Source organism: Entelurus aequoreus, linkage group LG03 (genome assembly GCF_033978785.1).
Source record: "Entelurus aequoreus isolate RoL-2023_Sb linkage group LG03, RoL_Eaeq_v1.1, whole genome shotgun sequence".
NCBI classification, from domain to species: Eukaryota; Metazoa; Chordata; class Actinopteri; order Syngnathiformes; family Syngnathidae; genus Entelurus; species Entelurus aequoreus.
In genome coordinates this window covers 47,731,809-47,875,987 of record NC_084733.1, presented here as the reverse complement: position 1 = coordinate 47,875,987, position 144,179 = coordinate 47,731,809, and the positions used below count along the sequence as shown (strand labels likewise).

Below are 144,179 nucleotides of genomic sequence, written 5' to 3'. Positions count from 1 at the left end.
ACTCAGGTTCAGATCAGGGAGACCGTTCCTCCCAATCACGCCAGTCCAAGTATCACTGTCATTGCCCACGTGCGCGTTGAAGTCCCCCAGCAAGACTATGGAATCCCCTGCCGGCGCCCCATACAGGACCCCATGCAAGGTATCCAAGAAGGCTGAATACTCTGAACTCCTGTTTGGTGCGTATGCACAAACAACAGTCAGAGTTTTCCCCCCTCCAACCCTAAGGCGAAGGGAGGCGACCCTCTTGTCCACTGGGGTGAACTCCAACGTACAGGCACTCAGCCGGGGACTCGTGAGTATCCCCACACCCGCCTGTGCCCTCACACCCTGAGCAACTCCAGAAGTGAACAAGGTCCATCCCTTGTCCAGGAGTGTGGTTTCAGAGCCCTTGCTATGCGTAGAGGTAAGCCCCACCAGATCCAACCGGTAGCGCTCCACCTCTCGCACCAGCTCAGGCTCCTTCCCCACCAGCGTAGAGACGTTCCACGTCCCGAAAGTCAGCCTCTGCTGCCCCGAATTGGTCCGTCCGGAGCCTCCACTTTCACCGCCATCCACTTGGCAGCGCACCCGACCCCACTGGTTCCGACCGCGGGTGGTGGGCCCACGTGGCAGAGAAGATGGTGTGTCCACGTAGCTTCTTCGGGCTGTGCCCGGCCGGGCTCCGTGGCAAGCCCGGCCACCAGGCGCTCGCTGACGAGCCCTACCTCCGGGCCTAGCTCCGGAGGAGGGCCCCGGGCTTCCTCCGGGCCGGGTAACGCATCCTCTTTTAGTGTAGTTCATGGGGGGTATCGTAACCCTGATGGGGGGGGCATTCGGGTGCTACACCTTGCCCAAGGGTGACCCGGAACTATGTAAGGCAGGGGCGTTCAACTCCCTGAGGCTTAATACAAGCCCACAGATGAACAGGCAAATTGGGAACAGGTGGGTGCCATGATTGGGTATAAAAGTAGATTCCATGAAATGCTCAGTCATTCACAAACAAGGATGGAGCGGGGGTCACCACTTTGTCAACAAATGCGTGAGCAAATTGTTGAACAGTTTAAGAAAAACCTTTCTCAACCAGCTATTGCAAGGAATTTAGGGATTTCACTATCTACGGTCCGTAATATCATCAAAGGGTTCAGAGAATCTGGAAAAATCACTGCATGTAAGCAGCTAAGCCCGTGACCTTCGATCCCTCAGGCTGTACTGCATCAACAAGCAACATCAGTGTATAAAGGATATCACCACATGGGCTCAGGAACACTTCAGAAACCCACTGTCAGTAACTACAGTTGGTCGCTACATCTGTAAGTGCAAGTTAAAACTCTCCGATGCAAGGCGAAAACCGTTTATCAACAACACCCAGAAACGCCGTCGGCTTCGCTGGGCCTGAGCTCATCTAAGATGGACTGATGCAAAGTGGAAAAGTGTTCTGTGGTCTGACGAGTCCACATTTCAAATTGTTTTTGGAAACTGTGGACGTCGTGTCCTCCGGACCAAAGAGGAAAAGAACCATCCGGATTTTTATAGACGCAAAGTTGAAAAGCCAGCATGTGTGATGGTATGGGGGTGTATTAGTGCCCAAGACATGGGTAACTTACACATCTGTGAAGGCGCCATTAATGCTGAAAGGTACATACAGGTTTTGGAGCAACATATGTTGCCATCCAAGCAACGTTACCATGGACGCCCCTGCTTATTTCAGCAAGACAATGCCAAGCCACGTGTTACATCAAGGCTTCATAGTAAAACAGTGAGGGTACTAGACTGGCCTGCCTGTAGTCCAGACCTGTCTTCCATTGAAAATGTGTGGCGCATTATGAAGCCTAAAATACCACAACGGAGACCCCCGGACTGTTGAACAACTTAAGCTGTACATCAAGCAAGAATGGGAAAGAATTCCACCTGAGAAGCTAAAAAAATGTGTCTCCTCAGTTCCCAAACGTTTACTGAGTGTTGTTAAAAGGAAAGGCCATGTAACACAATGGTGAACACGCCCTTTCCCAACTACTTTGGCACGTGTTGCAGCCATGAAATTCTAAGTTAATTATTATTTGCAAAAAAAATAAAGTTTATGAGTTTGAACATCAAATATCTTGTCTTTGTAGTGCATTCAATTGAATATGGGTTGAAAAGGATTTGCAAATCATTGTATTCCGTTTGGCGAAGTTGGTAGAGTGGCCGTGCCAGCAATCGGAGGGTTGCTGGTTACTGGGGTTCAATCCCCACCTTCTACCATCCTAGTCACGTCCGTTGTGTCCTTGGGCAAGACACTTCACCCTTGCTCCTGATGGGTGCTGGTAGCGCCTTGCATGGCAGCTCCCTCCATCAGTGTGTGAATGTGTGTGTGAATGGGTGAATGTGGAAATACTGTCAAAGCGCTTTGAGTACCTTGAAGGTAGAAAAGCGCTATACAAGTATAACCCATTTATCATGTATTTATTTACATCTAACACAATTTCCCAACTCATATGAAAACGGGGTTTGTATGTCTTTGCTCACAAATATCTATCGTGTTGTTGTTGTATGGTTGGTATTCTTACATTGTTAATATTGTGTTATTGTTCGACACTCCATGTACATATTGTACAAATTTGATCGTTTGATGGTAGCCATGTTTTTACAACCAATATCAAGCTTTTCCATCCTCTAAAAAGGTGTACCAAATTTTGTGCCGATTTGGTTCAACCTCCTAAAGTTAAAATGGGTGTTTTGCAGAGCCCATTAAGCTGTGTGAGAAAGTTCAAGTCACTCTGACTTATGGGGTCAAACTTTGGAGTACAACGACACCATCTGGTGTATTTGTCAGGGAAAAAAAACAATAGCACAGGCAACACAGCTTTTTGGTGTGGGGTGTATGCTTTTGTGGCTCGTTGGACACTTTACTGAATCCAAAGGTGTGAATAAATGTCTATATGTGTCTTATGATTGACTGGTGACCTGTCTAGGGTACACCCTGCCTCTCACCTGAAATCAGTTGGGATAGGCTCCAGCTCACCTGTTGTTGTTTAAGTTTATTAAACGTTAAGTTTATTTTTATACAGTTACAAAATGAAACCTCACATACCGGTATTTGTGTGAATGTGAATTGTGAATTATATTTATATAGCGCTTTTCTCTAGTGACTCAAAGCGCTTTTACATAGTGAAACCCAATATCTAAGTTACATTTAAAACCAGTGTGGGTGACACTGAGAGCAGGTGGGTAAAGTGTCTTGCCCAAGGACACGACGGCAGCAACTAGGATGGTGGAAGCGGGGATCGAACCTAGAACCCTCAAGTTGCTGGCACGGCCACTCCACCAACCGAGCTAAACCGCCCCCACACATTTCACATATTTCCATTTTCTCATTACAACATATCCAAAAAGGAGTAGGAAGAAACGGAGCTTATTTAATCATACCTCAGGATTCATCTTCTTTGTACTTTGTAAACCCTTTGAGTTTGAACAGTTTCTTAAACTTTGTTGCCTACTTTATTCTACAATTTAATTCCACATACTAATATAAAAAAGGGGCAGCATGGTGTAACATTGGTTAGCGCTTGTGACTCACAGCTAGAAGGTGCTGGGTTTGATTCCCAGGCTCAAAGTGTGCATGTTCTTCATGTGACTGCATGGGTTCTCTCCGACGACCCCCGGCTTCTTCCCTCTCCGAGACATGCACCTGAGGATAGGCTGATTGGCAACACTAAATTGGCCCTTTAATGTGAGTGAGAAAAGTTGTTTGTTCATCTGTGTTAGCCCTTTCATGGGCTAGCGACTTGTCAAGGATGAACCCCGCCTTCCGGTCAAGTGCAGCTGGGATAGGCTCCAGCCCCCCAGTGACTCCAACAGGAATAAGCGGTAGAAAATGGATGGATGGATATACAAAATGTATTAAGTGTTGTACGTGCATACAAATGTTTTAGGTCAGATTTTTCCTCTTTTATTGAGAATAATTGTTGTACATGCTTGGTTAGCAGGTTATAGTTTGCTTTGGGCATAATCTTGGCTGTTTGCAAAAGCACCAAATCATTGAATTCCAATATTTTTGATTTAATAAATAAAGTGCTCTCTATATCTAACATTATGTATTATTCTAACAGTAATACGGTTAGTGAATGACTTTTGTCATTATTTGCCCATATTTCTACACAATAACTCAGACTTAACAGAGTAGCCACTTGTAATTTATTCATGCTCTCATGGTTGATGACAAAACTGTGTTCTATTCTTTTCTAGATATGGTAGCACTACCGGGCAGTAGAGAATATGGAGTAATTTCCTAAATTAGATTTTTAGTTCATTTTTATCATTTAATATCTTTTTTTTTCTGTTAATTGTAACCCTGAAAAAGTAGATAGATGCATGTGCAGACAAACAGGGGCGTAGCACAGCACTTTTGGCCTCCATACACAATGTATTCAAGTCTGCATTTTTTTTTCATCTTGAGCGTAGTAAGTGCAGCCTCTCTCCAATAAGCGCACCTTTGACAGTAAAAAAAAATTGCAACCGAGCTATACTGCCCCCGAGGAGGAAACCCAAGCAATCACGGGGACTTGGGAGAACATGCAAACCCCACACAGAAAGGCCCCGAGCCTGGGAATCGAACCCAGGACCTCAGTAAATCGCTCGCAGCACGCCATTTAATAGTACACCCCATTTTAAAGATTGCGCATGCTGTTTAGCGCATGGTATTAGGATCTTAGTAAAACAGCACCACTGTGTATGACAATAAAGACGTTTTCTTCTGTGCTTGGGCCCCGGTACAACATCCCCATATACCACTTTAACTTACCTGCAGACAAATGTTGTGACTTAAATGTCAAACTTTAAGAGAAAATAATACATATTTTTGTGATGTCACGCCAGTGTTAAAATAGTTTCTGACACTTGAGGTTGTTGCCCTCTTTTGATTAGATCGTCTCTCCAGTATTTTATGGCTGGGACTGACCTATGCTCTCCCACTTGCTATTACACACACCCTATAATATACTGTAAGAGGCAGGCTTTGTACACACACACACACACAGAGGCGTATCTCATTACCACCCTCCATAGTGCAGGCAGTGGGCATTGCAAAAGGAGGCGAGAAGGAGAGCTTTCCACAGATAGAGCGAGAGAGAGAAAGAGAGAGAGAGAGAAGGCAGAGGGAGAGTCAGTATTACACAGTACAGAGACATTCAGCAATAGAACAGGCAATGCATACACTCAGGTAGACTGTGCTTGAGCCAGTGCATTTATCTGCCTGCCTGTGTGTGTGAGAGAGAAAGAGAGCTCAGTGCGTTTCCACGGTTGTCCTGAGGCCGTGGCAGCCATGGCATCAGAGGCAAACACCCAGTCCAGTGTGATGTTCCAGACCTCGGACAAAGTGGCGGAGCCAGGACACCGAAAGCTGGGCAAGCTGACCGTCAAGTACAATCGCAAGGATCTGCAAAGGAGGCTGAATATCGAGGAGTGGATAGACGAGCAACTGCACCTGCTCTTTGACTGTGAGGTAGGTGGGAGGCACACACACACACACACACACACACACACATACACCCCTCAGACTACCTTGACTCCATGAGCAGTGAAGGTACCCAGTGAGGTGGTGACCTTGTATCTATCATAATTTTACACTAACTTTAAAGAGGAGAGAAAGTACGCCAAGGATGATTGCTTCATGGAAAACTAACTGCAGTCTCAGCTGTGTTCCAATATTCTGGTCAGATCCATTAAAAGTGCTGCAAAACACATAAATCAATTAGTAGCCGGGCTTTACAGTGATATATGACATGATCATACACTATCTTAGTCTCTTGCGCAATGATGGAGAGTCAGGTGACAACTTCATGGCAATAAGACATACAGTACCTGCAAGGTCTAACAAGACCCAATACAAAATATTTGCCTTTAAAATTATCCTACTGTTAAATTTTGTATTGGCCCAGGAGGTATTGAATTTACTCTATGTTTATTGTTGTAGTTGTAATTTGCAACAGGTAGATCTCCAGAGCTTTTTTGTATGAGATGTTTCTAATGTTTTGTCCGTCCACTGTAGCCAAATCAGGAAACCAAAACATTAGAAATGACTCTTCGTAATTCAGTGCAATAGAGGGTAGTTGAAAGTGGAATTTATTTGGCGGTCTGGCCTCATTACTGGTTATGTTTGATATGCACCGGAATTGATAACAACACAGCTGAAACAATATCCACACCAACTGTACTCCTGTAACATTGGGAACAATCCAATTAAGTCAGCAACTCCGTCTTTATTTGTATGGGATTTTCCTCATGGGGGAACCATGGCAACAGATGTCTCATCACCCACATTAGCAACACAGCACAGTGGGAACAGGGCTTGGTGGTGCAGATAGGATGACAGCATTGCCAAAGCGTAGGCTAGAACATGATGTACCATTTAACTACGAGTAATGGAACCACCAAGCTAAACAACTGTAATTATAATAACATTGGTTCCTTAAGAATTTGCATCATCATAGGTGCCACAGCCACCAGACTTGGTGTCATTATAGACAATGACTTTAAGTTGGAAAAACAAATCAAGTTTTTCGGTTTATGACAAAGATCAAAACTTTTTGATCTCTTGATCAAGTTGAACATGTCATGCGCACTTTTATTTTGTTGTGCCTGGACTAGGGCTGTCTTCAAATGACCGTAGAGTCGACGATTCCGTTCGAAGGAGTCTGATTGGACTATCAACCCCGCAGTCGTATCGTCTATTAAAATATCTCTCCTCTCTCCGTGGGAGGGAGACAGAGTTAAGTACCTGCTGAGTGCACAGAAGGTGTGTTAGGAGGATGGATCAATTGCCTTCATCATTACTAAAAGACTCTTGTGTGAAGACAAATAGTTTTTAGAGGGTAAGAGATTATTCTTATCCGCTTACAATCTTGGCTGTCACTAGAAAGTGATCGCTGCTTCCGGTTGCTGCTTCCTGGTGTGACGTCACATGTTTAAAAACAGCTGGCCGTGTATTTTGGCTTATTATATAAAAACTATTTATATGCACACAAGACTATTTTGCTAACTGTGTTGGTAAGATGTCCCTACATGGGGGACCGGGCTCGTCAGTGCCACCGCATGCCTCTGGCTGACTGAATCCCACCGGTGCAACTTACCAGAAGTTGCCTCGCCCCAGAGGTGTAGTGCTCCACTGGAAAAGGTAATGATCCTTCCGCAGATTCATATACAGAAATTGTGTTACATCTTTTTTTTTACCTTCTCTATTTAGTCAAGTTTGATGTTTTTTGTTTTATTTTGTCAGCGCCAGACTCCAGACCTCAGTAAACAACACAATAGCTACCTTGTTTATTTGTTTATCAGAGTGACTTAGCATTTTTTGAGATGGAAAAAGTTGCAAATGAGATCTCTGTTTTACAATATCAGTTTTTTTACCATATCTGTTTTTTTTTGTTTAACAAAAGATTATTTATTTTTATATAAGTTTTGGAAATAATCACCTTACAGTCTACTGACACCTAGTGACCAGTCATTATACACTACTATCATCACAATCGGTTTAGTTATTTCTTTAAAAAAAACTATGCCACGGATTTTGACTGAACTGAAGACAGCCTTACATTTAACAGCAAACAAAAAAAATAGAGAACATCACCCCAATTTTCGCATCCCTGCTTTGGCTTCTTGTTTGTTTTAGGATGTATTTTAAAATGTTATTGTTTGTGTTTAAAACTTGAATAGACTGCAGGCTCCAACATCATGGACTTGATCCAAATGTACGCACCACCTTGCAGATTGAGGTCCGAGGGCCAGTTCCAACTTGTGGTGCCTAACACAAGACTTAAGACTAGGGGTGACAGGGCCTTTTTCCGTGGTGGGCATTTAACTCTGTATTTTCTTGTTTTGTTTATTTTATTGATATGTTTTAATACTTTTTTTATATGTTTTCTAATGTGCACACTCTTTGCACACTTACTATGTATGGAACATTCCTGTATATTGTTCCAAGTAAACGGTCTATATCAGCGTAGATTTACCGAAATGCAGGGCCAGTTACGTCATACAAAGTTAGGCACAGCCTGTCCATTTGCACTGTCACTTGTAATGAATTTTCCAATGAATTTTGCAACGCCTCATGGGAAGGTTATTCTGTTGGTCTGGAGTCTTCCGCCTGGAAGCTTTTACCAACAGACCTTTGCACTGCCGACTAAATTATTTAAACACATATTTAATTCATGCAAGCGCTGCATTGGCCAGCTTCTTCACAAAGTTCACACCTTCAGAGAAATAGTAAACTCGATCAAAGGAATCACTTGTAGAAACGTTTAAGGTCTACTGTATGTTAACAGCACATCATTTGTGAATCAATAATGATGAGGAAATTATATCAGTTTATAGACACATAAAGATAGGGGTTAATAACAGACTGTTAAAACTTCCTCAAATACTGAATCAGAGTGTTCAAAAGTGTTCATTTGCTAATGTATCCTTGCAAATTTGTATTCCAATTGTTATATTCATTGTTTCTTTTTAGCATGAATATGTTTGGCCAAAAATAGACTGTGCTTGTTGCTCTAATAGGATACTGCAAGAAGAGTGATAAGCGGTGTACTATGTTGGCATTTCAAAAAACACCTTTACTTCCTGGTCATGGTTTCCTTGTGATTAAGGCAGTAAAATGTTGTTTTGTGCCATTTTTAGGGCAGTCTTATTTACTTGCCAAAGCTCTCCTACAGGCCAAGCACCCTTTGACTGCGTCTCCAACCCATTAGCCATGTTGTAGTTTTTAGCGCTTTCATATCGAATCCACTGACAAATTTTAGTTAAAACCATGCGCCATTTCCTTCTAGAAATGGCAACAGCGGAGAATTTTAGCATGCATGTGCATGTATGAGCCAGTCTGCCCCACAACAAGAGGAGAGAGAAAAATAAGGAACTTATTGACTGCAAATATGGAGATACCCGCTGACGTAACTGAGGTAACGGCTCGTTTGGAGCAAGTTTGGAGGAAGGCAAGATTGTTCTATAAATATCTATGCCATGGCTTGATTGTTTGATTTGAATGTCAAATACCCTAAAGCAGGTACCCACTAGTATAAAAAGTTGGTTTTGCAAAATAGGGCGCATCTAAGTTAGCAAAAAGGGACTAACCGGTCTATTAAAAAAAAAAAAAAGCCTTCCAAAACTACAAATGACTGCATGGTGTCCAATAACAAATCAATTGATCCCAAAAATAGTCAACATTTTGGTATACTTTGACTAGGGAATATATATTTGTTTTAAAAGCTTAGACCATAGGTGTCCAAAGTGTGGCATGGGAGCCCTTTGCGGCCCGCAACTAATTATTTAACAGCCAGCGGGACACTCTAATAATACTATTACAAAAAACCCATAAAAAAGTAAAATAAAAGAGCAAACAGGTGAAATATAATGGGGAAAAAGTTGCATTGTTGACTCTGATTACACAAAGCTGCCACGCAGGATGTTTTTTTTTAAAAACTTTAATTGCCCAGAAAATAAAAATGAATTAAAATCCATGTTGTTATGAATTATTTACCTATTTAAGGCTCCAATTAAATCAAATATTCTCTAAAGAAAGACTTAAAATGTTGCAAGAATATCTTTGAATTTAAAAAATAGTTACAAAAAGAGACAACTGGAATTATATCAAACTGATTTTTGATTTTGATTGGACGTGTCATTGTGAAAATGCTTAAACGAAAATTTAAAAAGTATGTTGGAGTTCGGGTGTTGGTGGAGGGTACAGTTATAAAGTCATCTAAAATCATTGGTGTTAAAAAGGGGGCAGATAAATATAAGAATAGTATTCTTCCATCTGCTCCTTTCTGATCATGGAAATGTATGAGAAACAAAAAACAATGAAAGTGTCAACTGTACGTGGCTTGTATATATGCATTTTCATGAAAGGAATAAAAAGAAATGATGAATGATGATGATTAAATATTTCATCCATACATCCATCCATCCATACATCTATTTTCTACTTAATTTTTAGGAAAAAAATCTATATATCGTTTTGGTTTTGAAAGTACTTTTCAAACTGCGACGCTTAAACCCTTGTAGATGCATTTATAATTGGCATGATCCTACATGACAGTTTTGGACATTATTATTAGCTTCCTGTGTGTTGGTTTTTGGTTCCTGTGCACTCTAATTTTTGATTTTCACATCCTATGTGCTTCCCCTGTCTCCCACAGAGCAATCGTATAGTGCAGTGGTTCTTAAACCTTTTTCACCAAGTACCACCTAAGGTAAAACTTGGCTCTCTAAGTATCACTGTGATGACCAACATTCAAATATAGTAGAGTAGTAGGCCTCTGTATTCACTAAAAAGAAGGCAAAGGTTTTATATTACAAATATATTTACTATGCTTGGCCACTGTAGCATTATACACAGTTGAAACAGTAACGCTGTGTTTGAATATTGGAAAATAAAGCACTGTAACTTAATTAAGTGAATCTTTGGCGTACCACTAGCTGGAGCCCACGTATAACTATAGTGGTACACGTACCACTGTTTGAGAATCCATGATATAGCGTATTCTGTTTAGTGCGCATGTGTCCTTGCTGCTGCGACACCCTTGAAATGTAGTTAAGAGAATTAAACTCTTTAACCTGCACGCCCTCTCCTGTCTCCACATCTTGGGGTCACAACTACCGCTACCACATGCACGTTTGTGGCATAGAATAATGATAATAATAATTATTATTATAATTATGTGTTATTCTGATTTTTACAATCCACTAATGATAATCCTACATGGATCAGCTCATTTCTACTTTACATTATGAAGTAAAGGGCAACTTGACATATTTATAATCATATTAAGGTGAATAATGTCTCACATTCTTCATATCAAATTTGTCAGCACCATTTTGTTAAAAAACAAAAACAAAAAAAAAGATTTTTTAATAAAATAAAACAACACCAAATCATTTTAAAGCCTTTAGCCCCCTTAAAATGGCCTGATGACGTCACTGGTTCGGACATTTAATGAAAAACCTTATTGATGAAACATAGACCTAACCCAGCAGGCACAATACATTGATACAATGTTGATTATACATACATGTCCTTTAAAACTGAAAAACTGCAAAATACAAAACCCAAAAGCAGTGAATTTGGCACGTTGTGTAATTCGTAAATAAAAACAGAATACAATGATTTGCAAATCCTTTTGAACTTATATTCAGTTGAATAAACTGCAAAGACAAGATATTTAATGTTCTGACTGAGAAACTAATTTTTTTTGGCAAATAATCATTAACTTAGAATTTAATGGCAGCAACACATTGCAAAAAAGTTGGCACAGGAGCATTTTTACCACTGTGTTTCATGGCCTTTCCTTTTAACAACACTCAGTAAACGTTTGGGAACTGAGGAGACCAATTTTTCAAGCTTTTCAGGCGGAATTATTTCCCATTATTGCTTGATGTACAGCTTAAGTCTCTGTTGTCGTATTTTACGCTTCATAATGTGCCCCACATTTTCAATGGGAGACAGGTTTGGACTACAAGCAGGCCAGTCTAGTACCCGCACTCTTTTACTACGGAGCCACGCTGTTTTAACACACTCAGAATGTGGCTTGGCATTGTCTTGCTGGATGGCAACATATGTTGCTCCAAAACCTGTATGTACCTTTCAGCATTAAGGATGTCTTCACAGATGTGTAAGTTACCCATGCCTTGGACACTAATACACCCCCATACCATCACAGATGCTGGCTTTTAACTTTGCGCCTATAACAATCCAGATGGTTCTTTTCCTCTTTGGTCCAGAGGACACCACATCCACAGTTTCCAAAAACCATATGAAATGTGGACTCGTCAGACCCCAGAACACTTTTACACTTTGCATAAGATCATCTTAGATGAGCTCAGGCCCAGCGAAGCCGGCGGCACTTCTGGGTGTTGTTGATAAATGGCTTTCACTTTGCATAGTAGAGTTTTAACTTGCACTTACAGATGTAGCGACGAACTGTAGTTACTGACAGTGGTTTTCTTAAGTGTTCCTGAGCCCATGTGGTGATATCCTTTACACACTGATGTCGCTTTTTGATGCAGTACCGCCTGAGTCATCAAAGGTCACGGGCATTCAATGTTGGTTTTCATGCAGTGCAGTGATTTCTCCAGATTTTCTGAAACTTTTGATGATATTACAGACCGTAGATGGTGAAATCCCTAAATTCCTTACAATAGCTCGTTGAGAAATGTTGTTCTTAAACTGTTCGACAATTTGCTCACGTATTTGTTCCCAAAGTGGTGACCCTCGCCCCATCTTTGTTTGTGAATGACTGAGCATTTCATGGAAGCTGCTTTTATTCGCAGTCATGGCACCCACCTTTTCCCAATTAGCCTGTTCACCTGTGGGATGTTCCAAATAAATGTTTGATGAGCATTCCTCAAATTTCTCAGTCTTTTTTGCCACTTGTGCCAGCTTTTTCGAAACATCTTGCAAGCACAAAATTCCAAATGAGCTAATATTTGCAAAACATAACAAAGTATCGCAGTTCGAACATTAAATATATTGTCTTTGCAGTGAATTCAATTGAATATAGGTTGAAAAAAGGATTTGCAAATGAGTGTATTCTGTTTTTATTTACGATTTACACAACGTGCCAACTTCACTGGTTTTGGGCTTTGTAGTTGTATTCGTAAATTGGGACAAATTTGGGAAATTACCAAATTTCAATGGTCAAATCAACGTCACAACCTGACATTGAATAAATGTTGTCAAAAAGCATGTTGTTTCAACGTTGTATTTGTGTTGGAAAATGACCAAAATTCAATGGTCAAATCAACATCAGAACCCAACATTGATTAAACGTCGTCAAAAAGCATGTTGTTCCAACGTAAGGTTTGAGTTGCTCAACGCCAGGACCTCGTTCAACAAGTTCTCATCGTTGTTTTAATGTCTTCTTCCTGTTGGGAAACATGTAAATATTGTGGGATTTCTGATCAGGAAGTGTGCCATCTACTGGCGCATGCAGAATCTTGTTTGGGACCACTCAAATTTCAACCCTGATTATATTTATTCCTAAATTGTTTAGCCACTGCCAACCTGATGATTTAAAGTGATTATTGTGACCCCTGAGTGGCAAGAATGTAAGAATCTGAAAAACAGAGCATTTCCAGTGCATGGTTAAACATGTTGCTCCAATTCATTTGAATAGGCTGCTGTAGCTTCCAGTTAGAATCACACGCAGGGCTTTGCAGCAATGGAAAATACATTACATGCAGAGATGCAACAATGAATTATAGCTATAAAATGAAATATATCATCCCATTTATATATTTATAATTGGAGTTAGACAGGTAAAACATAATACGAACAGCATCATTAACCAACGTGATAAAAAAAAAAAAAAAAGGTTCCATACTGCAGACATCAGCAGAATCTTTCTGGCAGCGTGTATCAATTAGAGGGGGCACAGGAGACCTAGCAGGAGGGTCCATCCACTCCACTACTCAGCACTTCACATTGATTGGCTCTCATCATCCAGAAAACCGTCCAAGCCATGAAACCTTCCCAACCGGAAAACTTTCCCTTACAAAAGCAAACCAACCTGTCAGATTTGAGCGTACACCTGCTGAGTCTGAATATACTGGTGGCCAATTCCCCCCCTGGGATTCTCCCCTTCAGTCATAAAGTCATAAAGTTCTTGATAAGACACATTTGGAATATAAGTTATTGTATAGCCTCAATTAGAAGTTTAAAAAAAGTTATGACTACAATGGTGTCTTGGGCTAATAGGCACACAGGAAACATCTACGCCCTCGCTTCTTTTCCCTCCCGGTGACTCTGCTCAATGGTGTGGACAATCATTCCACTGGGATTTAGCATGGCATATAACACTGTGGGCTTTTGTCTCCTGCACATGGGTGTAACACAAGGATAGCAATGAAGGCTTACAGACAACATTGCTTCATTTTATTTGGACTCTTACAGGAAGAAGACATCCCAGAGCTGGAGATTGACATAGACGAGCTCTTGGAACTATCAGATGAAGGGCAAAGACTTCGACTCCAGGTAAGGTTGACACAAAACAGAGATGATCCAGCAATATGCTCTCAATGTTCTCTGTTTTAAATGGTAAGAGTTCTTGAGGGAGAACTGCACTTTTTTTTTTTTTTTAAAGCCACAATATTTGTGTGAGACGGGAACACGCTTAGCGTTCTCAGTAGTCAAGACCTGCTCAGTGGCCTTGTGGTTAGAGTGTCCGCACTGAGACATGGAAGTTTGTGAGTTCAAACCCAAAGACTATAAAAATGGGACCCATTGCCTCCCTGCTTGGCATTCAGCATCAAGGGTTGGAATTGGGGGTTAAATCAGCAAAATGATTCCCGAGCGTGGCCACCGCTGCTGCTCACTGCTCCCCTCACCTCCAAAGGGGGTGAACAAGGGGATGGGTCAAATGCAGAGGATAATTTCACCACACCTCGTGTGTTTGTGACTATCGTTGGGACTTTAATTTTAACTTATTTCCCTTTTCTGTGCATTTCTGGAACCTCGGTTTACAAACCCCTCGTTGTGAGAACTTTTTGATTTTAGAACCGTAGACAAACTAAAAATATGGCAGGGCAGCCATTTTGTGCATGGCAGCAGACCCATCGTGGGCAAGCCGAGCGATCTCTGATGTTCACTTCTCATTATTTGTCTGCACTGTGTTGCAGCTACTGTGCCACTTTGCGTGCTTTTCAAGCGTTTGTAATTTTATTTTTCGCTTTTTTACATAATTATTTTAGTTTTGCTAGCTCATAATGAGTGCAAAGAGAGCAGTGGACAAGCGATGTGTGCTTTGAAACATTCAGGAAGTATCCACAGCATTGTTGACACTGCCTTCCTCCCCACCCCTCCCTTCCATTGCATGCAAAGACGATTAACAGACAAGGTAAAGTGGATATCATTTTTTTGTTCCTAATCCTTGTAGCGACCTGGCTGTTAAAGAAAGTAGTTTTGTGATTTCACCACAGGGTCAGTGACAGTGTGTGTGCGTGCAAGCAAGGAGACTGTGAAAGGAGGTCAGTTCAGTCAGTTGTTTTGGCTTTGGTAATAAAAGGATAGTTGGATAAAGAAACCATGGACATAAGGAGGTTACTCTCAAAGGTGCACTATGCAGCAACCAAAACATTTAAGTGAAATTTCTAGAAGAAACAGGTTTATGGAATATAATTTAGTATGGGAAGGTACCGTATGTCTATGTGAGAGAAGGAAAAGGTTGGGAACTCTGGTTTACACTACAATAACGTAGGTGGCGGTAATGCACCTTTAATGTTGAGTGCCCCACCATAAAACAACATAAAACAACAAAAAAGAAGAACAATCACCCCTGTGATTTGTTTAATATACAGTACCGTCAGTGCCGGCCCAAGCCTCCATGGGGCCCTAAGCAAAATTTGATTTTGGGGCCCTCTATTTCTGCCAATAATATTGATTGTTGATCATTCACACACCTACTATAAACTCATTGTGGCTCTGGCAGTGTTGTTTACATTATCATATTGTCAGCCTGGCATGTCTTTACAAATGACATGTCATTTATAAAGATATGGGGGTTGCCCAGTTAAGAACATAAATAATACCAATGAATGAACGAATGATGTCCAGAGTGCCACATATGGTTATGGTCCATTTCACCATGTTGCTACATTGATCTTCACTGTTTTCATGCTGTTTCTGTTATGTGTCGACAAGGGGGAAGGAGACGGCACAACCACAGGAGGTATAGCTCAACAGGTTTATTTAGAGCTTTTAATGTATACGTGGGGGGTGTATGCTACTATGTGTGTGTGTGTGACACTATGTGTGGAAATTAACACAATGTGAATTTACCAAGGGTTTGTTGAAGGTGCGTGTTGGTGGTGTCAGCATCCAAGTCCAGAGGGGAAGATCCAAAAGGGGTTTGTGATCCGAGCAAGGTCCGTTTGGCAGGAGAGAGGCGTCAGTGGTCCAAATCCGAGCGTGGGGGTCAAAGATCAGGGAAGGCAATCAGAGTCTGGGGGAACTTCACAGTGGAAGCGCAAAGGCAATGACAGGGGCACAGAGGCTGTGGGAACAGGAGATGAAAAAAACAAGATCAGGGCTAGGCATGAGAAGGACAAAAATGAGCACAAGAGAAAGCACATGAGGGGAGCCAGATACGTGAGAGCTTACTGAACACAGGGCGACGTTCTGGCGACTAGAAGTCAGCGGCGAGTCTCTTTATCCTGCTGCCTCTCATTAGTCCCAGGTGTGTTGATAGAGGATTGTCTCCAGCTGTGTCGGCGCGTGGGCGCGGTCTGCGCAACGAGCGCGGGGGCGTGTCCTGCTTGGCTCGCAGCGGAGTCTCGAGGTGCTGCCGCAGCGGAGGAAGAGGCAGACAGCGCGTGTTCCATAACAGTTTCAGCAGTGCACCTATGTTGACCCAATCCCGCTGTCCCTCGGCTGCCAGTTTTAAGGACTTTTTGGAAAATAATTTGCAGCAAAAGCAATAGACTGCATCTTTACATCTTGAATAAGTCAGCCAGCTACGCTTGACTTTTTCCCCATTGACTAGCTGTCTGTAGGTATAATGATAATGAAAACTTCGGCCATCATGCCTTTTGGGGAATGAAAAGTTCTCCTTAATAGACAGTGGTCCTCTGATCACCTGCTCAGTCCTGTCTGAATCTGAGAGGAAAGAAGGCCACTCAGCTGGGTCAACTGGCAGAGCTGATGATGGTCCATGGTGTGAAGGGGACATTGTGGTGGAAGTTGCTGAGGAAGTGACCAAAGAAAGACAATGACTAAAAAAGAAGGACCTATAAGGTCATTAAATTGCACTGTTGGACATAATTATTAATCTCAGAATGTTCTGCAGTACAATGAGCAATTATAAAGGGTGTTTTGCAGTTAACTTACTAGATAAATCAGCTGTGGTTTCAGACATGGAGGGGACAGTGGGCACAGAGGATGGAGGTGTGTGAGAGAGCACTGTAGAGGATGGAGATGGACCTAAGATGAAATACATACACTACCGTTCAAAAGTTTAGGGTCACATTGAAATGTCCTTATTTTTGAAGGAAAAGCACTGTACTTTTCAATGAAAATAACTTTAAACTAGTCTTAACTTTAAAGAAATACACTCTATACATTGCTAATGTGGTAAATGACTATTCTAGCTGCAAATGTCTGGTTTTTGGTGCAATATCTACATAGGTGTATAGAGGCCCATTTCCAGCAACTATCACTCCAGTGTTCTAATGGTACAATGTGTTTGCTCATTGGCTCAGAAGGCTAATTGATGATTAGAAAACCCTTGTGCAATCATGTTTACACATCTGAAAACAGTTTAGCTTGTTACAGAAGCTACAAAACTGACCTTCCTTTGAGCAGATTGAGTTTCTGGAGCATCACATTTGTGGGGTCAATTAAACGCTCAAAATGGCCAGAAAAAGAGAACTTTCATCTGAAACTCGACAGTCTATTCTTGTTCTTAGAAATGAAGGCTATTCCACAAAATTGTTTGGGTGAGCCCAAACTTTTGAATGGTAGTGTACATACATACATATAGGCACACATATTAATGAGGTACTTTGACTATATTAATTTCCCTTCAGGTGTAATGTTTATACTAAGAAATTAAATGTATACTGTATGGTGACAGTCTTTTCCTCACCTGATTCATCACTCACAGTTGAGCCTGAGGATGTGGACTGGCTCTGGGCTGATTCTGTGCCTCCAAAGTATTTTAACAATTAATGCTCCTGGGGAAGTTTCACATAACTTATGAGTTTTTTGTAAAAAATAATGTTTATTTTACTCACATAAATTACCGTGCTCTGCTGCAAACAATTTGTGCAAACAACATATCTCACTAGTAACCTGATGCTAAAAACATATTGCTAGCACCGCGCTAGCTAGCTAACGTCACCTAGCTAAAGCTAATTACAGCTACAAATCTCTTTGATAAACTTTGTATTACCAAGTCATGCAAACATACCTTTATCATGGCATTTTTTCTCCTCTTCCACTTTCTTCTTCTTCCTTTTTTCTGCACCTGAAGGATATGTCCTTTTTTGTGACATTGTTTTGCCTCTATCTGCGCTTTTGATGCCCAGTGCGCACTGGCATTGCACGGCAGGCGGCAAACGTCACAGGTGCAGCAGAAGCAGCTTTACATTTAAAGAGAGGCAGGAAGAATCACTAGGCCTAGATTAGCAGCAGCACTCTGTTGACCTAAAATTGTGTTTTTGTACAATAATATATCTTTGATCATTTAGAAATCATCAGTCAGACTCGTACATGCAAAAAATAAAAAATAAGAATTTTTTGTTAATTGCTTTTGGGGGCCCCCTGGTGGCCGCGGGGCCCTAAGCAAGCGCTTAGTACGCTTATGCCTTGGGCCGGCTCTGAGTACCGTATAGCGATTTGTATTGCGTTTAAAGTGTAAAATATGGATTTTTGTCAAAGCTGGAACCCATTATTAATTTTTACATTGTTTCCTACAAAGAACTTTGATTCGATATACAAACTTTTCTATTTAGGTACCATGGTCAAGTTTGTAAATCGAAGTTCCATTATAGGAAGTGGCTAACAATGAAGAATTTATCTATTCCGCCTATAGGGCGCTCTAAAAAACATCCCAAAACCACCGACAATGCTCCGTTAGCATGGCATGATCTGCTTATTAACTAAGCTGTAGCGACATTATTATTGTAAGAGCGAACACTGAAAGAACTACTTTTCTGGTGTCGTGACACATCGCCTTATTCATATTGCTCCTTCGACCACTAGCGAGTAGCCAGCTACTAGCTACTAGCAACATCTACGAATAACGTTGGTTGCAACCCGCCATAAAATAAAGAAGGAACTTGAGCTGCTTCTGATGCTGCTGTATTGCTTTTGAATTTGGAAAAGTTAATGCTAATTTATGCTTCATGCATCTCACCTGTATAGTAGAAGGTTGTGAAGTTGGTCAACTTTGAAAATCCACAAACTTGATACTAAATGGCGCTCAACAAATAGAATTTTTTTTAAATCTGAGGACTAAGGATTATTTTGAATTCAGCAGTTTAAGGAGCGCACATGTGATGAAAGATACAACCATCCTATCAGTCAGCATCTCAGTGAGAGAGAACATTGTAAGTCACTGTTTAATTTTAAAATATCCAGGGTGTACCCCGCCTTCCGCCCGAATGCAGCTGGGATAGGCTACGGCAGCCCCCGCGACCCCGAGAGGGACAAGCGGTGGAAAATTGGATGGATGTTTAGCAATAGTGCTACATGATAACATTCCAAGGATCTCAGGAAGTTGGCAATTATAAGTAGCAAACACAGAAAGTGCCGTCTTTGCTGTTATTGACAATTATGATTTGACAGAGAGCATAGCAACGCACACTACCGTTGTTCTGTGAAGTCAGTGCGCCCAGGAAGGAAGTTATGGTAATGCCCAAAATGCCCAAAATACCGTAAATATATATATCATGTTACTATGAAAGTGCCTGTCACTACATTACACACATACTTAGAGCATGTACTGTATAAACAAATGTTGATGAAGGCTTTTGATGTTTTTTAGAGGGCTTTACAGGTGGAATTCATCATTACCTGCATTGTTAGCCACCTCTTACTAGCAGTTTTTTACTATTTAAAATGCACAGAAAAGGCAAAGACGTGTTTTTGTCTCACATAAATATTGTGGATGATGGACAAAATAAAATAAAAAATGCAGTGCCCCCTTTAACTGTACCCAACTCAACAGCATGTCAGCAGCTCTTAATCACCATAGTTATATTATCACCTTAGAAAACACGTCAAAATAAAGTTGGTCAGAGTTGGGAAAATGTCAAAGTGCTGAATGATTGGAAGGGGAGCGAGGTAGGTTAAGGGGATTTGCTTCAGACCGGTGAGTGTTAAATACACTTGCAGGTAATGAATGAATCCCACCTTTTTGTAAGAAACAGCAAACTGAAGGAACAAGTAGGAACATGAGGGGTGCAAGGGTGTCCAAAACTGTTTTACCAAGGGACACATACAGAAAAATAGAAGGCTGCAGGAGGCCACGTTGATAGGTTTTAAAAGTTTAAAACGTTTAAAAAGATGCTAAAACCAGTCCAATGTAGGTCAATACATACTGTACTAGCTTAAAAAGTGTAATATAATAAAACATATAATTTGTAATACAATTATTTTGTCTGTAAAATAAAAAAGTAGTTGCACAATTATTTGGGCACACCTGTAAAAATGCATCATAGTGATGATAATGGCTAAGATATAATGGTGTTTAAATTGTACTATAGAATCACAAAAACATGTATAGTTTTGCATAATCCCAACGCACATTAATTTGTTTAATTATTATGTTGGCTGTTGTCAGGAAAACATTGGTGAAAGCAGTTTTTTTTCTTAAAAGTGACTATTTTTTTCTAAAAACCTTCTAAATTACAGATGACTGCATAGTGTCCAATATCAAGTCAATGGATCAGATAACATTTCAACATTGTGTTACTGTTTGACTCGGGAATATACTTGTTTTGTATGCTTAGATCTGAACTAACACTTGTCATGCTCAATGCTGCAATGTTCGTAAACAATGGAAAAAAGTGTTGGGACACAGGAAGTACAACTTGGGAGTATTGGAATGTGTGTGGAGGTATTTTTCCCCATTGATCAACATTGGAGCGATCAGCGACCTGGCTCACAATCTCATTTGTAGTTCATCCCAAAAAGGTCGAGACTCTAAAGTTTCCCCAAACAAAACTGCGGCCAGGCCTTTTTGGACCTAGCTTTTACCAAGTTGAAACCATATTGTCTAAAACAGTGGTTCTCAAACTTTTTTCACCAAGTACCACCTCAGAAAACACTTGGCTCTCCAAGTACCACCTTATTATTTATTAAAAACAAGGCAAAGGTTCTGTTTAACACGTACATTTAATATTTTGGCCGCTATAACATTACACACAGTTTGAATAGTAACACTGTGTTTGAATATTTATTTAAGTGATTCTTAATTCTAGCATTATGCGTAACACAGTTTGAGAATCGCTGGTCTAAAATGATGAAAAATCTGCTGAAAATGCAAAATCAAACAGTCTGTCCCGAAACTTTTCACCATATTGTTAAGTAATGTCTAACATACTTTTGCTGCATTTTGGTAGGAGTTGTTGCAGGAATGCGGGAAGCCAATAGAGGTGAGACATGCACCATTACTTGAACCATTAGGCCATTCCACTGAATCAGTGCCTTTTGGCTGTTGTAATTCTTTCAAAAAAAATCCTTATTTCTGTCTTTCTTTTGATGATCCACATATTAAAACTATTCAAAATGTGTATTTGACCATGTGAGTGTGTGTGAATTATATTTATATAGCGCTTTTTCTCTAGTGACTCAAAGCGCTTTTACATAGTGAATCCCAATATCTAAGTTACATTTAAGCCAGTGTGGGTGGCACTGGGAGCAGGTGGGTAACGTGTCTTGCCCAAGGACACAACGGAAGTGACTAGGATGGCGGAAGCAGGGATTGAACCTGCAACCCTCAAGTTGCTTGCAAGGCCACTCTACCAACGGAGCTCTACCGCCCCATGTCAGTCAACTTTATTTCATTTTTGACTAGACTTGACTCATAGACAGGAATTACTTTTTAATAGGCATGTCTCAATCAACATGTTTGGCCTCTGATCCTGACCAAATCTTTTGGCCTCAGATTCAATCCGATTTTGAGTCCTGATCCAAAACACACATTTTTTATTAAGCTTATCTTATTAAATTTAGAATTTGCTAGTATTGTTTTAAATCAGTGGTATTGAATGCTACATACACTTTAACAAAATAAAGTGGCTAGTGCACAATAACCAAACATAAACAAAAATTACTATTGGCTCCCATTTAAATCAAAGCCTTCCTGTATCCACAGACTTACTCCCTGAATTTGTAAACAAAAACAAATTGGCCAAAAAAGTGATTCTGATAAAAACAAAAGAAAGAAAAGTATTGATTTAGTATTGTTTATACTAGGTATCAATAATATCCACATCTGGATCAATCACCACCACTTTACATTGGAGCTTTAGCGGTTAGCTTCTTGTGTCGTCCTGCTTAGTGTGTGTGCGTAGCATGCTTAGCCATTCCTTTTCCTCGAGTCCTCCAGTGATATACTTGGAAGACATTTTATTACTAATCAACTTTAACTAAACTTTTTTTACCGCCATGGTGGTGTGGATTAGTATGTCGGAAGCGACTACGCACTGTGGATAGACGTTTGTTGCTGCTTGCTCTCAAATTCCAGCCGGTGTTCTGGCGAGACATGCACCGAGCTGGAATTTACACAACTCCTGCATGGAATCCTGAAATTGAATTGTGTCTACTTGAGTGTGCGTTCCCTTTGAAGGAGTATAATCTTTAACATGTAAAGACAGAGCGGTCGTAAAGATCCCAGTGACAACACTAAAGAGTGATGTCTGACTGAATTGTCTGACTGAATTGGACATATAATATATATACAATTTAAAAAATAATTTAAAATGATTGATTCCATGGTAAAGTATTATTTTGGGCACAGGCAACAAATGCAATTAACTTTTTATTTCATTGATAATTTTGTTGTTCATTTATATATTTTATTTCCCGGGGACGCAATTGGCACCAATTCAGTGGCATGGTCCAGTAATGACACATTTTGAACTGTTTCACAGAGAAAATGTTCTAAACTTAAGCTTGATGTCATTGTTTTGTGTGTCTTGTCTGCAGGATTTTGTCAACGAGCTGCTCTATAGGATAAAGGGACTACGTAAAATGTCAGGCCCGTTGAAGAAGTAGTTGCTGTTGGTCAATTAAGAACAACAACACATCGGGACAATAGGTTTTGATTTGTTTACTATTTGGAGGCCGGGGCTTGTGGTTCACATGTATTGGGAGTCTTCCTTTCCTCTTACCAGGTCAGCCTCAATTATTACAACACCAAAGCAGTTTTATCAATATTTTATCTATTCAATAAACTTTAAAAATCGGATTTGTGAATTGCTATGACATCATGTCTCCTCTGGATATAGTACTGTAATGCACATCTTATGAAAGCTGTACTTACAAACCCTGTTTCCATATGAGTTGGGAAATTGTGTTAGATGTAAATATAAACGGAATACAATGATTTGCAAATCATTTTCAACCCATATTCAGTTGAATATGCTACAAAGACAGCATATTTGATGTTGAAACTGATAAACATTTTTTTTTTGCAAATAATCATTAACTTTAGAATTTGATGCCAGCAACACGTGACAAAGAAGTTGGGAAAGGTGGCAATAAATACTGATAAAGTTGAGGAATGCTCATCAAACACTTATTTGGAACATCCCACAGGTGAACAGGCAAATTGGGAACAGGTGGGTGCCATGATTGGGTATAAAAGTAGATTCCATGAAATGCTCAGTCATTCACAAACAAGGATGGGGCGAGGGTCACCACTTTGTCAACAAATGCGTGAGCAAATTGTTGAACAGTTTAAGGAAAACCTTTCTCAGCCAGCTATTGCAAGATATTTAGGGATTTCACCATCTGCGGTCCGTAATATCATCTAAGGGTTCAGAGAATCTAGAGAAATCACTGCACTTAAGCAGCTAAGCCCGTGACCTTTGATCCCTCAGGCTGTACTGCATCAACAAGCGACATCAGTGTGTAAAGGATATCACCACATGGGCTCAGAAACACTTCAGAAACCCACTGTCAGTAACTACAGTTGGTCGCTGCATCTGTAAGTGAAAGTTACAACTCTTCTATGCAAGGCGAAAACCGTTTATCAACAACACCCAGAAACGCCGTCGGCTTCGCTGGGCCTGAGCTCATCTAAGATGGACTGATACAAAGTGGAAAAGTGTTCTGTGGTCTGACGAGTCCACATTTCAAATTGTTTTTGGAAACTGTGGACGTCGTGTCCTTCGGACCAAAGAGGAAAAGAACCATCCGGATTGTTATAGGCGCAAAGTTGAAAAGCCAGCATCTGTGTTGGTATGGGGATGTATTAGTGCCCAAGACATGGGTAACTTACACATCTGTGAAGGCGCCATTAATACTGAAAGGTACATACAGGTTTTGGAGCAACATATTTTGCCATCCAAGCAACGTTGCCATGGACGCCCCTGCTTATTTCAGCAAGACAATGCCAAGCCACGTGTTACATCAACGTGGCTTCATAGTAAAAGAGTGCGGGTACTAGACTGGCCTGCCTGTAGTCCAGACCTGTCTCCCATTGAAAATGTGTGGCGCATTATGAAGCTTAAAATACCACAACGGAACATACTTGCCAACCCTCCCGTTTTTAGCGGGAGAATCCCGGTATTCAGCGCCTCTCCCGACAACCTCCCGGCAGAGATTTTCTCCCGACAAACTCCCGGTATTCAGCCGGAGCTGGAGGCCACGCCCCCTCCAGCTCAATGCGGACCTGAGACTGAGTGGGGACAGCCTGTTCTCACGTCCGCTTTCCCACAATATAAACAGCTTGCCTAACGAATTCAAACGAATGGAAACAAGAATTTCAGTTCATCCAGGACAGTTCGAAGGGGAAGGTGTATGTTGCCTGTAAATATGTAGAACAGACTTCTCCATTGAACACGGTGGCCGAAATGACATACTCATCATGAACGGAGAAGTTAAACAGGACAATACTGCCATCTAACGGATAGCCACCGGAACACTGAAATTCAAGTATTTCTTTTATGTAAATAAAATAAATAAATATATATATATACATATATATATAGCTAGAATTCACTGAAAGTCAAGTATTTCATACACATATATATATATATATATATATATATATATATATATATATATATATATATATATATATATATATATATATATATATATATATATATATATATATATATATATATATAAGAAATACTCGAGTTGGTGAATTCTAGCTGTAAATAACCACGCCCCCAACCACGCCCCCCAGCCCCCACCCCCACCTCCCGATATTGGAGGTCTCAAGGTTGGCAAGTATGCAACGGAGACCCCCGGACTGTTGAACAACTTAAAGGCCTACTGAAATGAAATTTTTTTATTTAAACGGGAATAGCAGATCCATTCTATGTGTCATACTTGATCATTTTGCGATATTGCCATATTTTTGCTGAAAGGATTTAGTATAGAACAACGTCCATAAAGTTCGCAACTTTTGGTCTCTGATAAAAAAAAACCTTGCCCCTACCGGAAGCAGCGTGACGTTGTCAGTTGTTCACTCCCTCATATTTTCCTATTGTTTTCAACGCAGCTAGAGCGATTCGGACCATTACCCCATTAATTTGAGCGAGGATGAAAGATTCGTGGACGAGGAACGTTAGAGTGACGGACTAGAATGCAGTGAAATACATATTTTTTTTCGCTCTGACCGTAACTTAGGTACAAGCTGGCTCATTGGATTCCACACTCTCTCCTTTTTCTATTGTGGATCACGGATTTGTATTTTAAACCACCTCGGATAATATATCCTCTTGAAAATGAGAGTCGAGAACGCGAAATGGACATTCAGTGCCTTTTATCTCCACGACAATACATCGGCGAAACGCTTTAGCTACGAGCTAACGTGATAGCATCGTGCTTTAACTGCATATAGAAACAAAAAAAATAAACCCCTGACTGGAAGGATAGATAGAAAAACAACAATACTATTAAACCGTGGACATGTAAATACACGGTTAATGCTTTCCAGGCTGGCGAAGGTTAACAATGCTGTGCTAACGACGCCATTGAAGCTAACTTAGCAACTTAGCAACCGGACCGCACAGAGCTATGCTAAAAACATTAGCTCTCCACCTACGCCAGCCAGCCCTCATCTGCTCATCAACACCCGTGCTCACCTGCGTTCCAGCGATCGGCGGAAGGACGAAGGACTTCACCCGATGCGTTTGGCGGCCCGGAGACGTAGGAAGTCAAGGTGAGGTCGCCGGCTAGCGCGTCTGCTCTCCAACAAAGTCCTCCTGGTTGTGTTGCTGTAGTCCGCTGCTAATACACCGATCCCACCTACAACTGTCTTCTTTGCAGCCTTCATTGTTCATTAAACAAATTGCAAAAGATGTCCAGAATACTGTGGAATTATGAAATGAAAACAGAGCTTTTTGTATAGGATTCTACGGGGTATCATAACTTCCGTTAAACTGACTACGTCACACGCATACGTCATCATACCGCGACATTTCAGCCGGATATTTCCCGGGAAATTTTAAACGTCACTTTATAAGTTAACCCGGCCGTATTGGCATGTGTTGCAATGTTAAGATTTCATCATTGATATATAAACTATCAGACTGCGTGGTCGGTAGTAGTGGCTTTCAGTAGGCCTTTAAGCTGTACATCAAGCAAGAATGGGAAAGAATTCCACCTGAGAAGCTTAAAAAATGTCTCTCCTCAGTTCCCAAATGTTTACTGAGTGTTGTTAGAAGGAAAGGCTATGTAACACAGTGGTGAACATGCCCTTTCCCAACTACTTTGGCACATGTTGCAGCCATGAAATTCTAAGTTAATTATTTGCAAAAAAAAAAAAAAGTTTATGAGTTTGAACATCAAATATCTTGTCTTTGTAGTGCATTCAATTGAATATGGGTGGAAAAGGATTTGCAAATCATTGTATTCCGTTTATATTTACATCCAACACAATTTCCCAACTCATATGGAAACGGGGTTTGTAGATGTTTTTCCTTTGTGTAAGACTGAATATGTTTGCTTGCTTGCTCATGTAAATACATATTTGTTTGTTTTAAGAGTGTTGAATTGCAATAAAATAAGGCATTTTCAATACCCAGAGTCAATTTTAATTCAGTGAACTCACAACTTCTGATATTTATTCCACATATGCAGTACAATTGTTCAAATATTGTCCCAAATATTGCGGCTTTACAAAATTTTTGTTTTGTTTTTCCTTTTTTTTTTAAACCATATTTTACAAAATGTTTGGCTTAATTAAGCATTTCCAAGCATAAAAATTGCTAAATTAACCGAAAATATCAATACTACAGTAGTATTGGCCACTAGGTGACTGAACTAATTAGAGCGCGCTGTTCAGTATCGTGGCCACTGATTGGTTCAGCCTCAGGCAGCATTACTATATTGGATTAAAAGATTTTTCGAAGGTCTTAAACATATTCGATTTGTAATGATTACTACTTCACAGAAATTTGCTTATCAATTAACCGCGATAAATGAGGGATGACTGTATATTACATTATTTCCTTTCATGTAGGTACCAATAAATAAAACCAGCAAGGTTCTTCTCTTAAAGCATGGGTCTTCAAGGTTTTCCAGGCCAAGGGCCCCCAGACTGACGGACAGATGAAGCGAGGACCCCCTACTTATATCTCTTGTATGAAAATGTTTTATAAATTAAACTGGTCCTAAAGGTACCTTGTTATTGTGCAATAGTAACATATTGAAATTATATAGTTTCGCTGATAGCTAGTTGGCAACTAGTGCACTAATCGCTAGCTGACAACTAGCACGCTAATTGCTTGCTGACAATTGGAGCACTCATTGCGAACTGGCAACTGGTGCAATAATCCCTAGCTGACAATTGGCGTGTTCATAGCTAGCTGACAACTGGCGCGTTAATCGCTACCTGACAACTGTGCACTAATTGATAGCTGACAAGTGGTGCGCCAATCAGTAGCTAACTATTGCCGCACACGTTGGTCGCTTACAACATGTGAGCTAATTGCTAGGTGAAAAACTGGCGCAATAATTGTTAGCTGGCAACTGGTGCACTAATTGCTAGCTGAAAACTAGTGCGCTAATTACAAACTGGTAACAAGCAAGCTAATCGCAAGCTATCTTATATGCTAACATTAAACACAATAATATAATGATTATTCATTCAACTTAGTTGTGTTGGAGCAATGTGTGTGTTTAAAAAACATTTAAATTTGATACAAATTTGCATGGGGAATACATCTTTTTTTTTTTTAGAAAAACCACAAATTTTACAACCCCCCTGCAGTACTTTTGCACACCCTTTTGAGGTCGCGAACGCCCTATTGAAGACCTCTTTCTCAAAAGGAATTGATTGCCATTACATAAAAATTACAGACTGCACTCTAAAATGGGAATCAGGATATCATTTCCAGAAAGCAATATCTGCCATTTATCGTTCGAGCTGAGGGGTGTGTGGACATGTCAAGTTTAGGAGTAAACACAGCCAAAATCATCAGCAGGAAGCGCCATTAAGAATGCACCCATTATCTTCTCCCATTTCCTGTCTGTGGTGTGTGTATGACATGGCCAGAGAAGGCAAACACATTAACTACAGCCATACAAACCTTAATGGAGCCCCCGGAGGAGAGCGTGATGATGGTTCCTCCCCGGTTGGCGAGACGGTGATGCATCAGCACTCTGCTGGTCTCCCTGTCACACATAAGGGTCTTTTGGCTCCATTAGGGTCCATTACAGTAATTTGCTTGGATCTCTTCTATTTCCACTGTAAAGGCTGTCTACAGTAGGAGAACACGTGGTTGGTTGAACTTGTCACATTTTTTACTCTACTGTGAATTGCTCATCATCAAAACATCTGTCAAGAGTCATTCTTACATTACACTGAAGCTGAAGATGTTGGCTTTAAACTAAGGATGCACAATATTTTTATTTTCAAGCTGGCAATAACGGTGAACTTATTTACCTATATTATTTTTCAATTGCAGATTAAGTTTATGTAGTTTATGCACTCCTGTGTGTAAGAAAGACTCAAAGGTGAATTTGACAAGCTGTACCTGTAGATTAAACCTAACCAAATATGACATCACCACTGAAACTAACTAACATCACATTCATAAATTAATAATGACTCTTATGTCCTGATTGACATGTTTGCGAGCAAAACATACAGTACATCAGAAAAAAAGCGGCAGTTAAGATGAGCTAACCATGGCTCCAGAAGGTCTGCTGTCGAAAGTGTCAACAACGATTGTGTAGTTAAAGTACCAATGATTGTCACACACACACTAGGAGTGGTGAAATTTGACCCATCCCCTTGATCACCCCCTGGGAGGTGAGGGGAGCAGTGGGCAGCAGCTAAGTTAAGACCTCCCACAAGATTGGTGATTGTTCACCTTAACCTACATCCAGCAGAGTATGGGTAATCTCGCCTGATTGGAGCATTTTTATTCTTATCGCTTATCGGTGCTATTTATCTCATGTTATCGAATTATCGGTGTGACGTCATAATTCCTGTTATCGACCCGATAATTATCGGTCCGATAATTATTTCCACCATTACTTGAATTGTGTGTCCCTCTCGTTTTCCAACTCTTTGTAACAAAGAGGAAAATTAACTATGAAAGGTAGTTAAACACCAACACGACCCAACCGACAACCAAAATGGAAAAACATATTTTCAAAATTTTTAAGTTTAATTGCATTGAGAATTTGAGATAATGCATATGAACACAAAGTAAGCAAGAAACATAAACAGGAGCTTTAGGCCAGCTTACTGTTAATGTGAATATGTATTCTGCTTACATCAAGGCTAACAACAGTTTAAAAACTAGTTAGTTAGCTAATACGATTTTAACTATTGTTTTTCCCTAAAGCTGTTATTCTGTTACCCCCCACCGCAGGAAGATGAAAACATTTTGCGCATCCCCCCACGCTCTGTCATGACTATAAATAAAGATATGGTATGTGGTGTAATATAGAATTTGTCAATAAAATTGTTATAAGTACCCTTCTGCATAATTTTGTATCCTTTTTAACAGTAAAGAAAACAAAAAAGAAATAAATATAAATCAACCTACAACAAATCAATCAATCAATCAATCAATCAATGTTTATTTATATAGCCCTAAATCACAAGTGTCTCAAAGGGCTGTACAAGCCACAACGACATCCTCGGTACAGAGCCCACATACGGGCGAGGAAAACTCACCCCAGTGGGACGTCAATGTGAATGACTATGAGAAACCTTGGAGAGGACCGCATATGTGGGTAACCCCACCCCCCCACACCCGCCTCCCCCACCCCCCCCCCCCCCCCTCTAGGGGAGACCGAAAGCAATGGATGTCGAGTGGGTCTGACATAATATTGTGAAAGTCCAACACATCAGCGAAAGTCCAGTCCATAGTGGGGCCAGCAGGAACCATCCCGAGCGGAGACGGGTCAGCAGCGTAGAGATGTCCCCATCCGATGGACAGGCTAGCGGTCCACCCCGGGTTGGGAGCAGAGTAGAAAAGAAAAGAATAAAGAACAACTTTATTAACGTTGCTTTTTAGTCTGTAACAGAAAATGTTTAAAGTGATCCTTATACAAACTATAAACATTTTTAACCAAAATGAACTATTTGATACTGAAAAATAAAATTAAATGAACTCAATAAATATTAATACATTCAAATGTTTTAGCAACATTAACTCAGGACCACAATGTATAAATAAATAATGATAAATGGGTTATACTTGTATAGCGCTTTTCTACCTTCAAGGTACTCAAAGCGCTTTGACAGTATTTCTGTCATGTCTGTTTATCATGTTTTTGTTTTGGCCATGTGCTGTTTGTTTTTTTGGACACTTTCTTAGTTCCTGGTTTCACTTCCTTGTTTGGTTTGGTTTCCATGGTCACCCATTAGTTTTCACCTGTCATGTCACGCACCTGTTTTACGTTTTGAGTCACGCACCTGTTTGTTCCAATCATGTCACTGTTATTTAAGTCTACCTTTGTTCATCACTCGTTCTGCCTGCATTGTGTTTGTCACGCGTTTATGTCAAGTAAGTGTTTGATTATGCCATGTCATCCATGCCAAGTAATTAAGCTTCATGTGTTTTAGGCACGCTTGCCTTTTTGCTTTATTGTTTGCGTGTGTGATAGTTTTAGTGATTTATGTTGAATAAATCCAAGCTCACCTTCACGCTGTCGTCCGGAGCCGTTTTTTGCATGGGAAGAACAACCCCGCAGCCAGCTGCGACCCCCCCACGTGAAAATTTCCACATTCACACACACATTCCAACACTGATGGTGGGAGGTGCCATGCAAGGCGCTAACCAGCAGCCATCAGGAGCAAGGGTGAAGTGTCTTGCCCAAGGACACAACGGACGTGACTAGGATGGTATAAGGTGGGGATTGAACCCCAGTAACCAGCAACCGTCCGATTGCTGGCACGGCCACTCTACCAACTTCGCCACGCCGTCCCTAAATAAACACTTTATGTAATAGTACCGGGGGAGAAGAAGACGGCACTGAGGCTGGGGGAGCGTTAAGCCATGGGCGTGTTCATTAAAGATATAAATATATGATGTGTAGCTAACCTAAAGAGAATGAGTGTCAGACTATGTGTGGTATTTAACTGGAGAGTGTTACCATAAATGTTGGAGGTGCGTGTTGAGAGGAGCGGTGCGGTCAGACAAGGGCAAAGCATGCAGGGTAGTCCGGGGACAGAAGAGTGGTCGAGAGGCGGAAGCGAGGTGTCGTAGCCTGGGGTCGGAATCCAGGAAGCACGAGGAATACAGGGAAGATCCAAGAGTGCAAGACACACAGCTCGACTCGGGGACACACACAAGGAACTGCGGGACAAGGAAGGACACGACAATCAACGCTGGGAAAACACAGAGATCAGGGGCCGTACTTATCAAGCTTCTTAGAGTGCCATTTTACACTTAAGTCCTGAGAATTTGTGAAATTTAGTCCTACTCTCAAACTTAAGAATAAAAGCTTTTTATCAACGTTCTTAAGTCTAAGAATCACTCCTACTCTCCACGATATTTAAGACACCTTCAGAGGTGTCTTAAGTGGTTAGGAGTTGCCAGCAGGGGATGGCACTGAGGCGAGAGAGACGTGCGCGAACGTTCAGGGAGCGGAACGATGTCCTGGATTTGTTTGATGACGAGCAGCTGATCAAACGGTATCGTTTAGACAGAGCGGGTATTATTTTTGTCACAGATTTAATACTTTTCGATTCCTTGTTGATTTCTGCATGCGGCTGCAGTGGGCTAGTATATATAGAGCCACCCACACCAGTTTCAAATTAGTTGCCTAATTAATGAATTGGAAAGAAAATGTTATGAGAGTAGCGTTTTTTTTGTTGTTGTTTTTTTTAAGTTTTATTTATACATTTCAACATTTCAACAATCAAATAAGTAAAAAAGTAGTACAAAACAGTACAAAAAGAATACAAAGCAGTGCCAGGGGGTTATAAATTCAAAGTAACTAAAATAGAATGCAAAAAAACATATATATAATATAAATAAAGTGCAAAGCCGTAGGCTCACTCAATTTCAGTAAACATCTCAAATTTGGAACACAGCATAATCGTCTTCACAGCTTTCTGGTTGCTAGAGGTAGAGAGTGTCTTAATGTACAGTTCTAACTCTTTTTTAAAGGCACAAAAGACAGGTCGGGTATTGAGAAACTTACATTTATGAATATAAAACTTAGCCAATAGTATAATGAGGTTGCAAAGGTAAAATTCCTTTTCAAATTTTTGTTCATATATCATCATCATCATCATCATCAGCCATTGTCAGTCCACTGCTGGACGAAAGCCTCAGCATGTTTCTGCCATAGTGAACGATCTCTAGCTGCTCCCTGCCACTGCACTGTTCCCCAATATTTGTCTATCTCATCTCGCCATCTCACTCTTGGTCTTCCTCTATTTCTGCTCCCATCCATGGGTCTCCATGATGTCATTGTTCATATAGTTGTTCATATAGTGTAAAACCAAATATCACATCTTTAAAACAAAGCACAAATTTGTCAAGAATATTGTCCAGGATGAAGCGACAGATGCCCTGCCATAGTGATCGAGTGCTTTCACAAGTCCAAAACAGGTGAGTCTCTGGATGCATGTTACATAAGGTGCAGGTAACATCAATGTCCTTCTTGTATCTAACCATCACAGTCTTTACAGGGTAATAACGATGAATGATTTTAAAAGATATCTCTTTGACTTTGTTGGTAAGTAAATACCTGTTAGGAAGGGACCATGTTTTGATTATGAGAGTAGCGTATGTGTGTGGCCGTGAGGTGAGTGACGTCAGTGAGTGTGTGGGCGAGAGAGGAGAGGGAGCGGTAGCGTGAGTGCCGGCGGGGACTAGTTTGTTTTGTATTATTTTGTAGTTTATTGTCAAAATATACACTCCCATTGTCCACTTAAATATTTCCAAGATATTTCTTTATTCTTAGACAACGGATTCCCTTCCGTGATTGGTCATTTCTATGGACACAGAAATGACGTCACCTAAAATTCCGTTTACGGCACATAGTAATGTCGTAATTCAGCTCTGAGTGTGACACTTAAGATTCAGTCCTACACTTCGCTGAAAGTGTGAGTAAGACGCTTGATAACTAACTTTGAAGTGCAGCTTTCAGCGAATAATTTATTTACTCTTAAGTCAACTCTTAGCAGACTTCTTAGGAGTAATTCTAAGAAGCTTGATAAGTACGGCCCCAGGAATGCAAGGCAATAAGGGAGTTTGAGACGAGCTTACGATACGATGTACAGGTCACTACGTTCTGGCACTGGATTTCGCAACGCGGTGGTTTAAAGGCCTACTGAAAGCCACTACTACCGACCACGCAGTCTGATAGTTTATATATCAATGATGAAATCTTAACATTGCAACACATGCCAATACGGCCGGGTTAACTTATAAAGTGCAATTTTAAATTTCCCGCTAAACTTCCGGTTCGAAATGCCTCTGAGGATGGCGTATGCGCGTGACGTCAATCATTGAAACGGAAGTATTCGGACACCATTGAAGTCAATACGAAATAGCTCTGTTTTCATCTCATTATTCCACAGTATTCTGGACATCTGTGTTGGTGAATCTGTTGCAATTTGTTCATTGCATTATGGAGAAAGAAGCTGACCAAGCAAAGAACAAAGTCGTCGGTGCGAAGCGTCTATTTTGCGAGGGAAGTCAGCAGCAACACGTACACAGCCGGCGCTTCTTTGTTTACATTCCCGAAAGATGCAGTCAAGATCGAAGAACTCGGACAACAGAGACTCTTACCAGGAGGACTTTGATTTGGATACACAGTTGCGATACCGTGAGTACACAGCTGCGCTTCCAAACATTTGATCGCTTGTTATAACTAGCTCGAGCTAGTAGCTAGGAGTTAGGAGCTAGCATTAGGATTAATTTGTGGCATATTAAATATAAGCCTGGTTGTGTTGTGGCTAATAGAGTATATATATGTCTTGTGTTTATTTACTGTTGTAGTCATTCCCAGCTGAATATCAGGTCCCACCCGCGCGCTTCCAAACTTTTGATTTCTTGCCAGTACGTGCGTGTCATGTACGTAACTTTGATTAAATATATAAGCTTTATGAACCTTGGGTTAGGTGAACGGTTCTTTGGGCTGAGTGAGTGTGTGTGTTGTGCAGGTATTTGAATTGTATTGGCAGTTTATATGGACGGGATCCCGTCCATATTACCCGCTCGAGCTATAACTAGCTCGAGCTAGTAGCTAGGAGCTAGCATAACAAACACCTAGGTGTTTTTATGCGGGATTAATTTGTGGCATATTAAATATAAGCGTCGTTGTGTTGTGGCTAATAGAGTATATATATGTCTTGTGTTTATTTACTGTTGTAGTCATTTCCAGCTGAATATCAGGTCACCCCCGGCTCTCACAGCATCTTCCCTATCTGAATCGTTTCCACTCCCCACTAGTCCTTCACTTGCACTTTACTCATCTGTTGTGTGTCAATCTTACCACTGAATTGAATACACAAAGCTTAGTATCCTTTAGAATGTTTATTATTAATTACAGACCGACAGGAACATCACACTGCCGGCCGGCTCCGTCACATGTGTGTGGTGTTACCTAACAACTGGTACCTTAAACAAATCCGTTTCCTGTTCCTGGTCATGTGACCAGATGGATAACCAATACATGACATCCCTCTTTTCCTTGGAAATAAACTTGTACCGTAAACAACCTCTGTACTGACCCTTAAAACCACAAAACGTTTTCTCCAAACAAACCTGTGAAACCATTGCACAGCAACATGTGAAACACTTTTTTTCCCAATGCACAATAACTCTCTTTTCTTTTTTTTCCCAATGTAAGTCAACCTAGGTCAAGACAAAATCACTGAACCTTCCAGGCGGTTTTGTAACCCTTTGGGGTCTGGCCTTTGGCACCTCTGACATCCGGGTGTGGTGTGGAGTGTGATTGTCATTAGTCTGTCCCTCTGTGTCCACTCCAAGTGCAATGTCCTCCGTCCACTGCGTCTCCTCTTGTGTGTCGTGTCTCTCTGTTGGTCGGTTTGTCACATATCTCTTTACATGTGTGGTGTTTCTCTGATATCTCGCTCCTGTTGGTGATTCAACCACAACCTGATTCCCTGTTTTGCTCACCACTTTATGTGGTGTCGCGTTGAAGGGTGTGGTGAACTTGTCCACCTTGTCCTGCTGTACGAGCACTGTGTCTCCAACGTCTACTTGTGAGTACTGAGCTCCCCGTCGTTCATCAGCATAGAGCTTTGCTTTTCCCTTTTGCTCTGCATCTCTATCACGTACTTCTCCATTTGCTTGAGCCCACTTTGGAGTCGTCTTCACGTGTGTGATTCCATTTGTCTCGCAATACTCCTTGAACACGTCAGACTTGAACTGTGGCCCCTGGTCTGACCTGCAGGTAACTGGCAGTCCGTGTCTGCTGAAAATAGACTCCAGACTGTCCACAACCTTCTCTGCAGTTGTGGAGGTCATAATGTCATACTCATAATAGCGACTGTAGTAGTCCACCACCACAAGTATGGAGTGGTTAGTTGGCAGCGGTCCTAGCAGATCTATGGCCACATCTTGCCAGGGCCCGTCCGGTAGACTTGTGGATCTCAGTGGTTCTGGTGGGTCATGTCTGGCTACAATCTGGCATCCATGGCAGGCCTTACAGTACTTCTCGGCTGCCTTCTCCATGCCAGGCCACCAAACCTAGGTTCTGAGGTGCTGTTTGGTTCCCACTATTCCCAAATGTCCCTCATGGGCTAGTGTAAGTGCTCGTGCTTGCAGTCTCTGAGGCAGCACTATGCGTGTCCCCCGTAACACAATGTATCCAATAGTACATAGCTCGTTAACAATTGGTGCATACTGTTTACAATTATCAAAACATCCACTTGTTATTGCATTGCGTACCTCAATTAATTCTGGGTCAGTAGCAGAGGCTTCCTCTATCTCTCGTGTAGTAAGTGCTTTGGGTGTGGCACTCATTGCTACAAATCTAACATACTCTTCTGAATCATGTTTGTGTACCTCTTTCTGTGCTGTGTTGCCCAGCAGCCGTGACAATGGGTCTGCTATGTTTTGTTTCCCAGGTACGTATACAACTCTGAAATCATATGGCTGTAATCTGAGGACCCATCTCTCAATGCGTGCGGATGGTTTGGATCTAGGGCCATATATAACCTCTAATGGCTTATGGTCTGTGACCAAATCAAATCTCTTGCCATACACATAAGGATGTAGTCTCTCACAAGCCCATACTAGAGCTAAAGCTTCGCGCTCTGTCTGAGAGTACCTACGCTCACAGTCTGTCAGGCTGCGACTCACGTAGCACACAGGTACCATCTCCCCCTGTTGTTTTTGCACTAGCACTGCACCTAACCCTACTGGACTAGCATCTGCTATCACCTTGGTTGGTGCGTCTTTGTCAAAGTAGGCTAGTATAACAGCTTTTGCTAATTCCTCCTTCAAAACCTGAAACGCTTTTTTCTGTTCTGGACCGAACTCAAATGGTACGTCTTTTCTGGTCAGGCGTCTTAAAGGTTCTGATATTGTTGCAAAACCTGAGATAAATCTCGAACTGAATCCTACGAGACCCAAGAAGCTCCTGACTTCCGAAGCATCCTCGGGTTCTCTGGCCTCTACTATAGCTCTGACCCTCTCTTCTGTAGGACCAATCCCTTTCTGTGTCAGAAGTATCCCCATGAAAACCAACTTGTCCATGTTGAATTGACATTTATCTGGATTTAGTGTTAAACCACACTGTGAAAGCCTCTTCATCACAGCATGTAACCTCTTGTCGTGTGTTTCCTGATCTTGTGCATGCACTATCACATCATCTGATATGTTCTCGACACCCTCGATGCCGGCTAGTGCATTGGCTATCTCATGCTGGTATTGCTCACTGGCTGATGAGACACCAAAAATCAGCCTTTTGTACCTGTACACTCCATTGTGTACTGCAAAAGTGGTTATATCTCTTGACTCTGGGGTCAGTTCTAACTGATGGTAGCCCCATTTAAGATCTAGCTTGCTAAATATAGCAGAGCCATTCAGGCCTTGTAAAACGTCATCCACGGTTGGAATAGGGTACCGTTCTCTTATGATCGCTTCGTTGGCCCTCCTCATATCTAGACACAACCTGATATCATTGTCAGGTTTTGGGGATATCACCACGGGGTTTAACCAAGGGGTGGGACCTTTGACACACTCTATTATGTCTAGCTCAGTCAGCTCCTTTATTTTATTCTCTACAGCCTTTCTGAGGTTGTATGGTATGCGCCTGAGAGGCTGTGCCACTGGCTTGACTTTTGGGTCTATGTATAGGCTGAGCTGTTTGGTTTTTAATTTTCCTACACCCTTAAAGACCTTTGGGTATTGTTGCCTGAGGGTGCCTTTGATGTCTGTAACTACAGATACATTCTCACCTATTTTCAGCACCCCTAGTTTCATGGCTGTCTTTCTCCCCAGTAGTGGTTCACCATTACCCTTGATTACAATGAACTCTGCCTGTTCAGATCTGTCACCGATGGTGATTTCACACTCAAACATCCCCTTAATTGGCAGTGGTTCACTGGATGAGTATGGGTACAAATTCCTCTGCTCTTTTGGCACATAAGAATTACATTTGATATTTTCTGCTTTTAGTTTTTCCCATACATTTGTTCCCATCACATTGCTCTTAGCACCAGAATCAACCAGCATTTCCACCTTAACTCCCCCCACACAAAATGTAAGTTTCTCTGACATGTCATCCTCTTTCACATTGAATGCAAACTCACTGTCATGTTCTACCTCCAGATTGTTCACATTTTGATTTCTTGATCCTCTTGAACGGCACATTTTGGCGTAGTGGTCCTTCCTGTTGCATTTGTGACATGTCTGTCCACGTGCAGGGCATTTGGGATCTTTTGCCATGTGATCAGCGCATCCACATCTGAAGCACTTCCTCTCCGAAGTGGCGCCTTCTTCTTTTTCCGCTGTTTTCCCTCTAGGTGTAGAGTATTTCCCTCCTTTTTGAGCAACGCGATGCACAGCCTCCGTGTCCCTCCCGTAGCCTGTAGGTTCCCTCTTTTCCTCAGTTAGAGACATGGCTGCCATCTGTTCCTCGATCCTCTCACATTGTGAGGCTAATTCCAATGTGCGGGCAAGAGTCAACGTGTCCACTTCCTCCAGTAGCTTTCTGCGCACATATGATGATGTACATTTATTCAGGATAGCGTCCCTTATCTGGTTGTCTGTGTCAGCCTGAAAGCCGCAATCCCTCGCAGTCCGTCTCAAACGTGTAGAAAACTGTTGCACCGTCTCACCTGTTTCCTGGCACAACTTGTGAAACGTCTGGCGGGCATATGCTGAGTTGACTTTGGGCACGAAGTAGGTGTTCAGCGCCGTGACTGCCTTCGCATAGTCAGTCACCTCCCCGGTGTCTGGTAGAGTTTGGAACACATCCTGGACGTCTGGTCCCGCCAGGTGTAAAAGTAGAGCTCTTCTCCTCTGCTTCACCACAGCCGTGGCGTCAGCATCAATAATCAGTCCTTTCCCATCAGCATATAATTCAAACGAAGTCAGCCAACGGGTCCATCTCGGCCCAAGCGTGGCTGGGTCCGTGTAACATGCGAACGTTTGAATCCCCGACTTGTCCATGTTGCTTGTTTAACTCCTTTTAACGTCCAACTAAACAGTCTTCAAACGTCCACAATAATCCTCGTCGCCATTGTTGTGTGTCAATCTTACCACTGAATTGAATACACAAAGCTTAGTATCCTTTAGAATGTTTATTATTAATTACAGACCGACAGGAACATCACACTGCCGGCCGGCTCCGTCACATGTGTGTGGTGTTACCTAACAACTGGTACCTTAAACAAATCCGTTTCCTGTTCCTGGTCATGTGACCAGATGGATAACCAATACATGACATCATCCACAAATCTTTCTTCATCCTCGCTCAAATCAATGGGGAAATCGTCGCTTTCTCGGTCCGAATCTCTCTCACTTCATGCGGCCATCATTGTAAACAATAGGGAACTTTGCGTATATGTTCAATTAACTACGTCACGCTACTTCCGGTAGGGGCAAGCCTTTTTTTTATCAGATATACCAAAAGTTGCTATCTTTATCGTCGTTGTTCTATACTAAATCCTTTCAGCAAAAATATGGCAATATAGCGAAATGATCAAGTATGACACATAGAATAGATCTGCTATCCCCGTTTAAATAAAAACAATTCATTTCAGTAGGCCTTTAAAGGCCTACTGAAAGCCACTACTACCGACCACGCAGTCTGATAGTTTATATATCAATGATGAAATCTTAACATTGCAACACATGCCAATACGGCCGGGTTAACTTATAAAGTGCAATTTTAAATTTCCCGCTAAACTTCCGGTTCGAAACGCCTCTGAGGGTTGACGTATGCGCGTGACGTCAATCATTGAAACGGAAGTATTCGGACACCATTGAAGTCAATACGAAATAGCTCTGTTTTCATCTCATTATTCCACAGTATTCTGGACATCTGTGTTGGTGAATCTGTTGCAATTTGTTCATTGCATTATGGAGAAAGAAGCTGAGCAAGCAAAGAAGAAAGTTGTCGGTGCAAAGTGTCTATTTTGCGAGGGAAGTCAGCAACAACACGTACACAGCCGGCGCTTCTTTGTTTACATTCCCGAAAGATGCAGTCAAGATGGAAGAACTCGGACAACAGAGACTCTTACCAGGAGGACTTTGATTTGGATACACAGTTGCGATAACGTGAGTACACAGCTGCGCTTCCAAACATTTGATCGCTTGCTATAACTAGCTCGAGCTAGTAGCTAGGAGCTAGGAGCTAGCATTAGGATTAATTTGTGGCATATTAAATATAAGCCTGGTTGTGTTGTGGCTAATAGAGTATATATATGTCTTGTGTTTATTTATTGTTGTAGTCATTCCCAGCTGAATATCAGGTCCCACCCGCGCGCTTCCAAACATTTGATTGCTTGCCCGTACGTGCGTGTCATGTACGTAACTTTGATTAAATATATAAGCTTTATGAACTTTGGGTTAGGTGAACGGTTGTTTGGGCTGAGTGAGTGTGTGTGTTATGCAGGTGTTTGAATTGTATTGGCGGGTTATATATACGGGATCCCGTCCATATTACCCGCTCGAGCTATAACTAGCTCGAGCTAGTAGCTAGTAGCTAGGAGCTAGGAGCTAGCATAACAAACACCTAGGTGTTTTTATGCGGGATTAATTTGTGGCATATTAAATATAAGCCTGGTTGTGTTGTGGCTAATAGAGTATATATATGTCTTGTGTTTATTTACTGTTGTATTCATTTCCAGCTGAATATCAGGTCACCCCCGGCTCTCACAGCATCTTCCACTCCCCACTAGTCCTTCACTTGCACTTTCCTCATTTAAAAATATTTCATCCTCGCTCAAATTAATGGGGAAATCGTCGCTTTCTCGGTCCGAATCTCTCTCACTTCATGCGGCCATCATTGTAAACAATAGGGAACTTTGCGTATATGTTCAATTGACTACGTCACGCTACTTCCGGTAGGGGCAAGCCTTTTTTTATCAGATACCAAAAGTTGCGATCTTTATCGTCGTTGTTCTATACTAAATCCTTTCAGCAAAAATATGGCAATATCGCGAAATGATCAAGTATGACACATAGAATAGATCTGCTATCCCCGTTTAAATAAAAACATTTCATTTCAGTAGGCCTTTAAGAAAGCGTCCCTCTCATCAGTGCCAGGTGTGTTTATTGCTGAGTGAGTGCAGCCATGCAGCTGCTGCACAAGTGGCACACGCAGGGGCGTGCTCAGTGGAGCGCACAGATGAAGCAGGGTTTGAAGCATGATACTACATGGTACTGATAAAGCGTGTTGACCCCAGAAGGGCTCGTCTTACTATTTGAGAAGAACTGCCCAAAGTTAACAATTGTCTTGTATTAACCAATTGTATAAAAGCCTAGAAGACAAATACTGACAAGTAGAATATTTACAACTTGACAGGAAAAACACAAAAAGTTCAGTTGGGTTACTTTAGGGAATACTATGTAGGTGAACTCTGAATTCCGTAAATTTCCATACCACAATTTGAGAAATGACAACTAACTCAGTTCTCGCTTACATACTGCTTACTTGCGGCCAGGTCTGCCGAACTGACACAGTTCTGCTAAGTGATACTTGACTGGAAAATGCTCAAAATCTAAAAAAAACAGATCCATCCACCTCTAAATGACAACCGCTCCAGCAGCCAGTCTAATGCAATTATATGCACAGAGGAGAGAGGCAATGCTGTGATGTTCGACACACATCCAAACATAGATTACAAGTGTGGCAGAGGAGTCTGCCAACACAAAACAAAACCCCCACTAATCCTTTTATACTGACTCTGTGGAGCTTCTTCAGTCTAGTGCTGACAGTCTGAGGTTGTAAATCATCCCAGATTAGTTCATGTATGCATTGTCAACGTTTAAAGATACTCACATTTCAAGAGGTGGCCTTGGTTGCATTTAAGAAGCAGGCCAGGTAACACAAAATGCTTTTCATTAATGAAACTGTACAGCTTTCTCACTATATTGATATTTTATGTATCATTAAGTACATTCGAAAAAATATTCACAGTGCTTTACTTTACCACATTTTGTCAAGTTACAGCCTTATTCCAAAATGGAATAGTCATTTTTGTCTTAAAAACTCAACATACAACACCCCAAAATGACAATGTGAAAAAGGTCAATTTTATGATTTTTTGCATATGTAATGAAAAATACATTTGGAATCATATGTACATAAGTATTCACAGCCTTTGCCATGAAGCTCAAACATGAGCTTGGGTGCATGCTGTTTCAACTGATCACTCTTGAGATGTTCCAACAGTTTAATTGGAGTCCACCTGTGGTAAATTCAGTTGATTGGACATGATTTGAAAAGGCAAACACCTGTCTATATAAGAGGGGAGCATGGCTGGACTGGATCTTCCTGAAGTCGACGATGATCTCCTTGGTCTTGTCGACGTTCAGGACCAGGTTGTTGGTTCTGCACCAGTCAACCAGATGTTTCACCTCCTCCCTGTAGTCCATGTCGTTGTTGTCACGGATGAGGCCCACTACTGTCGTGTCGTTCGCATACTTCACAATGTGGTTAGTAGTGGACCTGGTGCAGCAGTCATGGGTCATCAACGTGAACAGCAGCGGACTCAGGACGCAGCCCTGGGGGGAGCCGGTGCTCAGGGAGATGGCACTGGAGGTGTTGTTGCCCACTCTCACAGACTGGGGTCTGTCTGTGAGGAAGTCAAGCAGCCAGTTGCATAGGGGGGTACTGAATCCAAGGGGGGCCAGTTTGCTCACCAAGTGCTGTGGGATGGTGTTGAACGCCGAGCTGAAGTCCAGAAAGTCCAAAAAATGTAGGGTCTCTATAGGTTTCTACAAGTCGAATTTAAAGCGGACCTATAATGAAATTCGTCTTTTCTGACTTAAAAATGTTGTTACAATGTTGCACACTTGAATAAAACGATGCCAAAGCATCAAATCATTAGGTTTATGCATTTTGCTGTGAGCTTGCACAGTTTTGGATGTGCAGACTGGCTATGTCATGACCAATGTTCCCTCTCATTTTTCATGTGTGTGAGCAAACGCAAAAACTCCCTGAGCATTCAGTGGAGCACATGTGAGCAACATCAGACGTGCACACTGTAGCTACACCAGCAGCACACCTGTCCCAAACCTGACTAAAGTTAAATCTCCATCCATCCATTTTCTACCGCTTGTCCCTTTCGGGGTCGCTGGAGGTGCTGGAGCCTATCTCAGCTGCATTCGGGCGGAAGGCGGGGTACACCCTGGACAAGTCCCCACCTCATCGCAGGGCCAACACAGATAGACAGACAACATTATCTTATTATTATAATCAAATGACAGCAGTCATTTCCATGAGGTTATTTTCTAATATAAGTGTTTAGGCCCACTTACAATGACAATAACAAAAAATATTGTTTTTCATGAACTGTGTACTTGTAGTCTGGGGGGAGGTCCTGCTTTGGAAATAATTTGTACCCCTTTCAGACATTGCATTTAGTTCCCATTAAAACATTCAAATGTTGCACAATGAGATGTAAGCAGGGGATCATGGGTACATTCCTGCAACTTCCTGTTTGTAAAAAATATATTTCATTAGTATTTATTTAATATACTAACAGCATTTCATGATTAATATTTATAAATTAAGATTCCTAATAAATGACACTAGAATAAGCACACATTTGATTAATAAATCACAGTGTAATGACCTGGAATGACACTTTATGTGTGGTGTTGGAGTTGTCCGACTTTTTGTGTGGCTGTAAACGCATCACTGGCTAAGTGCCATATGTGCATGTGTTGGCGCAAGTGAGAAAGAGCGAGCGGCTGCTGTTGATATAACAAAGTTGGTTTTGGTCTGGTTTGTACTGCAGAAAATGACCAGTTTTGCTAGATATCTTTTTTTTTTTACTAATGTTTTGGTGATGTGTGTATGGCTGACAATAAAGAGTTTTGCTCAGTAAAGTGATGGATGGAATTCATGTCCTCAAAGCGTCTCGACAGACGTTACAATATTTGAACAATGATGACGAAAACTGTTTCTCTCTATCGTGTCCGTGTGTCGAAAATTGTTATGCGCTTATTTTTTTATTTGATTTGCCGTGCGCAGAGGACGCTTAAGCAGTGCGCAATTGCACAGGCGCGCACCTTAGAGGGAACGTTGGTCATGACATCACCACGAGGTGGACTTTCTTATTTAAACATTAAGTCAAGCTCTCTGCCAGAGCTGCGCTCTCTGCTTCAGGCTATGCGTAAACACAAAGAAAAGATAAAGGTTGATATTTTCATCTAATCGTGGCATGTGCATAACACTGACATGTAACATGCAGTAACATAAATACTGCTAAAGATAGCTTTTTTAATACACTCTGAATCGATGGGAGAGTGAATCTATATAATGTTTATGAATTGAATTTTTGAACGTGTCAGGATGATGACTTCAAGATATACAACAGTGTACTTTTTCAAAAGATAAATTCTGATACTTTTGGAGGATGTGGAGCGTGGTTTAATTCGCAGTCTCGGAACACCTCCAGAATCAAACATCTTGCAGACACACTCAAAAAACGAGGTATAAAAGTGGACTGCGCAGCAAAATTTACACCAAAGTTTATCCAATAATTATGATCTTGACCACAAAAAATTGTTTTGAATTATATTCTATCTGTTTTGGCCTTGCGATGAGGTGGCGACTTGTCCAGGATGTACCCCGCCTTCCGCCCGAGTGTTGCTGGATAGGCTCCAGCTCCCCCCGCGACCCCGAGAGGGACAAGCGGTAGAAAATGAATTGATGGATACAATTATCATAGGTCCCCTTTCAGACTCACCCATTTCACATCCATACTGACATACAATTACAAATGGATCCCAGTACATCTGTACAGGTGTTTTGGCATCTTTTGATACAGCCTTGTCTCGGATTTTCAACTTTTTCATTATCGTTCCATTCACTTCCAGCACAATGTTTACAAACACTGACCTCCACGATGGCCCCACATCTGGGTTCTGACCCGAGTTGTGACATTGGTGAAAACACTTTATACTTTCCATCCCCCAAATTCAATCATGAATGAACTTGTTTGTTTTGTAACCACAAATCTTTCAACTTGCACTTACCCATCTTACACAAATAACTTGGCTTTGCTGAGGGCTTTTGTAATCTCTGTTGCTAGCTAACAAGCCGTGGCATGCACACAGCACCGCACACTCGCCAGTTGTTTTCGATTATTTCTGACCGGGCTGCGCAAGTACTTTAGTTGTGTTTTGTATTCATGAATAGCACCCTCAAATATCGAAACATTTAAAATTGAGTCAAAAGTTAATGTAATTGTTTTGAATAAACATGTTATATTTTTAAGACCCTTCATAGTCGTATTGAAGACTTTCTATGAGATTTTGAATTAAAGACATTTGAAGGCCTTAAATTCAAAATATTTGAATTTTTACTTTTTAAAACCCTGCGGGTACCCAGGAATTGTGTCACTTTAGTGACATTAAAGGTTCCACTAAAATTGTTTTTTCATGTCAACACTTTATTAAGATTCATTCACTTACAGTATACGTATTTGACATTTTGCATGACTAGAGTTCTACAGGTTGGATTTGTTTTAGAGTTATTGCAAGACTTTTTAATCAACATTAATTAATGGTTAAAGCACAAGTTCACCACAGTTGGCCATCAGTGTCACTAACTATCAGGACTTCCTTTTCTTCTTTGGTGCAGTGTAACTGGAGGTGCGGTGCTCCTTCCTGTCATATTTATCATGTCCTTCCCTGTGGAGATAAGAGATTGTGGATTGATAATTCATAACACTAAATATTTCATATGCATGCTGCTTGGCAGTATGGCAGCCGCTTGCCTCTAATTTATTTGGGTCATCGCCTGGATTTCAAATTCATCTTGATTTGGCATCAAGGCGGTGCGCTAAATTGAAAGAAATACATGCAGTGATATCTGAAGTAGGAGTGTGACAATATATAAATACAGTGAATAGTCGCGTTATTTAACCTCATGAAACAACTATCAATTCACTCTTGTTGTATTGTTTTATGTTTGTTTGTTTTAATTCTTCCTTTTGTGTAAGGTATCCCCAATAATATCTGGACTTCCTAGTGTGCTTTCCTGACGTAGTTAAAATTCCACAGGGTGTAAAGAAAATAGAAGTCGTTTTTTTCCACAACTCTTACATTTTCCTTACACGAGTATTCTGTAATACGTTTTTCTTAACACTTAAACCTTCATTAGCTCTCATTTGTTGGTGTGTTCAAGAGATAATTTCTCTTACACTTCTGTAAAAAGCAACAAAGACATGAAATAAACATTGTCAAAATATTTTGAACTCATCACTACAAATGTAGTTATTAATTAACTGTTAGCTTCACCCATATTAATATAGACTGCATTTATTTTTTAACAAAACATGCAAAACTGTTATATGGCTCCCACCTGCATGGGGCGCTCTAGTAATAATCCTGTTTACTATTATGTTGCACTAAAACAGTATCACTTTTGTTGCACTATTGCTGTTTACACTCTGGTTAAATTAGACTGCAAAATACGTATTGACGTTTTATTTTTCTGATCGTATTTTTTTACCCTTATAGCAGATACTATTACTGTATCCCAAATAGCACCATATTGCGAGCTCCCCTTAGATTCCCAGCTCTAACCTGAAGCAGCGGTTGCAGTACAAGTCTTCATCGCAGGTGTGACAGCGCAGAGTGGCGTCGTGATTACAGATGCAACACCACGGAAGTTCATCGTCGTCACTGTCAGATGGCTGATGTGCCGATTTTACAGCTACTGGTGAACTCATACTCTTCTGTAAACATGCGGGAAAAAAACAATCACATTTTGCCTTTTCTCATTTGAAGTTTGGAAATATTTAAATATATATTTTGCTTATGGTTTCATACAGGTTTCTTGGATGATTTTTTCCTCTCTCTATTGCGTGGACCACTGTGTTCTGGAGGTATGTTGTAGCCACTGGCCTCATCGAGTGCCGCTTCTTCTGAGAGCTGTAACAAAAGCCATACATTTCGTCATATAAATATGTTAACTGGTGTAAAGTAGTCGCAAGATCAATGTGTGTCTAACATCAGAGGGTCACCTTCATCCACACAAACATAATACCTGCTTTAAAACCCTCATTATGGCTTCGTCCTCTGTTTCCTCATCACTGTCGGGCTTTTTGATGTCCTCCATCTTAACTAAAAGTGACAAGAAGAAGAAAAGGAATATAAATCTTGTGTTCTGTCATTAAGATGTGAATGTTATATAGTAAATGGTTTAATCTGACTACAGATCACATAAACAAGACAAGCTTCGAACCTTTGTCTGGGTCATGTCCTTTCAGCTGTGCAATTCTCTTGGCCATGTGGAGAATCTGCTCATCAGAATGATGATCCTTCTTCAGAGCTTCTTTAGCCTCTTTAAGAACATGAGCTGCCTCAGTCTCAAGCTGCCTCCCCGAATCTTGGTTTTGCTCCAGATTGTCCTCCTGTGTCGTCTCTTCTCCTTTGTTGAGGTCGTTCATCCGATCATTTTCATCTGGCAACATAATACTAACTCAAATAGTAGCCAGGGGGGGTTTTTCACTCAACTGCAGAGTACCAGGCATTTAAGAATTAGTTTGTGGCCCCATTTCTTTAATATTACTTGTGTAACACACTAGGAGCTATATCTGACTGCAGGCTAGTAAGTATTGTAATACTTAATAATCCTTGCCACATTGTAATTCAAAGTTTCTGGCTGTATCAATCAATGTTTACTTATATAGCCCTAAATCACGAGTGTCTCAAAGGGCGGCACAAGCCACAACGACATCCTCAGCTCAGATCCCACATCAGGGCAAGAAAAAACTCAACCCAATGGGATGACAATGAGAAACCTTGGAGGGGACCGCAGACCGGCTGTAAAGGTGACTATGTGGGTGTTATTTCATGTCTAGAGGGCTTTATAATGTTGAAAAACATATTTTAAAAGGTTGTAAACATGCTTTTGTGCAATAGCTATACAACTGTAATCAATAGGTCAAATTTAACAAGTTATCTAAAGATTTGTATTTACTATAAATAATCACATATGAACAATAAACAAGACAACACTGACAACTCTCAATTAATTTCAATCCATTATATTCAATAGTCACCTGTTCATTTTACAGATAATGTCCAAAGTTCATATGAAAATGTAAAAAAAATATAAGTTGATAGGTCCAAAAGTGTTCGATATCTTCTACCACTATGAAGCCAGTTCAAAACTGCTATGCCGTTTCAGCATTAATTGAAAAAGTTAACAAAATAAAATAAATGTCAAAAACTATTAAAAAAAATAAAAAAATAAAATGTTACACTATATATTTAGCGGAAAGGTTTGACTACAATATATTAAACAGTACAGTCGTTTGAGAATTACGTCTGTAAATCTGTCACAATGACGGCGTTCAAACTGATGCTAAATGAACAATTATCTCCACAGGCTTTTGAATGGACACAGCTGTGATGCTGCTAAACTGAACTAAACCTATTAGAAAAGACATGTTGACTCACCGCTGAATAAAAGTTTAGCACAGACAACCACATAAAGTGTTTGTACCAGGAGCCAACCTTGATGAAGGGTAAGGTGTTTATTGGGTGATCTTTATCTTTACTTTAATTAATTTGACTGCTTAGCCAGTTAAGGGTCTCAGGTAAGCTGGAACCTATCCTAGCTAACTAGGAATGAGGCACGATACCAGTCAACTATAGGGCACATTCACACTCACATACATACACATCTATGGACAATTTAGAGTCTGCATTTAACTTAAATGTAATGTTTGCCAGAGAAGCAGCTGGAATGAGATACCGTAGAAGTCCAATCTCCATGGTAAATGCTGCATATTATTATTATTAAATTACTTCACAAAACTGCTGTACCTGTTTGTACTACATTCCATTGTATTGTTTTTATCCAATAGTTCTTATCGATAAGTTTATTTTAAGGCATGTTACATGTTATAATCCTAGTGTTTGGGGGAGGCAGGCACCAATTAAAAATGTATTTCAATTTTAATGGGAGAGGCTAATTTGAGACACAAGTGTTTTGAAGTGAAGTGATTTATATTTATAGAGCGCTTTTTCTCAAGCGACTCAAAGCGCTTTACATAGTGAAACCCATTATCTACATTTAAACCAGTGTGGATGACACAAGAAGCAGGTTGGTAGAGTGTCTTGCCCATGGACACAACCGCAGTGACTAGGATGGCGGAAGCGAGAATCGAACGTGGAACCCTCAAGTTGATGGCACGACCGCGCTACCAACCGAGCCACGCCACCCCTGTTTTGAGTTAGGAGCTCCGTCACAGAACCATTTCAGCATGAAGTTGAGGTACTACCGTAATTTCCGGACTATAAGCCGCTACTTTTTCCCCTCGTTCTGGTCCCTGCGGCTTATACAAGGGTGCGGCTTATTTACGGCCTGTTCTTCTCCGACACCGACAAAGAGGATTCCGGTGGTTTTAGTACGCAGGAGGAAGACGATGACACAATGATTAAAGACTGACTTTTTATATACCGGTAGGCTGGTTATTTTGATAACGTACAGGCGAGCACTTTGTATTACTTTGCACCGTTGTATTATTTGTACTCTGCACGAATGCTGTTCGCCATGTCAAAGATGTGAAAGTTTGATTGAATGATTGAAAGATTTATTGTTAATAAATGGGACGCTTTGCGTTCCCAAACAGTCATCTCTGTCCCGACAATCCCCTCCGTGGTAGCAGGAACCCCTATATACTACAGTAATTACACATCAAAACCCTGCGGCTTATAGTCGGGTGCGGCTTATATATGGAGCAATCGGTATTTTCCCCTAAATTTAGCTGGTGCGGCTTATAGTCAGGTGCGGCTTATAGTCCGGAAATTACGGTACTATACTCTACTGATATATTTATATCTGGAGGAGAATAAAATTGTTTCTATATTTTGAATGAATTGGGGGCACAGTGTTCATAAAAAACAGGTATCAAGTTACTTAGAACGGCAACACCTATATGATTGGCTTGGGTGAAGAAAATATGTAATGGGTGTTTTGTCTTACCACATCCAGCATTTGAAAACTGGTTATCAATGACAACTTCCTCTGTCATCTGAGTGAGAAGGTCATTCGCTTGTTCAGTCTGAGTCCTGTTATCTGGAGGCCGGTGGACCTGCAAATAGGAGAACATACATGTGAGTGGTTGAAACAAAAAGGAGACAGTAAATGCTACAAAACAAGTGTTCGGTTCACAGGTGGAGGAGCTTGTGAAGGAGGAGGTTGGCCCTTTAACGCTGCTAGCCGGTCCTCCATCTCCTGTGAAGAAGGCACTGGCTTGCTGGGAGCCTTAAGTGCTGCAAGGCGAGCCTCAAGCTCTTTGTCAGACGGGACAGACTCTGTGAGGTACACAACAACAATCAGTATTCTTTGTACTGAACAAACACGGATAACTGCTAAATAAGAAATGATAATACTTGGTGCCGTGTCCTCTTTCAGCTTTTGAAGCCTTTCAGCAATTGCCTGATCTTCCATACTCAGGCCTTTAGGTGGCGGAAGACCTGCAAGCGCATATTTACTGGCTCCAAGTGGCTGTGTGTTCTGTCCTTGCTGTTTGGCTTCATACGCAGCAACACGCCTGTGGAACAAAATACACATATTTTGTTTTTTATTATGAAGACATCATGGTATTCGTAACTGTCCACTTACTTTTTGTAGTTTTCAGGAGGTGACCATCTCCCTGCATTATTTAATAGATTCCCACTAAAAACATGAGGAGGAGCATCTCCCTGTATTGTTTACAAACACCAACCGATCTTCTCATGCAGGTTAAATTAATGTACGTACCTTGTCAGATTACCATGACATTCCTTGCAAACCTTCTGCTGGGTGTTGCCATGCCGGGGCACCAACGCATTGAACGTCAAACAGTTGGCGCAGAAGGAGCGACCGCAGCTTTTACAACCCAGCTAGGCGCAAAATACAACCAAATCACACATGTTACAAGTAAGACTTCCGTTTTGGTGCTAACCAATTTGATGTCGCGTTCGATTCAACGTCCTACCTCCTTTTTAAAGACACCGAACTTGGATGTACAACAATAACAACGGTTATCCATGCCGACGCGCGCCAAGTCACGAAACGATCAGCAGTTAATAGGCGAGGTCAGCCTACTATTAGAACAATATTTTGACATTCAGCTCATTACTGGAAATCATCGCCAACAAAACAGGAAGTATTCCGGAAACTGTTTCTGCGACGTCATTTCCGGTTTTTAGTTCCTCCAATCATTTTGGTCCGAATTCGTCGACGGTCCTCATTCAAAACAGTCACCCAGCCCACTACCACACGATTATCTCCGACGAAGAAGCTTTTCACTTCACGCAGGCGGTAATAAAACTGTTAATTCCGATACGCTATTTCACTGCTGTACATGGGGTGAGGGTGGGGGTTAACTGTAAAAATATTCGACTTTAAGATCGTTTTAGCTAGCTAGCTAGCACGTTAGCTCCCCAAAGTTATGCGTTTGTGAACTGAAAACGTTGTTGCTCAATTTGCTTCCAAATAATACTTATATATACTTATTAATATGCAATGATATTGGTTTACTAGGCCAATTCGCTGCATGCACGTGTTGTTTTTCATTTATATGCAATTGAGTGTCTGTTGTTTAAATTACGCAACGCTACGCTATACATTTGTTGTACCCCTATGATTTTCGACGTTATGGGCAGCACGGTGGAACATGGGTTAGTGCATGTGCCTCACAATACGAAGGTCCTGAGTAATCCTGAGTTCAATCCCGGGTTTAGGATCTTTCTGTGTGGAGTTTGCATGTTTTCCCCGTGACTGCGTGGGTTCCCTCACTCCAGCTTCCTCCCACCTCCAAAGACATGCACCTGGGGATAGGTTGATTGGCAACACTAAATGGGCCCTCGTGTGTGAATGTTGTCTGTCTATCTGTGTTGGCCCTGTGATGAGGTGGCGACTTGTCCAGGGTGTACCCTGTCTTCCGCCCGAATGCAGCTGAGATAGGCTCCAGCACCCCCCGAAACCCCAAAAGGGACAAGCGGTAGACAATGGATGGATGGATGAATGAAAAAGATGTAATTTGCCAAACTCGTTCCGTTGACGATAGTTGTCATAATAGCTGGAATTGATTGAATCCTTTTAAGCTAATGTTTTGTTATTTTCATTGACATTACTGTAGTTTATAGCAGTGGTCCCCAACCTATTTTGCACCACGGACCGGTTTAATGTAGGCATTATTTTCAGGGACCGGCTTTCCACTTTGTGCCAGATAAAGCAAGAATGAGTGCATGAAAAATACAACTCACTATAACGCTAAATTAGTGTTTCTTTGCAATTAGATATGTTCATTAATGTGCATTGTATCATGTCACAAAGTTATAACAAATATAACAAATGGCAACTTCCTATGAGGAGTTTTATTCTACATATATAAACAAGCTTATAGATGTGTCTAGTGCACAGGTGTCAAACTCAAGGCCCGTGGGCCAGATCTGGCCCTCCACGTCATTTTATATGGCCCGTAAAAGCCTGGAAATAATGTGTCAATACAATACCTTATATGTTCTTTCTTTACTTTCTTATTTTCTTACTAAAGGTATTTGTTGTTTTTTTCTAGTTTGACAAGGAAAAAAATAGTTTCCAATATTGCAACAAATATTATATTATCTAACTTTGTTGGTCAAAATCCAAATAAATACTTAAATATCTGCTTAACTTATGATTTCGAAGCAAGTTATCCATCAAATTGTACACTATAACAATGACCAATAGATTTTAATGTAAAATTTAGGGAGTTTCTTATTTACAGCATATTACTGTAAGTTTGAAAAAAAACGACCAATGTTTTTTTTTTATATCAATCAATCAATGTTTATTTATATAGTCCTAAATCACAAAAGTCTCAAAGGGCTGCACAAGCCACAACGACATCCTCGGCACAGAGCCCACACAAGGGACGTCGATGTGAATGACAATGAGAAACCTTGGGGAGGATCGCATATGTGGATAACCCCCCCTCTAAGTACAGTCCCTAGTGGATCCAACATAACAGTGAGAGTCCAGTCCATAGTGGGGCCAGCAGGAGACCATCCCGAGCGGAGACAGGTCAGTAGCGCAGAGACGTCCCCAACCGATGCACAGGCGAGCGGTCCACCCCGGGTCTCAGCTCTGGACAACCAGCACCTCATCCATGGTCACCGGAACCGGAATAACCCAGCGAGGGGGCAGAGGAGAAAAGAAAACGGCAGATCAACTGGTCTAAAAAGGGGGTCTATTTAAAGGCTAGAGTATACAAATGAGTTTTAAGATGGGACTTAAATGCTTCTACTGAGGTAGCATCTCTAACTTTTACCGGGAGGGCATTCCACAGTACTGGAGCCCGAACAGAAAACGCTCTGTAGCCCGCAGACTTTTTTTTGGCTCTTGGAATCACTAATAAGCCGGAGTTCTTTGAACGCAGATTTCTTGCCGGGACATATGGTACAATACAGTCAGCAAGATAGGATGGAGCTAGACCGTGTAGTATTTTATACGTAAGTAGTAAAACCTTAAAGTCACATCTTAAGTGCACAGGAAGCCAGTGCAGGTGAGCCAGTATAGGCATAATATGATCAAACTTTCTTGTTCTCGTCAAAAGTCTAGCAGCCACATTTTGTACCAACTGTAATCTTTTAATGCTAGACATAGGGAGACCCGAAAATAATACGTTACAGTAATCGAGACGAGACGTAACGAACGCATGAATAATGATCTCAGTGTCGCAAGTGGACAAAATGGAACAAATTTTTGCGATATTACGGCGATGAAAGAAGGCCGTTTTAGTAACACTCTTAATGTGTGACTCAAACGAGAGAGTTGGGTCGAAAATAATACCTATATTCTTTACCGAGTCGGCTTGTGTAATTGTTTGGTTGTCAAATGTTAAGGTGGTATTATTAAATAGATGTCGGTGTTGAGCAGGACCGATAATCAGCATTTCCGTTTTCTTAGCGTTGAGTTGCAAAAAGTTAGCGGACATCCACTGTTTAATTTCATTAAGACACGCCTCCAGCTGACTACAATCCAATACAATACAATACAAAACAATAGTGTAAAATTATGTCGACTGAGCTGTCAGTTTTTTTTTAGTTTTTTTACTGTAAAATCCACGGTTGATGATTTTATGGTACCACATTTTATTATGGTAAAAAACTGGCAGCTGAGTTTCCAAAATAAAATTAAACAGCGGTACTGTATTTCTTTTTACAGTAATATGTTGTAAAAATAATAATAATAAAATAACACCATATATTTTACTGTAAAAGTCTGGCAACTAAGCTGCCAGTTTTTTTCTGTAAAAAACAGTGGTCAAATCCACAGATTTGTTTTACTCTTTACCTGAAATAAATGTAAAATATTTAAATTTGTAGGCAAATTCATTAATTATTTACTGTTACAAGCGGCCCTCTAATGGCAGCCATGACTGTGGTGTTTGACACCCCTGGTCTAGTGGGACAGGCCAAAGTTAAGTTGGAGAAAATGCAGTCCTTTATAAATTATTTAATCTTTCTCTCCGGCCCGGTAGCAAATGCGTCACTGTGGTTGGGGACCACTGGTTTAGATTATGACAATGGGCACTAGTAAACTAAAATGTGAGAAAGTAACACATTTATCTGGATCCTATACATTTCTAAATTGTTTCTTTATTTTTGTTACTTTTATTTTACACCTCCTGAAAAGAATGGGGGACAGCTGCTTCCCCTGCTATTAATTGTGGTGAGATTGACACTCAAACGATCTGGGTTCAAATCTTCAATGGGTTCAATGCTTGTTGTTTTTTACTCTTCCTCCCACTGTTCAAATACATGCAGTTTATGCTATTTGGAAATTATTCTTAGGTGTGAGTGTAAATGTCCTGTGATTGACTAGTGACCAGTCCAGGGTGTACCATACAGTCAGCAATGATAGGCTACAGGCTCAGCTCACCCTTAACCCTACTGGGGACAAACAAAATAGAAAATAGGTGGATAAAATTGATTTTTTTAAAATGGCATTGTTTTTCTAAGCTCATCTTTGTGTGTTTGGGTGCAGCTGCTTTCCACAATGGCAGACGGAGAGGATGCGGAATGGGAGCTCTGCAAAGAGAACATTAAGCCCCTGAGACGAGGAAGGAACATGTCAGCTTTGCTGGAGGCGCTCAGTCAAACTAAAGATGGCCCAAGCACTTCCATCCTCCAACAGAAACAGTATGTTTACTTTAGAAATCAAGATTTTTTTAGGACACTGAAATATGTTTTGTTTTTAGGGCTTTTGAAAAGGAATTGTGGCTGTACGATGGAGATGATCCACTTGATGTTTGGGATCGGTAAGTATTAAATTACAGTGTTCTCGTCAGCGCTAATAAGCCATTTTTGTTCACCTCATGCGGTTCTGTGTTAAACAGGTACATCAAATGGTCCGAGCAAATGTTTCCACAGGGAGGAAAGGACAGCAACCTGAGCAAACTGTTGGAACAAGCTGTCACCCGATTCACAGATGAAGAGAAGTATCACAATGATCCTCGCTACGTTGACCTCTGGATCAAATACGTGCGGCTTCTGATTCAGTAATTTATTAAGCTGTCACAACCTGACAAACTGATCAAAACTGATTAAAACCTCAATGTATGTGTTTATCAGGCCCGGTGCTTTTTGGAACGCTTGGACTTTTACAGGTACATGCAAGCTCAAGGTATAGGGACTACCAGGGCCGCATTCTACATTGCCTGGTCAGAGGAGTATGAAAACCGTGGCGACTTCCTCAAAGCTGACATGATCTACCAGGAAGGACTCAAGATGTTTGCCCAGCCTATCGACAAACTTCAGCAGTTTCACAAGTAGGCACTGGGTTTCCCCTTAATGTAATTGATTGTGGCAGCCCACCACAGCAACATATTAGCCACCAGACCTTAGAAATTAGTTGTTGTTTTTTACGTGAAAACAAATTAAAAGGTATATAATGTATTTTAGCGCCCAGAAAAAGACACACAAAGTCCAACGCTCTTTTTAGCTTTTATTGCCAATCTTATACTGGCAACCGGCCCAATTCCAACACTCAATCTCTTCTTTGCACACACGTCCGCCTCCGCATCCCAGACACACAATAACACTTCCTCATTCCCCGCATGGGAACAACGAACATACTAACATACAGTGCACATTAACACCAGCAAGCCGTTACAGTATGAATGCATATATATAATTTATTTTTTCGCACTATTGCTTGTTTTATGACATGTGACTTCTTCCCGGAAGAGGAAAAAAGCCATGGTCAACCAAGCCAAGATGGCTGTTGTGCAGCAAGCTGCAAACTATATGAGTAGGAAAGTGGCCTGGATCTTCCTGCCAAAAGCAGATACGAACAAAAACTCTAACTATGCAATAGAATAGATATCTATACTTTATCAAAATAAGATTTGTTGTACAGCCGAAAACAAAGCAAGCATATGGGCATTTTTCTTTGAGAAAGGCTAAATGTCCCAGAATACCCATTGAGAACCGACGCTGCTTGACCACCACACATATTCAATGAACAGGACGTGACATTACTAAAATTCAAGCAATTGACTAGTGATGCACCGAAAATTTGGCCGCTGAAAAAGAACTTTGATCACCGGTGAAAACAGCTCCGCTGAAACCAGATGATATGATGACGTAAGCAATACGCACATGATTGTCTGGAGCAGAGGCAGCATGTCTGTTGTGTGACATACTTTAATATATCCGAGATATACCTGCGGAAAGCGATCTTTGAAATCTAAGAGGAGTGGCGGCTTTTAAGGAGAAGAAGGCAGTTTGAAGCAAGTGTGATGTTAGGCTCTGTGCGGCTCACAGTTTGTTCGGCGTGACAGAAGTAGGTCTCTAAACACAAGTAGTCTACATTAACACCAGAAATAGATGCTATATTTGTTGCTGGTCGTTTTTAATAAAGAAAGAGTGACTAAACGGATTGCAGAAATCTCTAGAAAAAAAAATCGACTAATTACATTGTACAGTAACATTTCTTATTTCTTGCATAATATATCTTACATACAATGTCTTACATAATGTCATTATATAATGTAAGAAATTAACACAAATTAATAATAACACAGATTTATTTTAAATGTATGTATATTTTTTGCCTTTTTAAAGATGATGTATGCACCGTTGCAACATATGACCCCACTGCCAAAGGTATGATGGCGATTGAGAGGAAATCCTGAAGCATCTACTATTGTATTATTTGGGCTACTAGACTGTCTTTTTATCACATAGAGTACATTCGATTCTGAATCGAATGGTCACAAGTAATAATTTACATAATTTTCCACAGCTGGTAACAAGGTTATGTTCACTGTTTGTAGCCACTGTAACCCTTTCCCTGCATCTAATTTCAATGTTCCATTTTTTTAGGATGCTGCAGTCTCGTGTGTCCCGACAGGTGATAAAGAAATTCAGTGAGACTGACAGTGATTCCGAGCTCGAACAACCTGGGAGAGTCTCTCTTGCTGAACTCAAAACCAGAGGAAAGAAGGCCGTCGTGCCTAAAAACAGAACTGGACCCGCAATAAAAAGTAAGCAACATAATGCTAAAATCAATGGCCCCATTTAGACTGTATTGGAATGAAAATTGCAAGCCGTAAAAGGTGATTTAAAATGTTTTTCAATGTCTGAATGTGTGTAGGTGTCTCAAAGGGACTGAGTTTACGTGTCCCAACCGTTGGCGAAAGCAGCAGCCACAGCAGCAATAGTAAGCTGGTGGTCTATGATGAGAACAAGGCAGATGCCGCTCCTTCGGAAACTAAATTTGAGCCTTGGTTGGCTCCCCCTCCTGCTAAGGCAAAAGAAAATGAGAAGGTTGTGGAAAAATGGTGTGATGTGAAGGTATGGCAAATATATATTTTATCAAAGTCAATGCCCTGTAATGTCTGCTTACATTTTCTCTTAATTTTACCATTCTTAGATGCGCCAGAAGTCCAGATTTGGAAACACAATGATGGCTCCGCCTCCTACTTTGAAACCCACTTTCCAACCATATGTTGAGGAGTCAGATGAGCTTCCAAAAATGTGAGTAGTTAAACAATAAAAAAACTATTGCTTGTTTACCGACACATGACTTCTTCCCAGAAGTGAAAATAAAAATAGTGGTCAACCAAGCCATGATGGCTGTTGTGAAGCAAGCAGCACGAAAATTATCTAAGTACGCAAGGGGCCTCAATCTTCCTGCAAAAAGCAGAGACGAGCATGACATCAAACTATGCAATGGAATAGATCACTATATTTTATTTAAAAAAACAAAAACAAGAATTTGTCAAGTGATATCAAAGATTATCTGTTGGGTGCCTTCCCAGACATGTGAAACTATCTTAAGTTAAGTTAAAAAAAAAGTTAAAGTACCAATGATTTTCTCACACACACTAGGTGTGGTGAAATTTGTCCTCTGCATTTGACCCACCCCTTTGTTCACCCCCTGGGAGGTGAGGGGAGCAGTGGGCAGCAGCGGTGGCTGTGCCTGGGAATCATTTTTGGTGATTTAACCCCCAATTCCAACCCTTGGTGCTGAGGGCCAAGCAGGAAGGTAATGGGTCCAATTTTTATAGTCTTTGGTATGACTCGGCAGGGGATTGAACTCTTGACCTACCGATCTCAGGGCGGACACTAACCACAAGGCCACTGAGCACTTGTGCTTCAGATGTCATTCTACATGACAAAACAGATGAAACTTGGAAAATAATGGAGGTCTACAACTTCTTTGTGTGTGGCTGAGTTAAAGAAATTGGTATCAAAACTCTCCCAGATAAATAATGCATAGTTTTTGCTGGAGTAAGGTTATATTTCATGGTTTAACTTTGCATCAACAGCAATGTTTGTTGTTGCACATCCCGTTTACGAGTAACATGTTTTTTACCGTCTTTATCAAAATATAACTAGAGATGTCAACATTGTTTATGTGCTGAAGGAACTGCACCTTTGTTCGAATTTTGCCTATCGTTCAGAATCATTATGAAAGACATGACGGCGGGTAGATTTGTTTTTTAATGCTTTCTAAATATTAAATAAACGTAAATAAAAGTTAGCTTACAGCAGAGCCAATTGGAGTTCCATTATTCTGCTCATAAAATTAGATAAATAACCATTCAAAAAGCGCCAATAATATTAAATTTACATTTTGTGACTTGAATATTAACCATGTATGTGATGAATTACATTGTATCGTATGCATGTTCGGAATAAACTGAAACTAAACTGAACTGAAGTATTAGTGATAATGTTATTATAAGCGCTAACACAGACAAACTATTTATAGCGGCGCCGTTATAACAGGCTTGTGTGCCAATGTTTACATCATTGAGTGGTCTGCTGCTTCTTGCTTCCCTGCTGGTAGAAGTCTATTCTCGATCATAAATCATGCCTCTCACCTGAAAAGTAGATGGTTGAGAATATAATCCGACAAGTTGGGACACTTTGACAGCCATTTCAGGATCTGGAACTGGCAAGAACAACACGAAAAAAGCATATTCAATGAGTCGAATGTGAGCTGGATGTCATCTTTATCCAAGCAATAGCCTGATTAGTTGAGCTCATGTGAAATTGAAGTTGCTGTTTGCAACATTTTTAAAGCAAAAAATATAACAAGAACACCTTATACCAGACCTGGGCATTCTGCGGCCCGCGGGCCGCATCCGGCCCTTTGTACGTCCCTGTCCGGCCCGCGTGAGGCCAATCATAAATTACGAAATAAATTTTAAAAGTATCTATTTCGAGTGTGCAATACAACGGTGCTGCTTTTGTTTTGAAAAGCGTTATTTGTATGACTTCCGTGTGGACGTATGCTCGTGAGCGCAGCGGCAATCACAAATGACAAAATACATTTAAAAAAAACATCTGTGTGTTAGTATAGCTTGCTCAATAAAAGTTTAAAAAGAGCGTCAGACTTGGTGTGCACTTCTTCTGGACGCTACAACTGGTGGCAGAAGTAAAACTTTGCGCATACTACGCTGCTTGTGTGCTCAGCCTGCTACGTCATCGAGAGGTACGTGCCACGTGAGGAGAGAGAGAGAGAGAGAGAGAGAGAGAGAGAGAGAGAGAGAGAGAGAGAGAGAGAGAGAGAGAGAGAGAGAGAGAGAGAGAGAGAGAGAGAGAGAGAGAGAGAGAGAGAGAGAGAGAGAGAGAGAGAGAGAGAGAGAGAGAGAGAGAGAGAGAGAGAGAGAGAGAGAGAGAGAGAGGAGAGAGAGAGAGAGAGAGAGAGACTATAGGTGCGTGCTTGCCATGGGGGAATTGATGGCAAGGCGAACTGGGAGGCATTTCATCCCACTTCTGACATCAATTGTAGCGTCCAGAAGAAGTGCACACCAAGTCTGACGCTCTGTTTAAACTTTTATTGAGCAACCTATACTAACACAGCTCAACTTATCTCGTTCTTTCCACACGCACATCTATCCTCACTCCTCATTTCCGCAACAGCAACGCTTCCTCCTTCTTCGCCAATCACCTTACAGGCGTGCTACGTTCACAACAAAGAGGCGGCAGGATATAGTGACAGAAAAGGAAATTTTTGCATTGTATTATACATCAGGAAGTGTTGTGTAAGAAAGTGTTAAAAATAAAACCATCAAAAGCCATCTGCTTTTGTATAAAGATAAGTTAGGTTAAATGAAAATATGATTATTTTTTAGCTTACGGTATATCAAAAATAATTTAAGCAAAATTTAATTGAAATATTGTCGGTGTGGCCCTCCAGCAGTGCTCGGGTTGCTCATGCGGCCCCCGGTAAAAATTAATTGCCCACCCCTGCCTTATACCATTAGTGGTTTAACAGAACACATTTATTTGACAATTGTCTATATTTTTCGCAATTAGTTTAGAAAATAAAACTTTTGTGTACAGCGGTCACTTACCCAGTCTCGTCAACACGTACGCACAAAGGGCCCGTGCACACATACAAAACTAGTCCACGAGAAGAGACGAACAATTTGCAGTCATGTTATTGTTATGATAGAATATACATTCAATGACAGCTAACGCTAGCTAACTAAATTTCTATTATTAACTAACAACACTCAAAGCTAATGCGCGTACATGTGTTACATATGTACGTAATTAACCATAAGAGGGCTGGATATACTGTGTAAAATATATTGGAAAGTTGGAGCCCTCTAAGCATCTGTAAATGTTGCAAACAGCCACTTTTAATGAACGAAATAGCATCTAGTGACATCTGGTGTTAAGGTTTCAGATTGCAACCTGACATACCTTATTTCCAAGTTGGTAAATGGAGCTTGTTCACATTTCTACTTTGACAAGGCATGGATGGTTTGGACTGAGTATTTAAAACTACACTGCCAATGTGACTGTCCTATGTGCATATATGTGGTACAGTATATAGTTTGCAACCTATTTGTAATTTTTAAAAAGAGTGAATAAAATATGGTCTGTAAATTTGCATGACATTTTCAATTGTATGCTTGAGTATATAAAATGCACAACAGATAATGACTTTGTTTGAGCATCTGTTATTTTGAAATGTGAATCATTATTTAAAAGCAAGTAAAAAAATAAGTTTTTCTTCGTGACCATTGTGACTAAGCTTTCTCTTTTATTACTCTATGGTGTGCGCGTGACCCCTTGCTCAGGACGCCGTGCAAGATCTACCCGACGGTGAACAACGTTTTATCAGCACGCAAGCCCTGCAGAGAAGATACTCCTCTGAAAAAACTGCTGGAGCACAAACAGAGACAGAAAGAAGCCGAATCGGGCAAAGAGTTGGAAAAGAGCATGTACTGCAAAGAGCTTCTTTTTAGCGGCACCACCGAATTTTCCTTAGAGGAGTTGCGTGCTGAGCTCTACTCCCAGACAAAGAAGAATTCAGAGGCGGGCAGCTGCCCTGACAACCCGCCAAGTGACCCGGAGACAAACTGACAAGGCAAAAGTTTCATTAAGTACACCTTCAAATTCCGATGTATCAAAAGTCAACATATTAATTGCTGCTCATCCACTGAAGTTACAAAATACCGAAAAGAAAGTAATGACTAATATTTCTGAAATATTTCACAAGCGACTCACTCGTACTTGATACAAACCAATACAAGCGCTGTATCAGAAATCACAATCAAGCTTAGTTCATTTTTAACAATATGTTTATTATTAATGGCGCCACGGTACTGTGCTCTCTCTCGTAGTTGTTGTGTCAAACATACTTGGCCAATAAATCAGATTCTTACTACTGACTTTGTGGCTTGTAGAAGCGTGTTTCTAAAATTGTGCCTGTCTCAAGTAGTTTAATAAATTTACCAAGATATTAGAAACCTCTCTTGGTATGATGTTGTTTGACAATGACGATAATAAACATTATAGTTAATCCTCTCTGACAGTGTCATTAAAAAAAAGAAAATAATTTTAATTGCAAAGGCAGCATTTTTTTAAACATATGCTGGTGTACCTTATGGTGTATCCCATTCACATTGAATATCCACTTGGGTCCTTTTTATGCAGTGCTTCTCAAATAGTGGGGCGGGTGCCCCTGGACACGGCGATGGGGGTCATGCTTTATCAGTATCATACTTCAAACCCTACTTTTAAAAACTGTGCACTACAAAACTCTTTGAAGCCATTAATCCTGACCTTGTCATTTGATTTAAAAAAAAAAATCACAAATTGTTTTATTCATTTTTGTGTTGTAGTGTAGAAAATAGAGAAGCACTGCTTTAAAGCATAACGTCACTTATACATAACTTGTATTCGTTAAGTTAAAGTACCAATGATTGTCTCACACACACTAGGTGTGGTGAAATTTGTCCTCTGCATTTGACCCATCCCCTTGTTCACCCCCTGGGAGGTGAGAGGAGCAGTGAGCAGCAGCGGTGCCGCGCCCGGGAATCATTTTTGGTGATTTAACCCCCAATTCCAACCCTTGATGCTGAGTGCCAAGCAGGGAGGTAATGGGTCCCATTTTTATAGTCTTTGGTATGACTCGGCCGGGGTTTGAACTCACAACCTACCGATCTCAGGGCGGACACTCTAACCACTAGGCCACTGAGTAGGTATCATGTTACTATTACTACATCATATTACTATCATGTTACATTAGCTTTTCTTGTAGGAATTAGAAACCTATTAAGTCTCTGTTTTACACACCATGGTCTACTGCAAATGGGAAATAAACTGCAAAAAAGGTGTCCCTAATGTATTGATTTGCTTCAATACCACTTCTACCCTTTAGTCCATTAGTGAATTATTCTTGTGTGCTTTCTGTTCTTTATATGTGTTGTCAAAATAATTCCAGTGTACAAGAAATCAGCTGTGCTTTGACAGCCATCCTCAATGGTGTTAGGGTCTGATCTAAGGTCTCAAATAAGTGCTGAATAGTGTGTGCAAGCTAAAACGTGTGTACTATTAGTCGCCATATTATTTGGTGATCTACTAAGACTGCTTGCGCAATTGATAAGTGCAGCCCGCCCTATTTAAATGAAGATTTTGTAATAGTTACCGTCTGTCACCACAGAGACACTTATTTCTCTTCAGTCTCCACACTCATGTTATGCTTCAGCCTGTGGCACTTTGCTATGTTGTGAAACATGCAGCATGCAAATATACAATCTGTGGCAGTCTATTACGAGCACTGCTCCAGTGCAATTTACGATGGAACCAACTTTTTAGCACGCTGAAGGTGTATTCTGGGAGACGCTATCACTATCTTGTGCGTTGGTAAATGAAAATGAATGGAAAATGCATTTTGCCAGAATTTTTTTTTTATAGGGAAGATTGATTATTTTCGGTGTCTGCTGCCTTCAAATCGGCTCTTGAGTTATTCATCAGCTCAAAGATAGAACTGCTGGACAGACCATATTAATTTTATTTCTGAAAGAAATATGTCAATTGTCGACACATGCGTGGATGATTCTGTGTTTCCATCATCTTTCTTATTGCACTCATCGCCTCCTTCTGACTGCGGCGTAACCATTGTGCCAGTTTCCATGCACTTTCCAAACGTGCAAAATTTAAACGCAACACGGTTTCAGCTTTGATATTTTACGTTGCGAGCGCAGAATTATTTTAACTGCTTCTCCTCCTGGTATCGTTGGTGTTCTAATCAGCAAATATTCTGCATTTCTATGACGGCAGACACTTTAAAGGGATTAAGCTCTCTATTCTGCTCATCACAGTCCTTGGCGCACAAGCTTAATAGATTAGCTTTACGTGCGCCATAAAGTTTGTAAATCAAAGTTTATTTGTATAGCCCTTAATCACAAGTGTCTCAAAGGGCTGCACAACCCACAACGACATCCTCGGCTCAGATCCCACATCAGGGCAAGAAAAAACTCAACCTAATGGTCACAATAATGTGAGAGACCAGTCCATAGCGGGGCCAGCAGGGGAACCTCTTGCATGTAGACACGTCGCGGCGCAGAGACGTCACCGACTGATACATAAGGAGTGGTCACCCCGGGTCCCGACCTTATGTGAAAGTCCAGTCCATTGGGAGGCCAGCAGGGGATCATCTTGAATGGAGACAAGTCAGCAGCGCAAAGACGTCACCAACTGATGCAAAGAGGAGTGGTCCATCCTGGGTCCCGATTTTGAACAGCTAGCGCTTCATCCGTGGAAGCTGATCCATGGTCACGTAATAACCTCTCCACGCAGGAGAGGGGGGAAGAGCAGAAAAGAGAGAAAGCAGATCAACTGGTCCAAAAAGGGTCTATTTAAAGGCTAGAGTATGCAAAGGAGTTTAAGATGGGACTTAAATGCTTCTACTGAGGTAGAATCTCTGGAATGCCCTACCGGTAACAGAGTACTGAAGCCCGAATAGAAAACGCTCTAATGCCTGCAGACTTTTTTTAGGCTTTGGAAATCACTAATGAGCCGGAGTTCTTTGAACGCAGATTTCTGTCCGGGACATTTGGTACAATATAATCAGCAAGATAGGATGGAGCTAGACAGTTCAGTATTTTATACGTAAGTAGTAAAACCTCAAAGTCACATCTTAAGTGCACAGGAAGCCAGTGCAGGTGAGCCAGTATAGGCGTAATATGATCAAACTTTCTTGTTCTTGTCAAAAGTCTAGCAGCCGCTTTTTGTACCAACTGTAATCTTTTAATGATAGACATAGGGAGACCCGAAAATAGTATGTTGCAGTAACGGAGATGTAATGAATGCATGAATAATTATCTCAGCATCGGTGGTGTACAAAATGGGACACATTTTTGTGATATTACGGAGATGAAAGAAGGCTGTTTTAATAACACTCTTAATGTGTGACTCAAACGAGAGTTGGGTCGAAGATAATACCCAGATTCTTTACTGAGTCGCTTTGTGTAATTGTTTGGTTGTCAAATGTTAAGGTGGTATTATTAAATATGTGCCGGTGTCTAGCAGGACCGATAATCAGCATTTCCGTTTTCTTAGCGTTAAGTTGCAAAAAGCTGCTGGTCATTCGTTGTTTAATTTGTTTAAGACACGCCTCCAGGTGACTACAATCTGGCGTGTTGGTCAGCTTTAGGGGCATTTAGAGTTGGGTGTCATCAGCATAACCGTGAAAGCTAACACCGTATTTGCGTATGATGTCACCTAGCGGCAGCATTTAGATGTTGAAGAGTGCAGGGCCAAGAACCGAACCCTATGGAGCGCCGCACGTTACCTTAATATACTGTGAGGTCACATTATTATGGGACTTACTGCATCAGTAAGATAGGAGTTAAACCAAGAAAAAGCTAAGTCTGACATACCAATACTTGTTTTGATACGTTCTAATAAAATGTTATGATCGGCAGTATCGAAAGCAGTGCTACAGATCAAGTAACAGCAACATGGATGACGCATCAGCATCCATAATTAGCAATAGGTCATTGGTCATTTTTGCGAGGGCTGTCTGTAGAGTGATTTGCTGTGAAACCGGACTGAAAGGGTTCACAGAGATTGTTAGACACTAAGTGTTCATTTAGCTGCTGTGCAACAATTATTTGGAGGATTTTCGAGATAAAGGGAAGGTGGAACATTGGCCGGTAGTTTACCATGAGGTCAAGATCGAGGTAGGTCTTTTGAGCAGAGGATGAATAACCGTTTTTTTTAATGCTAGGGGAACAGTGCTAGAGGAAAGTGATAGGTTAAAAATATTTAGCGCTGATGGTCCTAATATCACAAACAGCTCCTTGATAAGTTTCCCAGGAAGTGGGTCAAGTAAACATGTTGTTTGTTTTGTCCCATTCACACGTCGCAGGAGTTTCTCTAATGTTATTTTTTCAAAAAGAGAGATTATTTTGGAGGGCAATATCCGTCGTACATACATACGTATTTGCGTGAATTGAATACAGTTGTCTTTAATCTCCTTTCTAATGAGTTCAATTTTCTTATTAAAGAAATTCATAAAGTCATAAGCCGAGTGGCTGGAGCCACTGAGAGGAGTCCCTTGTTGGGTTAGCGATGCTACTGTACTGAACAAACATTTAGGATCGTTTTTATTAAGGCGGATGAGATTGGAGTAGTAATTAGTTTTAGCTAAGGTAAGCGTGCATTTATAAGTTATTAAACTATCACTCCATGCTTTTAAGGGCCATTTTTAGCTTTAGCGGTGCTATACTATCAATGGCGTTGCGCAGGGCATTGTTAAAGTTGTCAGTGAGGTTATTGATACAGCCCACATAATTTGGGAATACCGCCATTATCAAAGTCAGTCTGCCAGCAAGAGTCATAGTTGTGACAGCATTAATGTTGCGGCTGCTAAAGCAATGATTATTAGTAGCTTGTTGACAATGAGTCAGAACTTCGAATTTTCTAAGGTAATGATCGGACATTACTTTAGTGTACGGGAATACCATAACTTGGGAGGTGGTGACACCCCGGAGAAGGACTACGTCTATCGTATTACTGTTGCAATGCGTGAGTTCATTTATTATTTGTGTAAGACGACAGCTATCAATTATAGTCTGGAGCACCACGCACGGAGGGTCTGACGGGGTATTCATATGGATGTTAAGATCCCCCATTATAATTACATTATCTGCGTGCGTCACGAGATCAGCGACAAACTGACATTTTCCAGCCTAGCACTGGTTAGTTCTAGCTTAACCGACTCCTCACCCAGACTAACAGACACTGTAATTGCCTGTGTCCAAGCTTGCTCTAGTGTAGTTAGTCAAGCTTCACTTAAATAGTGGTCTATATTTCTAGATAGAGTGATGGCGCCTTCCCTTTTAGGGTGAAGGCCGTCCCTCCTCAGCTAGCCCGGTTTGCCCCAGAAAGAGGGCCAATTATCAATAAACGTTAGTCCCTGTGTTCTACAAAAACTAGCCAGCTACTTGTTAAGCGAGACTAATCTGCTATATCTCTCATCATTGCCTTTTGCAGGCAGGGGGCCAGAGACAAGTACTCGATGCCTGGACATCTTTCTTGCAAGATTACAAGCCCTAGCTATGTTCCTCTTTGTAATCTCTGACTGTCTCATCCTAGTGTCATTGGAGCCAACGTGTACAACTATGTTCGCGTAGCTAGTGGTACGATTAGCCTGTCGTACGTGTTTACTTGGCCTGTTGCGAGTTAGCTCCCTAAGACTAGCTTCAATGTCTGGTGCTGTGGCCCCGGGAATATACTTAATTATGGCTGGTTTACTAAGCTGTATGTTTTGGGTGATGGTGTAGGACTAGCTGAGGGGCTAAATCTATTATGTGTCTCAACCGGTTCACTGTGGCCGCTTAGGTCTGCTACAAGCTGGGATAGTCAGCTCGCTACAGCTATGATTAAGAAGTGAAAATAATCCAGTAAAAATTTTGACCTGTTTTCTATAAATTGAGGCTAAATGGAATGCACTACTTGGCTGTAACCAGCAGAGGTGCTGTTGATTCAGTCTCAACTGGTTTGTGGTCTCAAAAACATGATAGCAGTTATTCTCACTCGTCCAGGAAGCATTCTGCTCTATGCATCACTTACGTTCAAGACATTTTCCTGTTCCATTCGCAACAATACTTAAACAAATATTGTCCGTATACACATAACCAAGGCCTGTGTTCTGGAAAAATTTGCCAATGCTACTGAGCATGCACATATTAAACAGCATGATTATTGCACAAGTGTACCTTAGGCTGCCCACAATAAAAGGCCACCCTGTAATGTGCAGTTTTATCACAGAGCACAATGCCACAGATGTCACAAGTTTTGAGAGAGCGTGCAGGAATGTCCACCAGAGCTGTTGCACGTGAATTAAATGTTTATATCTCTACCAATAGCTGTCTCCAAAGGCATTTTAGGGAATTAGGCAGTACATCCAACCAGCCTCACAACCGCAGACCACGTGTAACCACACCAGCCTAGGACCTGCACATCAGGCAGGTGCACCTCCATGATCTTCTGAGACCAGCCACCTGGACAGCTGCTGCAACAATTGGTTTGCAAACCAAATCATTTCTGCACAAACTGTGAGAAACTGTCTCAGGGAAGCTCATCTGTATGCTCGTTGTCCTCATTGGGGTCTCGACCTGACTGCAGTTCATTGTCGTAACCAACTTGAGTGGGCGAATGCCACTGACAGCAAGAAAGTTACGAAATTACTCTGCTTTAACTGGCATTCACGGTCCTGTAGTAGGGCCAACCTATCCATGAGAACAGTGAACGAAGAGCAGGGAACCATACTCACATTGTTTCTTTCACTGAGTCAAGTTCTTGCTGGTTTCGGAGAAGTGGCCGCAGCGTGAGGGATACCATGACAAGATCCCGTGGCACATTGTTGTGCCATGCACCGGAGACATGCACCACCTCATGGAGCAGCATGACCATGCATGGCCCCATGTTGCAAGAATCTGTACACAATTCCTGCAAGCTGAAAACATCCCAGTTCTTGCATGGCCAGCATACTCACCGGACATGTCACCCATTAAGCATGTTTGTTCCAGTTCCTGCCAATATCCAGCAATTTTGCACAGTCATTTAAGAGGAGTGGACCAACATTCTACAGGCCACAATCAACAACCTGATCAACTCTATGCGAAGGAGATGTGTTGCACTGCGTGAGGCAAATGGTGGTCACACCAGATACTGACTGCTTTTCTGACACCCTCAAACCCCAATAAAGCAAAACTGCACATTTCAGAGTGGCCTTTTACCGTGGGCAGCCTAAGGCACACCTGTGCAATAATCATGCTGTTTAATCAGCATCTTGATATGCCACACCTGTGAGGTGTGATGGATTATCTTGGCAAAGAAGAAGTGCTCACTAACACTGATATGGAAAGATTTGTGAACAATACTTGAAAGAATAGGTCTAGTAAAAGTTTTAGATGTTTGAGTTTGTCAGGTAGTGGTGGTGACTAACCCCAAGATGCAGAGACGGCAGGCTGGATGCAGGAAAACATGATTTAATGTCCAAAAGAAAATGCAGGAAAACAGGAATCAGGAACCAGGAAACAGGCAAACTGGATACAGCTAACAGCTAACAGGATAGAGTAGTGATGGGTCCGGCAACACCGATGCATCGGCGCATGCGTCGAGCTCATAGAGCGATACCCTGTGTCGGTGCGCGTATCGCTTTTAGAAAGTCACGTGACCGAACACGAGCTGTTTTGGTCACGTGACCGCTCATGAGCTGTTCTGGTCACGTGACCGCTCATGAACTGTATCGCACTGACGCCTGCGCGCCAAACTGTGTTTATTAGGAAGCGGCGCAATGCGTGTTGTTGACGAACACCGTTAGGGTCGCTTGTTGTCACTGTCACTCAAAGTTGCATTTCAAAATTACACAGAATAAATGTGTTTATTTTGTTTAGAATTCAGATGGGTTTGATTTGGTGCGCGGCATATATAGGCTGTGCGGCGCACCGTGTGCGCGGAGGACGCTTGAGCACTGCGCAGGCGCGCACCTTAGAGGGAACGTTGCTCACAGGGCACAGAGGAGGCGTCAGTGCGATACAGTTCGCGTATCGGTCACGTGACCAAAGCAGCTCATGATCGGTCACGTGACTTTCTAAAAGCGGTACACGCACCGACACAGGGTTTCGCTCTATGAGCTCGACGCATGCGCCGATGCATCTGTGTTGCAGGACCCATCACTACTGTTACTAGAGAAAGGTACAGGAATGACGGCGTGGCGAAGTTGGTAGAGTGGCCGTGCCAGCAATCGGAGGGTTGCTGGTTACTGGGGTTCAATCCCCACCTTCTACCATCCTAGTCACGATACATGTTCACATTATTTGACTGTATCTATAAAAGATAAAAATATATTTTTATTTAAATGAAGATATGAAATAATCCTAAATGAAATACAATGACTTGGTTTATATTATTGTATAAACTGGGTCATAAAATCAGTGTCAGTTGAGTCGGTCCATAGGTTGCCTGTAGGGATTTTTAATGTCCAGCAGATGTCAGTATTTAGTGACACAGTATCGACACAGTATCAATACAGTTTTGCAATGTGTCGAAATGCTTCATGAGGCCTCATCAACCCATCACTACGATAGAGCTAACAGGAAACCAAGAAACAAGGAGCTTGGAGACAGCAAACAGCTATCAGGAACCAGCAAACAGGAACAGCTCACAGCAAACAATACTCCAGCACTGACTGGTGGGCGAGGCAGGTATAAATAGTAGCCTGATTGGCAATTGCCACCAGGTGTGCCAGACTGCCATCCAGGTACAGGTGAGGGAAACAAGCGCTCAGAGAGACATGCAGGAAAAGGAATGAAAATAAGAGTGCTGACTGGAAATAAAACACAAACAGAGGAAAAACCAAAACATAACCAAACTGTCAGTGACAAGCCTCATGAAAAAAACAAATGTGTTTATATTTTTGTTTAGTAAATTTTGGAGAGAAACTGGTTGCATTTTTTTTTATGAAGTGGCACATTTTTTCAGAACTCCGTCTCCTGTGTGGCATAAACACTGTACGGTTGTTTAGGGCCACAACCAGAGGTGGGACCAAGTCATCAAGTAAGTCTCAAGTCTTTGCCCTCAAGTCTCGAGTCAAGTCCCGAGTCAAGACAGGCAAGTCCCGAGTCAAGTCCAAAGTCAAGACTAGAAAGTCTCAAGTCAAGTCCTGCATTTTGAGTTTCGAGTCCTTTCAAGTCCTTTTAACCACAGACTAATATTTTTACACAGATTGTGTATGCTTTTAAAACGCTGTATTTATTTATTAAAACAAGTGCATTTGAAATTGCAGGAAAAAAAATGGTGCTGACATTGCAATTCATAATAGCACTATTAACCAGTCATTTTAATAGTTTAAACAATTTTAAACATTTAACTCATTCCTTTACAGAATAAACACATTTGCAAAAACAAACATTAACATACTATTGGTTGTATTTTATGAAAATAACATTACCACAAAGTTGAGAAGGAGCAAAGATCTTCAATATGTGTATGTGAGAATCACAAAGAAATCTTCTGGGGGAGGATGACCCCCTACAGGGGTTTGGTTTACAAACTTTCAGCCCCACCTAAAACAAAATTCACCAGCCGCCACTGATTATGATGCATTCTCATTTTAGGCAAAGTATAAGACAATACTTTTTTAACAGTATAATTGTAACCAGGAATAAGTCTTCAAGTAACAATATTCAAATACTAACATTGTTGGGTAAGACAGCATTTGGTTTTATTCTGAATCCAGTGAAACAGATTGGTGGTTTTAGCTGATAAAAAGACTTTCAGGTGTTTATATATGTTTAAGTATTTGGCAGACGCTTTTATCCAAAGCGACATACATAAAAAATAGATATAAAACAATCACTGTAAACATTATCATTTAAGGGAAGAATGTAATACAAAATATCAATACAAAGTGTCAAGACAGAATAAACTCTCTGCTGCTGCAGCAACAGAGTTACAGTCTATAGGTCCCTAAAATATATAGATATCTAATGTAGTCATACATTGTTTATGTAGGATATACGCATGTATATATAATCTAATCATATTGTTTCTTCAATTTAAAAATAGCTGACCGTTTTTTTCCCCCTTCTCTGGGATTATATTCTTAGTTTTGATCTCGGACGTCTGGTCATTTATAGCGTATAAGAATATTATATTACTGTTAAGCAAACTATGAATAATAAAAACGCCAAAACATGTGTCCGTTATCATAGCTACACGTATGACAAAAAAAACGCGTGAAAATCAGTGGTATTCAGTGAGGTAAAATGAATTAAATTTGCTGACAGTTCATTGCTCCTGCCAAATGAATTGCACTGAGTGCAGCGGATCACCACTCCAAGATGGCGGCTCCGCGTCTCGTCTGCGCCAGTAGGCAGTAGCGCTCCATGCTGCGTACCCTTATAAGATGTCTATGGTTATAACGTTAGCAGTGAGTTTACAGCCTCACTGATTTAACTACACAGCAAATAAAAGTCATGTTACTTAGCCAATAAACGTTATCTTACATTCAAAACTTACCCTTCTTTGTGCAACTTCATATGTCGAACGAAGTTTGAAGTTGTTGCGTCTCCGTCTGTAATATTCGAACTGCGTGATTTGCATACGGCAATTCGTTTTTTGTTGACCAAGTCGTAGTTTTTAACCAACTTTGGCATAATTGTTTCTCACTGCCGCATTGTTTGACAACTCTTGTTCATTGGTTGTCCTGCAATTGGATTGGATGAGAGCTGTGGGATGAAAACAACGTAGATTTAATTTGATTGGCTGTTGTACTGACAGCACACACGCTGACAAGCAGCACACACGCTTATAGACACAGACGTATAAAATGAAAGATACGGAGCGCTCCCAAATAACTTTTTAAGGTTTGGGTTTTGGGGAAAGTAGCAAGTCATGTCAAGTCAAAAGCCTCAAGTCCAAGTGAAGTCACAAGTCATTGATGTTAAAGTCTAAGTCGAGTTGCAAGTCTCTTTACATTTTGTCAAGTCGAGTCTAAAGTCATCAAATTCATGACTCGAGTCTGACTCGAGTCCAAGTCATGTGACTCGAGTCCACACCTCTGGCCACAACCACATGATCAGAAAGTCTGACCGGTTCAAGTCAATGTAGAAGCACTAGGTTTATATTTTCAATTACTAGTGACATTTGAATGTAAATCAAACTCTAGTAATATTAACGGCCTACTGAAATGATTTTTTTTTTTAAAACGGGGATAGCAGATCCATTCTATGTGTCATACTTGATCATTTCGCGATATTGCCATATTTTTGCTGAAAGGATTTAGTAGAGAACATCGACGATAAAGTTCGCAACTTTTGGTTGCTGATAAAAAAAGCCTTGCCTGTACCGGAAGTAGCGTGACGTCACAAGTTGAAAGACTCCTCACATTTCCCCATTGTTTACACCAGCAGCGAGAGTGATTCGGACCAAAAAAAAAAGACGATTACCCCATTAATTTGAGCCAGGATGAAAGATTTGTGGATGAGGAACGTGAGAGTGAAGGACTAGAGTGCAGTGCAGGATGCATCTTTTTTCGCTCTGACCATAACTTAGGTACAAGCTGGCTCATTGGATTCCACACTCTCTCCTTTTTCATTGTGGATCAAGGATTTGTATTTTAAACCACCTCGGATACTATATCCTCTTGAAAATGAGAGTTGAGAACGCGAAATGGACATTCACAGTGACTTTTATCTCCACTAGCACTTTAGCTACGGAGCTAACATGATAGCATCGTGCCTAAATGCAGATAGAAACAAAATAAATAAACCCCTGACTGGAAGGATAGACAGAAAATCAACAATACTATTAAACCATGGACCTGTAAATACACGGTTAATGCTTTCCAGCTTGGCGAAGCTAAATGCTGTTGCTAACGACGCCATTGAAGCTAACTTAGCAACGGGACCTCACAGAGCTATGATAAAAACATTAGCGCTCCACCTACGCCAGCCAGCCCTCATCTGCTCATCAACACCCGTGCTCACCTGCGTTCCAGCGATCGACGGAAGGACGAAGGACTTCACCCGATCATCCGTGCGGTCGGCGGCCAGCGTCGGATAGCGCGTCTGCTATCCAAGTCAAAGTCCTCCTGGTTGTGTTGCTACAGCCAGCCGCTGATACACCGATCCCACCTACAACTTTCTTCTTTGCAGTCTTCATTGTTCTTTAAACAAATTGCAAAAGATTCACCAACACAGATGTCCAGAATACTGTGGAATTTTGAGATGAAAACAGAGCTTTTTTGTATTGGATTCAATGGTGTCCGAATACTTCCGTTTAACTATTGACGTCACGCGCATACGTCATCATACATAGACGTTTTCAACCGGAAGTTTAGCGGGAAATTTATAATTGCACTTTATAAGTTAACCCGGCCGTATTGGCATGTGTTGCAATGTTAAGATTTCATCATTGATGTATAAACTATCAGACTGTCTGGTCGGTAGTAGTGGGTTTCAGTAGGCCTTTAAAGACTTTCAAATAATGGTGATAATAAAAATGAGCCCCCCCCAAAAAAGGTGAGCACTAAATTGACTAATTAGTCAATACAGGTTTGGACTTCATTCCTTTTTGTGTGTTCTAATTGCTTATTTTAATGAGACTAATGTGAGTCTAATGAAGCGACTTGTATTCCATTTAAAGGAATCCTTTTGGCTTAATACAAATATTGCAGCCATCTGGCCTGATGTTAATCATTGTCCAGCAGTGGTTTATCCTGCCGACTAAAGTTGAGCTAATCTACTGTTATGAAACGATCCCCTTTACACACACACATGCAGTTTGCAGCGTAGATGTTGATGTATGGCTTGAGGATAGGTGGTCAGCTCATTAGTAAGTCAAATCCTACTTGTGGGCAGGCTCGCAGACCTTTCAGCCGTCTCCCACTATACAGTTAAGTTAGTGCTGTGTTGCAGAGGCAAGTATTACACATGAAACACTGCAGAAAAAGTGACTTTAATCACATACTGTAATGGAAATATAACACAGCCAACCAAGAGCTTCTCAACTGGTGAGTTGCCAAAATGTCTACTTGAAAATGTTTGGCTTTGGGAGCAGAGAGCAGCTGGAATTTGGTGATAAATGTTGAAGTACATGATGCACTGCCATGGTAATAACACACCATAGCCACATTATAATCTATGGCTCGCTTTTTGACAGGACTTATTAAAAGCTCATCCCATGAAAGCAAGCAGGCAGCGACTGCATAGCACTCAAGACAGAAAATCTATAGTGACTTCTTTTACTGTGCGGTGGGAAATAGTGCAAACAGGCCCTCAGAGCACATGCAGCATTTGTCTTGTGCTTTTAAATTGAAAGACGGCAGCACTCAGGTCCTGTAGGCAATGTGCTTTTAACCCACTTTTACCTTGTTTTTACCAAGTTTTCTGCCTCTCACTTTTGGACATGACAAGCGCACGAAGAGAACTTTACTTGGTTAGTTTACTTAGGAGAGGAAAGAACCCCCGGAAAGGTCTGCAACATAATAATAGTGTAATTTATTGGCAAAGTCTATTTGAGAGGGTTTGGAGTCTGCTTCTGCCAGGAAAATGCATCAATCAAGGGAATACAAGTCATAGTAAAGATAATGTTTTCTTGGAACACATTGCAAATCCATTGATTTGATCAGATATGTTATGCCATGCTATCTATTTGCGTGTATGTATATATATATATATATATATATATATATATATATATATATATATATATATATATATATATATATATATATACACATACATATATATGTGCATATATATATACAGTATGTACATATATATACAAATGTACATATATATATATATATATATATATATATACACACATACATATATATGTGCATATATATATACAGTATGTACATATATATATATATATATATATATATATATATATATATATATATATATATATATATATATATATATATATATATATATATATATATATATATATATATATATATATATATATATATATATATATATATATATATATATATATAACATCTGCAATGAGGTGGCGACTTGTCCAGGGTGTACCCCACCTTCCGCCCGAAGGCAGCTGGGAGAGGGACAAGCAGTAAAAAAAAATTGATGAATATCATACCAATTCATGTGTGGGATGGATGGATATTACACCAATTGATGTGTAGGACATTAACAAAAGGTAACAAAAAGTAGTTGTATTCGTGTCAACCAATACATTGTTAGCTATATTTTAAATCTAGCTAACTATATAGGTTGAACCTTGCTGACCCCACAGTAATCCTTGCTGCTCCAATAAATGAGTGATTTGAAATGCAAAAATATCAGGGCAGCTTTTACATATGCAGTTTCTAGGCTTTCATATTAATGACATGGAGGTTTAAAGCCACTGTTGTCATTGTAAGCGCCCTCATTCACCCGCAGCTTTAGCCAGGTTATCACCTTTAAAGCTTTCAAATCAATTTAAATCAAGGTTTTTAGCCATGCAGTGGTGATTTATGGAAACATGCATTTTAAATTGGGAAAACACAAATCTTTAAATATACAGTAAAAAAATTAATAAAATGAAAATATTAATGTATATATAATTAAAGTATTTGTCACACACTAACTCACTGTAGGGAGGCCTGGAGCCTATCCCAATTGCACTCGGGGGGAAGGCGGCGTACACCCTGGACAAGTCGCCACCTCATCACAAGGCCAACACAGATAGACATACAACATTCACATTCACATTCAATTTAGTGTGATGCCAATTAGCCTATCCCTAGGTCCATGTTTTTGGAGGAGAGAACCCAAACATTCACAGGGGAAACATACAAAGTCCACACAGAAAAGCACTTAGCCCGGGAATCAAACCCAGGACTTTCTTGCTGTCAGGCATGAGCGCTAACCACTTCTCCACTGTGGTTTTTAATGCTCTGTGCAGGCAAAACCAAACATTTTTGAAAAGTGACTAATGCACAAGTCTCACTACAAATCAAGAGAGTCCTTTGATTTCACCCATCCAATTCATGAAAAAAAAGTATTATAATTAAAGAAAGCTGCTGATAAAATAACATATTACAAAAAATTGTGCGGTTAAACGACCACATTTGAATTCATATTAATCACACTTCTGAATTAGATTAATCATTATTAACCAGAGGTTATTACTCGCTTGCATGATTTAATTTAACTTAGTAAAACAATATTTGGAGCATGTCCTGTTAAAATAAATTGCGTTATTAACCTGCGTATATACATGATTAATGTGATTAATCACATGAGTTTTAAACTTTTTGACAGTCCTACAAAAAATGTAGTATATACACCGCAAAAACAGCCATACTTCAAATTAGTTCAAAAAGAGTCACATTTTCTGGTCATGGGAAAATCTAAATTAATGGCAAGAATTCTTAAAACTAGAATATTTTTCTTTTTACTGTAAGAATAAAATGACTACATTTAAGCAAATTGTTCTTATTCATTTTAAGATTAACCAAAACATTCATAAATTGAGATAAAATGTACTTAACTTAGGCTAGATTTAAACAAAATGTATGTAGGCAATACAATATTACATAGCCCTTATGTGACAATGATGCTGTCAAGTGTGAGTGAGGCCAGGGGTCATACATCCTTCGCTCAGCACGCCTTCCTCATATCCAAACGCCATGTTTTACACACGTATGCCCCAAATCCTGATCCTGCGTGCACTGCCAGTCATTTCTGCATGACTTGACCCAAATACATTTTTTTGCTTAGTGCCTCGTCTTATAGCTGCTCTGTAAATTATTCAGGAAATGCTTGTGGTGGAAAAGAGAGGAGAACGTTTTAATTCACGCAATGACCTGGAGATGCATGACTTTTCTTTTGGGTCACATTAAGAAAGTTGCGAGGAAGATGATTGTGCCCCCTCCCCTTTCCTTTTATACCATCTGCCATCCCTGACCCCGTCATCCCATGGATAATGCATTTGACAGAACAGCAGCACAGTAGGCAGCACCTTCATGTTCTCATGTCACCCAGATTACGTGTAAAGGAGACAGCGTGGGGAAGGGAGGAGGGGGTTGGCAGACGGATGAAAGGTATCCCAGGTGATGAGGTGTACGGGAGGTCTGCTCTCCTTACAGTCACTGGATACCAGACGTTTAAGAAAACACTCATGCGTTCCATGCGCGCAGACACATGCATACGCTGCCATTATTTCTTCTAAGGACACTCCAATGAGGCAGTGGGAGGAGGCAGGGAAGGACAGAGAGAGGGAGTGTGTGTCTGAGAGAGCGAGCGAGCTGGAGAAGGAGAGGTAGAGAGGGGGTGGGGATACAAGGACCTGGATGGGGCAGAGATATTGTCTCCTCCTGGATGCTGCTGCCTGGCCCCTTCATGGCTTTTTCTGTCCTTCCTCCAGCGTGTCGACCCCGCATGGACCAGCAGCACTCAGCAGCCATGGCGCCGGGGATAGATCATCCCCAACGAAGAGCCTTTGAGATGGCAGCGTGCGCTTGTGCCTGCAGGGAGGAACGCGTCAGGCTTTCCCAGGCAAGCGGCAGCCTGCAGTGAGAGCCAGTCCTCTCATGTCTTCGTGCGTGTGTGCATGAGTGCCGCCAGTGTGTATGTGCCCACTTTCAACCCTTCCTGGAGGAGAGTGGCTCCCCCCGTCACTGGACAGTAAGGTAAGGGTTATGTTTTGCATCCAGTGCCTCCCCATGTTCCTTCTCTTGCTATATAAAGAAGCTCCATGTCATTGAGGAAGGCGAGTGTACGCAATTGGTTGGTTGGAAGAGAAGCGGGATAGAGCGGCGGTGAGAATGCAGAGCAGCCAGGAGGTGTTGACGGTAAAAAGACGTAGAAGCAGCTTCACATCCTCCCCCTTTTTTCTGTCGTCTCTTTTGTCAACCTTCATACGGATCACTCAAGGTTCTCTTTCAAGCTCAGGGAAAAATGACTTTGTCCTCCACTCTCATGGGAAGATTGAAGAGTACACCTGAGGAATTTGTGAGGTCAGGGGTCACAGATGTTCTGTGAAAAGGAGGCTTGGCAATCAGGACACCACACATAATCGGGCTGCTTTAATATGCCAGCCCTGTGCTTCAGACGGCATCATTTCATTGTTTAGTGGCTATGCTATGCCTCGACAGTTGTTAGTTTTCTGTGCACTTTCAAGTTTTCATTTTTACTTAAGTTACCTTTTTACTTGCAACCGCCTGCTGTCTCTGCATCTCGGGGTCACGTTGTAAGCAACTATTTATTTGAAATAATCTTTCTTGTAGTTCATCCTAAATATGTTGGCTGACACCAAACTTGTGTAAATAAACCTCATACTGACTTCTCCTTAAGGGTATGCACAATGTGTGGCCGCAAGATAACCGAAACATACTTTTAGCAAAAATTGCAGTTGAAAACCGAATTATACGAAAATCGAGGTAGCACTGATGTGTTGTGAGTGAAAGCAATGACTACAACAGCAAACATTGTCAAAACAAGGGAGGCAATGTTTCAACTCTGAACTGTTTGCTTGTGGATTTAACTCTAATAAAACAAGATACACTATATTGCCAAAAGTATTTGGCCACCCATCCAAATGATGAGAATCAGGTGTCCTAATCACTTGGCCCGGCCACAGGTGTATAAAATCAAGCACTTAGGCATGGAGACTGTTTCTACAAACATTTGTGAAAGAATGGGCCGCTCTCAGGAACTCAGTGATTTCCAACGTGGAACTGTCATATATGACAACTGTCATATAAGCGTGCAACAAATTCAGTCATGAAATTTTCTTGCTCCTAAATACTCCAAAGTCAACTGTCGGCTTTATTATAAGAAAATGGAAGATTTTGGGAACAACAGCAACTCAGCCACCAAGTGGTAGGCCATGTAAACTGACAGAGAGGGGTCAGCAGATGCTGAAGCGCATAGTGCAAATACTTTCTGCACAGTCAGTTGCTACAGAGCTCAAAACTTCATGTGACCTTCCAATTAGCCCACGTACAGTACGCAGAGAGCTTCATGCAATGGGTTTCCATGGACGAGCAACTGCATCTAAGCCATACATTACCAAGCCCAATACAAAGCGTGGGATGCAGTGGTATAAAGCACGTCGCCACTGGACTGTAGAGCAGTGGAGAGGCCTTCTCTGGAGTGATGAATCACGTTTTTCCATCTGGCAATCTGATGGACCAGTCTGGGTTTGGAGGTTGCCAGGAGAACGGTACATTTCATACTGCATTGTGCCTAGTGTGAAATTTTGTGAAGGAGGAATTGTGGTGTGGGGTTATTTTTCAGGAGTTGGGCTTGGCCCCTTAGGTGCACCGACATCGTATTGAACCCTATGGGTTAGGAATGGGATGGCACTTCAAGTTCATATGTCAGTCAAGGCAGGTGGCCAAATACTTTTGGCAATATAGTGTATATCCATCCATTTTCATCCATTTTCTACCGCTTGTCCTTTTTGGGGTTGCGGGGGGTGCTGGAGCCTATCTCAGCTGCATTCGGGTGGAAGGCGGGGTACACCCTGGACAAGTCGCCACCTCATCGCAGGGCCAAAACAAATAGACAGGCAACATTCACACTCACATTCACACTCTAGGGCCAATTTAGTGTTGCCAATCAACTTATCCCCAGGTGCATGTCTTTGGAGGTGGGAGGAAGCCGGAGTACCCGGGGGGAACCCACGCAGTCATGGGGAGAACATGCAAACTCCACACAGAAAGATCCCGAGCCCAGGATTGAACTCAGGACTACTCAGGACCTTCGTATTGTGAGGCACATGCACTAACCCCTGTTCCACCGTGCTGCCCAATATAGTGTATATGCTGGTTGAAAACATGTTCCACTCTTCCACTCTGGGGCGGTATAGCTCGGTTGGTAGAGTGGCCGTGCCAGCAACTTGAGGGTTGCAGGTTCAATCCCCGCTTCCACCATCCTAGTCACTGCTGTTGTGTCCTTGGGCAAGACACATTACCCACCTGCTCCCAGTGCCACCCACACTGGTTTAAATGTAACTTAGATATTGGGTTTCACTATGTAAAGCGCTTTGAGTCACTAGAGAAAAAGTGCTATACTTCACTTAAATATCCACTGGAAATCAATGAGAGAGCAAGCTGTTCTCAAGAAGCAAATAGATTTTAGCTTTAGCCAAATTGCTTTTTCATCACAATTGTTCACATATTGACAGCCCTGCAACATGCATGCTCAAAACACAACACCTTAAAAGTACCCTGCATGCAATCATTGATATTGAAAAGCAAGGTGACAGAGAACGTCCTTTAATTGCACATACCCTCACTCACAGGTGAGTTTCTTCTTCACTGGAGGTGACATGGCCATCATCATTTTCTCAATCGCGCACAATGCAAACACACGTGCCCAGAGGGCGCTGACAGTGAGTGACAGAAGCCTCACACATGTTGGGAGACAAAACATACGTGGAGGTGTCAGTGGTATCCACGCCTGTTATCATAAACGCTTGTGTTATTGTTATATCATGAGTCAGCCCTTGGAAGTAAACGTGCGCATTAGCGGCTTAACGTAACCGGCAGTCAGGATTAAAACAGGCAGTCTAAATTAGGACAGCGTGTCGCAAGTCCCCTCGCTGGGTTGGAAAATAGCACCCGTGACATTGGAAGGTAGAGGAGTGGGTACACATTAATACTGCTGGAGAGCTTGAGACTGTGCGTCGCCTCTCATGAGAAATAGGAATCAAAGCTTTCTTAAGCACATGCAGCCTGCACACAGGCCTGCTGCATCAATAATATTAGACCCAGGAGAGAAGATCTGAACTGGTACCATTTGGTACATTAGCTGATCTTTACTGCATGTGCGGGTCAAGAGGATTTTTCAGGAAATACATTTGCATTTTACACTCATGTATTTAGCTTGCGTCCACACAAAAACCCGGAGGATGCCCTTTTTCACGGCAAAGATGAAATGTATCAAGAGTAGGGCTGGGCGATATGGCCTTTTATTAATATCTCAATATTTTTAAGCCATGTCACGATACACGATATATATCTCGATATTTTGCCTTAGCCTTGAATTAACACTTGATGCATATAATCACAGCAGTATGATGATTCTATGTGTCTACATTAAAACATTCTTGTTCACACTGCGTTAATATATGCTTATTTTAAACTTTCATGCAGAGAGGGAAATCACAACTAAGTCAATCTACCAAAACTGTTATTAAGCAGTGGCACAAACATTCATGTCATTTCCAAGACAGAAAGTGTAAGATTGTCAGAGACATTTTAAAACAAGCTGTTAGTGCACTTTTTGGGCATGATGTCACTAAGATGACATATCAAAACAACACAAAATTAAAGTGCACTTTTTGTAGAGAATGCAACTACAATAGTTTAAAACAAATAAAGTGCACTTTTGTGCATGATGTCACACAAGATATTTCAATAACTGTCAAATAAAAATGAGCTGCATAACAGGAAATCAAATAGTGTATGTCCTTCGCTATGTGGTAGGTTCCTGCGGACGTTATCTCCTTCTGTTGTTGACTAATTTTTTCATACGATGTTGATGTGGAAATGGTTGCTTGGGCATTTTGTGGGTATGGCACCGAACGGAGATGTTGACATGCAGAGTTTCAAGCACTCTTCATTCTCTAGCGGGTGACTTTTCAAATGCCATCTTCTTACGCTTATCCAAGGTCGGGTCGCGGGGGCAGCAGCCTAAGCAGGTAAGCCCAGACTTTCCTCTCCCCAGCATCTTCATCCAGCTCTTCCCGGGGGATCCCGAGGCGTTCCCAGGCCAGCCTGGAGTCATAGTCTTCCCAACGTGTCCTGGGTCTTCCTTGTGACCTCCTACCGGTTGGATGTGCCCTAAACACCTCCCTAGGGAGGCGTTCGGGTGGCATCCTGACCAGATGCCCGAACCACCTCATCTGGCACCTCTTGATGTGGAGGAGCAGTGGCTTTACTTTGTCCGGATGGCAGAGCTTCTCACCCTATCTCTAAGGGAGAGCCCCGCCACCCGGCGGAGGAAACTAATTTCGGCCGCTTGTACCCGTGATCTTGTCCGTTCGGTCATAACCCAAAGCTCATGACCATAGGTGAGGATGGGAACCTCAGATCGACCGGTAAATTAAGAGCTTTGCCTTCCGGCTCAGCTCTTTCTTTACCACAACGGATCGATACAGCGTCCGCATTAATGAAGACGCCGCACCGATCCGCCTGTCGATCTCACGATCCACTCTTCCCTCACCAGTGAACAAGACTCCGAGGTACTTGAACTCCTCCACTTGGGGCAGGGTCTCCCCCCCAACCCGGACATGGCACTCCACCCTTTTCCGGGCGAGAACCATAGACCCGTTCTTGGAGGTGCTGATTCTCATCCCAGTCGCTTCACACTCGGCTGCGAACCGATCCTTTTCAAATTATGTTACAAATTAGCAGTAGGTGCTACTTTTTGTAGCAACGCTTTTGCCGCATACTTGTTCGACATCTTCCTGCTTGAAGCCATACCACCGCCAGACGATGGACCCTGTGCTGTTTTTCTTAGGAATTAATTCTTCCTTCATTTGTTACCAGATTCGCACCTTCTTTCTCTCGTATTACCACTCGCACCAGTCCGCTAGCATCACAGCTAATGTTACCCATGCTGCTACCTCTCTGCTCCGTGAGAGCGTATGACGTTGCACGCGTGACAGTATGTGACGTATGGAAGAAGGTGCACTTGTTTTAAGTCTCTGTGAGAAGGAGAGACAAGAAAGAGTGAAAAAAGCCTGTAGTGTAATGCCCGCAGCTAAAAGCAACTGCGTGAGAACGTATACTCGAATATCACGATATAGTCATTTTCTATATCGCACAGAGACAAACCCGCGATATATCGAGTATATCGAGTATATCGATATATCGCCCAGCCCTAATCAAGAGTGAAATTAGCGTGGAAAAGTGCGGTGCCTTATACCAACTTCATGCTTTGCAAACGTGCATTTCCACTTTGGATACTTTGGCGACACACAGAGGTGGTCGTTTGGGCTTCTCCAACCTTTGATTTCAACAATGTACAAAGATCGGAGGACACAAAATTCACCTTTTTCCAATGCATTTAATGTTCATATTAATATTTGTGAGGTCGTCTAATAATTAATGTAGGTGATCATTTTGCCACCTATTGTTTATCCAAAATGTGTTCCTGTGACTCCAACACATGTGCTTGGCCAGTTGGGCGGACAGTAGTTGCGGCACATTAACGGCACCGGAGACGGAGAAGGAATGACCCGACTTTGTGTCATGTACGGCTGCTATCGCAAGTAGCTCTCCTATGTTTTAATATTAAATTGAGTAACCACACAAGAGTCAAAGTCTTTGGTATCGTTTTTGATAGCACTGATTGCTAAACCTAATATTACACAATTTTCAAAGGGAAATGTTTTTTTCACATTATGTTTTTTGTCCTGGTCATGTCTTAGTTTAAGTTTAATAGTATTCTCCCTATGTTTAAGTCTAGTTTTGTTCCTAGTGTCACTCGGCTCCCTTTATTTACATTCCGTTGCTAGGAGCCTCAAGCACACACCTGTCTCTCATCATGATTAGCGACCCCGCCTGTTGTAAGGCTAATCATCTACATTATTATGCACGCTCTGCCATGCAGTTAGCGCGGTTCCAATCTTCACCCAGTTACGTTTCTGGCTTTGCTTGTTATGTTCTTTGTCAGCTTTATACTACATTCCATGTAGTATTTGCCTATTTAGCTATGCTGAATAAGCACTGAACTTTCCAAGCGTTTTCTCAGCGACACAATTCCCTTTATTGTATTTTTGCCTATTTAGATTCAATACTTGCCATGCACGCTGCTCCTGCTGCCTCTTGCCTTTCCTTTACACATCTTGAGAACACGATCATCACCACAATACGTGTCAGATTGGAACCCCAAAATGGGTTTCTTGCAAAGGAAGATGGACGGCGGATATATGAGTAGATGAAGACAGACACCCGCTTGCTGTGGTATGACTCGGACGAGGAGTTCGAGGTGGACGAGGACATCTCTCCTGAGGGTGTGGAGGCCTGGAACTCGCTAATCTCTAAGATTACGATTACAGAGAACCGGCACCTTTTACGGGAAAGAAACGAGGAGACCACGCTGTTGGGTCTTGTTTTGCCCGGTGACGTACCAGCTCTGCAGTCCCGTTCTTGACTCACACAGAAGTCGTCCACCTTCCTTGCCAATTCAGCCCGAGAACGGTATGATAAACACACACATTGCTTCTGTTTTTCGTCTTGGAATATCATTCAGCCAAGTCAAGACTCAGCCCCGTCGCAACCCGATGACGTTGCACTGCCAGCCCCAGGAGCACGTTCACGGAGGCGCAGGAGACGTGCGCGTGCACGTGACGCGCTCAATTCAGAATCTCCTGCCGTTTCAAATGCCACTGATCAGCCTCTACTAAGGGACATTGAATCAAGCGCTGCTGACTGTATGGCCCTTTTCTCTGAAACTAAAACAGCTAGCCAGAATTGCTCAGTGGCCTTCTGGTTAGAGTGTCCGCCCTGAGATTGGTAGGTCGTTAGTTCAAAGCCCGGCCGAGTCATACCAAAGATAATAAAAATGGGACCCATTTCCTCCCTGCTTGGCACTCAGCATCAAGGGTTGGAATTGGGGGTTAAATCACCAAAAATGATTGCCTGGCATGGCCACCGCTGCTGCTCACTACTCCCCTCACCTCCCAGGATGTGAACAAGGGGATGGGTCAAATGCAGAGAGTAATTTCACCACACCTAGTGTGTGTGTGACAATCATTGGTACTTTAACTTTAACTTAACTTTAACTTATCCAAATGTCATTAAATCTACTGTTGCAAACTTGATGAACATTTCTACTGTTAAAGAATCCATTCAGCCTCTGCCTCCCAAGACTCAAGCTCCGCCTCCCCATATTCAAGCCCCGCCTCCCCGTATGCAAGCCCCGCCCCTAATATTTAAGCCTTACCCACCTCACCCACTCCACAGCCTCCTAAGACTTAAAGGCCTACTGAAAGCCACTACTACCGACCACGCAGTCTGATAGTTTATATATCAATGATGAAATCTTAACATTGCAACACATGCCAATACGGCCGGGTTAACTTATAAAGTGCAATTTTAAATTTCCCGCTAAACTTCTGGTTCGAAACGCCTCTGAGGATGGCGTATGCGCGTGACGTCAATCATTGAAACGGAAGTATTCGGACACCATTGAAGCCAATATGAAATAGCTCTGTTTTCATGTCATTATTCCACAGTATTCTGGACATCTGTGTTGGTGAATCTGTTGCAATTTGTTCATTGCATTATGGAGAAAGAAGCTGAGCAAGCAAAGAAGAAAGTTGTCGGTGCGAAGTGTCTATTTTGCGAGGGAAGTCAGCAGCAACACGTACACAGCCGGCGCTTCTTTGTTTACATTCCCGAAAGATGCAGTCAAGATCGAAGAACTCGGACAACAGAGACTCTTACCAGGAGGACTTTGATTTGGATACACAGTTGCGATACCGTGAGTACACAGCTGCGCTTCCAAACATTTGATCGCTTGCTATAACTAGCTCGAGCTAGTAGCTAGGAGCTAGCATTAGGATTAATTTGTGGCATATTAAATATAAGCCTGGTTGTGTTGTGGCTAATAGAGTATATATATGTCTTGTGTTTATTTACTGTTGTAGTCATTCACAGCTGGATATCAGGTCCCACCCGCGCGCTTCCAAACATTTGATTGCTTGCCAGTACATGCGTTTCATGTACGTAACTTTGATTAAATATATAAGCTTTATGAACCTTGGGTTAGGTGAACGGTTGTTTGGGCTGAGTGAGTGTGTGTGTTGTGCAGGTGTTTGAATTGTATTGGCGGGTTATATATACGGGATCCCGTCCATATTACCCGCTCGAGCTATAACTAGCTCGAGCTAGTAGCTAGGAGCTAGCATAACAAACACCTAGGTGTTTTTATGCGGGATTAATTTGTGGCATATTAAATATAAGCCTGGTTGTGTTGTGGCTAATAGAGTGTATATATATGTCTTTTGTTTATTTACTGTTGTAGTCATTTCCAGCTGAATATCAGGTCACCCCCGGCTCTCTCAGCATCTTCCACTCCCCACTAGTCCTTCACTCTCACTTTCCTCATTTACAAATCTTTCATCCTCGCTCAAATTAATGGGGAAATCGTCGCTTTCTCGGTCCGAATCTCTCTCACTTCTGGCGGCCATCATTGTAAACAATAGGGAACTTTGCGTATATGTTCAATTGACTACGTCACGCTACTTCTGGTAGGGGCAAGCCTTTTTTTATCAGATACCAAAAGTTGCGATCTTTATCGTCGTTGTTCTATACTAAATCCTTTCAGCAAAAATATGGCAATATCGCGAAATGATCAAGTATGACACATAGAATAGATCTGCTATCCCCGTTTAAATAAAAAAAATTAATTTCAGTAGGCCTTTAAGCTTCTGCATTTCCTTTTCCTGCTCCACAGTGGACGTGCAAACAGGGGAGTGGACGTCGGGCACGCGCAAGGGCGTGCTCAGATGACGTCACGCCGTTTACAGACTGTCTACCTCTGACAGCTGCCGGCACAGAAGCTCCGCCAAATGACATTAAAGCAGCTAGTCAGCCTAAACTAAGCAACAGCAAGCTAGCTGTTGAGGACAATATAGACATTTTGTCCCTGGCTAAAGTAGAGAGACAGCTGCAGCCAAATAATCACATTCAAGCTCCGCCCACCTCACAGTTTTTCAAGACCTAAGCCCCTGCAATTCCTGTTCCTGCAGCCCGGCTTCCCAACGCCCACCTTCTGCTTCTGCTCCTGCTGGCGGAGGCGTGGTAGAGCGGCCATGCCAGCAACTTGAGGGTTCCGGGTTCGATTCCCCTTTCTGCCATCCTAGTCACTGCCGTTGTGTACTTGGGCAAGACACTTTACTCACCTGCTCCCAGTGCCACCCACACTGGTTTAAATGAAGCTTAAAGATGTAGATAATGGGTTCCACTAGGGTTGTCCCAATACCAATATTTTGGTACCGGTACCAAAATGTATTTCGATAAAGGGGACCGCAAAAAAATTGCATTATTGGCTTTATTTTAACAAAAAATCTTACGGTACATTAACCATATGTTTCTTATAGCAATCGAAGAACAATTTTGTCCTTAACTAAAATAGTGAACATACTAGACAACTTGTCTTTTATTAGTAAGTAAGCAAACAAAGGCTTCTAATTAGTCTGCTGACATATGCAGTAACTTTTTGTGTCATTTCTCATTTTATTATTTTGTCAACATTATAAAGGACAAGCTGTAAAAATGGATTATCAATCTCCCTGTTCATTTCCTGTTAATATCTGGTTATTTTCTGTTTTAACATGTTCTATCACTCTTCTGTTAAAATGTAATAATTAGAGATGTCAGATAATGGCTTTTTTGCCGGTTGAGGTGGGGTGGGGAGTTTTGGGGGAGTAGTGGGGGGTGTATATTGTAGCGTCCCGGAAGAGTTAGTGCTGCAAGGGGTTCTGGGTATTTGTTCTGTTGTGTTTATGTTGTGTTACGGTGCGGATGTTCTCCCGAAATGTGTTTGTCATTCTTGTTTGGTGTGGGTTCACAGTGTGGCGCATATTTGTAACAGTGTTAAAGTTGTTTATACGGTCACCCTCAGTGTGACCTGTATGGCTGTTGATCAAGTATACGTTGTATTCACTCATGTGTGTGTAAAAGCAGCATATATTATGTGACTGGGCCGGCACGCTGTTTGTATGGAGGAAAAGCGGACGTGACGACAGGTTGTAGAGGACGCTAAATGCAATGCCTTTAAGTACGCCCCCAGTAATGTTGTCCGGGTGGAAATCGGGAAAAATTTGGGAGAATGGTTGCCCCGGGAGATTTTCGGGAGGAGCACTGAAATCTGGGAGTCCCCCGGGGAAATCGGGAGGTGGAAACTGATACCGATAATTTCCGATATTACATTTTAAAGCATTTAATAAATCACTTATTTTTCTGTTGTTTGGATATTTTACATAAATTTTGGATGATACCACAAATTTAGGTATCGATTCGATACCAAGTAGTTACATGATCATACATTGGTCATATTCAAAGTCCTCATGTGTCCAGGGACATATTTAATGAGTTTATAAACATAGTATGAATTTAGAGAAAAAGAAAAAAGGATTTTGTGACGATAAAACATTTAGATGTAATCATAGTAGTATTGACTAGATACACTATTGTATTTGATATTATTACAGTGGATGTCAGGTGTAGATCCACTCATGGCATTTGTTTACATTCAGGCGCGCTAGCTTTTGTTAGCGGTGACGCCGGTGAGCTATTGTATCCTCCTACGGTGTGTTGTGAAGCATGTTTAGCTATTCCTCATCCGGCAGGGATGATACTTGTAAGAAACTCACTTTATTCGTCGTCATGGAGGCGAGGATTAGTGATTTATAAGTAGCTAAAACACTGCCCACTGCGGATAGATGTTCGCTGCTAGCTAGCTAGCCATGTCTTAAAGCACCTCTTCCTGAAGGCGTTTCAGTGTTATAGCTTCACCTTTATCGTCAGTTTTTAGGCCAAAATGCGTCTACACACCTTGTCTGCTGTAAGTACTCTGTGATTGTGCGCTGCCGAACATGCTCCTCTCAGCAATGTTATGACGTGATGGCGCGCCGTCATGCCTGTTGGGAACCGGTACTTTCAAACAGAGTATAGTTTAGTTTTTGATTCATTAGTACCGCGATACTATACTAGTACCGGTATGCCGTACAACCCTAGGTTCCACTATGTAAAAGCGCTTTGAGTCTCTGGAGAAAAAGTGCTATATAAATGTAATTCACTAAAAAATTCACTTCACACTGAGGTCGTGGGCCAAATAATGACACCGTCTTGAATCAGAGTCAGAATCAGAATACCTTTATTGTCATCAGATTCCTGAAGGGGGTCCAGGGCTGGTAGCTGTTCAGCTGGGGACGCACAGCTTCCGCCAAGCTGCAACTTCCTGACAGTCCGCATCCTCTTTCGAGGGACCCTTCGGAGAAGTACAGTGCGGCGCGGCTGGACGAGTGGTACCAGAAGGTGCTGATGGAGCCGGAGATGAAGGATCCCCTTCTTGTGACGATACCGCCAGCAACCATGCGCGCCCACGCAGCGACATCAGCTCAAGCCAAGCTCGCTTTAATGTCCATGCTGCTTGCTGCAGGGCGGAACACATTTTTTTCCATTTTGACGTCAAGCATTAACGGGACCGATACGGTCCAGTGACAGTATGATGTATGAAGTCACTCGATGCAATCGTCCTCAAATCCCCCTTTAAGTACACGCTTGTTGACTGCACAGAGAAGCGCTGAGGATGACTGAGAAAAGAGGTTAGACCTTGCGCACACACAGGGTCAAGTCATGTAATGTAAGGAGACAGAAAAATGTGGCTGATTTGTGAAGACACAGACTGCTCCATTCTTTCAGCCTACTTAATTATTTTCCTTCATATCAGCTCCATCCATTCATCCTCCTCTTTGCTTGCTCATCTCTTTCCTCCTCTAGCTGTCACTACAGCTAAATGTCCAGATTTTTTCTTCTTCACTTTTCACCTCGGTACTCTCTTGTTCCAGGACAAGACGGATAGGCATCAACGACCCTGGTGTTAAAGGCCTACTGAAATGAGATTTTCTTATTTAAACGGGGATAGCTGATCCATTCTATGTGTCATACTTGATCATTTCGCGATATTGCCATATTTTTGCTGAAAGGATTTAGTAGAGAACATCGACGATAAAGTTCGCAACTTTTGGTCGCTGATAAAAAAGCCTTGCCTGTACCGGAAGTAGCGTGACGTCACAGGTTGTGGAGCTCCTCACATCTGCACATTGTTTACAATCATGGCCACAAGCAGCGAGAGCGATTCGGACCAAGAAAGTAACGATTTCCCCATTAATTTGAGCGAGGATGAAAGATTTGTGGGTGAGGAAAGTGAGAGTGAAGGACTAGAGGGCAGTGGAAGCAATTCAGATAGGGAAGATGCTGTGAGAGGCGGGTGGGACCTGATATTCAGCTGGGAATGACTAAAACAGTAAATAAACACAAGACATATATATACTCTATTAGCCACAACACAACCAGGCTTATATTTAATATGCCACAAATTAATCCCGCATAACAAACACCTCCCCCTCCCGTCCATATAACCTGCCAATACAAATTGAACACCCGCACAACACACTCAATCCCACAGCCCAAAGTACCGTTCACCTCCCCAAAGTTCATACAGCACATATATTTCCCCAAAGTTACGTACGTGACATGCACATAGCGGCACGCACGTACGGGCAAGCGATCAAATGTTTGGAAGCCGCAGCTGCATACTCACGGTAGCGCGTATTCAGCTCAAAGTCCTCCTGGTAAGAGTCTCTGTTGTCCCATCTCCACAAGCATGCGTATCCAACTCAAACTTGCATGTTCGAAATAAACTCAAACTCAAACTCAAACTCAAAAAGTCCTCCTGTTAAGAGTCTCTGTTGTCCCAGTTCCCCACAGGCCAATGGTAAAGCTTGACTGTCATCGTTCGGGAAATTTAAACAATGAAACACCGCCTACGACGTAGCCGCTACGTGTTTGTGTTGCTGCAGCCAGCCGCTAATACACCGCTTCCCACCTACAGCTTTCTTCTTTGCTATCTCCATTGTTCATTAAAGAAATTGCAAAAGATTCCCTAACACAGATGTCCAGAATACTGTGGAATTTTGCGATGAAAACAGACGACTTAATAGCTGGCCACAATGCTGTCCCAAAATGTCCGCTACAATCCGTGACGTCAGGCGCAAACGTCATCATACCGAGACGTTTTCAGCAGGATATTTTGCGGGAAATTTAAAATTGCACTTTAGTAATCTAACCCGGCCGTATTGGCATGTGTTGCAATGTTAAGATTTCATCATTGATATATAAACTATCAGACTGCATGGTCGGTAGTAGTGGGTTTCAGTAGGCCTTTAAAGTCTTGTTTTATATATATTCATGCAGGCCCGGCCCTAACCAATCTGGCGCCCTAGGCAAGATTTTAGTTGGCGCCCCCCCACATCGGCAGTGAAGTGTATATACTCACAAGAAACCAAATAGCTTTGTCTTTGACCTTTTTTTTTTACTTAAAGAAAGCAAATTAACAATCAGAATAGTTAACAAGATAAAAAAAACTATGGATAAATAAATGAATACAAAAAATAAAAAATGAATATATGAAATACAATATTTTTTACATACATAAACACAAAATAAAACGTGTCAACAAGTTGCATAAAATAAATTAAAAATACAATATAAATAAGGCACTGCACAAAACAAGATATCAAACCAGTATGACTTTAACAACTATATTACAAAAAAAGGGGATCCAACAGAGTTCTCTATTTGTGCTTTTTAATATTGCATTAACTAGAATGACTTACAAATTACTGTGCACCAGGGAGTACTGTAATTACCTAACGTTACATTATTATTTTCCAAAACAATTTAGCCCCCTCCACAATATTAACCCGAAGTTAAAACAGAACTAGCTATTTATTGATTAGGAATTGCCGAATCATATAGCATTAGCTTAATGCTAAAGGTTACTATCACATTCTGTAACAGACAAATAATTTCATGTAGGCTAACGTTACCTACCTGCTACCTCTGTCTTTTTCTCCTTTCTACTCCTCTTCTTTTCTCTTTTTTCTTCCCTGGGCAACTGACAGTTTTGGCCGTTTTGACATCTTGTGTTGATTTTTTTATGTGGTGACGTCCAAAAAGAGTCATGATACGGGAAGGGAGGGGGCGCACCGTGCGGGGGGAGGGGTGTGTGTGTGTGTGTGTGTGTGTGTAATGTTGTAACAAATAATATTTCTATTAAATAGGCTTTACTTTGCATTTTAATTAACGTGGGATTATTTTATGTATTTAGAAATAACAGTACCAACTTTTTTATTTTTTTCCTCCAACATTTGTGGCACTGGCGTGGCGCCCCCTGACGGACGGCGCCCTTAGCATTTGCCTATACAGCCTATGCCACGGGCCGGCCCTGTATTCATGGTTGATCGTGAAAGTTTTGAGTATCCTTGTCAATCGATTAATAAGGGTTGGGTGTCGTTTGCATTTTATCTGATAGAGTTGCCAAATCTGTACTGCACTGTAATTCGTAAACAGTGCCTGAAGCAGTAATTAAAATAAAAACAAAACATACAATTTTTGTCCACAAACTCTACAGTACCTTTTTAAACTTAATTCTGCCACACACACGTTGAACAGAATTATAATTTGAATACTTATGTTACATTCTGTAAATGTAAAAAAAACAAGTAATTAATCCTCCACAATTAAATAGAATTGTGTGCAGAATATGGACAGTAATTTAGATAAAAAGTGACACACAATTCCTATATTGTTAGACTTGTGCAACTACCTGCTTGTGTTGCAATGTTTATGCTCAGAATTCCACTGTTTGTGAATGCATCGTGCCATGAGTGTGATTCATGTTTAATGAGGAAGTGTTGTGTTGCTGGCGTCAAGAGTGACAGAGAAACGTGCACTAGTTTGAATACTGTGTTGGAAGTAAACACAGCCTTTGGCGCACTAAAGCAGGCAATAAAGTTTAGAAAGAACTGAAGGATTTCTACATTGCTTCCATTACTTTTGCTTAATTTTGTGCTCGGTTCTGGGCATTCCTGTTAACTTCCCTGGTCTGGACCCCAGGATGCAGTGCAAAGAAAGGCAGCGTGCGGGTAAAAAAACTTTTTTTTAGGGAAAAAACAAGGCAAAGTAAATGAAATCTAGTGCAGCGCTGGAAGTACACAGAAGACAAACACTTGTCAAGGTATACAAAACACAGAAAAACTAAAAAAATAGAAAGCATAAAAGCAAATTATCCAGCAAAATCCTCTGAACGGGGACGGCAGAAAAAGCTTCCTGATTCGCTATTACCGACAGGTGAGTCTCTTAATAACAAACTGGGGACAGGTGCTCAAGCCAGAAGTAAAGTGGCTGGGAAACAAATTCAGACAGGAAGTAGAATGGTTTAGAAATAATACAAAATACAGGAAACTCATATTAATGTCCAAACTGCCGTGTAGGATCATAACAATTCCGTGGTTTTAGAAGGCACCAAAACTAAAACAACAACAATGCGTGATGTCATCTGAAAACCAAAAAGGACGAAATACACAATAATAAGTTACATTATACTAATTAAAAATCCATCCATCCATCCATTTTCTACCGCTTATTCCCTTCGGGGTCGCGGGGGGCGCTGGAGCCTATCTCAGTTTATTTATAGTTGAATCCTAGCCCCTGAATTGAATTTAATGGTGAGGTCCCCAAAGATTCCCACTTCTACTACCAGTGCCATTATTATACCAAGTTCCAGTACCATCCCTATTCATGATTCAATTAAAGCACCAGTAGAGTGGAAAAAGAAGTTGCCTCTAAATTGAAGCTATTATCATATATCTCTGATGTATGACACCGAAAGACTTACAAAGCAGCAAGATGATTAAAATAGTATCAATCTCACTGAGATTCCCGAGCCATTTTGAGAGATAATGAGCAAGCCAGTCACGTGATCACATGACGTAGAGGTAGGAACTGAAGCGAAGTGAAGTGAGGTTGTAGCGAGCAGTAACCTCTTGGTGATGAAAAATGGTTTAAATCATTAAAAAAATATTTTTCTTAAGACTGTATGAAATTACTCAATCCCATTTTAATACTTTTTTTCACGATCGCTTATATATTTGCCTCAGTACTTTTCAAAATACGCCCAAATTTGCACTGATTCAGGTGATAAACAGTAGCCTAATTGGGCTCTAAACCATTGCCTGAAACCGAGAAGTGCCCGTATTCACCTCTAGGTCACTTGATGGGAACCCAGCTATAGTCAATGGTGTGCAAATAATAGGTCATATGTAATATATGAATCTATATTTTGACTCCGAAAGAAATAGTGATTGTGGAAGGACCGTAATTGACCTTCTGGCAATATTTGCTTACATGTATGTTACGTACATTGTGTAAGTTGTTTACGTAAGTGAGTTAAAACATAAATCTAACATATATTCACGCTGATGTTCGTGTTGCCTCTACTTAACAGCCATAAAACATTAGAACCCTCTCAAATATATTACACTATGAATATAAACTAATACATTATATTACTTACATTTTTTTTCATGTAAAAAACACTCATTTTTAAGTTGTGGCAACTTTTATTTTATATTAGTGGTAGCGACTTCCTTGTTCATTTACAGAATGCGGCCAACTTCCTTTGTCTCTACTTAATCGAACTACGCATGAAAGTGACATCAAGGCCACATTTGGACCTGTGCGCGTTTACACTGGAGTCTGATAAAGATCACATTTTACTTGCAGTGTAAACAGTCAGCTGGAAAAATAATCAAATTTAGGCCACTTTGGCCTGCAGTGTAAACTTAGTCATAGTTTGGTGATTGCCCTGTTTTATCACAGCGAGGCACAAAACCAGACCCATAAAGGCATGATTGGAGGAGTTTGGTGTGAAATAGCACAAAAGCCATGACCTCAATCCCATTCATTACTTATTGAATGAACACGAACAGAAACGGTGATCCAGCAAACCATCTCTCAGATCTCGTCTCGTTGAATGGACCAAAAAAAAATCGTTATTGATAAACCTAAATATGTTGTTCTAATGTGAGCATGTGTTCCAATACTTATGTCAATCTTCTGTATTCTGTGCATCGCATTGGTCATTGTTTATTTACTACAGTATTTGTGAAGCCTTCAAACTATTTGGGACTTGGACAGTTTGGAACAATGACACATTGCTGTCACCCAAAGTAAAAAAAAAAACTCCTATGACCGGGGTTTTTAGAATTTTTCCTTGCCCGGATGTGGATTCAGGTCAGGGGATTTTGTTGTGGTTTGTGAAAACCCTTTGAGGCACTTGTGATTAAGGGCTATATAAATAAACTTTGATTGATTGATTGTAAGTATGTCAGCTCCAATTCTCCACACAACAACATACAGGGCTGTATGTAATGGTTTATTTTAATATTATCCGCCCCAACAATTTATTACGGCCAGTTGCAGGCTTTCCGAACTCCTTTCCGTACTTCCATCCATCCATCCATCCATCCATCCATCCATTTTCTACCGCTTGTCCCTTTAGGGGTTGCGGGGGGTGCTGGAGCCTATCTCAGCTGCATTCTGGCGGAAGGCGGGGTTTACCCTGGACTAGTCGCCACCTCATCACAGGGCCAACACAGATCGACAGACAACATTCACACTCACATTCACACACTAGGGCCCATTTAGTGTTGCCAATCAACCTATCCCCAGGTGCATGTCTTTGGAGGTGGGAGGAAGCCGAAGTACTAGGAGGGAACCCGCGCAGTCACGGGGAGAACATGCAAACTCCACACAGAAAGATCCCGAGCCCGGGATTGAACTCAGGACCTTCGTATTGTGAGGCACATGCACTAACCCCTCTACCACCATGCTGCCCCCTTTCCGTACTTCAGTTTCCATAAATATATAGTGAAAGTACTCCATATATGTCACTTCACATGTCCTTGGGTGTTCTCTATATTGTGTCCTTGTCTTGGAATGGAGCTTTATCACAGGTGCAGATTAATCATGTTTGAACATGCACATAGAATCTACGGAAAACTTCACCCTTCACTTTTTTTTTATCTCCCAGATATCATGTGAGTCCAAAACTTTAGCGTGACCTGCCTTGGGAAGACACTGCAGGGCCTTTTTTGAAATGCTCATTCGCAAAATGTGGTGACCTTACAGAGTTAGTAGCTGCGTGCCGTTCTTATGCAAATTAGCTCCTCAGATGTGATCCGCACACCCAACCTCTGCTTTCCCCACATGAGAGACAGTCTCATCACACTCAAGGGGAAAAACGGTCATCATAATGAAGCTGATAGAAGAGCAATCTTTGCTCTCACACCACTGCACTGCAGTCAGAAAAGAACCTTGACACTAACCATCATCCCATGACTGGATACGCTTGGTAATTCATTACAGCTGGATTATGTTTCCACTGTACGTGCATTGACAAGCATATAAAAAAAGAAAAGAGGATTACCTCATCACCACCATTTTTTTCCCATTCTCACCTCACTAGTTGACACGAATCACACACAGAGTAAACACTTTTGCTAGAGAATCCTAAAATTAGATCAGTGAAGGACTGCACATACTAGCAGCGTCACCTGCATGCACATTCACCACATTTATACAAGAGAGGCAGAATTTAGGGCAAATAGTATGGGAGGGACGGGGGGGCTGGAATCATTCAGCACAGCTCAGGGCGCTAACGTCGAGCAAATCCAATACCTCTCTTATCTCGCCATCCCCTCCCACTCACTACTGCTCCGCAGGATGTGAACATGAGTGGACAGAAAATATGCCTCCTGTGTTGCATGTTGGAATCATATGGACTGCTCGGCTGCATTTCTCTGTAGCCGGACGAGGGGACCATCCAGCTGGGGTTGGGGGGTAGGCTTGCAATCGGACATTTATTTCCACTCCGTTGTTTATTTGTGCAGTTATGTGGGCAACACCGCGGGCAGATTAGATCTTGATATCGCTCCCAATTTGCATGCTCCATTTTTTGATCCTCTCTTTAAACGCGTTTCATGCCTGGCATGCGGTCGCAAGGATGGAAATAACCAATATAGCACGATTCCAGCATGGCCTCATCCTCCCAGGCAGTAGCTGTCGGAATTGTGCCTCAGCACTTTGATAGATTCAAGATAAGCCACTGAGGCATAGGGTCAAGTCCCAACAGTTTAGGGAGGATATGTGACCAGGAAGCACGATTTTTGCACTGTGCCAGTTGTACCCTGTGCATATCTATTATACCCGAAAATCGATAGCTTATTGTTGTCAAGATGGTCACACGCTTTGTAAAGGGGTCAATATTTGGCCAGTGTGGTGTAGAACAGTGTTAGTCAACCTTTTTGGAGCCAAGGCACATTTTTGTTCATCGGAAAAATGCGGAGGCACACCACCAGCAGAAAACATTAAAAATGTAAACTCGGTGGTTGATATTGACCGTAAAAAGTAATTGTTGCAATTGTTGGTTATGAATTCAAACCATAACCAACCATGCATCACTATAGCTATTGTCTCAAAGTAAGTGTCACGACCTGTCACATCACGCTGTGACTCATTTGGAGTTTTTTGGTGTTTTCCTGTGTGTACTGTCTTGTGCTCCTATTTTGGTGGCTTTTCCTGTTTTGTTGGTATTTTCCTGTAGCAGTTTCATGTCTTCCTTTGAGTGATATTCCCCGCACCGGCTTTGTTTTAGCAATCCAGACTATTTCAGTTGTGCGGACGCTATCCTTCTTTGTGTGGACATTGTTGATTGTCATGTTATGTACGAATGTACTTTGTGGACGCCGTCTGCTCCACATGCTGTAAGTCTTTGCTGTCGTCCAGCATTCTGTTTTTGTTTACTTTGTAGCCAGTTCAGTTTTAGTTTCGTCTTCCACAGCCATCCCTAAGCTTCAATGCCTTTTTTAGGGGCACTCGCCTTTTGTTTATTTTTGGTTTAAGCATTAAATACGACGTTTACAAAGCAATTAGCTACCTGCTGCCACCTACTGATATGGAAGAGTATTACACGGTTACTCTGCCGAGCTCTAGACAGTACCGACACTCAACAACGGCACTTTATTTGCAGATTATAATTACTGGTTTGCATAAAATATTTTTAACCCAAATAAGTGAAATTATATAATTTCCCACGGCACACCAGACTGTATACCGTGCACAGTGGTTGAAAAACACTGGTGTAGATTAATTGAATGACTTCAACTGCATAGTCAACAAAGTGTGTTTTTCTACTTGCTTGGAGTAACACAGTGGTTACTTTATATTCCCTTGGGACTGTGGTCTAGAATGAGTAATGAAAATATTCTGAAGTTCTAACTGAAGTGATTAAGTACTCGACAATTTGGTTGTGCTATTTGTATTGGTATCGCCCGGCTGTTGCTGACAGTGTGGGATATAACAGTTTGCATTTCACTCATGAGTAAATATTGATCGATCTGCTTGTAAAAGGATACATGGGCAGTATCTGCAAATGTTGGCTCAGGCAACGTCAACATCTACATGTTGAACAGCTATGCAAACAGATAGTGCCATACATACACAAAAAGGAAAGAAGATCCCAATCTTGTGTTTCTGTCATTTCTTTTTGCCAGGCCATTGCTATTCAAAATACAGTCCAGGGTTAAAAAAAACAAAACAATAAGAGAGACGCTGAATCCCCCTCATGTTGTGGAGTTTGGAATTGAGCGCTGATATTTTCTTAAGTTTGCAATGCCAGTTTCAAATGCACCTTGTATTAGTGTGATTGGTGGAGAGGGAAGAAGTGGCATATCCTGATTAAAAAAACAACAATTTAGAACTGAAAATGTTTCATAGCAAATGACTAAAGTAAACCCAAAAACACATTTGTATAAAGCTTATCTTGTAAATGTAGTATTTGCTAGTATTGTTGTAAATTAGATGACATACTAAATATGTGGTATTGAAATCTACATAGTTTTTTTTTCAACACAATAAAGTAGCTAATGCACTGTAACTAAACAAAAACTACTATCGACTCCCATTTAAATCATTTGGGTTTTGCTTTTTGAGCCTCCCTCTATCCACAGACTTATTCTCTGAGTTTGTAAACACAAAGTACCAAAAACTTTTTTTTCAAATAATAACAACAAGAAAAATATCGATCTAATAGCTTTAGTATCATTTGTATACAGATACAATACAAGGTATCGATAGTATCAACATCCGGATCGATCACCTCTACTTTCTTGTGTCGCCCTGCTTGGTGAGTGTGTGTGTCTCTGTGTGTGTGTGTGTGTGTGTGTGTGTATAGCCAGCCAGCTTGGCCATTAATTTTCCTCTTGTCCTCCACTGACAATGTTAATAAAGAAAGAAGTTTATTTTATTTTCCGCCATGTTGGTGAGGATTAGTATTTTAGAAGCGGAGTTGCACTGTGGATAGACAACACGTTCGTTGCAGCTTAGCTTGCTCCCAAATCTAAGCCGATGTTCTGGCAAGACACGCACCCTCCTGGAATTCATGCAACGCTTGTATGTGTGTAACAAGGAATATGAAAATATAATTGTGTTCCCCTGAGCGTGCATCCTTTTTGAAGGAATCTTTCCCGTGAGTACAATCTTTAGCCATGTAAATACTGGGACACAGCTAAAAAAGGCAGATATCGACCCTCGGCCGATCCCATCGAGCCATCTCTAACTGACAGCATACCCTTTGTACTCTGTTTGATCAATAATCAAAATAATACCATATAGTGCCATAGTCAGGTGAGCGTTGCTTTGGCGTGACCCCAAGCATGCAGAGAACGGCAGGTGGAATGCAAGTAAAACACAATTTATTATCTACAAAGAGGCATGGAACCCAAAACAGCACACAAAGCATCCGTCTCGAAAGGAAGAGCAAGAAAGAATGATCCAACACTGAAGGAGGGACCAAGGTGGAACTAAATAGAACTAATTAAACAAGGAACAGGTGTGCTGACAGGACATGGAACAGAAAGTAAAGGTGCTGCAAAACACAGGGAGCATACAGGAAACATTGACAAAACAAGAGCACCAGAACAGGAAGTGATTCTAAACACAGGAAAACCCAACCATAACCAAACTGTCAGTAGCAAGCCTGACAATTGTACAATAATTTGACCCCAAACAAAAACAGGATACATCGCTTAATGCGCCTGATGGTCACATGTGACATTTTTCAGCTAGGCGGGGGCGCAAAACTTCCAGGGGCAACTTTTTTCCAACATTGTGCTGGTTTATTAAAAGGTAAAACTGCATCATAAGCTACACTATACACAGGCTATGGTAATGTTTCACTGTGGGAAGCCCCGGGCAGGGACAAAGTTCGGATTTCAGAAAGTGGCACAAGTGGCTTGCGTACAGGGGGCATGGTTTAAAGGGGGTGTGGTTTCAAGGGATGCATGTTTTGGAGTAATATAATTGGGAAACAAATTGTTCAAGGATTTATTTCCTGTATAAAATAACAAAATCAACAGAATAAATTTACTTTTGGCTTTTTAAGATTGCATTATAATTTAGTCACATGTCCTGGCTGGGAATCGAACCATGTCCACTGGAACACAAAACTGATGCTTAAGCCATTGCAAACCCTACCAGGGAAATTTACATTCTTATTCCCTAGTCTTAGTCCAAAACAGAAGTACCTTTGAGTGGCGCACAAGGCTCATCTTGTTTGGAATACTTACTTGATCGTGATTCATATTGCCGTGTGGAGGCCAACTCGCTCTTATCTTGCATCTGACTGCTGATTGGCCAGCTGCTGTGTGTTGTGAATCCTTGTCACGTTGGCAAGAAGACAGCTCTAAAATGCCAATCAGTGAGCTTGTGGGTGGTCTGGGGACAAGCTTTAGCCTGAGCGTCCGCTTTCCGCCTGGCACTAGTGTTTGGCTTGTCTCCATTCAATAGTGTAACATCATTTTGGAAGGTAAAAAGTGCAGGAGACAAAAACAGCTTTTTGAAAATGTTTAGTGGGACATGTCCCCCTGTCCTCCTCTCAAGTTACATCAATGGGCCCGAGTAATGTCAAATCGGGTATATCAGGATAGTTTTTCACAAAATACGATACATTTAGGCTTCTGTAATGATCATTTGTCATCCTGCCACACTGGTGTGTGAAGAAGATGGCGAGACAGCGTGCAAGTTGGAGATATACAGGTTTGAAGTAGTGCTGGTGATTTGTTAAGGCGAAGATAAAGTTAAAAATAGTGTTATGCTATGTTACAGACAGTAAAATGAAGCACGTTGCTGTTCTATTATTCTGACCAAAGCACACAGTCTAACATTTGAAATACCGTATTTTTCGGACTATAAGTCGCAGTTTTTTTCATAGTTTGGCCGGAGGTGCGACTTATACTCAGGAGCGACTTATGTGTGAAATTATTAACACATTACCGTAAAATATAAAATAATATTATTTAGCTCATTCACGTAAGAGACTAGACGTATAAGATTTCATCGGATTTAGCGATTAGGAGTGACAGATTGTTTGGTAAACGTATAGCATGTTCTATATGTTATAGTTATTTGAATGGCTCTTACCATAATATGTTACGTTAACATACCAGGTATGTTCTCAGTTGGTTGTTTATGCGTCATATAACGTACACTTATTCAGCCTGTTGTTCACTATTCTTTATTTATTTTAAATTGCCTTTCAAATGTCTATTCTTGGTGTTGGGTTTTATCAAATAAATTTCCCCCAAAAATGCGACTTATATTTCAGTGTGACTTATATATGTTTTTTTCCTTCTTTATTATGCATTTTCGGCCGGTGCGACTTATACTCCGAAAAATACAGTAGTAATTAATTAGTACTAGAACACATGGAAAGTGTTAGCTAGGGATGCGCTATATTGCCTTAAATCTACATTGAAATATATATTCCACCCTCTTGCGTCACAATTAGTATGGATGGTACATAAATGATAACGAGGCTCCTAATTTGGCTGCTGAATTATGCGGTGACATATTGTGTAATTTCCAGTTGTATTATTTTATCGAAACTATCAAAACTTTTCTTAATCTACTTGTTAATTTACTGTTAACAGCTTGTTTGTTACTTTCTGCAGTAACATGGTTCTATCTGCACTTCTGTAAAAAAAGTATTAACCCTTATTCTTCTGTTGTTCGGATACTTTTGGGCTTTACTACAAATTTGGGTATCGATCCAATACCAAGTAGTTACAGAGGCAGTATTGGCAATACAAATGCACATAAGATCATTAAAATTATAATTAATACAGTTTCAGTGAGTATGAATTGTTTTAGTTATATTGTAAAACTAACAAATGTTGCTTGGAGTGATGAATGAAGAATCCTTTTGAGCAGAAAGGCTATGGAGGGTTATACTTCCGGTTCAAGGAATGTAACAGGAGGCACATTTTTAACCTGCGAACCTGTCCAAAAGATGGCGCCATAGCACAAACAATAAAACACCCTTTCAATGTCTCTAGGTCGGTGTTCTATGAAAACCATTTGTTGAATACAAAACATTATGGCCCTTAGTGAAGAAAAATCCATAAATTAGCCGCACAATTTTATAAGCTTCAAAGCGTGGCAAAAAAAGTAGCAGCTATTAGTCTGGAAAATATGGTATATAGCATTCTTATGCTATGTCGCCACACACATGCATATACAATTATGCTTTTCTTTTCTTAGTTGTTTAGCTAAATAATTGTGCTTCCAAAAACAGTTGTCTCCTGTTACAGATTTTGTCCGACCTTAGAGTTTCCACAGGTCTCTTTTAGACATGGAGGTCTGACTCGGCTTACAGCTCCTGACAGCACAACCTCCTGAGAGCCCTCACACCATAATGTTCCTGTCAGGCAGAAGTGAAGTCCTTCCAGCACCACCTTGTATACATAGGGGGAGCACACCGCCATGCGTTTATGCATCACTTAGCATATTAGCCTCGTGATTGAATTATCCTTGGAGGGTGACACGTCTCTCAGAGCAGTGTGATTCCCCTTCACATCCGCCCCCTCCTCGTTCTGCTATAATCCGCCCTTTTTTCCACAAGGAGCGCTGAGCTGATTTGACCAGTGCGTCCGTTTTACCCTGTGATGATGGGCAGGCAGAACAGCGTCATAACTTGCGCCGTTAATGCCGATTAAAGCCATGCTGGTCTGAGGGCGGAGGAGAGGCGGTTGGCGTGATGGCTCGCTCAGCCATGGATGACGACAAAACTCATTTCCTCAACGCCCACGCCTCTCTCTGTGCATGATGGGAGATCTTATCTTGAATCTGGGCACCTGGTCTCCGTCGCTATGAAACACCTATTGAAACACCTATTTTAAAAATGCTTTGAATTAGGGATGTGCCGATTGATTGGCCGATTGATTGGCTGATTTCCGTGAAAAAGTATGTGATAGCCCATTGCCTAATAATGCTTTTTTGCCGATAACGGTAGCACTTTAGTATGGGGAACATATTCACCATTAATTAGTTGCTTATTAAAGTTACAAATACTTAATTATTTGTTATTTGGACAGTATGGGAACATATAAGGGTTAAGGTTAGGTTTAGGGTTACTAATAAGCAATAAGGGTTAGGGTTAGGGTTAGTTAACTCTTAGTTAGGGGACGGCTTAGTTAGGGGGACGGCGTGGCGAAGTTGGTAGAGTGGCCGTGCCAGCAATCGGAGGGTTGCTGGTTACTGGGGTTCAATCCCCACCTTCTACCATCCTAGTCACGTCAGTTGTGTCCTTGGGCAAGACACTTCACCCTTGCTCCTGATGGGTGCTGGTTAGCACCTTGCATGGCAGCTCCCGCCATCAGTGTGTGAATGTGTGTGTGAATGGGTGAATGTGGAAATACTGTCAAAGCGCTTTGACTACCTTGAAGGTAGAAAAGCGCTATACAAGTAGAACCCATTTATCATTTATTTATTTATTTAATGGCCTACAGGTTGTATAATAAGGCCATTCAGAATAAGGCATTAATAAGTACTTAATAATGACTAATTAAGAGCCAATATGTTACTAATTTGCATGTTAATAAGCAACTAATTAATGGTGAATGTGTGTTCCCCGTACTAAAGTGTTACCCTGATCAAAAACGCAGATCCCCTCTGACACTGTATTTATTTAGAGTTCCCCGGCTGGCAAGTGGCTAGCATCTAATTATGTGTGTGCATACACTGTACTGTACTTACTAATATTAATCACCTCTATTACGGCAAATAAACTTGGAATAAAAAGATTTGTAACTGAAGTATCAGTATCGCTAGAGGACAAGGCTAAAAATGTTGCACACAGAGAAAGAGAATAATCAGCTAATCTAAAAATGGTGTTGCTATTTTTAAACTAACACTCACCATAAATAAATCGAAATATTTACATTCAATACTTGCGATTGGTTTCGGTATTGGTATCGATATCAGTATCGGCTAAACCAGCAATAAACCCTGAATGGTACATCCTTGCTGTGAATACTTGGGATTTCTTAGTTATGTATTTTTTATAAATTTGCAAAAACTTATAAAATACATCTTTCCTGTTGTCACCCCTTGCGATCCCGTAAGGGACAAGCGGTAGAAAACGCATGGATGGATGATGTCAGTACTTTATGTTGAGTGTAGACTTTTAGGACAAATTATGTATTTCTTTTTGGAATAAGACAACAAAATGTGGAAAAATAAAGAACTGTGAATACTTTAAGTGCTTATCTCCCAAACTGTTATTTACATTAGTAAGGGAATTCATAGGGCCCTATTCTTCACAGTTTGCCTGACATGAAACGTGAAGAATTGGGGGGGGGGGGGGGGCTTCACTATCCACTTTAGCCGCCAGATTGCAGTAGTGTTTTGAATATTTTTAAATGGGTTTTGTGGCAATTCCACAATTCCAACCTTGACCACAGCGTCAGTTGCTATGTAGAGTGTGGCGCTTACCATCGTTTTTTAGCAGACTGCAATGCAAAATGATTGACCCCCCTCTTCCTCTCACGCGAGATCTACCCAGGAATGCGACCATATGAATCCATTCTCTACTGTATTGAATTGTTAGAATTAATAAAAGTGATGATACAGTAAACTCAAGGTTAGGATTAAATGCAACCCCTCGATACGATCATGGTCCCACATGGCATTAATAATCAGCATGGGATATTAAAGTGTTACACCAGGGTTATGAAGGAAATCCTCACTGGATGTTTTTGTGCATGAGTGTGTGTTTTGTCCTGCTAATGCTCAGAAAGCCTGTGGGCGCATGCCAGCCCAGTGACACGCTCATCAGGAAAAGAGCACGGAGAATGAAAAAGCCTTAATTGACCACGCATCCTTCATTATACATCTGCTAACAAATGCATCCATTCTCCTTGGAGACCTTTTCTCATATCAAAGTGAGGCCCAACATGGGCAAAGTAGGCAGGATTGGTACATAAATAACTATATTTATGTATCTATTTTGATTTCAGTTACAACTCAACAGAGGGCAGGCCTAAACTGTTAATAAAATGCAAACATGTAATGTTTGCATTGGACAGATTTTCGTATTGGCTCCTGCAGTATTTTCTGATTCTCACCAAATTTTGATGTAAAAGTTGAATGGAAATTGGTTTTGCCATGCCATTTTCTAAACAGAAGAGATTAGTTTTGCTTCAGAATGTCAAAGTACATTTTTTTCTCAATGAACCGCAGCTCCCCGGTGTCGGCAGCACTCATGCAGGCCCAGATACTGATGCTTGGCACTCAATCGGGTTGCCAGATATGATTGTACAATATAGACAATATATGATATAAATGGGCAGCACGGTGACACAGGGGTTAGTGCATGTGCCTCACAATACGAAGGTCCTGAGTAGTCCTGAGTTCAATCCCTGGCTCAGGATCTTTCTGTGTGGAGTTTGCATGTTCTCCCTGTGACTGCGTGGGTTCCCTCCGGGTACTCCGTCTTCCTCCCACCTCCAAAGACATGCACCTGGGGATAGGTTGATTGGCAACACTAAATTGGCCCTAGTGTGTGAATGTGAGTGTGAATGTTGTCTGTCTATCTGTGTTGGCCCTGTGATGAGGTGGCGACTTGTCCAGGGTGTACCCCATCTTCCGCCCGGATGCAGCTGAGATAGGCTCCAGCATCCCCCGCGACCCCAAAAAGGGACAAGCGGTAGAAAATGAATGGATGGGATGGATGATATAAATGATATAAGTATGGCCAATGACAGAGCTTTTAGTACTATTGTTATATAGTGATAATGCAATTTGATGACACATTCTAGTTGTGTCCCGCAAATTTGACAGTGACACGCTAACAAACACGTCCTTAACGCAATGTAGCATTTTTGCTAGTGGCTAATGTCTCTCCACAGTGCAAAGCTATTTCTAAGTCAGCGATCCGCACCTTCATTGTGACAAATATACTACGTTTCTTACATGTACCACTGTTACTGGAGGATGTGGAATTCTTAAACATGCTACACTACACACCGTAAGAGGATATGCTAACTGCTCGCCGCAAGCTGAGAGCTGTGGAATGTAAAACAAATAACGAACAGTAACAATATCCAGTATAGTACCAGTATAAGGTCGATACTACGTTGGCTAGAATGATCAATGTTTTTTTTTCATCAAAAAAACTTTTGTCATTGTTGTTGTTTTTTACAAACTCAGGAAATAAGTCCCTAGACACAGGAGGACTTTAAGGGCAAAACTCAAAGTATTTAAATCGGAGGCAATAGTGGGAAATAATTTAATTATTTAAGTGATATTGTTACACCGCCATCCTGTGTTTTTGTCTAGTTATAATTGTGTTCAAAAATGTAATCAATCGATGATCTTGAAAATTTGAAGTAGCGGTATCAGCATTCGTATGACCAATACTGCCCCTGTAATGACTTGGTATTGGATCGACACCCAAATTTATAGTATCGCCCAAAACTAATGTAAAGTATCCAAACAACTGAGGAATAAGTGTTTATTACATTCTAACAGAAGTGTAGCTGGAACCACGTTACAGCAGAATGTAACTCGCTAATAACAGTAAATTAGCAAGTATATTTAATAATAGTTTTGATGAAATAAACACAACCGAAAATACAGAATGTTACCTCATGTTACTAGTCAAATTAGAAGCTTTTTTAAACCTGTTTTAAATGGTTCTATTATCAATATATATATACAGTGTATATATACCAGAAAATATATTGGGATATATATCCTTATTGCAGGAGGCTGCAATATATATATCACAATATAGATTTTGTACAGAATGCTAAAATATTACAATTTCAGCGTCTACTCACTTCTGTGAGATACAGTATATACTGCATATACAGTAAAAATGAATGCTTTGAAAAATAAGTATTTACCGTACTGTATCCAGTTTTGCTTCAATTTAGCTTGCAAAACCTCATTCAATCAAACAAATTCAACTCTAAATGTGAAGCTCTGTCAAATTTGAACAAACCCGGTTAGAATTAAGCATGAGATGTCACATTTTGTCAGTGCCAGTAGTCATTGTGTAACTGGCCCTATCACCATTTAAGATCCTAGACAGCAGCAGTTCTGCTCATTTCACAGTTGACAAATGAAAACATGTCTTTACAGGGATCTTCTGACGCAGGGAGGCTGTCTCTCTTGAGGACGTGAGGATGTTTCGCAAGAAGAAAAAGAAGAGGCCTGAGATATCAGCGCCTAAGAACTTTGAGCACCGTGTCCATACCTCCTTCGACACCAAGCGAGGTTGCTTTATAGGCCTGCCCTCACAATGGCAGAGCCTAATAGAGAACCTGCGCAGGCCTCGGCCCGTGGTGGACCCTTCCAGGATTACGGAAGTGGAGCTCAGGCCCAAAAAGGTAGACCACACACTGCACTTTTGACCTGACCTTGAACTAATCATAATATTCCAACCCCGCCTTTGTGATAAGCAAACATTTTAGTCTTCAAGTGCACATCATGTGCTTCTTGTTGTATGCCTCGGTGCTGCTGAGGCTTCCTGCTGTCTCAGAAAATGATGATAATGTGGAAGTCTGCTGATGTTTTTGCTCTCTTGTCTATAAAGGGTGTTGGGCTTAGGGCCCAGATGTTTACATTGACAGCAACATGTTGAACCTATAAGTGGCAACGAGGTTTATCACTCCATATAGGCAATTAATAATAGTAGATGTCTCACAGGTGTCGAGCAAACGCCATAAGAAATGCCTGTAAAGCAAAGAAAAAAAAGAGTAGCATGGAAGATTTCCCTTACTTTCAGAAGCGTTTACCGTATTATAAGGCACACTTAAAAAAACGTTAATTTTCTCAAAAGTCAACAGTGCGCCTTATAAACCGGTGCACCTAATGTATGTATTCATGCTTACCGACCCCGAAACAATTTTATTTGGTACAAGGTGTAATGATAGGAGTGACCAGTAGGTGGCAGACACACATAAGAGACAGACACGTGTGGACTGCAGGTTGGCGTCTGTTCAATAAATGAAGCAAGCAAGTACCTGTAAGCAAGCAACACCAAAACTTTGATGTTTTATTAAGAATATTTAACATTACGAGCGGAGCTAAAAAATCTGTCAAAATGTTTTATAACGACTATGGTAAGCTACAAAGCCACACCGCTTGAGGGATTGTTGGAGCATTACGGCTACCGTAGTCAGACGTACTGTGCTTCAACATACCAGTATTATTTTGATGTGTGTATAAGGACCCCAAAACGGCACCTATTAGAAGACATATCTGACATTTTGTCTCGCAATATTATGCAAAACCAACTATTCTTACCTTTTGGTGCCTGCTGATGTGTATTTGGGATCTGCGTAAGTCCAGACAATTTGTGCGCATCCGCCATTGTAGCCCGCGCCGTGGTCAAAATGCTACTTATTTTTCTCTATCCTCTTGTTGTGGGGCCTTCATCCTCTGCTTCTAATATAAAGTAGTGTCAGTACACTCTCTATGGAAGCGCTAAAAACTACCAGTACAACAAAGATGATTGGGAAAAGACGCACTCGTAGTGGAGACACTTAAATAAGACCGCCCACAAACCGGCACATCCTGAAAAGATGATCAGAAAGTGGCTTGAAGATGGTCTGTAAAACATAAATCTATTCAACATTTTCACTGAAGAACCACCATAACATGTTATGTAGACCACAAGAATGTCTTTTAAATGTAGAAAAAAAAATCATAATATAACCCCTTTAATGTACCTTATAATCCGCCTTTTGTATAAAAATAGACCAGAACAGACCTGGCAGTGTGCCTTATAATCTGGTGCACCCTATGGTCCAAAAAAATACAGTAGTTGCAAAAAACAACCAGTAAATATTTTGTTCCATTAGTACTTTTTATGATGAGAAAAATTAAGTTGGTGAGTTTAGAGATTGGAAATGGGCAATGAACCTTGCCAGGCAAATAGTAACATACAAGAGGAACCCCTTACATGAAAACATTCACTTCCAGGACATGGATTATAAAGGGACTACAGAATGCTTGTAAAAAGAAAAACAAACTTTATAGAGATTTCATAAAAATAAGAACAAAGGATGCTGAAACGAAATATAAGGTTTACAAAAACAAATTGATAACAATAATGAGACAAGCAAAAAGAGAATATTATAATAATTTACTAGAAAAAAATAAAAACAATATCAAAGGAACTTGGAATATTCTGAACAAGGTAATAGGAAAAACATCTGGGCCTACAAACCCTCCAAGCCATTTTATCAATGAGGATAATAAGATGATAACAAATATGAATGAAGTGGCAAACGGATTCAATTCTTTTTTTGTGAATGTTGGACCCAAATTGGCAGAGAGTATTGGAGAACATAAAGATATACAGAGTGGATGGAGAGGGGGAAGCAAAGTGCTACAGTCCATGCTTCTAGGAGATGTTAGTGAAAATGAAATTGTATCGGTGGTAACAAAACTGAAAAATAAGACATCAACAGACAATGATGGTATAGACATGATAATTGTAAAAAAGACTATTGACTGTATCATCAAACCTCTTTGTTATATTTTTAATCTTTCTTTTCAAACAGGGACCTTTCCAAATAAAATGAAGGTAGCAAAGGTAATTCCACTCTTTAAAACGGGAGATAAACATAGATTCACTAATTACAGACCAGTGTCACTACTGTCACAATTTTCTAAAATAATTGAAAAAATATTTGTAAAAAAATTAGATAGTTTTATTGAAAAGAACATGTTGAGTGAGAGCCAGTATGGATTCCGGACCAATAGATCCACTGCTTCAGCTGTAATGAATATAATGGAGGATATAGCAACAGCAACTGATAATAAGAAATACACTATAGGGGTATTTATCGATCTTAAAAAAGCATTTGATACTATAGATCATTCTATATTATTGTCCAAGTTGTATTCATTTGGTGTGAGAGGAGTAGTTTTAGACTGGCTAAGAAGTTATTTAGATAATAGACAAGAGTTTGTGGATTTTGTGGGTAATACATCTGAACAAATGAGGATTGAATGTGGAATTCCACAAGGTTCGGTTTTGGGACCAAAATTGTTTATTTTATATATTAATGATATATGTGAGGTATCAAAGTTATTGAAATTTGTATTATTTGCGGACGACACCAACTTTTATAGTTCGGGACACGACTTAAAAGCATTATCAAAAATTATTGAACAGGAAATGATTAAACTTAAGAGATGGTTTGATGCCAATAAATTATCATTAAATGTAGAAAAAACAAAGTTCATGATTTTTTGTAAGAGGAAAAGGGAGGAAACGATCAAATTGTCAATAAATGGAATTGATATTGAAAGGGTTTCTGAACTTAGATTTTTAGGAGTGATACTGGATGACGGTCTGACATGGAAATCTCATATTGCACATGTACGGAAAAAGATGTCTAAGAGTATTTTTATATTAAATAAGGTAAAATATGTGTTAGATTATAGGGCAATGCGCATATTGTATTGTGCACTTATATTGCCATATATCAGCTACTGTGTGGAAGTGTGGGGGAACACATATAAGAGTAACATAAAGGCATTGTATCAACTACAGAAAAGAGCTATAAGGATGATTCATAAAGTAGATTACTTAGAACACACTAACATATTATTCATTAATTTGGGTTTATTGAAATTACAGAAGCTAGTAAAGTTACAGACATTATGTGTCATGTTTAAGGCTAAAAGCAAAACATTACCAGCAAATTTACAAAAAATGTTTGTCATCACTTCTGAGAATGAAGAGCATAGAAGAAAAGGTCATTTCCAACATCAGTATTCAAGGACAACTTTAAAACAAATGTGTATATCAGTGGTGGGGGTTAAACTATGGAATTCTCTTTATAATGAGATAAAAGATTGTAAAAATATATTCCAATTGAAAAAAATATATAAAGACAGAACAATAAAATCATATGGACAGCCATAAGTGTTTACATTTTGCTTTATATTTATTAATTTACTTGTTTTTTGCCTGGTTTTGTATTTGTTTTGTATCATCCCGTGAGGTGTATATTACTTCTTTTGTTTTTTTGTTCGGTTTGTACTTCATGAAGTTTTGCACTTGTGTTTTTTTTCTTTTTTCTCCGTTATATTTGGATGTAATTATTGGTTCACATATCATTAAGTAAGACTATGTATTATGTGAAGGGGGCAGGAAAATATAAGATTTTTCTTCATCCTGCTCCTTCTCAGGCATTGGTGTGTAACGGTGTAATTGAATAATTGTGTTATAATTGTCTATCAAAGATGCACATCAATGAAGGAGATAAATAAAAATGAGAATGGGAATGAGAATGGTCAACGTCTTACACTGCAAATTTTTTGCCACATTCCAATATCTAAAATCTTATTACTAGGAATGTTCGTAGTTTTAAGAACTATTAATTTATTTTTAGTTATTGACTTTATGTCATAATCTGAATTTTAGCATAAATAATTATGCTTTGTTTATTATAGTTTAAAAATTTAAAAATTGAGAAAATAACTATTCAAATAAGTTATTTTGCTTTTCTCCTCATAGAAAATCTTGTTTAAAAATTGCAAGTTGAATATGCTTCTTTTCTGTATAAAATATTTATTTATAGCTTAAAAGTCCTGCTAGTTTCTAGATATACAAATCTTAAATCAGAATGTCTTAGCAAGTAAAATTAACTGGCTACATGGACAACAGATTTAACTCATTTTTAGTATTCTTTTCCTGATAATGTAGTCTTTTTATCTTATATTTGTCAGCTCTTTTTTTGCAGTGTCCATGCATCCATCCAACCATTTTCTACCGCTTGTCCCTCTCAGGGTTGCGGGGTGGCTGGAGCCTATCTCAGCTGCATTCGGGCGGAAAGCGGGGTACACCCTGGACAAGTCGCCACCTCATCGCATTGCCAACACAAACAGACAAACAAACATATTTGTTCATATTATGGAACATGTTATTGCAATTGAAAATTATAATATAATTAATGAGTTCGAATAACAAATTGATTAATCAAACAGCTGGTGTGTAGTATGTACAATACTTACAGTTTAAACACTTTTTAGGGCACAACACAATACTAGGTTGAGCTTCATGGCAAAGACTACTCACTGACCAGGCAACACACCATAGCCTATACAAAACTGCCATCTAGCGTCTTGGAATTGCAACTGCATGCAAAGTCTACTATATGATATTTGCAAATGAGACTCAGAAGTGTAAGAAATCAAGATATAACAACTGGACGTCACAGTTATCATTTCCAGCTCACTGTTCAATGTTAAATAAAAATATAAGATTTTGTTATCAAACAAATTATTTTTATTTTAGATATTATACTATTATAAACATTGATTTATATATGAACACACACCGAAGTACCAACAATTGGTACCGTTGAGTATTGGTATTGACTCCCAAATGGTACATTGGTTCAAATGTAAAAGGCTCCCATCTCCATTGTTAAGAATATTTCTCCCAAACACTATGGTTAGCCATACGATAAATAAATACATGCGTAGACACTAAGGCCTGATCGACTAAGATCCAAATACCAGGCACTAAACAGTGTGTGCAAACTATTAAATAGCATGTAGTATTAGTTGACGTTTTGCGTGTGATCTACTAAGACTGCGTGTACAATTGATAACAAGTGCAAAAGTGGCGCAGACAGCCCTATTTAAATGAGAATGTTACGTGTGCTGCCTGCACTATTTGGCCATGGAAACAATAATTTTCCTCCACATTCATGTTATCGTGCTCTCCAACCTGTGTGAAATGCAGAACAAGCAGCACACATCTATAATCTTTAACACATTTTGTCCAATATAGACTTGCAATCTTGACAACAGAAACTTAAAAAAAAATGCTGTGACAGCGCGCTCTGCAGGGAGGCGGTGAATCATCAAAACACTGCAGCGCATTCATGCGTCTGTACTGATCCAAATGCAAGAACATTCCTATTGCAAGACAATTTTTCATATTGGCGATATATTATGGGGCTGCACGGTGGCCTAGTGGTTAGCATGCAGGCCTGGTCTGGAAGATCTCCCCATGCTTGCGTGGGTTTTCTCTGGGTACTCTGGCTTCCTCCCACATTTCAAATATATGCATGTTGGGTTAGTTTAAATTATCCATAGGTACAAAGGTGAGAGTGAATTGTTGTTTGTCTAAATGCGTCCTGCGATTGGCTGGCGACCAGTCTAGGGTGTAGTGAAGTCAGCTGGGATAGGCTATTGCTTACCCGCGACCCTAATGAGGAGAAGCGGTATAGAAAATGGATGGCTGGGTGGAGATATATCATATTTCCTGTATGAAAAAACAAACGCCATTAAAAAAACTCTCCAGCAGATACCAAAATGCATCCGTTGAATTTTTATTCTCATCAGCCCCTTAAGTAGTAAGTTTTGGGACGGTATGGCGTAGTGGGTAGAGCGGCCGTGCCAGCAACCTGAGGGTTGCAGGTTCGCTCCCCGCCTCTTGACATCCAAATCGCTGCCGTTGTGTCCTTGGGCAGGACACTTCACCCTTGCCCCCGGTGCCGCTCACACTGGTGAATGAATGATAGGTGGTGGTCGGAGGGACCGTAGGCACAAACTGGCAGCCTCGCTTCCGTCAGTCTACCCCAGGGCAGCTGTGGCTACAAATGTAGCTTACCACCACCAGGTGTGAATGAATGATGGGTTCCCACTTCTCTGTGAGCGCTTTGAGTATCTAACAATAGAAAAGCGCAATATAAAATCGAATCCATTATTATTATTATTAAGTAATTCAGCAGCTATAAAATTATACAATGATATTGCTGAATAGACAATATGGCTAATAATTTTTGTTTAGGACACTTCAAATATGTTGACACACACACACGTAGGACAAAGGATTCACGTACACCGCTATCCAGCTCTTTTCTCACAGCCATTTTTGCACAACTGTCATACTTGCCAACCTTGAGACCTCCGAATTCGGGAGATGGGGGGTTGGTGGTTGAGGTGGGCGGAGTTGCGGGGTCGGGGTTTGGTGGTAGCGGGAGGTTTATATTGTAGCCCGGAAGAGTTAGGGCTGCAAGGGATTCTGGGTATTTGTCCTGTTGTGTTTATGTTGTGTTACGGTGCGGATGTTCTCCCGAAATGTGATTGTCATTCTTGTTTGGTGTGGGTTCACAGTGTGGCGCATATTTGTAACAGTGTTAAAGTTGTATATATGGCCACCCTCAGTGTGACCTGTATGGCTGTTGATCAAGCATGTCTTGCAGCCACTTACGTGTGTCTGTAGAAGCGGCATACAACATGTGTCTGGGTCAGCACGCTGTTTGTTTGGAGAAAAAGCGGACGCGACGACAGGTTATAGAGGACGTTAAAGGCAGTGCCATCACGGCACGCCCTCAATATTGTTGTCCGGGTGAAAATCGGGAAAATTCGGGAGAATGGTTGCCCAGGGAGATTTTCGGGAGGGCACTGAAATTCGTGAGTCTCCCGGAAAAATCGGGAGGGTTGGCAAGTATGATAACTGTGCCAGTTTGCACGTAACTTTCAAACAAAAGAACAAAATAAAACCTGGATAGACCACATTGCGCGTGCTAAATAATTACATTTGCATTGTCTCCTCTTAGTATTATGGGCATTCTGATAATCAGCATATATTCTGCAGATTCACAAACACAGACACGCTAAATCGATTGCGCTCCTTATTTTACTCATTTAAGAGATGCAATCCTGTGCGCAGGAGTTTACTACATCAGCTGTGCATGGGTTATCAAGATTACGCGTGTTTTGATACACGCAAACCTTTAGTAGATCAGGCCCCTAATTTCTATTGTATATGAATCTATTCTATTCTACCGATGTGCTAGAAGACTTGGTCACTGGAGGACAGCCCCTACAGTCTGCTGCAATCTTATTACAAACATGATCAGGATCTCACCTTTCTTGGAGGCGCTAGGTGAGATCCTATTTTGTTACCCCTCCCTTGTGATGTCTGAGCCACAAGAGAGGCTGTTAGCTGGCATGAACTGAACATGACTCTGCCCTTAAAGTGACTAATGAGACACCCTGCACGCCCTGTTAGTGTTGCACTGGCAAAACAGCTTGCGGTTGTCTCGTTTCCTGTTAAAGCAGGCTCCAGTCCTTTGCCTAAACATGCCTGCTGTGCACTGCATAGCGTCAACCTGTTCTTAGCGTGTGTTTTAAATATGCTCACTATTTGCAATGTCACAATTGCCACAGGGGGATTTGGTTTGATACTCGACAACGATGTCCTTTACACATTTGTGAGTCTAAATTTAACTCGGCGTTGAACAATGCTTATGTAACCCTTAGCTCATAATTCTTTTTCTGTACTCTAATGCCCCTTCTCTTTCAGACCATTGTGCGAGGGAGCATGATCGGACATGGAGACTACATCGCAGCCATGATCAACGACATGAGCCGCCTGTCTGTGACCAGCTCTAATTCTCTGCGGAAGAGCAGTCCCTCAGCCAGGAAAAGGGCCAAGTCTTTGGGAAGGCTGGGAGAGGTGAGCGAGGGAGATGCCTACCAGTACGAAGGCCTGATTCAGGACAATGACGATGACGAGGATGCGGCTCAGGATCAGTGGCGGGACAAAGCGAGGAACATCCACAGTGAGACCAACACCCCTTATTTGGGCATGAAGAAGAGCATCACATTGCAGCCTAATGGGATTATACCAAAAACAACATCCACCTATGAAGTCAGTGGTGGCCCGCTGGAGGGACCTTCTCAAACAGGCCAGAACATTACAGGGCCGAATCGAGGCTCTTATATAGGCGCTGACGTGGGCAGCCCTCAGGAGAGAGTGATATGGAAGAGAGATTTACAGCTGCCCAGGGGGATGCCACCGAATCAAATACCTGTGGCCTGTTTCTATAGCCCAGCGATGACTATGCAGCAGCACCAAGATCAGGGCGCAGTGCCCACGGAGCTGCGGCCCAGTGTACCGATGTACATGCACCCTCAGAACAGCCCGAGGAGGCCTTTCTCCTCCTACGACCTGAAAGTAAGCCTGATAGTGCACCATGAGTTATACATGATTTATAGACCTCAACTCAATAGAACCTCTAGTGTGAACACCATAATTAATGGAACATAAGTATCTTTTTTGTGTTTTTGCGAACAAACCCAGAGTAAACCACTGTTGTCAGTTTATTGTCGGCCTAATTCACACAATGGTCAAGCAGCGAGAGTGTAGCATTAAAAAACGTGAGAGTGAGTGTAAAGTTTGATCAAAAAATGCTGTATTGCTGTTCTGTTCTTGGGTGTTCCAATCGTTCAAATACAGAGATAGGAAATAGCTTTCATAGAGTGCGTGGAAGGAAATGGCTCTTAAAAATATAACTTTAAAGGCCTAGTGAAACCCACTACTACCGACCACGCAGTCTGATAGTTTATATATCAATGATGAAATCTTAACATTGCAACACATGCCAATATGGCCGGGTTAACTTATAAAGTGCAATTTTAAATTTCCCGCTAAACTTCCAGTTGGAAACGTCTATGTATGATGCGTATGCGCGTGACGTCACGACGGCAACGGAAGTATTCGTACCCAATGTGTCACCATACAAACTGCTCTGTTTTCATCGAACAATTCCACAGTATTCTGGACATCTGTGTTGGTGAATCTTTTGCAATTTGTTTAATGAACAATGGAGACTGCAAAGAAGAAAGTTGTAGGTGGGATCTGTGTATTAGCGGCGGCTACAGCAACACAGCCAGGAGGACTGAGAGATGGATAGCAGACGCGTTAGCTGCCGAACTCACCTTAACTTCCTCCGTCTCGCCGACCGCATCTGTGATCGGGTGAAGTCCTTCGTCGCACCGTCGATCGCTGGAACGCAGGTGAGCACGGGTGTTGATGAGCAGATGAGGGTTGGCTGGCGTAGGTGGATAGCTAATGTTTTTAGCATAGCTCTGTGAGGTCTGGTTGCTAAGTTAGCTTCGGCGTCGTTAGCAACAGCATTGTTAACCTTCGCCAGGCTGGAAAGCATTAACCGTGTATTTACATGTCCATGGTTTAATAGTATTGTTGATCTTCTGTCTATCCTTCCAGTCAGGGATTTATTTATTTTGTTTCAATATGCAGTTAAACACGATGCTATCACGTTATCTCCGTAGCTAAAGTGTTTTGTCGATGTATTGTCGTGGAGATAAAAGTCACTGTGAATGTCCATTTCGCGTTCTCGACTCTCATTTTCAAGAGGATATAGTATCCGAGGTGGTTTAAAATACAAATCCGTGATCCACAATAGAAAAAGGAGAGAGTGTGGAATCCAATGAGCCAGCTTGTACCTAAGTTACGGTCAGAGCGAAAAAAGATATGTCTTGCACTGCATTCTAGTCCTTCACTCTAACGTTCCTCATCCACAAATCTTTCATCCTCGCTCAAATTAATGTGGTAATCGCCGCTTTCCTGGTCCGAATCGCTCTAGCTGCATTGAAAACCATAGGAAAATGTGAGGAGCCTGTCAACTGACTACGTCACGCTACTTCCGGTAGGGGCAAGGCTTTTTTTTATCAGACACCAAAAGTTGCGATCTTTATCGTTGTTGTTCTTTACTAAATCCTTTCAGCAAAAATATGGCAATGTCGCGAAATGATCAAGCATGACACATAGAATGGATCTGCTATCCCCGTTTAAATAAAAAAAAATCATTTCAGTAGGCCTTTAAAGCATAAAAGATTGCAGAGAGATAGCTCCTATCTTCAAACACTCTTGAGTTGGAGCACTCTTAAGCTGAGGTCCCACTGTATTGTCCTTACAAAACTTGTTACAGTTACATAATATCACATCTTGTCAAAGCCTCTTCCTACTGGAAAATCTCCAGTGAATTGATTTGTGGGACAGTGACCTCTGTTGGATTCATTGCAGCAGCACTAACGTTTTCCCTTTGCAGATAAAACATTAACAACATTTTCTATTCAAGTTATTGTAACGCAGTCCAGCCAGTGTGCAAGCCTATGTTGGCAAACCTCACTGCCTAATGCATTAAAGCTTTTAGCTCGATGCCCAGTGCTCTCGCATTCTCATTCAGAGGACACATGTTTAAGCCCCGTAAGCAAGGACTGGACCAGACGCATTACATTCAATAAAAAATATTGTTTGAAAAAAACAGTTTAAAATAAACCAAGATTGGGTCGGGGGACCTACTGTATGCTGAGGTTTTGCAAGATTTGCTTTCGTCTTGCGAGAATCTGTTGGAGTCTTGAGAGATATGCTGAAGTCTTGTAACATTTGTTCAGGGCTCAGTAGATCTGCTGAACTCTAATTGGTACCCTCCTGTTGAAGCGTCACAAAAAGCTCCACAAAAAGCAAAGGAATGTGCTGGTAAAGTTCTGATGTGATGTCATGTTTTGTTCTGGATTTTTTGATGAAAATACACACATTTTTTCCACATTTGACTTCAATGAGTAATTTCACAGCAGGCTTTAGATGGTCCATTGCATACATGCGTTATTGAAAAGTTCACCATGAATCATTCTCAGCTTAGGTTTTAGAGCATTTATATAAATAGTATATTGATTTGCATTACTGTAGGGCTAATTTCAGTTCAATGGAAATGCAGTTTAGCATTAAAGTTGAGTCAATAGTGAGGGATTGTTTGCTCTGCAAAATCTTAATGAGGGTATGTCAACATGGTTGATATGAGGTAAAGTCAATGCAGAGGTTTTGGTTTTAATGTTCATATTCTGTTGCTGAATATCACTCACTGTATGTTTGATCTTCTTATTTCTAATCGTTCAGACGGATTCAGCAGTGAGATACCACTCTGGCTTCTTGCCAGCCGGAACTAGCAGTCCGCTTCAGAGCAGCGTCCGACCACAGCGGACTGTGCGTTCCTCCGCCAGCTACACATTAGGACTGTCCCCCAATATAGGACTGAGGCCCAATGGACCAGAGCCTTTCCTGCGACATTCTGGGTGCCCTAATCCTCCTTACCCACGGCAGGACAGCCCATCCCAACCTCGGCCCTCCCCAACAGGCTCCCTAGCCACCAGTCCCCCAGGTACATGCTCACCTGCCTTTAGGCCCCCACACCCTTCACCCAGGCCACCGCCAGACCCTCCGAAGGTGACCCATGAACAGTTCAAGGCAGCCCTGCAGATGGTGGTGGATAAGGGCGATCCACGATCTTACCTGGAGAACTTTGTGAAGATCGGGGAGGGTTCCACAGGGGTGGTATGCATCGCCACAGAGAAGCACAGTGGCCGGCAAGTGGCTGTGAAGATGATGGACCTGCGGCGACAGCAGAGGAGAGAGCTGCTTTTTAACGAGGTACATCTCTAAACCAGCTAACATGTTGACTGGATTGGCTGGGGAAAGTAACCAATCGAAAACAGCCTTTAAAATGTTGAACTACTCCAACAGTAAGTGCAGCTCTGGAGATGCTTGGCACTTCATTAAACACACGATATTGAGCCCCATCAGCCATTTAATGCTTTCATATATTTTGCGGGCTGCCTCAGTTATGGACCATGTAATAGCCCAAAGTTACAGCCCTTTACGGTGCCCTTGCACAGCTGCTTTACTGGCACTTGATAGCTGAAAATATGCAAAGATGAGATGCCAGTCAAAATGATGCCATTATTTGCTAAGTAACTCAGCAAATGTATTTCACTATGAGGTTAAAAATATGCATGCTTTAGTATCACCAATGAATGCCAATTAAGCTGTTTAAAAGAAAATATGATAATAATCAACCATAAATAGGCAGGCAACCGATTCATTTAATTAGAAAAATCATGAATTTACATTTTTTGCTGCGTCGATTAATCATTTGAGTGTAACCAATACAAATGGATAGAATCTGGACCGCATGGATTAAAATATGCGGACATAGTTTCCGCACGGCCACTGCAATGGTGCTATCTGTGTGGATGTGAACAGTGGATAGTTTTTTTTAATATTTAATTTTTATCAATTCAAACATGTTGAAATTTCAATTTCAATGTTGATAATTTGCATTTATTAGAAAATAGAATAAAGGTTATGGCAAGCAATTTTTTCCCCCTCTATTTATTTATTTCAGCTATTTGCCCTGAAATAGGCATCAAGGCTATAACGTGTGTTTTATCCAATTACTAAATTATTTGAACAAACTAATCGATAGATTACTCGATTACTGAAATAATCAATAGTTGCAGCCCTAAACATGTATGATGAAATGATGAAATGGTATAACCTAACTATATAAAGTAGATCATTCTACTAATAATTATGTTTAATGTTACGGTACATATTGTATCCATATAATGATATACATACATAATGTATTATTATTATTATATCATATTCACACAGCATGGTTCAGAGGATAGAGCGGCCGTGCCAGCAACGTGAGGGTTCCAAGTCCAATTCCAGCGTCCGGCATCCTCGTCACAGCCGTTGTGCCCTTGGGCAAGACACTTCACTCACCTTGCTCCCAGTGCCGCTCACACTGGTGTATGAATGTGAATGAATGTGAATGAATGTGTGATGGTGGTGGGAGGGGCCGCAGGTGCAAATTGGCAGTGTCTAGAAAGTTGAGTGTGTAGAAAAGCACTATATAAAATCAAGGAGAATAAGAAATTATGAATTTATTATTATGTATTATATATATATCTAAATGTATAAAAAAAATAATGAATATGTATTATACACATAATACATTATTACTATATATTATTTTGATATAGTACATGTATTATTTACATATATATTAGGGCTTTAGCCCTAATATATATAAAACACACTTCTTAGCTTGAATGCGTATTTTAGGAAAAATAGTTGAAATAAACAACAACTTTTCTGCTTGCCATAACCTTCATTCTTGTTTGAACAAATGTACATCATTAACATTAAAATTGCATTTTAAACGTGTGCATTTATAAAAAAAAAAAAAAAAAAAGTAGATAGAATTTGCCATCGCACTGATCATGCCACTCACTCACCACCGCCCTCATGTGCGCTCTATTGCAGAAGCCGAGCGAAAACAATGTCTGCATGTTAAAGTTCCGTGTACTCCATGCTGTCCAGACTTTTCAAACATTTTGTCATTCAAACCACAGAATATAAATCAGTGCTTTTTCCCCCTCTTGGATTTAATTGATTAATCGCTGCACCCCTAACATATACAATAAATACTGTACTGTATATGTCATATATTAATATTTCCTTATCAATTATATGAATTTCTACATGAAATAGCTCAATAATAATTGACAATGAAATTCACATTACTCCTATGTACACAATACGTTTGTTCTCATCGTATTGCATCTTGTGTTAGCACCCATTACAGCTGTGCTAACATTACAAACACAATTGAGTTAAAAATTAAATACTAAGTCAGAATGATCTAATGTATATTAATATCCGTTTTGTTCTGCAGGTGGTGATCATGAGGGACTACCAGCACAGAAATGTAGTGGAGATGTACAAATCTGCCCTAGTGGAAGAAGAACTGTGGGTTATCATGGAGTACCTGCAAGGGGGAGCACTAACAAACATTGTGTCTGAAACCAGGTAGGAAAAGGCCCAATCTCTTCATGATAGGTTATATTCTACAGTTGGGTAAATATACATACAACCACAAGAGGGCAGTGCGGTACCGACTAGTGTCTATTCAGCAATGATCTTGGCTGTTGACAAAGGTGCAGTCTGCAGGGAAACATTTCCCACAATGTTTGCCATTGTGTGATTGTGTTAAACTAAATGTTTAACACATATTTTCCCCAGAGGTCATGTGTAAAATGTGTATTGGCCCATCTCATTTTTGTAACAGCACCGTAAGATTTGTAAGATGTAGTGATTTAACAACAACAACAACAAATCAAAAATAGATAAACAACATCACTGTGTTGAGATTTATTATAACCCCCAGTCATACTTGAAATACGATACAATACTTTGTCAAAAATACAACAACGTTTTGTTGGGTGCCTCTCTGTCTACAGCAGCTCAAAGGAGAGCACCGAGCCGCTGAGCTTGTGGCGCCGCCATCGTCGATTATACAGAAAAATAAATGAGGGAACTTACTTTTGGCCTCTTCCTGTGGACCATGTGACTTATTCTTATTATTCAAAATACATATGATTTAATATATACATGGTGCACACATACATTCAAATAATAACATTAATAATAAAACACAGATAATTGTTCATGTAAGATCACGACCAACAGACTCATTCACATTCTATTTATTAACGGCGAGCTGAAAAACCAAGCTAAAAAAATGTGTTACGAAAGACAACGTGTTAATGCAACAGCATTATTATTACTATACATTTAAAATAAAGTTGGGATTAGAAGTAACACAAATATATGAAAAATGATTTTTTTTATAGTAATGTATTGTATTTCATGATCAATCAATCAATCAAAGTTTATTTATACAGCCCTTAATCACAAGTATCTCAAAGGGCTGCACAAGCTACAATGCCATCCTCGGCTGAGATCCCACATCAGGGCAAGAAAAAACTCAACTCAATGAGATACAATGAGACACCTTGGAGGGGACAGCAGATGTGGGGACCCCCCTCTGGACGACTGGTGCAATGGAAGTCGAGTGGATCTAGTTAATAGTGTGAGAGTCCAGTCCATAGTGGGGCCAGCAGAGGATCATCTTGAGTGGAGACAAGTCAGCAGCGCAGAGACGTCCCCAACTGATGCACAGATGAGTGGTCCATCCCCCGGGTCCCGACTTTGAACAGCTAGCGTCTCATCTGCGGTCACCTAATAACCTCTCCACGCAGTAGAGGGGGGCAGAGCAATAAAGAGACGGCAGATCAACTGGTCTAAAATGCTGAAGTCTAATTTTAGGAAGTAGGGCTGGGCAACTAATGTCATTTTTCCAGTTTTCAATGTCGTTTAAAATAACCTTTTAAATTGTATTTATTATATTTGCCATTAGATCAATGTGCAGGAACTTTAAAAAATGAATAAATATATATATATATATATATATTACACAGGAAATGTGATCATGCATTTATGCATTTTTTCAGGTGGAATAGTCCATAAAGTGATGCAGCTCTGTTATCTATTTAAGTGAGACGTCATTGAGGAATAATGCAGCATGTCTTGTGGAGTCCCATTAACCAAGTAGATGCATGAAGATGTCATTTCTCTGTGAGGGAGTTGAATGAACCCGTTGCGCTCTGTTATTTTCTTTAATGCACGATGATTCATAAATTTCAACTTTCCAAGCTGTAATTTGTTGATACTGGTATAAGTGAATGGTAATATATGCATGTGTGTCTCTTGTGCAGGCTCAGTGAAGAGCAGATTGCCACAGTGTGTGAAGCTGTTTTGCAAGCTTTGGCCTATCTCCACTCACAAGGAGTCATCCACAGAGACATCAAGAGTGACTCAATACTACTCACATTAGATGGAAGAGTATGTCATCGCTTTGCTTGGTTATTCTGTTGTTGTTGTTGATACAAAATGTTTGCCATTTCTCCCTCAGGTCAAACTGTCCGACTTTGGCTTCTGCGCTCAGATCAGTAAGGACATCCCCAAGAGGAAGTCTCTAGTGGGGACACCTTATTGGATGGCTCCCGAGGTCATTTCCAAATCGCCATATGGCACCGAGGTGAGAAGGCGGGGTAGTTATGCTACATAACATTGCCAACGTTAGCAATCTGTGCTATGAATGATTTGTGTGTGTGTTGCACACAAGGTGGATGTTTGGTCCATGGGTGTCATGGTGGTGGAGATGGTGGATGGAGAGCCGCCATACTTCAGTGAAACCCCCGTGGCAGCTATGAAGAGACTGAGAGATGAGCAGGCGCCGACTGTGCGAAACATCAACCAGGTACACAAATATACACTACTTGAGTACCACTCAAGGGAGTACACCCCTCACATTTCAGCAACCAGTATCTTCTCAAGGGACAATACTACAGAAAGGACACTTACATATATTTTAGAGTATACAGTGTACATTTTGTATAGCAGTGCAGTTTTACTATGATCTGTAAATACCTTGGAATTTACCAAAGCTGCACATGTTACTTGATGATGACATGAAGCTGGTGCATGTTAGATACACACTTTGTAAACCTCCATTTTAGTCATACCCAGCCACTCCATCACCTTTGTCATCTGGAGGAGCTTTGGGCTTCTTATCATGTCGGAAAATAGACATGCCACCAATTTCCCAAGGGGTGAGGCTCATGCTTTGCTTCAGAAATTCACAGTACATTTTGAAATTCATGTTTCTCCCTCAATGCCGGCAGCACTCGTTTAGTCTTAGACCATGACGCTTATAACTAGGGATGTGCTGATCAATTGGCCACTGATTGATATCGGTCGATTTAAGTATGTGATCACCTTTGACGATTAATGCTTTTTTGATGGCGATCTCAAACGCTGATCCCCTCTGGCTGACACTGTCTTTATTTTTAGTTCCCCCGGCTGACAAGCAGCTAGCAGATAATTATGTGTCTCCCTACATATTGTGGAGCCGCTCCCCTGAGCTAATGATAATCACTTCCACGGCAAATAAACTGCATTTCCGTGTATCACTTTTAAGTAACTATCACTGGACGACGAGGCTAAACATGTTACACACCAACAGCAAGCTAGGAGCAGACATGCTAACCGCTAAGCTAGCTTTAAACAACACCAAGAAATACATGGTTAGTAAACATTACAGCAGAAAGTGAGCAGCTATGAACAGGACATTAAGAAGTGTATTAATAACAGTCTACAGAGAAGACAACCTTTGGCATGTCAGCATTGTCATAGTCATTACACGACACGTAAGAGGAGGGCAGCTTGATCCAGAGGGGGGATGTCCCCACATCTGCGGTCCCCTCCAAGGTTTCTCATTGTCATCCCATTGGGTTGAGTTTTTTCTTGCCCTGATGTGGGATCTGAGCCGAGGATGTCATTGTGGCTTGTGCAGCCCTTTGAGACACTTGTGATTTAGGGCTATATAAATAAACTTTGATTGATTGATTGATTAATAATATGTGCAAGGCTAATAAATAGTGCAAAGGTGCTCCACTGTCACTTTTATAACCCGTTTTAAGTCCTTCCTACACCTGTGTCTGAGAACTTTACTTAATGTTCAAATAAGTACGTCCATCTCGCTATGATGTCACAATGTAGCCAGACTGCAAAACCCTGCGAACAGAGACATCCAAAACTGTGTGCAAGCTCACGCCAACAAGCATGAACCTCATTATTTGATGCTGTGACATTGTTTAACATGAGTGTCTAACATTGTAACAACATTTTTAAGTCAGAGAAGACGAAATTCATCATCTCCTTTTAAATGAGTAGAAGCTAGCAGTTTTCCCTTTTGTTTAGTTTGTGTACGATTGACTTTGTGTTGCTCCAAAAATTGTATGTAAGAGAATAAGGAACTAGTTTAAATATTTTGATGATATTGTTAAACAATTAATATCACTCACCATATATAAATAAAAACATGTACAGTTAATACATGTGATCAGTATTGGCATTGGTATCGACCAATCTCACTCATGGATGATCGGAATCAGTATCGACAGCATAAAACACTGATGGGAACATCCCTAGTTATAACCACAATGCTTGACTGTAGACACAATTATCTCTTTACTGACTTGTGTTGCTAGCTGTTTGGAGAGTAATGGCTGTGTGGTTTATAAATATGTACAAGCTGTACACCAGGTGCCTCATGCATTAAGCTTGCTTATGCATGGGCAAAGATGAGATGTAGAGATGTCCGATAATGGCTTTTTTTGCCGATATCCGATATTCCGATATTGTCCAACTCTTAATTACCGATTCCGATACCAACCGATATCGATATACAGTATACAGTCGTGGAATTAACACATTATTATGCCTAATTTTGTTGTGATGCCCCGCTGGATGCATTTAACAATGTAACAAGGTTTTCCAAAATAAATCAATTCAAGTTATGGAAAAAAATGCCAACATGGCACTGCCATATTTATTATTGAAGTCACAAAGTGCATTATTTTTTTTTAACATGCCTCAAAACAGCAGCTTGGAATTTGGGACATGCTCTCCCTGAGAGTGCATGAGGAGGTTTAGGTGGGCGGGGTTGGGGGGTTGGGGAGGGGGGGGGGCGGGGTTGAGGTGGGGGGGTGTAGCATGGGGTGTATATTGTAGCGTCCTGGAAGAGTTAGTGCTGCAAGGGGTTCTGGGTATTTGTTCTGTTGTGTTTATGTTGTGTTACGGTGCGGATGTGCTCCCGAAATGTGTTTGTCATTCTTGTTTGGTGTGGGTTCACAGTGTGGCGCATATTTGTAACAGTGTTAAAGTTGTTTATACGGTCACCCTCAGTGTGACCTGTATGGCTGTTGACCAAGTATGCATGCATTCACTTGTGTGTGTGAAAAACCGTAGATATTATGTGACTGGGTGATTGGCGCTCTGTATCTCTCCCTACGTCCGTGTACACAGCGGCGTTTTAAAAAGTAATACATTTTACATTTTGAAACAGATACAGATAATTTTTAAACCAAAACCGATAATTTCCGATATTACAATTTAAAGCATTTATCGGCCGATAATATCGGCAGTCCGATATTATCGGACATCCCTAATGAGATGTATCAAGAATGAAATGTGCGTGGAAATGTGCGCTGCCTCACGCCAACTTCATGCTTTACGTACGCACATTTCTACATGCTGTGGATACTTTGGTGACACACAGAGATGGTCGTCAGGGCTTCGCCAACATTGGATTTCAAAACTGAAAAAAGAAAAAAAATAAGTCAAGGGCACAAAGTTCACTTTTTCGCCATTGTATTTAATGCTTAATATTCATATTAATGTTTGTGAGGACATCTATTAGTTTATCTCGGCGACCATTTTGCCACCTATTGCTGTCACAATGTGTTCCTGTGACTCCAGCACAGCTTGGCCAGTCAGACGGACACAAGCCGCCGGTGGTTGCGGCACATTAATGACACAAGACAGTGGAGGAATTGTCCGACTTTGTGTCACATACAGCTGTTACAAGTATCTCTCCTGTCTTGTAGTAATAAATTGAGTTATCAAACAAGAGTCAAAGTCTTCTCTAATCTTAGAGAAAAACGTAATTTAAAACATTTGTTTGCACGTACAACACTTAAGACCTTCAGTATATCAGTATGTGGAATTAAATTATGGAATGGATTAAGCAAAGCAATCAAACAATGTACTAATATGATACACTTCAAGAAACTCTTCAAACTTAAAGTGTTTACAAAGTACAAAGAAGAAGAACCATGACAAACATTCTCAATTTATTTCATCCATCCATTCATTCATTCTTAAAGGCCTACTGAAACCCACTACTACCGACCACGCAGTCTGATAGTTTATATATCAATGATGAAATCTTAACATTGCAACACATGCCAATACGGCCGGGTTAACTTATAAAGTGACATTTTAAATTTGCCGCTAAACTTCCGGTTCGAAACGCCTCTGAGGATGACGTATGCGCGTGACGTAGCCCGGCGAACACGGGTATGCCTTCCACATTGAAGCCAATACGAAAAAGCTCTGTTTTCATTTCATAATTCCACAGTATTCTGGACATCTGTGTTCGTGAATCTGTTGCAATCATGTTCATTGCATTATGGAGAAGGAAGCTGAGCAAGCAAAGAAGAAAGTTGTCGGTGCGAAATGGACGTATTTTTCGAACGTAGTCAGCAACAACAGTACACAGCCGGCGCTTCTTTGTTTACATTCCCGAAAGATGCAGTCAAGATGGAAGAACTCGGATAACAGAGACTCTAACCAGGAGGACTTTTGACTTCGATACACAGACGCCTGTAGAGAACTGGGACAACACAGACTCTTACCAGGATTACTTTGATTTGGATGACAAAGACGCAGACGTGCTACTGTGAGTATGCAGCTTTGGCTTCTAAACATTTGATCGCTTGACCGTATGTGCGCAAATTTTTTTTGCGTATGTACGTAACTTTTTAAAAATATATAAGCTTTATGAACCTTGGGTTAGGTGAACGGTCTTTTGGGCTGAGTGATTGTGTGTGTTGATCAGGTGTTTGAATTGTATTGGCGTGTTCTATGGAGCTAGGAGCTAGCAGAGGAGCTAGGAGCTAGCGTAACAAACACGCAGGTGTTTTTATGCAGGATTAATTTGTGGCATATTAAATATAAGCCTGGTTGTGTTGTGGCTAATAGAGTATATATATGTCTTGTGTTTATTTACTGTTGTAGTCATTCCCAGCTGAATATCAGGTCACCCCCGGCTCTCACAGCATCTTCCCTATCTGAATAGCTTCAACTCCCCACTAGTCCTTCACTTGCACTTTACTCATCCACAAATCTTTCATCCTCGCTCAAATTAATGGGGAAATTGTCGCTTTCTCGGTCCGAATCTCTCTCACTTCATGCGGCCATCATTGTAAACAATAGGGAACTTTGCGTATATGTTCAACTGACTACGTCACGCTACTTCCGGTAGGGGCAAGCCTTTTTTTTATCAGATACCAAAAGTTGCAATCTTTATCGTCGTTGTTCTATACTAAATCCTTTCAGCAAAAATATGGCAATATCGCGAAATGATCAAGTATGACACATAGAATAGATCTGCTATCCCCGTTTAAATAAAAAAAATTCATTTCAGTAGGCCTTTAAAGTAATCTTACTTATCTCATCATATGAAATATGACTTACTTCACCAATTATTATTATTAAATTCTTACTATTATTTATTTATTTATTTTTATTGTGATTACTTATGGAGTTTATTGTGAAAAAATTGTGAACAGGAAGTGAACAAAACGTTTTGCAACTGTTATGTAAAGAAAAGGGGTAGGATTAAATAAGCTCTGCTTCTTCCTACTCCTTTTCGAACATGTTGAAAAGAAACTGGAAATTGTGATGTATCATGTTGTATGCTTGCATGTTCGAAATAAACTCAAACTCAAACTCAAACTCAAAGTCTTTGGTATATTTTGTGATATGCAAGCACGTTTCAAATCAAAACATTGCAAAGCAAATATTACATATTTTCACATGAAAACTTCAATCTGGCTGTGAGCAGGCAATACTGTAAGAACACATTTTGTCGTAAATTACACAAATTATATTTATATTGGGGGTAATCAGAATCAAAGTTTTACGTAATCATTGCAGTGGCTATCTTTTCAAACAAGGTGCAGAACTACATTACTCTCTCCGATCCACTCGCCTGTTTTGGCCGTGCATATCCATCTTTTTCTTCACCTCCTTTGTGATGTTGAATTTTATTTCAGCCCTTGTGTTTTGATCATCAGCATATATTTTCCATATTAATGAAGACAAGAGACGCAAAATGGATTGCACACCTTATTCTGCTCACCTAACAGACACAATCCACTTTGCACACCTTTAATAGATCAGCTTTGCGTGTGCTATCAGGTTTGTTTGTACACGCAAATCTTCAGTAAATTAGTAACCTGACTCTCGCCAGATCGTTGTAGTTCGCTGAGCTCCACACAAGGATCTGGGACTTCTCAATAGGAGATGTATTTCAGAAGGCGGGGCCTTGTAAAAAAACATTGTATGTGATTGGATAAACCACTTGTCCGTTATCCTGAATGACGTGCTACTTCAACCACTCACATCCAAATCAACCTGTGACGCTGATGAGAGCGACGCTGGGAAATCCAAACCCGGTCGGAAGAAAAGCCAAAACATCCTTGCCACCAATACATGCCTTCAAAACCGTTCTCTGTTAATCTTTTAAAGAAATAATATTCGATAGATTCGACAAAACAGTTGCAATAGTAGAATCAATGTCAGCACACGACTCCACGCTGCGTGCCGCCATTGTTGTTTGAATCAAACAGTCGCTTCGGTGCTATGTCACATCTTTGAAATCCCGCCCGGCGATCCTGATTGGTTTATTATTTTTTGCTATCTTCAAGGAGTTTGCAATGCGTTTGAGCCCAGATCCTTGTGTGGAGCTCAGCGAACTACAAGGATCTGGCAAGAGTCAGGTTAGTAAATTAGGCCCTTGGTGCGGAACGAAGCTCCTTCGCTGACAAAATCCTCGAACTGAAGGGACCGCAAGCCAGAGGCAAACTAGCTAAAATTCTAACTCAAAGCGGTTGTCTAGCAACCCGAAGATATACAGCAAGACTGCTAGAGTTTGGACACATTCAAAGCGTTTCTGAGACACAATGTGATCTCAAAGACACGTTGGCAAAGCTCTGACCGGCGCAAGGTATGACAATTGTAAAAAATAAACTCGTCAGAAGTGCCGCTCAAGGTCGAAGGTCTTTGAAATGACTGCGTCCCTGTGTACAGGATGTAGACAGAATGTGAGGTATAGGTGCACCGCCTCTTCAAAATGGCCGTGCCCTTGTGTACAGGATGTGATGTCATCAAAATGGCAGCCCCCAATGGCTTCAAGCAGCATGCAAAATGAATGAATGAATCAATGAATAAAGCAAGCGTTCGCACGCCGAGACATAGTTTGCACACAGAGGCATATTTGACGTGATGTAAACGTTCAAAAAACGAAAATGACGCAAATGCCGTAATTTCCGGACTATAAGCCGCTACTTTTTCCCCTCGTTCTGGTCCCTGCGGCTTATACAATGGTGCGGCTTATTTACGGCCTGTTCTTCTCCGACACAGACGAAGAGGATTTCGGTGGTTTTAGTACGCAGGAGGAAGACGATGACACAATGATTAAAGACTGACTTTACATATACCGGCAGGCTGGTTATTTTGATAACGTACAGGCGAGCACTTTGTATTAATTTGCACCGTTGTATTAATTGTACTCTGCACGAATGCTGTTCGCCATGTCAAAGATGTGAAAGTTTGATTGAATGATTGAAAGATTTATTGTTAATAAATGGGACGCTTTGCGTTCCCAAACAGTCATCTCTGTCCCGACAATCCCCTCCGTGGTAGCAGGAACCCCTATATACTACGGTAATTACACATCAAAACCCTGCGGCTTATAGTCGGGTGCGGCTTATATATGGAGCAATCTGTATTTTCCCCTAAATTTAGCTGGTGCGGCTTATAGTCAGGTGCGGCTTATAGTCCGGAAATTACTGTAGAGGCGTTCGTAAATTGAGGATCCACGTGTTCCTCAAAGTCCTCTTTTTTTCCCATAATTTGGGCTTTTCAACTGGTTCCGTTCAAAAACTTGTGAGAGACTGACATTTTTGCACCAGATTCTTAAAAACACTAGAGTGCTGTCATGGAGATGATCTTCGACAAGCTTTTTTTCAGAAGTTCCCTAAAAACAGCAGAGCGCTCCTGTAACATGACAAAATAAATAGACCAAAATCAAATCTCTACTATAGAGGACACTAGTTCTCAGAATATACAAAATAAGACTGATAGTGAAGTCTGGCCCTCCGGTCTTTAGCTTTCCAGAAGTGTATGCCCTAAAACATTTTTGCTTGAAAATCCCTGCTGTACACTGACTACTCTAACTAATATGTGGCTACATTCTCTGAGCAAGAGTACATGAGACAACCCAGCTGACTGATTGTTCACTTCTTCAAAAAGCCACCATGCTAGTCTGTTTACATGTACTCCACCCTGTGGTCCAGGTGTCCCCGGTTCTTAAAGACTTCCTGGACCGTATGCTGACTCGGGACCCCCTTCAGCGGGCCAGCGCCACTGACCTGCTAGAACACCCTTTCCTTCTGCAGAGCGGCTCACCTCAGTGCCTGGTCCCCCTGGTGGAGCAGTATCGCAAGCGCATGTCCCGCTGCTGACCCCGAGGTTCATCTCTTGGTGTACATCCTCGTCACTGGGCCCTGAGCTCCACGGATGGCAATGGCGAGGACGGCGAGTTTATGTTGCAAGACACCGCATGGTTTTTCGGGCATGAGAGAAGCACTTTAAGAGTGAGCGAAAAGGCAGCATGCAATTGCTCACCTCTCTACTCAGTCACAACACTGATTGGCTCCCTGTGACATTCTGTGGGCGTCAACCCACACACAAGATGGTGCATATCAAGTCAATATTCCACGTAAATACATGTCATGTGCTACTCTGAAGAAATCACCTTTATATTTTTATAGTGGGCATTATTTGTGGTGCAAGTGGACGGATGTTATACCTCTGCACAGTCACAGCGTTGTGGTCCCTCAGCAAACAATGATCTTGTGCATGGCCAAATGGAGGCGCACACCTGGCCTGAAGTGAATGCTTGAATATGTATCAAACTGGGATGTGAAAGAGCATCCTCCGTCATTAGCATAACAAGTGGTTAGATGAAAGCCATGCTGCTATTATGGGCTCACTGGAAAACCTCCTTTCCATTACCAACAGGTGTTTTGTGGGTTGTTTGTATGCTGTGAATTTACAAAATGCATTCATTTGATAATTAAGGACCGATATCTAAGCAGATAAATGAATAATGTAAATACAATGCTGACTAATTAGGTCCAAATTGTATTAGTTGGTCTACCTTCTTTACAGAAATACGTGTAGATAGGTGTGTATGTGCATGTGTGTTTGCGAGAACATGGTCGTCTGTGTGATGGCACATCGCTGTTTGATTCCGAAACAAGCCCCTTTGTATCGAAGCTGACTTTTTACCAAAAAAAAATGTGTTGCTCCTGAAGATTTTTTCTAGATAAAGCACACAGGCCTGGCATGTGATGCTGTGAGACGTCCACCTGCTGAGAAACACTTTGCACATGCACTCGTCTCCGACTCGTGTATTTCTATTTGTGTGTGTGGATATCATTGATGAGAAAGAGAAATTACACTGGATTTTAATTTTGTACAAAGCAAATAAATGATGCATATTGAATGAGAGTGAATCATCACCTTCTGACACATCCAGCATGGCAACGTGGTGGAAAGGGCTGGTGTTTATTCAGCGTGAATCATACACTGTCACTGAACACAATCAGGCGAAAAAATCCATAGTTTCTAAATGCAGAAGCAATATCAAATACTAGTTTTTTTTTACAATATAAATATGTTTTTTTTTAAAGCGCTGTATACATTTTTTTAAATATACACTCAACAGCCAACGTACTAGGCACACCCACTTAATCTCATTATAATAATACAAGAGCTGAGAAAAACATTTTAACCTGAAGAAAAAAAACAAAACTAAACATTTTAGTTGTACCTCTTTAAATGTTATGGTAGTATGCAGTAACCACATTTTCTCATATAGTGTCCAAAGTGATTCAGTTCTTCATGGAGATCTCATACTTTGCAGGTGTACCTAATGATTTGACCGCTAGATTATAAACAATTCATAAACACTGTAAATACAAAAATTAAAACAAGACATTACCGCTTAAAGAATGAAACCAAACTGCATTATTTGTATGTGCTGTAAAAAGTATGAATTCTGTTGTTGAACGCCTCCTGCCTGTCCTCCCTAATCAAGTGCGGACTGAGACGAGGAGCTCTCAAACTCACATTTGACCCCGCTGATGCTGTCGACGCTCGGCTGGCTGTTGACCTGCTGGTGTGTGTGGGAAAGAGGGAAGGTTTCGGAGCGGGACATCCGCCCTCTGCCATTGGAGGAGCCAGCTGAACAGTCCATCACCATCCTCATGAACTCAGGCGCCGTGAATCGACGGAGCAGTCTCGTCCCGAGGCCCACAAACCCTGGACCACGTGCAGGCATCTTGGTCTCCGTCTCCTGTCGGCCAAACAGCATTTTATTGCGCCTGCCGCTCGGGGCGAAACTTCCTCTCTTCTGCAGCTCTTTTCGTCTTGATGGAGTTGTATCATTCAACTCTTCCATCTTGGACTTCTCCTCGAGGGCTCTTGCCGTTGGACTCTTGATGCCTAAAGGAGCTGTTGAAACTGAGGCAATTTTGTCAGCATCGTTTGGCAAGACCCGGGAGTTGTCCAGAAGACATCGCTCATCCTGTAGCGAGGCTCTCTTGAACTTGCTGGCGGACAGGCACATGTCGTGTACATCTCCCTGGTAGGACTGCTTCCTGCTGTTCAAAAGCTCCAAGTTGAAGGACTTTGCGTTCCCACAGGGAGGAAACCTCTGTCCTAATTTCTCTTGGAGTCCAATGTCCTCCTTGACTTCTTTCTGGCAAGGCTCAGAATTTAGTGTTTTTGCCTCTCTTGGATCCCTAAGCTGGCAGTTTTGGAGTTGTTTGGCAGTAAAGAAAATAGTCTGATCAGCCTCGGTCTGGCTTTTCTGAGGAGGCCAATTGTGGCAATGGTTCTCTTCATGGAGCTGGTTCCTGGGACACATGAATCGGTTCCACAGCCCGTTGCCATTATGTCTCTGAAATACCCCCGGTAGGTGGTCTTCTTTGTTGTGTTGTTTGGAGAACCTCTCCAGGATGTGCCGGGGCAGTCTGTTAGGTAGCTCTCCCTCCCCAATATTTGCTTGGTCAGCAGTTAGATCATCAGCGCCTACACTGCGTCTGCACTGAAAGTTCAGAATCTGGACGCACTGGTTATGTCCGAAGAAGTCGGCTACCTCGATGGCTGTGTGTCCAGCGTTATTCATCCTGTCCAATCTCAGTCCGAGTCTTTTAAAAGCCCGGACCAGGAACTCTAGCACCTGGCTTTGCCCAGAAAATGCAGCATACATCAGAGCGCTGTTACCCCACACATCAGAGACGTCTGGATCGGCGTTGAACTGCACTAGAATCTTCACCACGTCCAGGTGACCCAGCTCGCAGGCATGGCTCAGAGCCGTGCGCCCGTCTTCATCCTGGCAGTTGACGTCAGCCCCTTTCTCGAGAAGGAGCCGGGCAAACTTGGCTCTGGTTCCAGCTTCTTGCAGACAAATGGCATAGATAAGCGGGGTACGGCTGTTTTCAGTCTTTGAGTTGATGATACGTCCATCCAAGGCGTCCAAGATGAAACGCGCCAGGTGAACTTTGCCACCGTGCATGGCGTCCAGGAAAGTCTTGGTGCCGGAGCCCTGTCGTAAATCTTTTGGTCGCATCATTCTTCAACAACTACTTTAGCCGGAGCTGAGAAGGAAAGACTACCAACCAATTTCTTCAAAGGTCCCCGCTTGGACTGTGAGAGATCTCTCTCACTTTAGACTAAGACTCGGAAAAGAGCTGGCTGTGTTTTTATACCTCCCTCTCCACACATGCCCTCTCCATGTTGCCAGGGAAACAAACGTCTGAGGACCATTATGCAGTGGCAACATCCATTCAGCCCCAGCACTCTCAGCCTGGAGAAAAATATCTGCTATTTGAAAAGAATAATAACTATTAAAAAAAAACAGGGATTTTCACATGAGGTTTAGAAAATTAGTAGATTTGTGCTTTTTTTTTTTTTTTTTTAAAACAAATGAATAAAATTACCAATCTGTGTCTGTGGATAAAATGGTCCAATATAGAAACAAACCTCTAAGATTGGTTAGAATGGGGAAACTACACTATTTTCTGCAATGTCCTTGCTTCACTTTCAAGGTGTTCCTTACAAAAACATTTCCTCATGGGTGGTTATTTTTTTATGGTGAGCCCTACAAACTCTATCGTGCTTTGAATTGATGAATAGATTTATAATATTTACGCTGAACGAGCCCTTCTAATCTCTTCACTGTTAAATGTTGCACAGGCACATCTTTTTTTATTCAACTGCTCAAAAAGGGTTTAGATTTAAAACATATCTCCCAAATCTCGAGGATTGGGTATTTTTTGATAACTATCAATTGAAACAAAAATAATTAATGCTGTGAAGAATAAATAATGCACTGATTGACTCAACTGACTTCCATGCAGAGTGTGAGTTAAGTTTCCGCTGTGTTTGTTTATATGTGCCCTGTTTTTGTCAGGTGACCACTGCAGAATATAGTCTGTCTTTCGGGCCAAAGTTAGCTAAACTCCATGCAAGACTAAACAGGAAAAGCACTAGAAAAGGTATACAGTGGTACCTCAACTTAAGAGTGCCCCAACTTGAGAGTGTGTTTTTTTTTAAGCTTTAAATTGCAAGCAACCATTTGAGTTACAAGCATCCCCGCCATTAGTTTGCGTAGCAAATGTCACAGTGAACCCTGTACGGTCCACCTAAAACATCCGGTCTTACTCGCTAACATTAGCTTACAGCTAAAGATCGACACAACTTTGTTTTCCAGCCATTGGAAGGAAGAGTGTAAAGGTCAAAGCTGAGAAAAAGAAGTGGGTGATATTCATTAAATTAAAAGATTAAATCATTAATGTGTTTTTTAAATTAATGCGCCGCCTATGCTTAAAATGATCAAAATAGGTAAATATTAAATATTATTTTAAATGTAACCGATACTACATTACATATAGACTTACATCATGTATATAAAACCTTAATGGAGGTGTTTGGATGTTTTTCAAGGGCTTTTTAGGTGGAATTGCCAAGCTCCCATAGGCTTCATTGTAAGCTGACTTTTGATCGCATTTATTTGATATTTAGAATGCAAAAAAAACAAAAAACATCCATCATAATGTCTTTCATAATGATTGTGAACGATAAGCAAAATTCCAAAAAAAAGTGCAGTTTCCCTTTAAGTTGAGGTATCATTATGTCGCTATAGTCTGTGGTCAGAATCATCTATCAATTGAACAAAGTATGGCTCCACTACATTTTTTGCATGTATGGCATTACAGAGAGCAAACTGACTGACCTCATTAAGACATTTTTGCACCAACAAAAAGAACACCAAAATTAAAGCCGCACCCACCTAATTTTTGGACACATTTTTATTTTGTAGTGCCCGGGAGCAGGTGAGCGTCTTGACCACTAATCAGAGGCAGGTGAAAATTATCAGCACCCATGGTAACCAAGAAACACAAACCCAAGTGCTGAAAAACAGAACTAAGGGAATCCTAAACATAAAGAAAACATGATCCGGGCAACGAATCATTACATGAAGTTCACAAACCCGGAAAAATCCATAAATTATTAGCTGCAGCATTGTATAAATGGCCAAGTTCAAAGGGTGGGGAAAAGAGTACAGACTTATTGACCGGATGACATATATTCAACAAATACAGAATGATATCCTAATGTTTTTGCAAAAACTATGGTGAACATCATCATTACATAAAGTACTATTTTTTTGCACTGGTAATAGTTTGTAAACTAGAGATGAAACGTCAGAAGATTTGATAAAAACTCTTGAAGCTGAATAGTAATGTGTTTCAAATCATATGTTTTTAAATATCAAGATCCTTAAAGGGCAAAGACAACAGTTAAGTAGGGAACCGAAACGATGTACCATAACAGCGCCAATGTCACAATCCCACATGATAGTTTGGACTTCGTGCTTTATCTTCCTCTTTGGTACCATTTCCTGTCCTGGTGCTCTTGTTTTGGTAATAATTTATGTTTGGTCTCTGTGATTTGCAACACCTTTACTTTATGTTACTTGTCCTGTCAGCACACCTGTTTCACATTGTTACTTAGTTCTATTTAGTTCCACTTTGTCACGTCCTTCAGTGCCGATTGATTATCTTGTGTCTAAGTGTTCGGTTTCTTTCTTAGATCTTGCCAGGCTTTATTAACTTTTTCATCTGCCAGGTACCTAATCAAACAACCTTCTGCCTACACATTGTTTGCCTTATCTGCATCCTGGGATCACCGCACCTGCTTCCACGCAGCATCGTCAAAGCTGGAGCCGGTAAACGGTATTATCAGTTTAAATGAGTGCCGACTGAGCCACCTACAACAAGTGCTTGGCGCTGATATTGTGCAAGTGACGTCTAAGTGACTTTCACATGAAGTCGGGACCCGGGGTGTCCACTCCTTATGCATCAGTCGGTGACGTCTCTGCGCCCCAGCGTGTCGACATGCAAGATGATCCCCTGCTGGCCCCACTATGGATTGGACTCTCACATTATTAACTGTATCCACTCGGCCAGGGGCCGAGGGGGCCCCCACATCTGCGGTCCCCTCCAAGGTTTCTCGTTGTTTCCAATGGGTTGAGTTTTTTCTTACACTGATGTGGTATCTGATCACAGGATGTCGTTGTGGTTTGTGCAGCCTTTTGAGACATTTGTGATTAAGGGCTATATAAGTAAACTTTGATTGATTGATTGATAAGTAATGTAGCGTCCCGACAGAGGCCTTTTTACATTTTATTACTGACGTTAACATACCATCGACAGCTCAAAAGGTACGACAGCGCTTGACTACTAGCGCCGCAGCAGTAGCCACAACAATAACAAACAACAACAACACTGCACCTCCTCATTAAGCACCAATCAGGGTCAACGAACAAGCGAGGTGCATTCAAGAACCCCGGAATTGTGAGTATCAACATTACTACACAAGCAATTTTTTTTTGAAATTTTTTTTTTTCACATTTTGGACGTGCAGCCTAATGTACTAAGAGTTGTATGGATTTCCTATTAAAAAAATGGTGTTTATTAAAATCCAGAAAACAACATACACAGGAAAAATTCAGATGTATTAAAAAGTGCTCACACTTTAACTCCAGCACATTCCCTTGTTACAATCAACATGGAAATGATCGCAGATATTCGCGCGGCTGTGACACGCCATGGCCACACCCCCTTACAAATACGTAAATCATACTGAAATTAGCTATGTGCCTGAGATCTGCACATTCTGCCCAAACAGAAGTTAGTAAGAGTCAGAAAAAGGTGCTTCTTTCTCGTATTTCGAGCGAACCAAAAAGGGTTGAGTGAAATAAAGTGTGTGAGCCTCTGAATTACGTGGGCTGCAAAATCCGCACAAAGGCTGAAATAAAAAATAAATGGTCGGACGTCAGGAAGGCGGTGAAGAAGAAGATGGATGTGCATTGCCAAAACAGGCAAGCGGACAGAAAACAAAGTATAGCACACCCCTTTTGAAATGATAGTCGCTGCAATGATATATAAAACTTTAGAAAAGGTGGGTGACTCTGATTACCCCAATATAAATATAATATATGTAACTCACTATACAAAAAATGTTCATACAGTAGCCTGCTCACGGCCAGATTGGAGTTCCGTGTGAAAATGATGTAATATTTGGTTTGCAATCTTCTAAATTTAAACATGCCAGCGCTATCAAAAAGGACACAAAATATTTTGAATCTTGTTTGATTATTCAATTTACAAACCCCGTTTCCATAAGAGTTGGGAAATTGTGTTAGATGGAAATATAAACGGAATACAATGATTTGCAAATCATTTTCAACCCATATTCAGTTGAATATGCTACAAGACAACATATTTGATGTTCAAACTATTTTTTTTTTGTGCAAATAATCATTAACTTTAGAATTTGATGCCAGCAACACGTAACAAAGAAGTTGGGAAAGGTGGCAATAAATACTGATAAAGTTGAGGAATGCTCATCAAACACTTATTTGGAACATCCCACAGGTGAACAGGCAAATTGGGAACAGGTGGGTGCCATGATTGGGTATAAAAGTAGATTCCATGAAATGCTCAGTCATTCACAAACAAGGATGGGGTGAGGGTCACCACTTTGTCAACAAATGCGTGAGCAAATTGTTGAACAGTTTAAGAAAAACCTTTCTCACCCAGCTATTGCAAGGAATTTAGGGATTTCACCATCTACGGTCCGTAATATCATCAAATGGTTCAGAGAATCTGGAGAAATCACTGCACGTAAGCAACTAAGCCTGTGACCTTCGATCTCTCAGGCTGTACTGCATCAACAAGCGACATCAGTGTGTAAAGGATATCACCACATGGGCTCAGAAACACTTCAGAAACCCACTTTCAGTAACTACAGTTGGTCGCTACACATGTAAGTAAGTGCAAGTTAAAACTCTCCTATGCAAGGCGAAAACCGTTTATCAACAACACCCAGAAACGCCGTCGGCTTCCCTGGCTCTGAGCTCATCTAAGATGGACTGATGCAAAGTGGAAAAGTGTTCTGTGGTCTGACGAGTCCACATTTCAAATTGTTTTTGGAAACTGTGGACGTCGTGTCCTCCGGACCAAAGAGGAAAAGAACCATCCGGATTGTTATAGGCGCAAAGTTGAAAAGCCAGTATCTGTGATGGTATGGGGGTGTATTAGTGCCCAAGACATGGGTAACTTACACATCTATATATATGGGGCGGTATAGCTCGGTTGGTAGAGCGGCCGTGCCAGCAACTTGAGGGTTGCAGGTTCGATCCCCGCTTCCGCCATCCTAGTCACTGCCGTTGTGTCCTTGGGCAAGACACTTTACCCACCTGCTCCCAGTGCCACCCACACTGGTTTAAATGTAACTTAGATATTGGGTTTCACTATGTAAAGCGCTTTGAGTCATTTGAGAAAAAGCGCTATATAAATGTAATTCACTTCACTTCACTTCATCTGTGAAGGCGCCATTAATGCTGAAAGGTACATACAGGTTTTGGAGCAACATATGTTGCCATCCAAGCAACGTTACCATGGACGCCCCTGCTTATTTCAGCAAGACAATGCCAAGCCACGTGTTACATCAATGTGGCTTCATAGTAAAAGAGTGCGGGTACTAGACTGGCCTGCCTGTAGTCCAGACCTGTCTCCCATTGAAAATGTGTGGCACATTATGAAGCCTAAAATACCACAACTGAGACCCCCGGACTGTTGAACAGTTGAACTTAAGCTATACATCAAGCAAGAATGGGAAAGAATTCCACCTGAGAAGCTTAAAAATTGTGTTTCCTCAGTTCCCAAACGTTTACTGAGTGTTGTTAAAAGGAAAGGCCATGTAACACAGTGGTGAACATGCCCTTTCCCAACTACTTTGGCACATGTTGCAGCCATGAAATTCTAAGTTAATTATTATTTGCAAAAAAAAATAAAAAAATAAAGTTTATGAGTTTGAACATCAAATATCTTGTCTTTGTAGTGCATTCAATTGAATATAGGTTGAAAAGGATTTGCAAATCATTGTATTCCGTTTATATTTACATCCAACACAATTTCCCAACTCATATGGAAACGGGGTTTGTATTAAAAAAAGAGCGGTAGCAGTCGTATATGACACAAAGTCGGGCCTTTCCTTCACTGTCTCCGGTGCCATTAATGTGCCGCAACCACCGGAGGCTGCTGGCCAAGCTGTGCTGGAGTAACAGGAACACATTGTGACAGCAATATGTGACAAAATCATCGCCTGGACAAATGAATGGTCTCCTCACAAATATTAAAATTAATATGAAGCATTAAAGGCATTGGCAAAAAAGGGATTTTTCTTTCCATGCCTCAATCTTTTAAAGGCCTACTGAAATAAATTGTTTTTATTTAAACGGGGATAGCAGATCCATTCTATGTGTCATACTTGATCATTTCGCGATTTTGCCATATTTTTGCTGAAAGGATTTAGTAAAGAACATCGACGATAAAGTTCGCAACTTTTGGTTGCTGATAAAAAAAGCCTTGCCTGTACCGGAAGTAGCGTGACGTCACAGGTTGAAAGGCTCCTCACATTTCCCCATTGTTTACACCAGCAGCGAGAGAGATTCGGACCGAGAAAGCGACGATTACCCCATTAATTTGAGCCAGAATGAAAGATTTGTGGATGAGGAACGTGAGAGTGAAGGACTAGAGTGCAGTGCAGGACGCATCTTTTTTCGCTCTGACCGTAACTTAGGTACAAGGTCTCATTGGATTCCACACACTCTCTTTTTTCTATTGTGGATCACGGATTTGTATTTCAAACCACCTCGGATACTATATCCTCTTGAAAATGAGAGTCGAGAACGCGAAATGGACATTCACAGTGACTTTTATCTCCACAACAATACATCGTTGACGCACTTTCGCTACTGAGCTAACGTGATAGCATCGGGCTCAAATGCAGATAGAAACAAAATTAAAAAACCCCTGACTGGAAGGATAGACAGAAGATCAACAATACTATTAAACTGTGAACATGTAAATACACGGTTAATAATTTCCAGCTTAGCGAAGCTTAACAATTGAAGCTAACTACGGAGCGGCGGCAAGAAACATATATTTCCCCAAAGTTACGTATGTGACATGCACATAGCGACACGCACGTACGGGCAAGCGATCAAATGTTTGGAAGCCAAAGCTGTACTCACGGTAGTGCGTCTTGTATCCAGCTCAAACACAACACAACCTCCTGATTGTGTTGCTGTAGTCCGCTGCTAATACACCGATCGCACCTACAACTTTCTTATTTGCAGTCTCCATTGTCCATTAAACAAATTGAAAAAGATTCACCAACACAGATGTCCAGAATACTGTGGAATTGTTTGATGAAAACAGAGCAGTTTGTATGGTGACACATTGGGTACGAATACTTCCGTTGCCGTCGTGACGTCACGCGCATACGTCATCATACATAGACGTTTCCAACCGGAAGTTTAGCGGGAAATTTAAAATTGCACTTTATAAGTTAACCCGGCCGTATTGGCATGTGTTGCAATGTTAAGATTTCATCATTGATATATAAACTATTAGACTGCGTGGTCGGTAGTAGTGGCTTTCAGTAGGCCTTTAAAGTTGTTGAAATCAAATGTTGGCAAAGCCCAAAGGACCACCTCTTTATCCACAGCATGAGGCAAAGCACATTTCCACGCTCAGTTTACATCTGATACATCTGAACTTTACCGTGAAAAAGGGCATACGCCAGCTTTTTGTGCACACACACACTTGATACATGAGGCCCTTGATCCACTAGGTTTGCATTCATTAGAACACGTGCAAACTTGATAGCACACTATAAACCTGATGTATTAAACTGGTGTGCAGAGGATGGTGCCTCTTCAATGAGCAGTGAGATTGATCAAGACTAAAACTGTTCTGTGGAAGCTGTTTTGCATCTATAATTAGTATGTCTAGAAAGGACATGCAAATTGGCAGTTGCTCTTAATGGCTGTGAGAAAGGAGGTGATTGCGCTGCAGTTACGTTCTGCGTATGTTTGTCAACAAATATTTATACAGCAATGTCATTTTCAAATTCTACAGCTGCTGGATGACTAAAGGGGCTGTTTAAAACAAATTGAATTGTGTTTGTGTGTCACCAGAACAGAGGTGGTGTGAGACGACTGACAGATAACCTCCTCCACGCTCTGAGGCATCAAATAGGCCTGGACTGGATCCCGTGCTGCCACAGAGGAGAGAGAAGGGGAGTGGAAGAGGAGGTGCTCCTCCGCTGCCACCTCAGACCACAGCAACCACAGCAGCACCCCCTGTGTCCCAAATACAGGATTTTGATGCAGCAACTCCTCCATCCTCATCACCTTCATCACAGCCCTCACCACAAACCTGGATCCCACTTGCTGCATCTCCACCGTCTTGAGATGCTTCACTGTCTGTCTCCTCTCCACCGTCACCCATGAGACTTCCTGACCATCAATAGAGCTTGGTGAAATCAGGGATTAAAATGATTCCCCTAACTCCGGACAAGGCGCGATCAAGGATTCTTTCATTTAAAAATGATTGCGCCCCTCTTCCATCCATCCATCCATTTTCTACGGCTTGTCCCTTTCGGGGTCGCCGGGGGTCGCTGGAGCATATCCCAGCTGCATTCGGGCGGTATGCGGGGTACACCCTGGACAAGTTGCCACCTCATTACAGGGCCAACACAGATAGACAGACAACATTCACACTCACATTCACACACTAGGGCCAATTTAGTGTTGCCAATCAACCTATCCCCAGGTGCATGTCTTTGGAGGTGGGAGGAAGCCAGAGTACCCGGAGGGAACCCACGCAGTCACGGGGAGAACATGCAAACTCCACACAGAAAGATTCCGAGCGCAGGATCGAACCCAGGACCTTCGTATTGTGAGGCAGACGCACTAACCCCTGTTTCACCACACTGCCC

The 144,179-nt window shown here is 41.2% G+C and overlaps 6 protein-coding genes across 14 annotated transcripts; 3 read left to right on the top strand and 3 right to left on the bottom strand.

Moving 5' to 3' along the window:
* The first annotated feature begins 5,030 nt into the window (after positions 1–5,030).
* On the top strand, positions 5,031–22,991 carry ppp1r14d (protein phosphatase 1 regulatory inhibitor subunit 14D). 2 transcript variants are annotated; one of them, XM_062040550.1, is made up of 4 exons: positions 5,031–5,458; positions 13,898–13,978; positions 21,067–21,099; positions 22,655–22,991. In XM_062040550.1, the coding sequence occupies exons 1-4, from the start codon at positions 5,279–5,281 to the stop codon at positions 22,721–22,723; spliced, it is 363 nt and encodes a 120-aa protein (XP_061896534.1). In that variant the 5' UTR covers positions 5,031–5,278; the 3' UTR covers positions 22,724–22,991. The 2 variants fall into 2 exon arrangements, with proteins under 2 accessions (XP_061896534.1, XP_061896535.1); XM_062040551.1 differs by lacking the exon at positions 21,067–21,099.
* LOC133645687 (zinc finger MYM-type protein 5-like) lies at positions 15,683–18,173 on the bottom strand. 7 transcript variants are annotated; one of them, XM_062040547.1, is made up of 5 exons: positions 17,910–18,173; positions 17,586–17,673; positions 16,829–16,921; positions 16,578–16,684; positions 15,683–16,283 (listed from the first exon to the last, which is right to left on the bottom strand). In XM_062040547.1, the coding sequence occupies exons 2-5, from the start codon at positions 17,592–17,594 to the stop codon at positions 16,169–16,171; spliced, it is 324 nt and encodes a 107-aa protein (XP_061896531.1). In that variant the 5' UTR covers positions 17,595–17,673; positions 17,910–18,173; the 3' UTR covers positions 15,683–16,168. The 7 variants fall into 7 exon arrangements, with proteins under 7 accessions (XP_061896531.1, XP_061896532.1, XP_061896533.1 ...); XM_062040548.1 differs by having other exon boundaries at positions 16,829–16,900; XM_062040549.1 differs by having other exon boundaries at positions 16,829–16,840.
* A 22,198-nt stretch (positions 22,992–45,189) lies between the features above and the next one.
* Positions 45,190–50,959, bottom strand: zfyve19 (zinc finger, FYVE domain containing 19). Its single transcript, XM_062041981.1, has 11 exons — positions 50,757–50,959; positions 50,540–50,661; positions 50,402–50,455; positions 50,170–50,330; positions 49,949–50,091; positions 49,760–49,868; positions 47,009–47,227; positions 46,811–46,887; positions 46,594–46,695; positions 46,348–46,499; positions 45,190–45,450 (listed from the first exon to the last, which is right to left on the bottom strand). Exons 1-11 carry the CDS (start codon positions 50,808–50,810, stop codon positions 45,372–45,374), a joined length of 1,272 nt encoding a protein of 423 aa, XP_061897965.1. The 5' UTR covers positions 50,811–50,959; the 3' UTR covers positions 45,190–45,371.
* Positions 50,954–62,085, top strand: bub1bb (BUB1 mitotic checkpoint serine/threonine kinase Bb). The gene is made up of 9 exons (XM_062041980.1): positions 50,954–51,082; positions 54,794–54,948; positions 55,008–55,067; positions 55,146–55,290; positions 55,381–55,577; positions 57,136–57,296; positions 57,407–57,606; positions 57,686–57,789; positions 61,356–62,085. Exons 2-9 carry the CDS (start codon positions 54,806–54,808, stop codon positions 61,639–61,641), a joined length of 1,296 nt encoding a protein of 431 aa, XP_061897964.1. The 5' UTR covers positions 50,954–51,082; positions 54,794–54,805; the 3' UTR covers positions 61,642–62,085.
* Positions 62,086–77,878: 15,793 nt separating this feature from the next.
* On the top strand, positions 77,879–133,259 carry LOC133646526 (serine/threonine-protein kinase PAK 6). 2 transcript variants are annotated; one of them, XM_062041978.1, is made up of 9 exons: positions 77,879–78,226; positions 107,669–107,916; positions 115,872–116,525; positions 119,271–119,801; positions 121,897–122,030; positions 123,779–123,905; positions 123,976–124,101; positions 124,189–124,323; positions 132,050–133,259. In XM_062041978.1, the coding sequence occupies exons 2-9, from the start codon at positions 107,713–107,715 to the stop codon at positions 132,215–132,217; spliced, it is 2,079 nt and encodes a 692-aa protein (XP_061897962.1). In that variant the 5' UTR covers positions 77,879–78,226; positions 107,669–107,712; the 3' UTR covers positions 132,218–133,259. The 2 variants fall into 2 exon arrangements, with proteins under 2 accessions (XP_061897962.1, XP_061897963.1); XM_062041979.1 differs by lacking the exon at positions 77,879–78,226 and adding an exon at positions 96,912–97,027.
* A 36-nt stretch (positions 133,260–133,295) lies between these two features.
* On the bottom strand, positions 133,296–135,483 carry LOC133645686 (POTE ankyrin domain family member A). The gene has a single exon (XM_062040542.1). The coding sequence runs from the start codon at positions 135,394–135,396 to the stop codon at positions 133,849–133,851; it is 1,548 nt and encodes a 515-aa protein (XP_061896526.1). The 5' UTR covers positions 135,397–135,483; the 3' UTR covers positions 133,296–133,848.
* Positions 135,484–144,179: the final 8,696 nt, after the last annotated feature.

Bases quoted from the DNA above. Each gene is read 5' to 3' on its own strand.
- bub1bb (XM_062041980.1), top strand. From the start codon at position 54,806: ATGGCAGACGGAGAGGATGCGGAATGGGAGCTCTGCAAAGAGAACATT. The intron at 54,949-55,007 runs GTATGTTTACTT...TTTTGTTTTTAG, and splicing joins TCCATCCTCCAACAGAAACA to GGCTTTTGAAAAGGAATTGT. The intron at 57,790-61,355 runs GTGAGTAGTTAA...CCCCTTGCTCAG, and splicing joins TCAGATGAGCTTCCAAAAAT to GACGCCGTGCAAGATCTACC.
- LOC133645686 (XM_062040542.1), bottom strand. From the start codon at position 135,396: ATGATGCGACCAAAAGATTTACGACAGGGCTCCGGCACCAAGACTTTC.
- LOC133645687 (XM_062040544.1), bottom strand. From the start codon at position 17,994: ATGTCACAAAAAAGGACATATCCTTCAGGTGCAGAAAAAAGGAAGAAG. The intron at 16,922-17,909 runs GTATGTTTGCAT...ATTTCATCTTAG, and splicing joins GAAAAAATGCCATGATAAAG to GTCCATCTCCATCCTCTACA. The intron at 16,685-16,828 runs GTAAGTTAACTG...TCACTTCCTCAG, and splicing joins AACCACAGCTGATTTATCTA to CAACTTCCACCACAATGTCC.
- LOC133646526 (XM_062041978.1), top strand. From the start codon at position 107,713: ATGTTTCGCAAGAAGAAAAAGAAGAGGCCTGAGATATCAGCGCCTAAG. The intron at 119,802-121,896 runs GTACATCTCTAA...TTTGTTCTGCAG, and splicing joins GAGAGCTGCTTTTTAACGAG to GTGGTGATCATGAGGGACTA. The intron at 123,906-123,975 runs GTATGTCATCGC...TTTCTCCCTCAG, and splicing joins TACTCACATTAGATGGAAGA to GTCAAACTGTCCGACTTTGG.
- ppp1r14d (XM_062040550.1), top strand. From the start codon at position 5,279: ATGGCATCAGAGGCAAACACCCAGTCCAGTGTGATGTTCCAGACCTCG. The intron at 5,459-13,897 runs GTAGGTGGGAGG...GGACTCTTACAG, and splicing joins ACCTGCTCTTTGACTGTGAG to GAAGAAGACATCCCAGAGCT. The intron at 21,100-22,654 runs GTGAGACATGCA...TCTTGTCTGCAG, and splicing joins AATGCGGGAAGCCAATAGAG to GATTTTGTCAACGAGCTGCT.
- zfyve19 (XM_062041981.1), bottom strand. From the start codon at position 50,810: ATGGATAACCGTTGTTATTGTTGTACATCCAAGTTCGGTGTCTTTAAA. The intron at 50,456-50,539 runs GTACGTACATTA...TCATGTTTTTAG, and splicing joins TGTCATGGTAATCTGACAAG to TGGGAATCTATTAAATAATG. The intron at 46,696-46,810 runs GTATTATGTTTG...CTTTTGTTACAG, and splicing joins TAATGAGGGTTTTAAAGCAG to CTCTCAGAAGAAGCGGCACT.